Below are 136,770 nucleotides of genomic sequence, written 5' to 3' on the forward strand. Positions count from 1 at the left end.
GGGTCAAAGGTGAACAGTTGTGCAGCACCTAGCCCGGCCAGCTGTTAGTCTAGCCCTACGTGGATGCACCTTGTTGTGTGAGATGTGTTTGTGCGAAGCCTTTTCATTTCCTTTTCAACGGGTAAAGTCACTGGGGACCTATATGTTGTGTTTGTCTGTTGTACTGACAGGGTTGAGGTGTTGTCTCCAGGATTGGTGAGTGGGTAAAGTCACTGGGGATCTACATGTTGTGTTTGTCTGTTGTACTGACAGGGTTGAGGTGTTGTCTCCAGTAATGGTGAGTAGGTAAAGTCACTGGGGACCTACATGTTGTGTTTGTCTGTTGTACTGACAGGGTTGAGGTGTTGTCTCCAGTAATGGTGAGTGGGTAAAGTCACTGGGGACCTACATGTTGTGTTTGTCTGTTGAACTGACAGGGTTGAGGTGTTGTCTCCTGTAACGGTGAGTGGGTGAAGTCACTGGGGACCTACATGTTGTGATAATTGGTGTTTGCTCTGTAACCTGTTATATGTCTTGTGACCATGATATATAAGAAGACACAGTGGCAGAATAAATTCAACAACACATTTGTTTCATCACAAAACCGGAGAGCAGCCTCTGTCCGGTGAAGTACACAAAATCATATTGCATGTAGCAGACCGTTACTTGACCTACAGCATCGTCAAGCAAGTAATGACTTGCCTAGTTAAATCAAATTAAAATGTTTCCAACATTTTCAGACCACAAGACAACTATTGATTTAGAACCATGGAGAGTTACTGCAAGTCACGAAGAAGACAGGAACTGCCTCCACTATTCCAGCATCATTTCAACTTCAACATCAACAAATCACCTCTGCTTCGTCTAATACAGTGACAACTAAAAGATACCAAAAACTATTTAGTCCAATCAACGTAAGTTAAATATTATGTGGCTGTCCATGGTTCTGAGTTGTGTGTGTGTGCGTTCTGATTTCTGTGTGTGTGTGTTCATGCAAGTAGAAAAAACATGTTGACTCACCCTACTTGTAGGGAAACGCCAATGCCCTCCTCTCGTTCATGTTTATGAAACGTCTATGACTGTCATACAGTACACACTTGTATTTTTGTTGACCTACTGTAGGCTGCTAAAATGCTTGCTCGCTAGCCTAACTTCCTTTTCATGGGCAAAGTTAGCAAGTTAACATTTTCCTCCTATATCTCACTACATATTGAAATTCCATCCTCTCAGTCCAGGGACACAACAATGTATGAATTAATGGTTGGATCAGAATTGCCGTTATAATCATTGGCCGGTACGGAGAATTAAGTAAAACCACAAGTTCAAATCTCCATCTATTGCTCATTTAGGAAAGAGGCCATTTTAGCTGGCTAGCTGGCCAGCGGAGGACAACAACACAACAAGATGCAACAATTCAAGTTGTTTCTGTCATGGACGTATGCTCTCAATGCGATTTGATAGGAGAGACCCCAAATCCAAACTGGCTTCCCTTTACATTTATTTTGTTGTTGCGCAAGGACAATTCACAGTTTAGCTCGCTCAGTTTAGCTCAAAACTGATTGGCTATTATATTGTACTTTTTTTAATCAAGAGAGACAAATGCTCGCTGGCTTCCCTTTCATATTACAATGCTAAGGGCGGCAAATATGTCATACTCATTTGGAACAGACAGCATCAGATAGATGGTCTACACAAACAGAGACGGGGGGGGGGGGGGGTTTGCTTGCTCAGATGCTTTCTCTGGTGAGACACATTCAGCCTCTTGAAGGAAAATGATAAAACACAGAGAGACAAAATATAAATTATATTATATGTTTCTTTCTTTTTCATTGGTACATTTTTTGGGGAAACCTTGCTTCCCTTGGCATCCATGAATACAGGTCACTGGTTGTCTCCTGTCTGGATGGCTGGGCTGACTGCCGGAGGGTATGTCTGCCTGTTGAACTTGTCAATCGCCTTGACGATTCACTGAGACAGGCTGTTCCTAGGTTTCTTTGAAGTTAACTGAGTGACAGACTATAACTTTTTTTCTCTACCTCTCAATTCTCTCTCTCTCTCTCCCTCTCTCTCTCTCTCTCTCTCTCCCTCTCTCTCTCTCTCTGTCGCTCCCTCTATCTCTCCCTCTGCCACTCCCTCTGTCTCCCCTCCCCTGTCTTTCTCTCCCTCTCCCTCTGAAACCCCTCTCCCCTCCCTCTCTTTCTCCCTCTCCATGTCTCTCCTTCTCTCTCTCCCTCGCTCTCAGTATTTCCCTTTCCCTCTTTCTCTCCCTCCCTCTCTCTCCCTCTCCATCTGCCTGTGCCTTAAACCTTACCCTTTCTCACTTTCTCTTTCTCTCCCTCCATCTCTATCCCTCTCCATCTGCCTGTGCCTTAAACCTTACCCTTTCTCACTTTCTCTTTCTCTCCCTCCCTCTCTATCCCTATCCATCTGCCTGTGCCTTAAACCTTACCCTTTCTCACTTTCTTTCCATCCCTCCCTCTCTCTCTCTCTGTTCAACTGTGCCTTAAACCTTACCCTTTCTCACTTTCTCTTTCCATCCCTCCCCCTCTCTCTCTCTGTTGAACTGTGCCTTAAACCTTACCCTTTCTCACTTTCTCTTTCCATCCCTCCCCCTCTCTCTCTCTGTTCAACTGTGCCTTAAACCTTACCCTTTCTCACTTTCTCTTTCCATCCCTCCCCCTCTCTCTCTCTGTTCAACTGTGCCTTAAACCTTACCCTTTCTCACTTTCTCTTTCCATCCCTCCCCCTCTCTCTCTCTGTTCAACTGTGCCTTAAACCTTACCCTTTCTCACTTTCTCTTTCCATCCCTCCCCCTCTCTCTCTCTGTTCAACTGTGCCTTAAACCTTATCCTTTCTCACTTTCTCTTTCCATCCCTCCCCCTCTCTCTCTCTGTTCAACTGTGCCTTAAACCTTACCCTTTCTCACTTTCTCTTTCCATCCCTCCCCCTCTCTCTCTCTGTTCAACTGTGCCTTAAACCTTACCCTTTCTCACTTTCTCTTTCCATCCCTCCCCCTCTCTCTCTCTGTTCAACTGTGCCTTAAACCTTATCCTTTCTCACTTTCTCTTTCCATCCCTCCCCCTCTCTCTCTCTGTTCAACTGTGCCTTAAACCTTATCCTTTCTCACTTTCTCTTTCCATCCCTCCCCCTCTCTCTCTCTGTTCAACTGTGCCTTAAACCTTACCCTTTCTCACTTTCTCTTTCCATCCCTCCCCCTCTCTCTCTCTGTGCCTCGCCCTCTTTTGTACATGTTTTATTTCACCTTTATTTAACCAGTGTAACGGATTTCCTCCTCTTCGTCTGAGGAGGTGTGGCAAGGATCGGACCAATACGCAGCGTGGTAAGTGTCCATGTTTTAATAGAAAAGACTGAACATGACACAACTACAAAATAACAAAGTGAAATGAAACAGTCCCATGTGGCACAAACACTGACACAGGAAACAATCACCCACAAAATACCCAAAGAACATGGCTGCCTAAATATGGTTCCCAATCAGAGACAATAATAAACACCTGCGTCTCACCTGCTAGTCGGGCGGGTGGGGGCAGCGATTGGTTGAAAAGCATGCATTTAGTTTTACGTGCATTTAAGAGCAATTGAGGGCCACAGAAGGAGTGTTGTATGGCATTGAAGCTCGTCTGGAGGTTAGTTAACACAGTGTCCAAAGAAGGGCCAGATGTATACAGAATGGTGTTGTCTGCGTAGAGGTGGATCAGAGACTCACCAGCAGCAAGAGTGACATCATTGAACTATCCCTCCCTTCTTTCTCTGTCCCCCTCCCTCTCAATTTCAATTTAATTTCAATTTAAGGGCTTTATTGGAATGGGAAATATATGTTAACATTGCCAAAGCAAGTGAGCTAAAGTGAAATTAAAAGTGAAATTAACAATAAACAAAGTAACTGTCACGACTCCGACCGACGGTGGCTCCCCTTCCCGTTCGGGTGGCGCTCGGCGGTTGTCGTCGCCGGCCTACTAGCTGCCACTGATTCTTTCCTCCCCCTCCTTATGTGTTTATTGAGTACACCTGTTTTGAGTTGGGTATAATTAGTGAGGCTTTATTAGTCAGCCGGCCCGCCTGGTTCTTTGTTAGTCAGCCGGCCCGCCTGGTTCTTTATTAGTCAGCCGGCCCGCCTGGTTCTTTATTAGTCAGCCGGCCCGCCTGGTTCTTTATTAGTCAGCCGGCCCGCCTGGTTCTTTGTGCTGGATTGATTATTGTGACCTTCTGTTTTGTATGTAGAGGAGCGTGTTTGTTCCTGGTCGTATATTTTGGTTGTGAGCACCCTGTGTTGCGTTTTTTGGACATTAAATAGCACAGCCTCGCACTCTCTGTTTCCTGCGTCTGACTCCACACCCACGACACCCGGAGCGTTACAGTAACAGTTAACATTACACTCACAAAAGTTCCAAAAGAATGAAGACATGACAAATATTATATTATGTTCAAGTACAAAGTGGAAAATAAATAAACATACATTTAGGTTGAATTTACAATGTTTGTTATTCACTGGTTGACCTTTTCTTTTGAGGTCATAAGTGATGGCACACTGTGGTATTTCACCCAATAGATATGAGTTTATCAAAATTGGATTTGTTTTCCAATTATTTTTGGGTCTGTGTAATCTGAGGGAAATATGTGTCACTAGTTTGGTCATACATTTGGCAGGAGGTTCGGAAGTGCAGCTCAGTTTCCAACTCATTTTGTGGGCAGTATGCACATAGCCTGAACCAGCTTGTTTAGGGGACTCTTCTCCAGGTTCATCTCTCTGTAGGTGATGGCTTTGTTATGGAAGGTATGGGATTAGCTTCCTTTTAGGGGGTTGTATAATTTAACGGCTTTTCTCTGGATATTGATAATTAGCGGCTATTGGCCCAATTCTGCTCTGCATGCATTATTTGGTGTTCTACATTGTACACGGAAGATATTTTTGCAGAATTCTGCATGCAGAGTCTCAATTTTGTGTTTGTCCCATTTTGTGAATTCTTGGTTGGTGAGCGGACCCCAGACCTCACAACCATAAAGGGCAATGGGTTCTATAACGGATTTAAGTATTTTTAGCCAGATCCTAATTGGTCTGTCGAATATGATGTTCCTTTTGATTACATATATAGCCCTTCTTACCTTGTCTCTCAGCTCATTCACAGCTGTGTGGAACTTACCTGTGGTGCTGATGTTTAGGCCGAGGTATGTATAGGTTTTTGTGTGCTCTAGGGCAACGGTGTCTAGATGGAATTTGTATTTGTGGTCCTGGCGACTAGACCTTTTTTGGAACACCATTATTTTGGTCTTACTGAGATTTACTGTCAGGGCCCAGGTCTGAAGAACCAAGAATCTGTGCAGAAGGTCTAGGTGCTGCTGGAGGCCCTCCTTGGTTGGTGACAGAAGCACAAGATCATCAGCAAACAGTAGACACTTGGCTTCAGATTCTAGTAAGGTGAGGCCGGGTGTTGTAGTCCCTCTCTCTCTTTTGTCCCTCTCTCTTCCTCTCACAGGGGAGATGTTACTGAGAGCTTGTGATAAGGGGGTGTGGTGTGTGTGTGTGTGTGAGAGTGTGAGTGCGTGAGTGCGTGCGTGCGTGCGTGCACTCTCTGTCTCAGACTGCCTGACCAGTAGATGCTGGACAGAGAGAGATAAGCCTCTCCCTCTATAATGTTAGAATAGAAATCCATTTGGCCTGGCAGAACCATAGTTCTATGAGCAGAACCGCTTTGGAATATAGCTTCAACAGTTTTAGCTGATTTTCTCTTTTTTCCCCTCTCCGGTTCTCCACTGCTTTCTGCTAATTGATGAGTTTGTATGTGTTCAGTTGGAGGCAAATGGAGTTATGTTTTATTCTCTGTATGTATGTATGTATGTATGTCTCTTTGTCTGAGAATACAGTAATATGTGGGTCAGTCATTGTTTTTCTGGGTTAGAATACTTCACAATACCGTTTAACAGCTCTCCAACAGCACACACTGCTCTCAAAACCTAAAAACAACCATCTTGGGAGAAAGAGACTTTTTAAAGTTTGTGTTTGTTGTGAGAGAGGTACCAGAGAAGATAAGACAGGTTTGTATTATTCATTGGTGAACAATCTTTTCCATCTGAAAGTCAGCACAGTTCTCCCTTCCCCAGCTACCTAAAGAAAATGTTATTGTTGAATGAAAATCTAAAAAGGGGAAAGTGAATGACATGTTATTCAATTTGGGATTGCATCTCTCCTCCCTCACTCCAGAAAGAACTGTTTCACTGCACTCTGCTTCTATAAGATCAGATTTAAGCCGCAGGTGTTGAGGACAGTAGTTACCAATCTTGTCCTTTTTTCCCTCTGTAATCTACACCTTTCAGAGCTTGCTGGGCCTTGTCCACTTCTTTTATTTCACTTTTCCATCTTTCTCTTCCACCTTTTTATGTGTCCTTTCATTTTGGGGAAGAAAGGAGTGGAGAAGAGAAAAGGTAGAGGCTGTGTCTGAGTACCCGTACCTGCGTTCTATATAGTAGTCATTTTCGGTATACAAAAAAATAAAGCAACGTTTTTTTATAGTATGTGAAATTTAAAAATAAAACTGTATGCTTTAAATGCCTGTCACGATCATCGTCAAGGAAATGACCGGACCAAGGTGCAGCCTGGTAAGCGAACATTCTTTTATTTTAAATGTCGCCAACAAAACAATAAACAACTAAACAAACGTGAAGCTCTGTAAGGATATACAGATACCATGAACGGTGAGCAAAATTCCAAGAACCACACCTAGTGAATGACCTGCAGAGAGCTGGGACCAAAGTAACAAAGCCTACCATCAGCAAGGGCATTGAAGATGAAACGTGGCTGGGTCTTTCAGCATGACAATGATCCCAAACACACCGCCCGGGCAACGAAGGAGTGGCTTCGTAAGAAGCATTTCAAGGTCCTGGAGTGGCCTAGCCAGTCTCCAGATCTCAACCCCATAGAACATCTTTGGAGGGAGTTGAAAGTCCGTGTTGCCCAGCAACAGCCCCAAAACATCATTGCTCTAGAGGAGATCTGCATGGAGGAATGGGCCAAAATACCAGCAACAGTGTGTGAACACCTTGTGAAGACTTTCAGAAAACGTTTGACCTCTGTCATTGCCAACAAAGGGTATATAACAAAGTATTGAGAAACTTTTGTTATTGACCAAATACTTATTTTCCACCATAATTTGCACCATTTGGAAATAAATTCATTAAAACTCCTACAATGTGATTTTCTGCATTTTTTTTTTTTCATTTTGTCTGTCATAGTTGAAGTGTACCTATGATGAAAATTACAGGAGAACTTGCACAATTGGTGGCTGACTAAATGCTTTTTTGCCCCACTGTACGTGGCACTAACAAAGACAACAACCCACAAATGAGAAAAGGGAAAGGGCTGCCTAAGTATGATTCCCAATCAGAGACAACAATAGACAGCTGTCCCTGATTGAAAATCATACCCGGCCAAAAACAAAGAACCAGAAAGCATAGACTTTCCCACCCGAGTCACACCCTGACCAAACAAACATAGAGAATAAAAGGATCTCTACAGTCAGGGTGTGACAATGCCAGGATGTCAAACTCATTCCAGCTCATTCCAGTTGAAATTGCTGCACTCTATTGAGGAAGAGAATCGTCTTACGAGACCCATGTGTGTTTGACAACGGCGCGCTGTACCAAAATGGCGGGAATCAATGCCATTGCGCATTAGATATTTGTTGCTAATTTCATTCATGTTTTTTTTTACGAAACATCACATTCTAAAGAGTATGCAGTAAGAGTAGTACACAGTATGCAGTTTGAGTAGGTAGTAGGCAAGACAGATTTGGGACACGGCCTCAGACTTGGGGGTGCTGGGAGAACAATAGTGATAGACAGAGAGAGGAAAGGAAGTGCAGACGATGGAGAATTTTTTACATTTTATAAAAGTACAGACTCAGAGCTCTGCAATGGTATATCATACACTAGTTGGAGAACACTATGGGCAAGCTATGCTGCTAGGAAAGTTAATAATCTTGTACACCCAGTTTTGAGAAAAAGCCTTTCAAACTTTTCACACTTGCCAGAGAGCTGTTCTTTGTTTACGTCCATTCAGGAACATTCACACCCTTGTCATGACTTTCCTGATCAGGTCAGGTTACAGGAGACCACAACCCTACAGATTATCTCTCAACCCCAACAGAGGAGGAGAGATCTAGCGGTTTGAAGATGTGTTTTTTTTTGTTGACCCCACACCCCTGGTAAATCTCAGGCCACAGACAAATTCCTTTGTCCTGTTACTATGGCGAACCAGCCTGAGAACATTAAACATGAAATAAAGGGACTTTGGAACAATGGTCATGACGATAGATGGAATATGAAAATGTATGTCATTTTTGTTTTGTTATTAAAGGTTAATAGATGGCGTTATTACGAAAACATTATAACTGTTAGAGTTTTCCTAGGATATGCTTGGTGTTTATACATTGTACGTTGTGTGGAAAATGTCCAAATCAAAGAGAATGTTTTGGTAAAGATGAAATCTAAAATTGGATTTGAGTAAAATCTAGACCTTGCCTCTTAACTTGGTACGCCCAGAGAAGTGCCCTAAAGGCGGATACGCCTACTTCTGACCTGAGGGTATAAGACATGTGAGTGAAGAATTAACATATCAGACTAAGCGACCCAAGCTGCAGCCGAGGTCTAAAAAGTCAACGAACCCAAAACTCAACACAAATTTGAAGACAAAGAAATATTTTTCTACCCATGCTACTGATGAGTAGCTGTGTCTACGTGGGTGAATTCATGCTGGACCACCTAACCTCCACTCTTCATCGAATCGTGGTATTTACACTGTTTCATTCCTACGCTGTGAGCTCTGAGCTACAGAGCTGTCTGTCCTCAGAAGACCCCTCCCAGAGCAAGGGCGAGGAATCAGACCAGAAGGACTCTGACATCGTGAGGACGACCAGAGAGTTGCGCCGGAGAAGTGCGTCATTGAGAAGCCTAAACGACCCACGCGGAGCTTCCCATCTGAGACCTCCCACACGTAATTACCTCATTATATCCGGACATATAAGAGCGGCAGTTTGGGACAAGGCTAGGGTTAAAATAAGCATAGCTGACAAATGCATATTTCTCTCGTGCACTTTCTCTTTTTCTCTCTCTTTTAAATCCCCATTTTGGGTGACACACACCATAGTGGGTTGGCCCGTTATACTAAGCGTTATACTAAGTTCTAATCAATAGCCTAGACTGTGTGTTGTGTATCTTTTATCATAATTTACTAAATACTCAACTAAGATTGGTGTGGTACGAACTCATTGGTGAGACCCGGGTTTGTGCAGATTCCCGGATTATGCAACGTTCAGAATGAGATTGTAGAGGAAACTGATTAATTAGCGGCTGTTGTAAAATCGATATTCTGATATTCTCTGAGTTCATTTGGGAAATAGAAACACAATAAAAATAATTTTCCCATGGTGCCCCAGGTTAATGAGTTAATAATTGCTTGACTCATTTAATCACGCAATTAGAAACCTTTAATCATTCGATGAGCAACAGCCGTCACATTAACTAATACAACGTCACGACACCCTCTTAAGCCTTAGCCCCACCCATTTCTTTAAGGATTCACATGGGGACACATGTCTGTCTATGGCCTTGTGCTAAACTGAGTGAAAGTGAAAGTTGTGGAAGTAGCAGCCTAGATTAAGGAATAACTCCAGGTAAAAATACACTATACATATACAGTACCAGTCAGTTTGGACACATCTACTCATTCAAGGGTTTTTCTTTATTTTTACTATTTTCTGTTGAATAATAGTGAAGACATCAAAACTACGAAATAACACATATGGAATTATGTAGTAACCAAAAAAGTGTCAAACAAATCTAAATATATTTTAGGTTTTAGATTAGCCGCCCTTTACCTTGATGACAGCTTTACACACTCTTGTCATTCTCTCAACCAGCTTCATGAGGTAGTAACCTTGAATGCATTTCAATTAACAGGTGTGCCTTGTTAAAAGTACATTTGTGGAATTTCTTTCCTTCTTAATGCATTTGAAGCAATAAGTCTGTTGTGATATAAACATGTAAACTCAACAAAAAAAGAAACGTCTTCTAACTGTCAACTGTGATTATTTTCAGCAAACTTAACATGTGTAAATATTTGTATGAACAAAACAGGATTCAACAACTGAGACATAAACTGAACAAGTTCCACAGACATGTGACTAACAGAAACTGAATAATGTGTCCCTGAACAAAGGGGGGGTCAAAATCAAAAGTAACAGTCAGTATCTGGTGTGGCCACCAGCTGCATTAAGTACTGCATCTCCTCCTCATGGACTGCACCAGATTTGCCAGTTCTTGCTGTGAGATGTTACCCCACTCTTCCGCCAAATTCCCAGACATTACTGGGGGGAATGGCCCTTGCACTCACCCTCCGATCCAACAGGTCCCAGATGTGCTTCAATGGGATTGAGATCCGGGCTCTTCGCTGGACACGGCAGAACACTGACATTCCTGTCTTGCAGGAAATCACGCACAGAACGAGCAGAATGGGTGGTGGCATTGTCATGCTGGAGGGTCATGTCAGGATGAGCCTGCAGGAAGGGTACCACATGAGGGAGGAGGATGTCTTCCCTGTAATGCACAGCGCTGAGAGTGCCGGCAATGACAACAAGCTCAGTCTGGTGTGACACACCGCCCCAGACCATGACGGACCCGCCACCTCCAAATCGATCCCGCTCCAGAGTACAGGCCTCGGTGTAACGCTTATTAATTTGACGATAAACGCGAATCAACCCTGGTGAAACCAAACCGCTACTCATGAGTGAAGAGCACTTTTTGCCAGTCTTGTCTAGTCCAGCGACGGTGGGTTTGTGCCAATAGGCTACGTTGTTGCCGATGATGTCTGGTGAGGAACAGGCCTACAAGCCCTCAGTCCAGCTTCTCTCAGCCTATTGCGGACAGTCTAAGCCCTTATGGAGGGATAGTGCGTTCCTGGTGTAACTCGGGCAGTTGTTGTTGCCTGCAGGTGTGTCCTGCAGGTGTGATGTTCGGATGTACCGATCTTGTGCAGGTGTTGTTACACATAGTTTACCACTGCGAGGACGATCAGCTGTCCATCCTGTCTCCCTGTAGCGCTGTCTTAATCGTCTCATAGTACGGACATTGCAATTTATTGGGATTGATTTGCACTTTTCGTACCAAAGTACATTCATCTCTAGGAGACAGAATGCGTCTCCTTCCTGAGCGTTAAGACGGCTGCGTGGTCCCATGGTGTTTATACAAGCGTACTTGTCACGATCGTCGTAAGGAGCGGCCCAAAATGCAGCGTGGTATGTGTTGATGATGATTTTTTAATTCAAGAAAGCACTGAACACTGAATACAAACTATACAAAACAATAAACTAATAACGACCGTGACTATATTGAGAACTGTGCTGACACAAGGAACTAACATAGACAATCACCCACAAACAAACAGTGAAACCCAGGCTACCTAAGTATGATTCTCAATCAGAGACAACTAATGACACCTGCCTCTGATTGAGAACCACACTAGGCCGAAACATAGAAATCCCCAAATCATAGAAAAACAAACAGACTGCCCACCCCAACTCACGCCCTGATCATACTAAATAACGACAAAACAAAGGAAATAAACGTGACAGGACGTGACAGGCGAACCGGGGACACCATGCGCAAGGCTGGTGCCATGTACGCCGGCCCAAGGAGACGCACTGGAGACCAGATGCGTAGAGCTGGCTTCATGGCACCTGGCTCGATGCCCACTCTAGCCCGGCCGATACGAGGAGCTGGTATGTACCGCACCGGGCTATGCACCCGCACTGGGGACACCGTGCGCTCCACAGCATAACACGGTGCCTGCCCGGTCTCTCTCACCCTCCAGTAAGCACAGGAAGTTGGCGCACGTCTACTACCTGGCTTCGCCATACTTCCCTTGTGCCCCCTCCCCAATACATTTTTGGGGCTGCCTCTCGGGCTTCCTTGCCAGCCGTGTTCCCTCGTATCGCCGGTTCCTCTCTCCGGCTGCCTCTGCTCTCCTAGCTGCCTCCACCTGTTCCCATGGGAGGCGATCCTTTCCCGCCAGGATCTCCTCCCATGTGTAGCAACCCTTGCCGTCTAACACGTCCTCCCATGTCCATATGGAAGAAGGTACTCTGGTCAGATGAGACTAAAATGTAGCTTTTTGACCATCAAGGAAAATGCTATGTCTGGCGCAAACCTTACACCTCACGTCATGCTGTTGGGTTGTTTTTCCATCGGTAGGGACTGGGAAACTGGGAAACTGGTCCGAATTGAAGGAATTATGGATGGCGCGAAATACAGGGAAATTCTTGAGGGAAACCTGTTTCAATCTTCCAGAGATATGAGACTGGGCTGGAGGTAGACCTTCCAGCAGGACAATGACGCTAAGCATACTGCTAAAGCAACACTCGAGTGGTTTAAGGGGAAACGTTTAAATGTCTTGGAATGGCCTGTTTAACAGTCTGATGGCCTTGAGATAGAAGCTATTTTTCAGTCTCTCGGTCACAGCTTTGATGCACCTGTACTGACCTCGCATTCAGGGTGGTAGCGGAGTGAACAGGCAGTGGCTCGGGTGGTAGATTATGTACCAGATATTATTGTTGTGGGGGAGGCCAGGGGGAGGTGCTCATTGTGGAAGTGGGCTTCTCATTTGAAGGCTACATCGAGCAGGCCTTTGCAGAGGAGCAGCTTAAATACCAAAATCAAATCAAATCAAATTGATTTATATAGCCCTTCGTACATCAGCTGATATCTCAAAGTGATGTACAGAAACCCAGCCTAAAACCCCAAACAGCAAGCAATGCAGATGTAGAAGCACGGTGGCTAGGAAAAACTCCCTAGATAGGCCAAACCTAGGAAGAAACCTAGAGAGGAACCAGGCTATGAGGGGTGGCCAGTCCTCCTCTGGCTGTGCCGGGTGGAGATTGTAACAGAACATGGCCAAGATGTTCAAATGTTCATAAATAACCAGCGTGGTCAAATAATAATAATCACAGTGGTTGTGGAGGATGCAGCAAGTCAGCACCTCAGGAGTAAATGTCAGTTGGCTTTTCATAGCCGATCATTAAGAGCATCTCTACCACTCTACCACTGCTGTCTCTAGAGAGTTGAAAACAGCAGGTCTGGGACAGGTAGCACGTCTGGTGAACAGGTTAGGATTCCATAGCCGCAGGCAGAACAGTTGAAACTGGAGCAGCAGCACGGCCAGGTGGACTGGGGACAGCAAGGAGTCATCATGCCAGGTAGTCCTGAGGCATGGTCCGAGGGCTCAGGTCCTCCGAGAGAGAGAAAGAGAGAATTAGAGAGAGCATACTTAAATTCACACGGGACACCGGATAAGACAGGAGAAGTACTCCAGATATAACAAACTGACCCTAGCCCCCCGACACAAACTACTGCAGCACAAATACTGGAGGCTGAGACAGGAGGGGTCAGGAGTCACTGTGACCCCATCCGATGTTACCCCCGGACAAGGCCAAACAGGAAGGATATAACCCCACCCACTTTGCCAAAGCACAGCCCCCACACCAGTAGAGGGATATCTTCAACCACCAACTTACCATCCTGAGACAAGGCCGAGTATAGCCCACAAAGGTCTCCGCCACGGCACAACCCAAGGGGGGGGCGCCAACCCAGACGGGAAGATCACATCAGTGACTCAACCCACTCAAGTGACGCACCCCTCCTAGGGAAAGCATGAAAAAGCACCAGTAAGCTTTCAAGTTTCTGATTTTTGCAATGTTACGTAGATGGAAAAAAGCTGTCCTTGAAACAGTCTTGATATGTTCGTCAAAAGAGTGATCAGGGTCCAGAGTAACGCCGAGGTCCTTCACAGTTTTATTTGAGACGACTGTACAACCATTAAGATTAATTGTCAGATTCAACAGAAGATCTCTTTGTTTCTTGGGACCTAGAACAAGTATCTCTGTTTTGTCTGAATTTAAAAGTAGAAAGTTTGCAGCCATCCACTTCCTTATGGTTGAAACACAGGCTTTTAGCGAGGGCAATTTTGGGGCTTCACCATGTTTCATTGAAATGTACAGCTGTGTGTCATCCGCATAGCAGTGAAATTTAACATTTTGTTTTCGAATGACATCCCCAAGAGGTAGAATATATAGTGAAAACAATAGTGGTCCTAAAACGGAACCTTGAGGAACACCGAATTTAGAGTTGATTTGTCAGAGGACAAACCATTCACAGAGACAAACTGATATCTTTCCGACAGCCCCTCGTGGCACGCTTGGACAGCCTCGGGTGCTAGCTGGTGGTGCTGATATTTGGTAGTCTCGGCCATGTACACAGGCTTGCTGTGAGTGGCCTCCAGATTGAGGGCCTGACAAAAACTAGGGCAAGGCAATTGGGTTGGTACTGCTCTGTTTCAGCTGTCTTGGGCAGCCTAGCTGTTTTGGAAAAAGAGGTGCTTTCTGTACCCTTGAGTGCCATGCATACAGGGACCTTTGAAAATGTTGGTTCCTTTTTTTGTCCATTTGATTGGTGGATTCAAATAAAGTATTTAGAATGTGTATGTGTGTTTGCGTGCATGTGTGTGTCGACGCCTGTTGTAATTTGGTATTTGCTATTTTATTAGGGTCCCCATTAGCGGTTGCTAAAGCAGCAGCTACTCTTCCTGGGGTCCACACAAAACATGAAACATAATACAGAATGACATAATACAATAGACAACAACAGCTCAAGGACAGAACTACATACATTTTTAAAAAGGCACATGTAGCCTCCATATCAATGCATAGACACAAACCATCTAGGTCAAATAGGGGAGAGGTGTTGTGCTGCAAGGTGTTGCCTTATCTGGTTTTTGAGTCCAGGTTTGCCGTTTATTTGAGCAATATGAGATGGAAGGAAGTTCCGTGCAATAAGGGCTCTATATAATACTGAACGCTTTCTTGAATTTGTTCTGCATTTGGGGACTATGAAAAGACCCCTGGTTGCATGTCTGGTGAGATAAGTGTGTGTCAGAGCAGTGTGTAAGTTGACTATGTAAACAATTTGGGATTTTCAACACATTAATGTTTCTTATAAAAAGAAGAAGTGATGCAGTCAGTCTCTCCTCAACTCTTAGCCAGGAAAGACTGGTATTGTCAGCGATTGGGTGCAGAGTTATAGCGGATTCAGGCGCAGGACACAGGTATTGAGTAACTTAACTGAGTTGACTCAAAATATCAAGCAAAATTCCAAATAGGAACATACAAAAACACTAGCACAAAACACAACCACTAACGACATAAACAATCACGGACAGAACAGGTGTCACGAATCCCGTTTCCTGAGTCTGTTTTTTGTCTATGTTCTGTCCTGGAGAGTTTTTCCGGCGTCCTGGAACGCACCCTGTCTGGTTGCCGGGCAATGTAGCCAGTTGGGGTTTCTGATTACCCACACCTGTATCCCATCAGCTATCTGCACACCTGGTCCTGATCATCATCTCTCCTCTTTATAAGCCCGGACCTGACATCCATTCCCTGCCGGATCGTTAGCCATGAACAGTATGTTGTGCCAGAGTATCAGCCTCAAGTTGGATAGAAGTTGTTTTGTTGTTTGTTACGTATTGCTTGCCTTGAACTTACCTCTGTTTGTTCTGTCTTCAGTTACTCACCCGGATAATTTACCCCATTCCCGCCTGGTCGTCAGAAGATTCCGCTTCCCCATTGGATCCACCTATTTACTCCCATCAACTCATCACCGCTACCCGCTACACCACCTGGATATATCTACCCATTCACTTGTAAATAAATACTCACCTTTTTCCTACTCTCCTTGTCCTGGTCTGCTTCTGGGTTCGACTTTGAAGAATCGTGACAACAGGAATGTATGCCAGAGGGTTAAATAAGGAACGTGATATGTAATAGAAACCAGGTGTGTGTGTAATACAGACAAAACAAAACGAAACTGAAACATGGATTGATGGTGACTAGAAAGCCGGTGACGTCGACCGCCGAACACCACCCGAACAAGGAGAAGGGCCGACTTCGGCAGAAGTCGTGACAGGTATGCATAGAATTTATATCAGCCCTCTGAGTGCAATTAAGGGCAAGATGTACTGCTCTGTTCTGGGCCAGCTGCAGGTTAACTAGGTATTTCCTTGCAGCACTGGACAACACGACTGGACAATAATCAAGATTTGACAAAACTAGAGCCTGCAGAACTTGCTTTTTGGAGTGTGGTGTCAAAAAAGCAGAGCATCTCTTTATTACAGCTAGACATCTCCCTATCTTTGCAACCATTGAATCTATATGTTTTGACCCTGACAGTTTACAATCTAAGGTAACGCCAAGTAATTTAGTCTCCTCAACTTGTTCATCAGCCACACCATTCATTACAGATTCTGCTGAGGTCTAGCACTTACGGAATGAATTGCACCAAATACAATGCTCTTAGTTTTAGATATGTTCAGGACCAGTTTATTACTGGCCACCCATTCCAAAACAGACTGCAATTCTTTGTTAAGGGTTTCAGTGACTTCATTAGCTGTGGTTGCTAATGCGTATATGGTTGAATCATCAGCATACATGGACACACATGCTTTGTTTAATGCCAGTGGCAGGTCATTGGTAAAAATAGAAAAGAGTAGAGGGCCTAGAGAGCTGCCTTGTGGTACACCACACTTTACATATTTGACATTAGACGCTACCATTAAAGAAAATCCTTTGAGTTCTATTAGATAGCTCTGAAACCACCACCCCTCCCACACTAACTTAAAAAATTTGAATTGGCACTGCTTTTCTTTCATTATTAGTTTTTTATGCATGAATAGAATTGCTTACTGTTTGTCGTGGGCATTTTCTGCCCAAGTTTGCCCACTTCGCCAATTACATAATTAAAATAATTGGCAACATTAAATGGTTTTGTGATGAATAAGCCATCTGATTTGATGAAAGACTGAGTTGAATTTGTCTTTCTGCCCATCATTTCATTTAAAGTACTCAAGGTTCTTTCCATCATTCTTTCTATCGTTGATCATGGATACATAAAGTTTATTATTTTGTTGAGTTTAGTCACATATTTTCTCAATTTACAGTAAGTAAGCCAGTCAGATATATAGCCAGACTTATTAGCCACTCCTTTTGCCCCATCTCTTTCAACTACATAGTTTTTCAATTCCTCATCAATCCATGGAGCCTTAACAGTAATTATAGACATTTTCTTAGAACTCCTTACAGAATGTAAGTGCTTTATATGTAAATTCAGATGTTGGTTAGAACAGAACGGTGTGAAATGGAAAAGATGGTCACTGGAGGATGAGTCCTGACAAGATAAACACTAATCTAATGTTTCTCCCAAAAGATTGAGAGGGGTGGAGCGCCCAGTCACACATTAATATTATGAACTCTGTATGTGAAAAGTAGAGGGGAGGATGTGGCTTGGGTTGAGGGTGGGGGTGAATTTGGGGAGTGGAAGGGGGAATCACTGTAAATGTGAGGGTTTGTGCGGGGGGGGCATGTTTTGAGTTTGGTGAAGGTGAGTTTTAGGGTTAGTTCAGGTGTGGCAGTGGGGGAGTGGTAGTGTGGGTCAGGATGAGTTGATGAGTGGATATCAGGGGGAAGTTATTCACAAACCCCTGGATAACAGATTCCCCAGAGGGGAAAGAGTAGTTTGAGAAAATGAAGGCCTGAGAGAGGGAGAGAGTAGTGTTATGGAGAGTGAGGGTAAAGGAGACCACAGTGTTATGGGGGAGAGAGGGGGAGGGAGAGAGTAGTGTTATGGAGAGTGAGGGTAAAGGAGACAGCAGTGTTATGGGGGAGAGAGGGGGAGGGAGAGAGTAGTGTTATGGGGAGTGAGGGTAAAGGAGACAGCAGTGTTATGGGGAGAGAGGAGGAGGGAGACAGAGTAGAGTTATATGGAGAGAGGGGGAGGGAGACAGTAGTGTTATGGAGAGTGAGGGGTGAAGGAGACAGCAGTGTTATGGGGGGAGAGGGGGGGGCAGAGTAGTGTTATGGGGGAGAGAGGGGGAGGGAGACAGAGTAGTGTTATGGGGAGAGGGGGGTGGGAGACAGAGTAGAGTTATGGGGAGAGAGGGGGAGGGAGACAGAGTAGAGTTATATGGAGAGAGGGGGAGGGAGACAGAGTAGAGTTATAGGGAGAGAGGGGGAGGGAGACAGTAGTGTTATGGAGAGTGAGGGGTGAAGGAGACAGCAGTGTTATGGGGGGAGAGGGGGGGGCAGAGTAGTGTTATGGGGGAGAGAGGGGGAGGGAGACAGAGTAGTGTTATGGGGAGAGGGGGGTGGGAGACAGAGTAGTGATAGGGGGAGAGAGGGAGACAGAGTAATGTTTTGGGGGGAGAGGGGGAGACAGTGTAGTGTTATGGGGGAGAGAGGGGGAGGGAGACAGAGTAGAGTTATGGGGAGAGAGGGGGAGGGAGACAGAGTAGAGTTATGGGGAGAGAGGGGGAGGGAGACAGAGTAGACCTATGGGGAGGGAGACAGAGTAGTGTTATGGGTGAGAGAGGAGAAGGGAGACAGAGTAGAGTTATGGGGGGTGGGGGAGGGAGACAGTAGTGTTATGGGAGAGAGGGAGGGAGGGAGACAGTAGTGTTATGGGGAGAGGGGGGGGGGACAGAGTTGTGTTATGGGGAGAGAGGGGGAGGGAGACATAGTAGTGTTATGGGGGAGAGAGGGGGAGGGAGACAGAGTTGTGTTATGGGAGAGAGGGAGGGGAGGGAGACAGAGTAGTGTTATGGGGGAGAGGAAGGGGAGGGAGACAGAGTAGTGTTATGGGAGAGAGGGAGGGGAGGGAGACAGAGTAGTGTTATGGGGGAGAGGGAGGGGAGGGAGACAGAGTAGTGTTATGGGGGAGAGGGAGGGGAGGGAGACAGAGTAGTGTTATGGGAGAGAGGGAGGGGAGGGAGACAGAGTAGTGTTATGGGGGAGAGAGGGGGAGGGAGACAGAGTAGTGTTATGGGGGAGAGGGAGGGGAGGGAGACAGAGTAGTGTTATGAGGGAGAGAGGGGAGGGAGACAGAGTAGTGTTATGGGGGAGAGGGAGGGGAGGGAGACAGAGTAGTGTTATGGGAGAGAGGGAGGGGAGGGAGACAGAGTAGTGTTATGGGGGAGAGAGGGGGAGGGAGACAGAGTAGTGTTATGGGGGAGAGGGAGGGGAGGGAGACAGAGTAGTGTTATGGGGAGAGGGAGGGGAGGGAGACAGTGTAGTGTTATGGGGGAGAGAGGGGGAGGGAGACAGAGTAGTGTTATGGGGGAGAGGGAGGGGAGGGAGACAGAGTAGTGTTATGGGGGAGAGAGGGGGCAGGGAGACAGAGTTGTGTTATGGGGGAGAGAGGGGGCAGGGAGACAGAGTTGTGTTATGGGGGAGGGAGACATAGTAGTGTTATGGGGAGAGAGGGGGAGGGAGACAGAGTAGTGTTATGGGGGAGAGCGGGGGGGAGGGAGACAGAGTAGTGTTATGAGGGAGAGGGAGGGGAGGGAGGGAGACAGAGTAGTGTTATGGGGGAGAGAGGGGGCAGGGAGACAGAGTTGTGTTATGGGGGAGGGAGACATAGTAGTGTTATGGGGAGAGAGGGGGAGGGAGACAGAGTAGTGTTATGGGGGAGAGAGGGTGAGGGAGACAGAGTAGTGTTATGGGGGAGAGAGGGGGAGGGAGACAGAGTAGTGTTATGGGGAGAGAGGGGGAGGGAGACAGAGTAGTGTTATGGGGGAGGGAGGAGGAGGGAGACAGAGTAGTGTTATGGGGGAGAGAGGAGGAGGGAGACAGAGTAGTGTTATGGGGAGAGAGGGGGAGGGAGACAGAGTAGTGTTATGGGGGAGAGAGGGTGAGGGAGACAGAGTAGTGTTATGGGGGAGAGAGGGGGAGGGAGACAGAGTAGTGTTATGGGGAGAGAGGGGGAGGGAGACAGAGTAGTGTTATGGGGGAGAGCGGGGGCAGGGAGACAGAGTTGTGTTATGGGGGAGGGAGACATAGTAGTGTTATGGGGAGAGAGGGGGAGGGAGACAGAGTAGTGTTATGGGGAGAGAGGGGGAGGGAGACAGTGTAGTGTTATGAGGGAGAGAGGGAGGGGAGGGAGACAGAGTAGTGTTATGGGGGAGAGGGAGGGGAGGGAGACAGAGTAGTGTTATGGGGGAGAGAGGGGGCAGGGAGACAGAGTTGTGTTATGGGGGAGGGAGACATAGTAGTGTTATGGGGAGAGAGGGGGAGGGAGACAGAGTAGTGTTATGGGGAGAGAGGGGGCAGGGAGACAGAGTTGTGTTATGGGGGAGAGAGGGGGCAGGGAGACAGAGTAGTGTTATGGGGAGAGAGGGGGCAGGGAGACAGAGTTGTGTTATGGGGGAGGGAGACATAGTAGTGTTATGGGGAGAGAGGGGGAGGGAGACAGAGTAGTGTTATGGGGAGAGAGGGGGAGGGAGACAGAGTTGTGTTATGGGGAGAGAGGGGGAGGGGAGACAGAGTTGTGTTATGGGGGAGGGAGACATAGTAGTGTTATGGGGAGAGAGGGGGCAGGGAGACAGAGTTGTGTTATGGGGGAGAGAGGGGGCAGGGAGACAGAGTAGTGTTATGGGGGAGAGGGAGGGGAGGGAGACAGAGTAGTGTTATGGGGGAGAGGGAGGGGAGGGAGACAGAGTAGTGTTATGGGGGAGAGAGGGGGAGGGAGAGAGTAGTGTTATGGGGAGAGAGGGGAAAGAAGACATAGTATTGTTATGGAGAGTGAGAGGTGAAGGAGACAGCAGTGTTATGGGGGAGAGGGGGGGGCAGAGTAGTGTTATGGGGGGAGAGGGGGGGACAGAGTAGAGTTATGGGGAGAGAGGGGGAGGGAGACAGAGTAGTGTTATGGGGGAGAGGGGGGGGAGGGAGACAGAGTAGTGTTATGGGGGAGAGAGGGTGAGGGAGACAGAGTAGTGTTATGGGGGAGAGAGGGTGAGGGAGACAGAGTAGTGTTATGGGGGAGAGAGGAGGAGGGAGACAGAGTAGTGTTATGGGGGAGAGGGAGGGGAGGGAGACAGAGTAGTGTTATGGGGGAGAGAGGGGGAGGGAGACAGAGTAGTGTTATGGGGGAGAGAGAGGGGAGGGAGACAGAGTAGTGTTATGGGGGAGAGAGGGGGAGGGAGACAGAGTAGTGTTATGGGGGAGAGAGGGGGAGGGAGACAGAGTAGTGTTATGGGGGAGAGAGGGTGAGGGAGACAGAGTAGTGTTATGGGGGAGAGAGGGTGAGGGAGACAGAGTAGTGTTATGGGGGAGAGAGGGGGAGGGAGACAGAGTAGTGTTATGGGGGAGAGAGGGGGAGGGAGACAGAGTAGTGTTATGGGGGAGAGGGGGGGAGGGAGACAGAGTAGTGTTATGGGGGAGAGGGAGGGGAGGGAGACAGTGTAGTGTTATGGGGGAGAGAGAGGGGAGGGAGACAGAGTAGTGTTATGGGGGAGAGGGAGGGGAGGGAGACAGAGTAGTGTTATGGGGGAGAGAGGGTGAGGGAGACAGAGTAGTGTTATGGGGGAGAGCGGGGGAGGGAGACAGAGTAGTGTTATGGGGGAGAGAGAGGGGAGGGAGACAGAGTAGTGTTATGAGGGAGAGAGGGGGAGGGAGACAGAGTAGTGTTATGGGGGAGAGGGAGGGGAGGGAGACAGAGTAGTGTTATGAGGGAGAGAGGGGGAGGGAGACAGAGTAGTGTTATGGGGGAGAGAGGGTGAGGGAGACAGAGTAGTGTTATGGGGGAGAGGGAGGGGAGGGAGACAGAGTAGTGTTATGGGGGAGAGGGAGGGGAGGGAGACAGAGTAGTGTTATGGGGGAGAGGGAGGGGAGGGAGACAGTGTAGTGTTATGGGGGAGAGGGAGGGAGACAGAGTAGTGTTATGGGGGAGAGAGGGGCGAGGGAGACAGAGTAGTGTTATGGGAGAGAGAGAGGGGAGGGAGACAGAGTAGTGTTATGGGAGAGAGGGAGGGGAGGGAGACAGAGTAGTGTTATGGGGGAGAGGGAGGGGAGGGAGACAGAGTAGTGTTATGGGGGAGAGGGAGGGGAGGGAGACAGAGTAGTGTTATGGGGGAGAGAGAGGGGAGGGAGACAGAGTAGTGTTATGGGGGAGAGAGGGGGAGGGAGACAGAGTAGTGTTATGGGGGAGAGAGGGGAGGGAGACAGAGTAGTGTTATGGGGGAGAGGGAGGGGAGGGAGACGGAGTAGTGTTATGGGGGAGAGGGAGGGGAGGGAGACAGAGTAGTGTTATGGGGGAGAGAGAGGGGAGGGAGACAGAGTAGTGTTATGGGGGAGAGAGGGGGAGGGAGACAGAGTAGTGTTATGGGGGAGAGAGGGGCGAGGGAGACAGAGTAGTGTTATGGGGGAGAGAGGGGGAGGGAGACAGAGTAGTGTTATGGGGGAGAGAGAGGGGAGGGAGACAGAGTAGTGTTATGGGGGAGAGAGGGGGAGGGAGACAGAGTAGTGTTATGGGGGAGAGGGAGGGGAGGGAGACAGAGTAGTGTTATGGGAGAGAGGGAGGGGAGGGAGACAGAGTAGTGTTATGGGAGAGAGAGAGGGGAGGGAGACAGAGTAGTGTTATGGGAGAGAGGGAGGGGAGGGAGACAGTGTAGTGTTATGGGAGAGAGGGGGAGGGAGACAGAGTAGTGTTATGGGGGAGAGGGAGGGGAGGGAGACAGAGTAGTGTTATGGGGGAGAGGGAGGGGAGGGAGACAGAGTAGTGTTATGAGGGAGAGAGGGGGAGGGAGACAGAGTAGTGTTATGGGGGAGAGGGAGGGGAGGGAGACAGAGTAGTGTTATGGGGGAGAGGGAGGGGAGGGAGACAGAGTAGTGTTATGGGGGAGAGAGGGTGAGGGAGACAGAGTAGTGTTATGGGGGAGAGGGAGGGGAGGGAGACAGAGTAGTGTTATGGGGGAGAGAGGGGGAGGGAGACAGAGTTGTGTTATGAGGGAGAGAGGGGGAGGGAGACAGAGTAGTGTTATGGGGGAGAGGGAGGGGAGGGAGACAGAGTAGTGTTATGGGGGAGAGGGAGGGGAGGGAGACAGAGTAGTGTTATGGGGGAGAGAGGGGGAGGGAGACAGAGTAGTGTTATGGGGGAGAGGGAGGGGAGGGAGACAGAGTAGTGTTATGGGGGAGAGAGGGGGGAGGGAGACAGAGTAGTGTTATGGGGGAGGGAGAGGGGAGGGAGACAGAGTAGTGTTATGGGGGAGAGAGAGGGGAGGGAGACAGAGTAGTGTTATGGGGGAGAGGGAGGGGAGGGAGACAGAGTAGTGTTATGGGGGAGAGAGGGGGAGGGAGACAGAGTAGTGTTATGGGGGAGAGGGAGGGGAGGGAGACAGAGTAGTGTTATGGGGGAGAGAGGGGGGAGGGAGACAGAGTAGTGTTATGGGGGAGGGAGAGGGGAGGGAGACAGAGTAGTGTTATGGGGGAGAGGGAGGGGAGGGAGACAGAGTAGTGTTATGGGGGAGGGAGACATAGTAGTGTTATGGGGAGAGAGGGGGAGGGAGACAGAGTAGTGTTATGGGGAGAGAGGGGGAGGGAGACAGAGTAGTGTTATGGGAGAGAGGGGGCAGGGAGACAGAGTAGTGTTATGGGGAGAGAGGGTGAGGGAGACAGAGTAGTGTTATGGGGGAGGGAGACATAGTAGTGTTATGGGGAGAGAGGGGGAGGGAGACAGAGTAGTGTTATGGGGGAGAGGGAGGGGAGGGAGACAGAGTTGTGTTATGGGGGAGAGAGGGGGAGGGAGACAGAGTAGTGTTATGGGGGAGAGGGAGGGGAGGGAGACAGAGTAGTGTTATGGGGGAGAGAGGGGGAGGGAGACAGAGTAGTGTTATGGGGGAGAGAGGGGGAGGGAGACAGAGTAGTGTTATGGGGGAGAGGGAGGGGAGGGAGACAGTGTAGTGTTATGGGGGAGAGGGAGGGGAGGGAGACAGAGTAGTGTTATGGGGGAGAGAGGGGGAGGGAGACAGAGTAGTGTTATGGGGGAGAGAGGGGGAGGGAGACAGAGTAGTGTTATGGGGGAGAGGGAGGGGAGGGAGACAGAGTAGTGTTATGGGGGAGAGAGGGTGAGGGAGACAGAGTAGTGTTATGGGGGAGAGAGAGGGGAGGGAGACAGAGTAGTGTTATGGGGGAGAGGGAGGGGAGGGAGACAGAGTAGTGTTATGGGGGAGAGAGGGGGAGGGAGACAGAGTAGTGTTATGGGGGAGAGGGAGGGGAGGGAGACAGTGTAGTGTTATGGGGGAGAGGGAGGGGAGGGAGACAGAGTAGTGTTATGGGGGAGAGAGGGGGAGGGAGACAGAGTAGTGTTATGGGGGAGAGGGAGGGGAGGGAGACAGAGTTGTGTTATGGGGGAGAGGGAGGGGAGGGAGACAGAGTAGTGTTATGGGGGAGAGGGAGGGGAGGGAGACAGAGTAGTGTTATGGGGGAGAGAGAGGGGAGGGAGACAGAGTAGTGTTATGGGGGAGAGAGGGTGAGGGAGACAGAGTAGTGTTATGGGGGAGAGAGGGGGAGGGAGACAGAGTAGTGTTATGGGGGAGAGAGTGTGAGGGAGACAGAGTAGTGTTATGGGGGAGAGAGGGAGGGGAGGGAGACAGAGTAGTGTTATGGGGGAGAGAGGGGGAGGGAGACAGTGTAGTGTTATGGGGGAGAGGGAGGGGAGGGAGACAGTGTAGTGTTATGGGGGAGAGGGAGGGGAGGGAGACAGAGTAGTGTTATGGGAGAGAGGGAGGGGAGGGAGACAGTGTAGTGTTATGGGAGAGAGGGAGGGGAGGGAGACAGAGTAGTGTTATGGGGGAGAGAGGGGGAGGGAGACAGTGTAGTGTTATGGGGGAGAGGGAGGGGAGGGAGACAGTGTAGTGTTATGGGGGAGAGGGAGGGGAGGGAGACAGAGTAGTGTTATGGGGGAGAGAGGGGGAGGGAGACAGAGTAGTGTTATGGGGGAGAGGGAGGGGAGGGAGACAGAGTTGTGTTATGGGGGAGAGAGGGGGAGGGAGACAGAGTAGTGTTATGGGGGAGAGGGAGGGGAGGGAGACAGAGTAGTGTTATGGGGGAGAGAGGGTGAGGGAGACAGAGTAGTGTTATGGGGGAGAGAGGGGGAGGGAGACAGAGTAGTGTTATGGGGGAGAGAGGGTGAGGGAGACAGAGTAGTGTTATGGGAGAGAGGGAGGGGAGGGAGACAGTGTAGTGTTATGGGGGAGAGGGAGGGGAGGGAGACAGTGTAGTGTTATGGGGGAGAGGGAGGGGAGGGAGACAGAGTAGTGTTATGGGGGAGAGAGGGGGCAGGGAGACAGAGTTGTGTTATGGGGGAGGGAGACATAGTAGTGTTATGGGGAGAGAGGGGGAGGGAGACAGAGTAGTGTTATGGGGGAGGGAGACATAGTAGTGTTATGGGGAGAGAGGGGGAGGGAGACAGAGTAGTGTTATGGGGGAGAGGGAGGGGAGGGAGACAGAGTAGTGTTATGGGGGAGAGAGGGGGAGGGAGACAGAGTAGTGTTATGGGGGAGAGGGAGGGGAGGGAGACAGAGTAGTGTTATGAGGGAGAGAGGGGGAGGGAGACAGAGTAGTGTTATGGGGGAGAGGAAGGGGAGGGAGACAGAGTAGTGTTATGGGGGAGAGAGGGGGAGGGAGACAGAGTAGTGTTATGGGGGAGAGGGGGGGAGGGAGACAGAGTAGTGTTATGGGGGAGTGAGGGGGAGGGAGACAGAGTAGTGTTATGGGGGAGAGGAAGGGGAGGGAGACAGAGTAGTGTTATGGGGGAGAGAGGGGGAGGGAGACAGAGTAGTGTTATGGGGGAGAGGGGGGGAGGGAGACAGAGTAGTGTTATGGGGGAGTGAGGGGGAGGGAGACAGAGTAGTGTTATGGGGAGAGAGGGGGAGGGAGACAGAGTAGTGTTATGGGAGAGAGGGAGGGGAGGGAGACAGAGTAGTGTTATGGGGGAGAGAGGGGGAGGGAGACAGAGTAGTGTTATGGGGAGAGAGGGGGAGGGAGACAGAGTAGTGTTATGGGGAGAGAGGGGGCAGGGAGACAGAGTTGTGTTATGGGGGAGAGAGGGGGAGGGAGACAGAGTAGTGTTATGGGGGAGAGAGGGGGAGGGAGACAGAGTAGTGTTATGGGGAGAGAGGGGGAGGGAGACAGAGTAGTGTTATGGGGAGAGAGGGGGCAGGGAGACAGAGTTGTGTTATGGGGGAGAGAGGGGGAGGGAGACAGAGTAGTGTTATGGGGGAGAGGGAGGGGAGGGAGACAGAGTAGTGTTATGGGGGAGAGGGAGGGGAGGGAGACAGAGTAGTGTTATGGGAGAGAGGGGGCAGGGAGACAGAGTTGTGTTATGGGGGAGAGAGGGGGCAGGGAGACAGAGTAGTGTTATGGGGGAGGGAGACATAGTAGTGTTATGGGGGAGAGAGGGGGAGGGAGACAGAGTAGTGTTATGGGGAGAGAGGGGAAAGAAGACATAGTATTGTTATGGAGAGTGAGAGGTGAAGGAGACAGCAGTGTTATGGGGGAGAGGGGGGGGCAGAGTAGAGTTATGGGGAGAGAGGGGGAGGGAGACAGAGTAGAGTTATGGGGGAGAGAGGAGGAGGGAGACAGAGTAGAGTTATGGGGGAGAGAGGGGGAGGGAGACAGAGTAGAGTTATGGGGGAGAGAGGAGGAGGGAGACAGAGTAGTGTTATGAGGGAGAGAGGGGGAGGGAGACAGAGTAGTGTTATGGGGGAGAGAGGGGAGGGAGACAGAGTAGTGTTATGGGGGAGAGGGGGGGACGGAGTAGTGTTATGGGGGAGAGAGGGGGAGGGACACAGAGTAGTGTTATGGGGGAGAGAGGAGGAGGGAGACAGAGTAGTGTTATGAGGGAGAGAGGGGGAGGGAGACAGAGTAGTGTTATGGGGGAGAGAGAGGGGAGGGAGACAGAGTAGTGTTATGGGGGAGAGGGAGGGGAGGGAGACAGAGTAGTGTTATGGGGGAGAGAGGGGGAGGGAGACAGAGTAGTGTTATGGGGGAGAGGGAGGGGAGGGAGACAGAGTAGTGTTATGGGGGAGAGGGAGGGGAGGGAGACAGAGTAGTGTTATGGGGGAGAGAGGAGGAGGGAGACAGAGTAGTGTTATGGGGGAGAGGGAGGGGAGGGAGACAGAGTAGTGTTATGGGGGAGAGAGGGGGAGGGAGACAGAGTAGTGTTATGGGAGAGAGAGAGGGGAGGGAGACAGAGTAGTGTTATGGGGGAGAGAGGGGGAGGGAGACAGAGTAGTGTTATGGGGGAGAGGGAGGGGAGGGAGACAGAGTAGTGTTATGGGGGAGAGAGGGGGAGGGAGACAGAGTAGTGTTATGGGGGAGAGGGAGGGGAGGGAGACAGAGTAGTGTTATGGGGGAGAGAGAGGGGAGGGAGACAGAGTAGTGTTATGGGGGAGAGGGAGGGGAGGGAGACAGAGTAGTGTTATGGGGGAGAGGGAGGGGAGGGAGACAGAGTAGTGTGGTATGGGGGAGAGAGGGTGAGGGAGACAGAGTAGTGTTATGGGGGAGAGAGAGGGGAGGGAGACAGAGTAGTGTTATGGGGAGAGGGAGGGGAGAGAGACAGAGTAGTGTTATGGGGGAGAGAGGGAGGGGAGGGAGACAGAGTAGTGTTATGGGGGAGAGGGAGGGGAGGGAGACAGAGTAGTGTTATGGGGGAGAGGGAGGGGAGGGAGACAGTGTAGTGTTATGGGGGAGAGGGAGGGGAGGGAGACAGAGTAGTGTTATGGGGGAGAGAGGGTGAGGGAGACAGAGTAGTGTTATGGGGGAGAGGGAGGGGAGGGAGACAGAGTAGTGTTATGGGGGAGAGAGGGGGAGGGAGACAGAGTTGTGTTATGAGGGAGAGAGGGGGAGGGAGACAGAGTAGTGTTATGGGGGAGAGAGAGGGGAGGGAGACAGAGTAGTGTTATGGGGGAGAGAGGGAGGGGAGGGAGACAGAGTAGTGTTATGGGGAGAGAGGGGGAGGGAGACAGAGTAGTGTTATGGGGGAGAGGGAGGGGAGGGAGACAGAGTAGTGTTATGGGGGAGAGAGGTTGAGGGAGACAGAGTAGTGTTATGGGGGAGAGAGAGGGGAGGGAGACAGAGTAGTGTTATGGGGGAGAGGGAGGGGAGGGAGACAGAGTAGTGTTATGGGGGAGAGAGGGGGAGGGAGACAGAGTAGTGTTATGGGGGAGAGAGGGGGAGGGAGACAGAGTAGTGTTATGGGGGAGAGGGAGGGGAGGGAGACAGAGTAGTGTTATGGGGGAGAGGGAGGGGAGGGAGACAGAGTAGTGTTATGGGGGAGAGGGAGGGGAGGGAGACAGAGTAGTGTTATGGGGGAGAGGGAGGGGAGGGAGACAGAGTAGTGTTATGGGGGAGAGAGGGGGAGGGAGACAGAGTAGTGTTATGGGGGAGAGGGAGGGGAGGGAGACAGAGTAGTGTTATGGGGAGAGGGAGGGGAGAGAGACAGTGTAGTGTTATGGGGGAGAGAGGGAGGGGAGGGAGACAGAGTAGTGTTATGGGGGAGAGGGAGGGGAGGGAGACAGAGTAGTGTTATGGGGGAGAGGGAGGGGAGGGAGACAGTGTAGTGTTATGGGGGAGAGGGAGGGGAGGGAGACAGAGTAGTGTTATGGGGGAGAGAGGGTGAGGGAGACAGAGTAGTGTTATGGGGGAGAGGGAGGGGAGGGAGACAGAGTAGTGTTATGGGGGAGAGAGGGGGAGGGAGACAGAGTTGTGTTATGAGGAGAGAGGGGGAGGGAGACAGAGTAGTGTTATGGGGGAGAGAGAGGGGAGGGAGACAGAGTAGTGTTATGGGGGAGAGAGGGAGGGGAGGGAGACAGAGTAGTGTTATGGGGAGAGAGGGGGAGGGAGACAGAGTAGTGTTATGGGGGAGAGGGAGGGGAGGGAGACAGAGTAGTGTTATGGGGGAGAGAGGTTGAGGGAGACAGAGTAGTGTTATGGGGGAGAGAGAGGGGAGGGAGACAGAGTAGTGTTATGGGGGAGAGGGAGGGGAGGGAGACAGAGTAGTGTTATGGGGGAGAGAGGGGGAGGGAGACAGAGTAGTGTTATGGGGGAGAGAGGGGGAGGGAGACAGAGTAGTGTTATGGGGGAGAGGGAGGGGAGGGAGACAGAGTAGTGTTATGGGGGAGAGGGAGGGGAGGGAGACAGAGTAGTGTTATGGGGGAGAGGGAGGGGAGGGGAGACAGAGTAGTGTTATGGGGGAGAGGGAGGGGAGGGAGACAGAGTAGTGTTATGGGGGAGAGAGGGGGAGGGAGACAGAGTAGTGTTATGGGGGAGAGGGAGGGGAGGGAGACAGAGTAGTGTTATGGGGGAGAGAGGGGGAGGGAGACAGAGTAGTGTTATGGGGGAGAGGGAGGGGAGGGAGACAGAGTAGTGTTATGGGGGAGAGAGGGTGAGGGAGACAGAGTAGTGTTATGGGGGAGAGAGGGGGAGGGAGACAGAGTAGTGTTATGGGGGAGAGAGGGGGAGGGAGACAGAGTAGTGTTATGAGGGAGAGAGGGGCGAGGGAGACAGAGTAGTGTTATGGGAGAGAGGGAGGGGAGGGAGACAGTGTAGTGTTATGGGGGAGAGGGAGGGGAGGGAGACAGAGTAGTGTTATGGGGGAGAGGGAGGGGAGGGAGACAGAGTAGTGTTATGGGGGAGAGGGAGGGGAGGGAGACAGAGTAGTGTTTATGGGGGAGAGAGGGGGCAGGGAGACAGAGTTGTGTTATGGGGGAGAGAGGGGGGAGACAGAGTAGTGTTATGGGAGAGAGGGGGAGGGAGACAGAGTAGTGTTATGGGGGAGAGGGAGGGGAGGGAGACAGAGTAGTGTTATGGGTGGAGGGAGACATAGTAGTGTTATGGGGGAGAGGGAGGGGAGGGAGACAGTGTAGTGTTATGGGGGAGAGGGAGGGGAGGGAGACAGAGTAGTGTTATGAGGGAGAGAGGGGCGAGGGAGACAGAGTAGTGTTATGGGGGAGAGAGGAGGAGGGAGACAGAGTAGTGTTATGGGAGAGAGGGAGGGGAGGGAGACAGAGTAGTGTTATGGGGGAGAGGGAGGGGAGGGAGACAGAGTAGTGTTATGGGGGAGAGGGAGGGGAGGGAGACAGTGTAGTGTTATGGGGGAGAGGGAGGGGAGGGAGACAGAGTAGTGTTATGAGGGAGAGAGGGGCGAGGAGACAGAGTAGTGTTATGGGGAGAGAGGGGGAGGGAGACAGAGTAGTGTTATGGGGGAGAGGGAGGGGAGGGAGACAGAGTAGTGTTATGGGGGAGAGGGAGGGGAGGGAGACAGAGTAGTGTTATGGGGGAGAGGGAGGGGAGGGAGACAGAGTAGTGTTATGGGGGAGAGGGAGGGGAGGGAGACAGAGTAGTGTTATGGGGGAGAGAGGGGGAGGGAGACAGAGTAGTGTTATGGGGGAGAGGGAGGGGAGGGAGACAGAGTAGTGTTATGGGGGAGAGAGGGGGAGGGAGACAGAGTAGTGTTATGAGGGAGAGAGGGGGAGGGAGACAGAGTAGTGTTATGGGGGAGAGAGAGGGGAGGGAGACAGAGTAGTGTTATGGGGGAGAGAGAGGGAGAGAGACAGAGTAGTGTTATGGGAGAGAGAGAGGGGAGGGAGACAGAGTAGTGTTATGGGGGAGAGGGAGGGGAGGGAGACAGTGTAGTGTTATGGGGAGAGGGAGGGGAGGGAGACAGAGTAGTGTTATGGGGGAGAGAGAGGGAGAGAGACAGAGTAGTGTTATGGGAGAGAGAGAGGGGAGGGAGACAGAGTAGTGTTATGGGAGAGAGGGAGGGGAGGGAGACAGAGTAGTGTTATGGGGGAGAGAGAGGGAGAGAGACAGAGTAGTGTTATGGGGGAGAGGGAGGGGAGGGAGACAGAGTAGTGTTATGGGGGAGAGGGAGGGGAGGGAGACAGAGTAGTGTTATGGGAGAGAGAGAGGGGAGGGAGACAGAGTAGTGTTATGGGGGAGAGAGAGGGGAGGGAGACAGAGTAGTGTTATGGGAGAGAGGGAGGGGAGGGAGACAGAGTAGTGTTATGGGGGAGAGGGAGGGGAGGGAGACAGAGTAGTGTTATGGGGGAGAGAGAGGGGAGGGAGACAGAGTAGTGTTATGGGAGAGAGAGAGGGGAGGGAGACAGAGTAGTGTTATGGGGGAGAGAGAGGGGAGGGAGACAGAGTAGTGTTATGGGAGAGAGGGAGGGGAGGGAGACAGAGTAGTGTTATGGGGGAGAGGGAGGGGAGGGAGACAGAGTAGTGTTATGGGGGAGAGAGAGGGGAGGGAAGACAGAGTAGTGTTATGGGGGAGAGGGAGGGGAGGGAGACAGAGTAGTGTTATGGGGGAGAGAGAGGGGAGGGAGACAGAGTAGTGTTATGGGGAGAGAGAGGGGAGGGAGACAGAGTAGTGTTATGGGGAGAGAGGGGAGGGAGACAGAGTAGTGTTATGGGGGAAAGAGGGGGAGGGAGACAGAGTAGTGTTATGGGGGAGGGGGGGAGGGAGACAGAGTAGTGTTATGGGAGAGAGGGTGAGGGAGACAGAGTAGTGTTATGAGGGTGAGAGAGGGGAGGGAGACAGAGTTGTGTTATGGGGGAGGGAGACAGAGTAGTGTTATGGGGAGAGGGGGGAGGGAGACAGAGTAGTGTTATGGGGAGAGAGGGGGAGGGAGACAGAGTAGTGTTATGAGGTGAGAGAGGGGCGAGGGAGACAGAGTAGTGTTATGAGGGAAAGAGAGGGAGGGAGACAGAGTAGTGTTATGGGAGAGAGGGAGGGGAGGGAGACAGAGTAGTGTTATGGGGGAGAGAGAGGGGAGGGAGACAGAGTAGTGTTATGGGAGAGAGGGAGGGGAGGGAGACAGAGTAGTGTTATGGGGGAGAGAGAGGGGAGGGAGACAGAGTAGTGTTATGGGGGAGAGAGGGTGAGGGAGACAGAGTAGTGTTATGAGGGAGAGAGGGGGAGGGAGACAGAGTAGTGTTATGGGGGAGAGAGGGGGAGGGAGACAGAGTAGTGTTATGGGGGAGAGAGGGGGAGGGAGACAGAGTAGTGTTATGGGGGAGAGAGGGGCGAGGGAGACAGAGTAGTGTTATGGGGAGAGAGGGGGAGGGAGACAGAGTAGTGTTATGGGGGAGAGGGTGAGGGAGACAGAGTAGTGTTATGGGGAGAGAGGGGGAGGGAGACAGAGTAGTGTTATGGGGGAGAGAGGGGCGAGGGAGACAGAGTAGTGTTATGGGGGAGAGAGGGGGAGGGAGACAGAGTAGTGTTATGGGGGGAGAGGGAGGAGGGAGACAGAGTAGTGTTATGGGAGAGAGGGGGAGGGAGACAGAGTAGTGTTATGGGGGAGAGAGGGGGAGGGAGACAGAGTAGTGTTATGGGAGAGAGGGTGAGGGAGACAGAGTAGTGTTATGGGGGAGAGGGAGGGGAGGGAGACAGAGTAGTGTTATGGGAGAGAGGGGGAGGGAGACAGAGTAGTGTTATGGGGAGAGAGGAGGAGGGAGACAGAGTAGTGTTATGGGGGAGAGAGGAGGAGGGAGACAGAGTAGTGTTATGGGGGAGAGAGGAGGAGGGAGACAGAGTAGTGTTATGGGGAGAGAGGGGGAGGGAGACAGAGTAGTGTTATGGGGGAGAGAGGAGGAGGGAGACAGAGTAGTGTTATGGGGGAGAGAGGGGGAGGGAGACAGAGTAGTGTTATGGGGGAGAGGAGGAGGAGGGAGACAGAGTAGTGTTATGGGAGAGAGGGGGAGGGAGACAGAGTAGTGTTATGGGGGAGAGAGGGGGAGGGAGACAGAGTAGTGTTATGGGAGAGAGGGTGAGGGAGACAGAGTAGTGTTATGGGGGAGAGGGAGGGGAGGGAGACAGAGTAGTGTTATGGGAGAGAGGGGGAGGGAGACAGAGTAGTGTTATGGGGGAGAGAGGGGGAGGGAGACAGAGTAGTGTTATGGGAGAGAGGGTGAGGGAGACAGAGTAGTGTTATGGGGGAGAGGGAGGGGAGGGAGACAGAGTAGTGTTATGGGAGAGAGGGGGAGGGAGACAGAGTAGTGTTATGGGGAGAGAGGGGGAGGGAGACAGAGTAGTGTTATGGGGGAGAGGGGGAGGGAGACAGAGTAGTGTTATGGGGGAGAGAGAGGGGAGGGAGACAGAGTAGTGTTATGGGAGAGAGGGAGGGGAGGGGGACAGTGTAGTGTTATGGGGGAGAGGGAGGGGAGGGAGACAGAGTAGTGTTATGGGAGAGAGGGAGGGGAGGGAGACAGAGTAGTGTTATGGGAGAGAGGGAGGGGAGGGAGACAGAGTAGTGTTATGGGGGAGAGAGGGGGAGGGAGACAGAGTAGTGTTATGGGGAGAGGGAGGGGAGGGAGACAGAGTAGTGTTATGGGGGAGAGAGGGGCGAGGGAGACAGAGTAGTGTTATGGGAGAGAGGGAGGGGAGGGAGACAGAGTAGTGTTATGGGGAGAGGGGAGGGGAGGGAGACAGAGTTGTGTTATGGGGGAGAGAGGGGGAGGGAGACAGAGTAGTGTTATGGGGGAGAGGGAGAGGGGAGGGAGACAGAGTAGTGTTATGGGGGAGAGAGGGTGAGGGAGACAGAGTAGTGTTATGGGGGAGAGGGGGAGGGAGACAGAGTAGTGTTATGGGGGAGAGAGGGTGAGGGAGACAGAGTAGTGTTATGGGAGAGAGGGAGGGGAGGGAGACAGTGTAGTGTTATGGGGGAGAGGGAGGGGAGGGAGACAGTGTAGTGTTATGGGGGAGAGGGAGGGGAGGGAGACAGAGTAGTGTTATGGGGGAGAGAGGGGCGAGGGAGACAGAGTAGTGTTATGGGGGAGAGAGGGTGAGGGAGACAGAGTAGTGTTATGGGAGAGAGGGAGGGGAGGGAGACAGTGTAGTGTTATGGGGGAGAGAGAGGGGAGGGAGACAGAGTAGTGTTATGGGGGAGAGAGGGGCGAGGGAGACAGAGTAGTGTTATGGGGGAGAGAGAGGGGAGGGAGACAGAGTAGTGTTATGGGGGAGAGAGGGTGAGGGAGACAGAGTAGTGTTATGGGAGAGAGGGAGGGGAGGGAGACAGTGTAGTGTTATGCTTGAGAGGGAGGGGAGGGAGACAGTGTAGTGTTATGGGGGAGAGGGAGGGGAGGGAGACAGAGTAGTGTTATGGGGGAGAGAGGGGCGAGGGAGACAGAGTAGTGTTATGGGGGAGAGAGAGGGGAGGGAGACAGAGTAGTGTTATGGGGGAGAGAGGGTGAGGGAGACAGAGTAGTGTTGTGGGGGAGAGAGGGGGAGGGAGACAGAGTAGTGTTATGGGAGAGAGGGAGGGGAGGGAGACAGTGTAGTGTTATGGGGGAGAGAGGGTGAGGGAGACAGAGTAGTGTTATGGGGGAGAGGGAGGGAGGGAGACAGAGTAGTGTTATGGGGGAGAGAGGGGCGAGGGAGACAGAGTAGTGTTATGGGGGAGAGAGAGGGGAGGGAGACAGAGTAGTGTTATGGGGGAGAGAGGGTGAGGGAGACAGAGTAGTGTTATGGGGGAGAGAGGGGCGAGGGAGACAGAGTAGTGTTATGGGAGAGAGGGAGGGGAGGGAGACAGTGTAGTGTTATGGGGGAGAGAGGGGGAGGGAGACAGAGTAGTGTTATGGGGGAGAGAGGGTGAGGGAGACAGAGTAGTGTTATGGGGAGAGGGAGGGGAGGGAGACAGAGTAGTGTTATGGGGGAGAGGGAGGGGAGGGAGACAGAGTAGTGTTATGGGGGAGAGAGGGGGAGGGAGACAGAGTAGTGTTATGGGGGAGAGAGGGGCGAGGGAGACAGAGTAGTGTTATGGGGGAGAGGGAGGGGAGGGAGACAGAGTAGTGTTATGGGGGAGAGGGAGGGGAGGGAGACAGAGTAGTGTTATGGGGGAGAGAGGGGCGAGGGAGACAGAGTAGTGTTATGGGGGAGAGGGAGGGGAGGGAGACAGAGTAGTGTTATGGGGGAGAGAGGGGGGAGGGAGACAGAGTAGTGTTATGGGGGAGAGGGAGGGGAGGGAGACAGAGTAGTGTTATGGGGGAGAGAGGGGAGGGAGACAGTGTAGTGTTATGGGGGAGAGGGAGGGGAGGGAGACAGAGTAGTGTTATGGGGGAGAGGGAGGGGAGGGAGACAGAGTAGTGTTATGGGGGAGAGGGGGCAGGGAGACAGAGTTGTGTTATGGGGGAGAGAGGGGAGGGAGACAGTGTAGTGTTATGGGGGAGAGGGAGGGGAGGGAGACAGAGTAGTGTTATGGGGGAGAGGGAGGGGAGGGAGACAGAGTAGTGTTATGGGGGAGAGAGGGGGAGGGAGACAGAGTAGTGTTATGGGGGAGAGGGAGGGGAGGGAGACAGAGTAGTGTTATGAGGTGAGAGAGGGTGAGGGAGACAGAGTAGTGTTATGGGAGAGAGGGAGGGGAGGGAGACAGAGTAGTGTTATGGGGAGAGAGGGGGAGGGAGACAGAGTAGTGTTATGGGGAGAGAGGGGTGAGGGAGACAGAGTAGTGTTATGGGGGAGAGAGGGTGAGGGAGACAGAGTAGTGTTATGGGGGAGAGAGAGGGGAGGGAGACAGAGTAGTGTTATGGGGGAGAGAGAGGGGCGAGGGAGACAGAGTAGTGTTATGGGGAGAGAGAGGTGAGGGAGACAGAGTAGTGTTATGGGGGAGAGAGAGGGGGAGGGAGACAGAGTAGTGTTATGGGGGAGAGAGAGGGGAGGGAGACAGAGTAGTGTTATGGGGGAGAGAGAGGGGGAGGGAGACAGAGTAGTGTTATGGGGGAGAGGAGGGGAGGGGAGACAGAGTAGTGTTATGGGGGAGAGGGAGGGGAGGGAGACAGAGTAGTGTTATTGGGGAGAGAGGGGTGAGGGAGACAGAGTAGTGTTATGGGGGAGAGGAGGTGAGGGAGACAGAGTAGTGTTATGGGGGAGAGAGGGGGAGGGAGACAGAGTAGTGTTATGGGGGAGAGAGAGGGGAGGGAGACAGAGTAGTGTTATGAGGGAGAGAGGGGAGGGAGACAGAGTAGTGTTATGGGGGAGAGGGAGGGGAGGGAGACAGAGTAGTGTATGGGGAGGAGAGGGGAGGGGAGACAGAGTAGTGTTATGGGGGAGGAGGAGGGGAGGGAGACAGAGTAGTGTTATGGGGGAGAGAGGGGCGAGGGAGACAGAGTAGTGTTATGGGGAGAGAGGGAGGGGAGGGAGACAGAGTAGTGTTATGGGGGGAGAGGGAGGGGAGGGAGACAGAGTAGTGTTATGGGGGAGAGGGAGGGGAGGGAGACAGAGTAGTGTTATGGGGGGAGAGAGGGGGAGGGAGACAGAGTAGTGTTATGGGGGAGGAGGGAGGGGAGGGAGACAGAGTAGTGTTATGGGGGAGAGAGGGGCGAGGGAGACAGAGTAGTGTTATGGGGGGAGAGAGAGGGGAGGGAGACAGAGTAGTGTTATGGGGGAGAGGGAGGGGAGGGGAGACCGAGTAGTGTTATGGGGGAGAGAGGGGGAGGGAGACGGTGTTATGGGGGAGAGAGGGGGAGGGAGACAGAGTAGTGTTATGGGGGGAGAGAGGGGAGGGAGACAGAGTAGTGTTATGGGGAGAGGGAGGGGAGGGAGACAGAGTAGTGTTATGGGGGAGAGGGGGGAGGGAGACAGTGTGTTTATGGGGGAGAGAGGGGGAGGGAGACAGAGTAGTGTTATGGGGGAGAGGGAGGGGAGGGAGACTGAGTGTGTATGGGGGAGAGGAGGGGGAGGGTGTTATGGGGGAGGAGGGTAGAGAGAGAAGGTGTTATGGGGGAGAGAGGGGGAGGGAGACGAGTGTTATGGGGGAGAGAGGGGGAGGGAGACAGAGTAGTGTTATGGGGGAGAGGGAGGGGAGGGAGACAGAGTAGTGTTATGGGGGAGAGGGAGGGGAGGGAGACAGAGTAGTGTTATGGGGGAGAGAGGGGGAGGGAGACAGTGTTATGGGGGAGAGAGGGGGAGGGAGACAGAGTAGTGTTATGGGGGAGAGAGGGGGAGGGAGACAGTGTTATGGGGGAGAGAGAGGGGAGGAGACAGAGTAGTGTTATGGGGGAGAGAGGGGGAGGGAGTCAGTGTTATGGGGGAGAGAGAGTGGGAGGGAGACAGAGTAGTGTTATGGGGGAGAGGGAGGGGAGGAGACAGGTGTAGTGTTATGGGAGAGAGAGAGGGGAGGGAGACAGAGTAGTGTTATGGGGGAGAGGGGGGAGGGAGACAGTGTATGGGGGAGAGGAGGGGGAGGGAGACAGAGTAGTGTTATGGGGGAGAGGGAGGGGAGGGTGACAGAGTAGTGTTATGGGGGAAAGAGAGGGGAGGGAGACAGAGTAGTGTTATGGGGGAGAGAGGGGGAGGGGAGACAGTGTTATGGGGAGAGAGAGGGAGGGAGACAGAGTAGTGTTATGGGGGAGAGGAGGGAGGGGGAGACATGGGGGAGAGGGAGGGGAGGGAGACAGAGTAGTGTTATGGGAGAGAGAGAGGGAGGGAGACAGAGTAGTGTTATGGGGAGAGAGGGGAGGGAGACAGTGTTATGGGGGAGAGAGAGGGGAGGGAGACAGAGTAGTGTTATGAGGGAGAGGGAGGGGAGGGAGACAGAGAGTGTTATGGGGGAGAGGGAGGGGAGGGAGACAGAGTAGTGTTATGAGGGAGAGGGGAGGGAGGGAGACAGAGTAGTGTTATGGGGGAGAGGGAGGGGAGGGAGACAGAGTAGTGTTATGGGAGAGAGAGAGGGAGGGAGACAGAGTAGTGTTATGGGGGAGAGAGGGGGAGGGAGACAGTGTTATGGGGGAGAGAGAGGGGAGGGAGACAGTGTAGTGTTATGGGGAGAGGGAGGGGAGGGAGACAGAGTAGTGTTATGGGAGAGAGAGAAGGGTGAGGGAGACAGAGTAGTGTTATGGGGAGAGGGAAGGGGAGGGAGACAGAGTAGTGTTATGGGGGAGAGAGAGGGGTGAGGGAGACAGAGTAGTGTTATGGGAGAGAGAGAGAGGGGTGAGGGAGACAGAGTAGTGTTATGGGGAGAGGGAGGGAGGGAGACAGTGTTATGGGGGAGAGAGAGGGGAGGGAGAGAACAGAGTAGTGTTATGGGGGAGAGAGGGAGGGGAGACAGTGTTATGGGGGAGGGAGGGAGGGAGACAGTGTAGTGTTATGGGGGAGAGGGAGGGAGGGAGACAGAGTAGTGTTATGGGGGAGAGAGGGTGAGGGAGACAGAGTAGTGTTATGGGGAGAGGGGAGGGGAGGGAGACAGAGTAGTGTTATGGGGGAGAGGGAGGGTAGGGAGACAGAGTAGTGTTATGGGGGAGAGAGGGGGAGGGAGACAGAGTAGTGTTATGGGGGAGAGAGGGGGAGGGAGACAGAGTAGTGTTATGGGGAGAGGGAGGGAGGGAGACAGAGTAGTGTTATGGGGGAGAGGGAGGGAGGGAGAGACAGAGTAGTGTTATGGGAGAGAGAGGGGTGAGGGAGACAGAGTAGTGTTATGGGGGAGAGAGGGGAGGGAGACAGAGTAGTGTTATGGGGAGAGTGGGAGGGAGACAGAGTAGTGTTATGGGGAGAGGGAGGGGAGGGAGACAGAGTAGTGTTATGGGGGAGAGAGGGGGAGGGAGACAGAGTAGTGTTATGGGGGAGAGGGAGGGGAGGGAGACAGTGTAGTGTTATGGGGGAGAGGGAGGGAGGGAGACAGAGAAGTGTTATGGGGGAGAGAGAGGGGAGGGAGACAGAGTAGTGTTATGGGGGAGAGGGGAGGGGAGGGGAGACAGAGTAGTGTTATGGGGGAGAGGGAGGGAGGGAGAGGACAGAGTAGTGTTATGGGGGAGAGAGGGGGAGGGAGACAGTGTTATGGGGGAGAGAGAGGGAGGGGGAGACAGAGTAGTGTTATGGGGGAGAGAGGGTGAGGGAGACAGAGTAGTGTTATGGGGGAGAGAGGGGAGGGAGACAGAGTAGTGTTATGGGGGAGAGAGAGGGGAGGGAGACAGAGTAGTGTTATGGGGGAGAGAGGGGGAGGGAGACAGAGTAGTGTTATGGGGGAGAGGGAGGGGAGGGAGACAGAGTAGTGTTATGGGGGAGAGGGAGGGGAGGGAGACAGAGTAGTGTTATGGGGGAGAGAGGGGAGGGAGACAGAGTAGTGTTATGGGGAGAGGGAGGGGAGGGAGACAGAGAGTGTTATGGGGGAGAGGGAGGGGAGGGAGACAGAGTAGTGTTATGGGGGAGAGAGGGGGAGGGAGACAGTGTTATGGGGGAGAGAGAGGGGAGGGAGACAGAGTAGTGTTATGGGGGAGAGGGAGGGGAGGGAGACAGAGTAGTGTTATGGGGGAGAGGGAGGGGAGGGAGACAGAGTGTTATGGGGGAGAGAGGGGAGGGAGGGAGACAGAGTAGTGTTATGGGGGAGAGAGGGGGAGGGAGACAGTGTTATGGGGGAGAGAGGGGAGGGAGACAGAACACTGATGTCCACTTGAGAAACCTGAGAAGAGAGGAATACTCCCAAGGAGAATGACACTGTAGAGAGATAAGGGGGCTGAGGTGTGTGAGCAGTCCCTGTCCGTGTGTGTGTGTGTGTGTGTGTGTGTGTGTGTGTGTGTGGCAGACCCTGTGGGATTTAAATGCCATTACAGAAACTATTTGAGCATGTATTCATGGTTGACAGGCAGGTGGGAAGACACCCGTTGGGGACCTATTCATAATGGGACTGTGAGTGGCATGGCATTTCAGGCACGACGTGCACAATCTTTTGGGGGTTTTTCAAGCTAGTGAATGTGGTGGGTAAATGGAGCCAGGAGATGATGTTTCATAAACACCTGGCTTGTTCATCACCATCACTAGTTATCACTATCTAACAGGGAAACAATTGTCGGCCTAGGTGAACTTTAATCTTCTTTCTATCTACTACTATAGTTAAAAAGCATCGCATTGGTGGAAACATGACAGAGTTTCCTTCACCGTATGTTTTGCACTAGTCTCTCTTGCCTTCCCTTTAAATTCCAAGTCACATTGAGATTGACTCTATCATTTAAACATAACCTATGACCCATTTAAACATAACCTATGACCTGACCTGTGTGTGTGTGTGTATGTGTATGTGTTTGTGTGCGTGTGTGTGTGTGTGAGAGAGCCATCACAGACTGAGAGAAGCAACAGAGAGAGGACCAGGAATACAAACCTAAACTTCTCCCACCAACCTGTCTTCACAGCTTTCTCATTCATCCATTTCTGCACACTTTCTCTCTTTTTCCTTTGTTTTCCCTCTCTCTCTCTCTCTTTCTCTTTGTTTTCCCTCTCTCTTTCTTTCCTTCCTTCCTTCTCTCTCTCTCTCTCTCTCTCCCTCGCTCTCTCTCATTCTCTTTGTTTGACCTGTGTGTGTGTGTGTATGTGTATGTGTTTGTGTGCGTGTGTGTGTGTGTGAGAGAGCCATCACAGACTGTCTCTCATTCTCTCTCTCTCTCTCCCTCTCTCTCCCTCGCTCTCTCTAATTCTCTCTCTCTCTCTCCCTCTCTCTCTCTCCCTCACTCACCCACTCTCTCTCTCTCTCCCTCTCTCTCCCTCTCTCTCCTTCGCTCTCTCTCATTCTCACTCTCTCCCTCTCTCTCCCTCTCTCCCTCTCTCTCTCATTCTCTCTCTCTCCCTCTCTCTCATTCTCTCTCTCCCTCACTCACCCACTCTCTCTCTCTCTCTCTCCCTCCTCTCTCGCACACTCTCCCTCACTCTCTCTCTCGCCAACTTTCCCTCTGATTGCAATTCGATTGGGCTGATGTCTATAATGATGGAAGATAATTATATTTCACATTGGAATCAGACATGAAATATGAGCAGATGGAGACAGTAGATAAATCGAAGCAGAGACATATTGGAGAGAAATATACACTGATTGTACAAAATGTTAAGAACATCTTCCTAATATTGAGTTGCACCCCCTTTTGCCCTCAGAACAGCCTCAATTCATCAGGGCATGGACTCTACAAGGTGTCGAAAGTGTTCCACAGGGATGCTGGCCCATGTTCCCTCAAATGTTTTTGGGCACAGCAAATTTCAGGTCTGCTGAGCGCAAACTAGAACTTTGTGAAAATTCTATGCAACTACCAGCACGTGTTTACTGTGAACCCTGAGATTGTACCTGTTATTTGCATTGCCCCCCCCCCCCCCCCCCCCCCCTCTATTTTACACTGATGCTACTCTGTTTATTATCTATGCATAGTCACTTTAATAACTCTACCTACATGTACATATTACCTCAATTACCTCGACTAAGGGCTTATAAGTAAGCATTTCACTGTAAGGTGACACCTGTTGTATTCGGCACATGTGACAAATAAAATTTGATTTGAATAGCCAAGTAGGCTACTGTGGCTATTTGATCATTATGTAAGTCTACCAGAGTGGCCTACATAGTATTTGTGGCAGACATAGTATTTGCATATAGTGTTTCTAATTCATGTAGGTAGTCTTTGGGATCCTATTGCCTATTCAACCAATCAGAAGTGCTGATCTTTAACCCCTGCCACCTGAGATGGGTGGTTGATTGATGTGGTCAGATAACCACTGGTCATCACCGAGCTCTGGTCACTGAAGCTCAGCGAGGCAGAAGCTGATGTGCAGCTGTAAGATCCTGTTGGGTTTTAGATGGGGAATTTGACTCTCTTCACACTCACTCATGCAATCACATGCGCACAGACACACACACACACACATGTGCGCTTTCTTACGGTCTAAAGGAGTTCTACTCAGCACTCAGCATTCTGATTTATTTTCCTAGCAGGACAACTCTCTCTCTCTCTCTCTCTCTCTCTCTCTCTCTCTCTCTCTCTCTCTCTCTCTCGCTCTCGCTCTCGCTCTCGCTCGCTCTCTCTCGCTCTCTCTCTCTCTATTTCTCTCAATTAAATTAAAATTGCTTTATTGGCATGACGTAACAATGTACATATTACCAAACCGTACCTTGGAGATTAAGTGATTTAATTTACAATTATAAAAGCTGAAGAACATGCGCACATCCAAGTACTTTCCTCAGGTGCGGAAGTTGAAAGCAAACTCATGGAAAACAGAAAGGAAAACACTGTACACTGCTGCTCATGCTCCCAGGTGGGGCTGGAAGGTCATATATACTGGATATAGGTGGGGGTGGAAGGTCGTATATCCTGGATATAGGTGGGGGTGGAAGATCGTATATCCTGGATATAGGTGGGGGTGGAAGGTCGTATATCCTGGATATAGGTGGGGGTGGAAGGTCGTATATCCTGGATATAGGTGGGGGTGGAAGGTCGTATATCCTGGATATAGGTGGGGGTGGAAGGTCGTATATCCCCCACCTGGGATATGGATGCCTGATGAAGGCCTACGGGTCGAAACGTTGTAAATAAATATCAACTATGAGCATGAGCAGCAGTGTGCAGTGTTTTCCTTTCATTTACAATTATAACATAATTTAATAAATAATCATCAATATTTTCAACGGGACAACAGTAACAACAATAACCAACGGTCAAAATAACCAACCAACAATAACAATAACAATGGCATAGAGGACATGTGCAGGTTGGTTGGTCTGTCAGACACTGTCACTCATCTTATGGCAGGCAGTAATGTAGTGCGCTGCCAACCTACAACTCTCTGCGTCCTCCCCCAACAGGACTGGTAGCCTATCCTCATCAGAGAGGTCTTTGAAACCTTGAATAAGGGTTTGAAATTTGGGGAAATTACACTCTCTAATAGTTTTATATTTTTTTCATTTTGTCAGGAAATGCAGCTCTGTCTCTGGTTCTACAGTGGTGCAATGGTTGCACAGTCTTCCCTCTACAGGGATCCAGGTTTCCCTGTGTCTACCCTTCTCATGCAGGAACCCCTAGACCCACTCCAATTCACATACCGCCCCAACAGATCCACAGATGCCGCAATCTCAATTGCACTCCACACTGCCCTTTCCCACCTGGACAAAAGGAACACCTAAGTGAGAATTCTGTTCATTGACTACAGCTCAGTGTTCAACACCACAGTGCCAACAAAGCTCATCACTAAGCTAAGGACCCTGGGACTAAACACATCCCCCTGCAACTTAGGCAACAACACATCCGCCACGCTATCCTCAACATGGGGGCCCCTCAGGGGTGCGTGCTTAGTCCCCTCCTGTACTCTCTGTTCACCCACGACTGCGTGGCCAAGCATGACTCCAACACCATCATTAAGTTTGCTGACGACACAACAGTGGTAGGCCTGATCACAACGATGAGACAGCCTATAGGGAGGAGGTCAGATACCTGGCAGTGTGGTTCCATTACAATAACCTCTATCTCAATGTGAGCAAGGCAAAGGAGCTGATCGTGGACTAAAGGAAAAGGAGGGCAGAACAGGCCCCCATTAACATCGACGGGGCTGAAGTGGAGCAGGTCGAGAGATTCAAGCTCCTCGGTGTCCACATCACCAATGAACTATCATGGTCCAAACACAACAAGACAGTGTTGAAGAAGGCATGACAACACCTTTTCCCCCTCAGGAGACTGAAAAGATTTGTCATGGGCCCCAGATCCTCAAAAAGTTCTACAACTGTACCATCGAGAGCATCCTGATCGGTTACATCACCGCCTGGTATGCAACTGCTCGACATCTGACCATAAGGCACTACAGAGAGTAGCGCATACGGCCCAGTACTTCATTGGGGCCAAGCTTCCTGACATCCAGGACCTATAAGTCAGAGTTCTCTCTTCTACCGCACGGCAAGCGGTACCGGAGCGCCACGTCTAGGACCAAAAGGGTCCTTAACAGCTTCTACCCCCAAGCCTCCTCCTTTATTTTTACGCTGTTGCTAGTCGCTGTTTATTATCTATGCGTAGTCACTTTACAAATGACCTCTACTAACCTGTATCCCCGCACATTGACTTGGTACCAGTACCCCCTGTATATATCCTCATTATTGTTATTTTCTTGTGTCACGCTTAGATTTTTGGGGTATTTTTTTAACTCTATTTATTGAACTGCATTGTTGGTGAAAGCTTGTAAGTAAGCATTTCAGCGCATGTGACAAATTATATTTGATTTGATTTAAATGGCAAGGCTGTGCTCACTGAGCCTGTACTTTGTCAAGGTTTTTCTAAGGTTTTAATCCGTAACCATGGTCAAGTAGTTAGCCACGGTGTACTGTTGATTTAGGGCCAGATTGCAATGCATTTTGCTTTGTGCTTGTGTTTCCCAATAGGTAATGTAGTTTTGTTTTGACTGTTGTAATTTTGTTTATTCTGATTGATTGGATGTTCTGGTCCTGAGGCTTCAGTGTGTTAGTAGAACAGGTTTGTGAACTCAGCCGCAGGACCAGCTGGATGAGGGGACTGTTTTCTTTGCTCAGCTCTTTTTCTGCCCTGCATGTGTTGTTTGTAGTTTTCCTCTTGACGTGTAGGAGAATCTTACAGACCTCTTACAGACCTCAATGGTTTCAGGCTTTAATGGGGTGTTTGTCCCATTGGGTGAAATCTTTGTTTGAATGTGGAGCCCACACCTCTCTGCCATGAAGTGCAATTAATTCAACGACACATTTAATGACACAAGTTTTAGCCAAATTTTAATAGGTATTTCAATTTGAATTTGTTTTGTAATGGTGTAAAATGCCCTGCATGCTGTCTTTCTCAGGCCATTCAGATCAAATCAAATCTAATTTCAGTTGTCACATGAGCTGAATAGAACAGGTTCACCTTACAGTGAAATGCTGACTTACAAGCCCCTAACCAACACTGCAGTTTAAATAAAAACGGAAATATATACGGATAAGAATAAGAAATAAAAGTAACAAGTAGTTCAAGAGCAACAGTAAAATAACAATAGCGAGACTATATACAGAGGGGTACCGGTACAGAGTCAATGTGCGGAGACACCGGGTGTCGAGGTATTTGAGGTAATATATATATGTAGGTAGAGTTATTAAAGTGACTATGTATAGATGATACACAGAGAGTAGCAGCGGTGTAAAAGAGGGGAGTGGGGGGTGATGTAAATAGTCTGGGTGGCCATTTGATAAGGTGTTCAGGAGTCTTATGGCTTGGTGGTAGAAACTGTTTAGAAGCCTCTTGGACCCAGACTTGGCACTCCAGTACCGCTTGCCGTGCGGTAGCAGAGAGAAAAGTCTATGACTAAAGTGGCTGGAGTCTTTGACAATTTTTAGGGCTTTCCTCTGATACCAGCTGTACGCACTACCCTCTGTAGTGCCTTGCGGTCGGAGTTGCCATACCAGGCAGTGATGCAACCAGTCAGGATTCTCTCGATGGTGCAGCTATAGAACCTTTTGAGGATCTGAGGACCCATACCAAATCTGTTCAGTCTCCTGAGGGGGAATAGGTTTTGTCGTGCTCTCTTCACGACTGTCTTGGTGTGCTTGGACCATGTTAGTTTGTTGGTGATGTGGACACCAAGGAACTTGAAGCTCTCAACCAGCCCCGTCGATGGGAATGGGGGCGTGCTTGTTCCTCCTTTTCCTGCAGTCCACAATCATCTCCTTTGTCTTGATCACGTTGAGGGAGAGGTTGTTGTCCTGGCACCACACGGCCAGGTCTCTGACCTCTTCCCTAAAGGCTGTCTCGTCGTTGTTGGTGATCAGGCCTACCACCGTTGTGTCATCGACAAACTTAATGATGGTGTTGGAGTCGTGCCTGGCCGTGCAGTCATGAGTGAACAGGGAGTACAGGAGGGGACTGAGCACGCACCCATGAGGGTGTTGAGGATCAGCGTGGCGGATGTGTTGTTATCTACCCTTACCAACTGGGGGCGGCCTGTCAGGAAGTCCAGGATCTCTGCCTCACTGCCTTCACTGCCTCAGTTTGGTTTCCAGTTGAGGTTATTTTTAAACCTTAGTAATGGGTCTAGTTCCCTGAAATATGGATATTCGCTGGAAAATCATTATTTTTGTCTCAGGGCGCTGATCTGGCCCAGGATCTAGCAGGTCCAGGCTCTGCTGTCGGCCATGTGCTGTGGGTGACAGCAGTCCCTCTCTCTTTCTCTCTCTCTCTCTCTCTCTCTCTCTCTCTCTGTCTTTCTCTCTCTCTCTTTCTCTCTATCTCTCTCTCTCTCTCTCTCTCTCTCTCTCTCTCTCTCTCTCTCTCTCTCCCTTTAAACTTTAATAATAATACAATTGTGAAAAATATGATTAACCTTCGACCCATTGGGCTTTTGGTCATTGACAGCAGGAAAGGGATACCCCTTGCTTAACCATTTCTATGTCTCTCTCGCCCTCCCTCCCTCCCTCCTCCCCCTTCTCTAGAGTGGAAGCCATGCATCGGAGACACACCACAGTGCGGGAGAAGGGGCGTCGCCAAGCCGTGCGAGGACCCGCCTACATGTTTAACGAGCGTGGCTCGGCCCTGACGCCTGAGGAAGAGGGTTTCCTTGATGCCGCCGAGTACGGCAACATCCCAGTGGTCCGCAAGATGCTGGAGGAGTCCAAGACCCTTAACTTCAACTGTGTGGACTACATGGGCCAGAATGCATTGCAGCTGGCGGTGGGAAACGAACACTTGGAAGTGACTGAGCTGTTGTTAAAGAAGGAGGGGCAAGCCAGAGTGGGTGACGGGCTCCTATTGGCTATATCTAAAGGGTATGTGCGTATTGTGGAAGCCATATTGGGGAACCCGGCATTTAGCCAGGGGCTGCGGCTCACTTTGAGTCCCCTTGAACAGGAGCTACGGGATGACGATTTTTACGCTTACGACGAAGACGGGACTCGGTTTTCTCACGACGTCACCCCTATCATCCTAGCAGCACACTGTCAGGAATATGAGATTGTACATATCCTGCTCACCAAGGGGGCCCGCATTGAGAGGCCTCATGACTACTTCTGTATGTGCAATGAGTGTGCAGAGAAGCAGAGAAGGGACTCGTTCAGCCACTCGCGCTCCAGGATGAACGCTTATAAAGGGCTGGCCAGTGCTGCCTACCTGTCCCTGTCTAGTGAGGACCCTGTATTCACCTCGCTGGAGCTCAGCAACGAACTGGCCAGACTGGCTAACATAGAGACTGAGTTTAAGGTGAGTTTAACAGGCCAGACTGGCTAACATAGAGACTGAGTTTAAGGTGAGTTTAACAGGCCAGACTGGCTAACATGGAGACTGAGTTTAAGGTGAGTTTAACAGGCCAGACTGGCTAACATAGAGACTGAGTTTAAGGTGAGTTTAACAGGCCAGACTGGCTAACATAGAGACTGAGTTTAAAGTGAGTTTAACAGGCCAGACTGGCAAACATAGAGACTGAGTTTAAGGTGAGAGATGATGGAACACAAAACAAAGACAACACACACACGCAAACACACACACAGACACACTAAACAGAAAACACACACACTAGAGACCGAGTTTCAGGAGAGAGATCAGAACACATCAAATCAAATCAAAGTTGATTTGTCACGTGCGCCGAATACAACAGGTAGACCTTACAGTGAAATGATTACTTACAGGCTCTAACCAATAGTGCAAAAAAATGTATTAGTTGAACAAAAGGTAAGTAAAGAAATAAAACAAAGACAGGCTATATACAGTAGCGAGACGATAAAAGTAGCGAGGCTACATACAGACACCGGTTAGTTTGGCTGATTGAGGTAGTATGTACATGTAGATATGGTTAAAGTGACTATGCCTATATGATGAACAGAGAGTATCAGTAGCGTAAAAGAGGGGTTGGCGGGTGGTGGGTGGCGGGACACAATGCAGATAGCCCGGTTAGCCATTTGATTACCTGATCAGGAGTCTTATGGCTTGGGGGTAAAAACTGTTGAGAAGCCTTTTTGTCCTAGACTTGGCACTCCTGTACCGCTTGCCATGCGGTAGTAGAGAGAACAGTCTATGACTGGGGTGGCTGTGGTCTTTGACAATCTTCAGGGCCTTCCTCTGACACCGCCTGGTGTAGAGGTCCTGGATGGCAGACAGCTTAGCACCAGTGATGTACTGGGCTGTGTGCACAACCCTCTGTAGTGCCTTGCGGTCGGAGGCCGAGCAATTGCCATACCAGGCAGTGATGCAACCAGTCAGGATGCTCTCGATGTTGCAGCTGTAGAACCTTTTGAGGATCTCAGAACCCATGCTAAATCTTTTTAGTTTCCTGTGGGGGAATAGGCTTTGTTTGCCCTCTTTACGAATGTCTTGGTGTGTTTGGACCATGTGGACCCGATACACACAACAATGGGACTCTCCAGAACTGATTTGATCAGCGGTATGCTTTGATACTTTCTAAGGTGTGTAGGAACAGAGAGCAGTATCTCTGAGTGAGTGAGTGAGTGAGTGAGTGAGTGAGTGAGTGTGAGTGTGAGTGTGAGTGAGTGTGTGAGTGTGAGTGTGAGTGAGTGAGTGAGTGAGTGAGTGAGTGAGTGAGTGAGTGAGTGAGTGAGTGAGTGAGTGAGTGAGTGAGTGAGGGAGGGAGGGAGGGAGGGAGGGAGGGAGGGAGGGAGGGAGGGAGGGAGGGAGGGAGGGAGGGAGGGAGGGAGGATCAATATATTGCCAGTAGGATTTTCTGCTCCATCATCTGCTGTAATGATTGATCTTCTCTGCTAGGAGTCTTTGGCTCAGGACTGAGGCTGGTTTGCTTTTCTGACTCACTACCTCTACACACACACACACACACATGCATGCATGCAGAAACATACACCAGGTGCATTCAGAAAGTATTCAGACCCCTTTTCCCACATTTTGTTACATTACATCCTTATTCTAAAATGGGTTAAATAAAAAAAGAATGCTCATCAATCTACACACAATACCCCATAATGACAAAGAGAAAACAGGTTTTTAGAAATGTTTGCAAAATTATAAAAAATACAAAATAAAATATCCTCTTTACTAAAGAATTCAGACCCTTTGTTGTGAAACTCAAAATTTAGCTCAGATGCATCCTGTTTCCATTGATCATCCTTGAGATGTTTCTACAACTTGATTGGAGTCCACCCGTGGTCAATTAAATTGATTGGACATGATTTGGAAAGGCACACACCTGTCTATATAAGGTCCCACAGGTGACAGTGCATGTCAGAGCAAAAACCAAGCCATGAGGTTGAAGTAATTGTCCGTAGAGCTCCGAGACAGGATTGTGTCATGGCACAGATCTGAGGAAGGGTACCCAAACATTTCTGCAGCATTGAAGGTTCCCAAGAACACAGTGACCTCCATCATTCTTAAATGGAAGAAGTTTGGAACCACCAAGACTCTTCCTAGAGCTGGCCGCCCAACCAAACTTAGCAACTCCTCAGTAAAAGGCATATGACAGCTTGCTTAGAGTTTGCTAAAAGGCACCTAAAGGACTCTCAGACCATGAGAAACAAGATTCTCTGGTCTGATGAAACCAAGATGGAACTCTTTGGCCTGAATACCAAGCGTCACGTCTGGAGGAAACCTGGCACTATCCCTACTGTGAAGCATGGTGGTGGCAGCATCATGCTGTGGGGATGTTTTTCAGCGGCAGGGACTGGGAGACTAGTCAGGATCAAGAGAAAGATGAATGGAGCAAAGTATAGAGAGATCCTTGATGTAAACCTGCTCCAGAGCGCTCTTGGCCTTAGACTGGGGTGAAGGTTCACCTTCCAACAGGACAATGACCCTAAGCACACAGCCAAGACAACGCATGAGTGGCTTCGGGACTCTGAATGTTCTTGAATGGCCCAGCCAGACCCTGTACTTGGAACACGATCTAACATCTCAGTAGAGACCTGAAAATAGCTGTGCAGCGACACTCCCCATCGGAGGATCTGTTTGATCCTTTGAGAGGATTTGAGAGGATCTGCATAGAAGAATGGGAGAAACTACCCAAATACAGGTGTGCTAAGCTTGTAGCGTCATACCCAAGAAGACTCGAGGCTGTAATCGCTGCCAAAGGGTCTGAATACTTATGTAAATGTGATATTTCATCATAAATATTTTTCTGAAAACCTGTTTTTACTTTGTCATTATGGGGTATTGTGTGTAGATTGATGAATAAAAATGTAGAATCATTTTAGAATAAGGCTGTCACATAACAAAATGTGGATAAAGTCAAGGGGTCTGAATACTTTCCAAAGGCACTGTATACACTCATACTGTACACACGTTAACGTGTTAACAGCACACAATTGGGTCTTGAGTTTCATGCTGCAGTGTGGGATATACAGCCACAAGGACAGGAACATGATTTAAGCCCAGAAGCTATGGGAGGGAGGGGAGGGGAGGCAGAGGGGAACATTTTGGCATTGGGGGGGTCAGGTAAAGTGAGGAGAAGGGTGCAGTCCAGACGGGTGCTTGGGTCGGCATTTGTCGTGACTAGAGCTGTCTGTCTGTCTGCTTCCCTGTAAATGAGAAATAGTCTCCTGGGGGATGTAGTTCTATTACCCTCCATCTCTCTCATTACACATTCATTATAACCCATCTCACTCTCTCTCCTCCCTCTCCCTCTCCAATCTTCTCTCTCCCTCTCACTCTAACCTCCCTCTCATCCTCCATCTCTCATCCTCCATCTCTCTCATTACACATTCATTATAACCCATCTCGCTCTCTCTCCTCCCTCTCATCCTCCATCTCTCTCCCTCCCTCTCACTCTAACCTCCCTCTCATCCTCCAATCTTCTCTCTCCCTCTCACTCTAACCTCCCTCTCATCCATCTTTCCCTCTCTCTAACCTCTATTTCAATGAAAGGAAGGACATGACGAATCTAACAGGTGCAGTTGCCACCAGTGATGTCATTGCCCTCTGCAGTGTTTGTGTGGTTATGTGCAGTATCAGCCCTGTTTTTATTTTTTTAATTTAACTAGGCAAGTCAGTTAAGAACAAATTCTTATTTTCAATGACAGCCTAGGAACAATGGGTTAACTGCCTTGTTCAGGGGCAGAAAGACATATTTGTACCTTATCAGCTCGGGGCTCGAACTTGCAACCTTTCGGTTACTAGTCCAACACTCTAACCACAAGGCTACGCTTTGTGTTGTCCCGGGTGATGTTGACAAGGTGTCATATATTGTCCAAGTGGGTTAAGGTGATAGGGACAACACACAATGTGGTCCTAATGTTAGGGATAGGGATTGTAGCAGACAATGTGTCTATGGTAGAGATAAGACTAGGGTCATAATGTTAGATGTGTGTTCATTTTGATGCTGTGAATTTGATGCAGATAATTTGTAACAAGTCCCACATTCATCTTACATTAGTTTGGCTTTGTCTGTCCCCCGACCGGCTAGACAGGTCCATCGCTCTCCTGTAGTGCCCCTGGACAGGACAGACAGACACACACGCACACATGCATACACACACTCAGTATCAATGAATCAGAATCACCTTAATTCACACATACATGATCAATGTTTCAATTGTTTCAAGGCTTAAAAATCCTCTTTAACCTGGCTCCTCCCCTTCATCAGAATCCGAGTCACCTTTATTCACCAATTATATTTCCACATACTGAGAGTTTTACTTGGTGATATGGTGCTGCTAGTGATAGACACCATACTGAGAGTTTTACTTGGTGATATGGTGCTGCTAGTGATAGACAACATACTGAGAGTTTTACTTGGTGATATTGTGCTGATATAGCAGTGAACTTTAGACACAGATTAAACCACAAAGACCAGGGAGGTTTTCCAATGGCTCACAAAGAAGAGCACCTATTGGTAGATGGGTCAAAATAAAAAAAAACAGATGTTGAATATCCTTTTGAGCATGGTGAAGTTATTAATTACATCAATACAATACACCCAGTCACTACAAAGATACAGGCATCCTTCCTAACTCAGTTGCCAGAGAGGAAGGAAACTTCTCAGGGATTTTACCATGAAGCCAATGGTCACTTTAAAACAGTTACAGACTTTAACGGCTGTGATAGGGGGACACCGAGATGGATCACCAACATAGTAGTTACTCCACAATACGAACCTAAATGATAGAGTGAAAAAAAGAAAGCCTATACTAAATAAAAAATATTAAAAATATGCATTTCAGTCTCTGTCGACATTTAGCTCGACAAACCATTTTGACTGGTCCTGGAGGCATTGGTTGGCAGATTTGGTATGTTTTCGTGCAAATGAAATATACTGATGTATTCTTTGTTGTGTGCACGCATGTTCATGTCCACACGCATGGGGGTGAGTGCATGTGTCAAGCTTGAATTTGTGGGTGTGTGGTTGTTTGTTTATGAGTGTTTATGTGTGTGTTAGCATATCTGAGGGACCTCAAGCACTGGCCTGCAGAGCTCTGTGGGGTTCAAGGGAGCACATAAGGATGCGGGAGTATGGAAGGATGGAAGAAGGAGCAATGGGTGAATGGATGAACGAGGCAGAGAAATATAAGAATGAGATAGGAAGAGATATTTGGGGTTTAGAGAGGGAGAGGGAGTGTTTGGAAAATGAATCAAAATGTTTGTGAAAGAGAGATGGCACAATATGAAGGGATGGGAGAGAAGGAGAGGGGGAGTGTGATGTCAGAGCTGAAAGCTGTGAAATTGTCTCCAGAGCTGCACCTGGTTTTCCAACGGCTAGTCAAGTCATTATACAAACACTAGCTGCACAGGAACTTTCTACCACTCATCTCTCTACAGGAACATTCTACCATTCATCTCTCTCTTTTCTCCCTCTACAGGAACTTTCTACCACTCTCATCTCTCTCTTCTCTCCCTCTACAGGAACATTCTACCACTCTCATCTCTCTCTTCTCTCCCTCTACAGGAACATTCTACCACTCTCATCTCTCTCTTCTCTCCCTCTACAGGAACATTCTACCACTCTCATCTCTCTCTTCTCTCCCTCTACAGAAATATTCTACCACTCTCGTCTCTCTCTTCTCTCCCTACACAGGAACATTCTACCACTCTCATCTCTCTCTTCTCTCCCTCTACAGGAACATTCTACCACTCATCTCTCTCTTCTCTCCCCACACAGGAACATTCTACCACTCATCTCTCGCGTCTCCTTATCTCCTGCTCCCTTAAGGGGGGGCTGAAATTCCTGATTTAGCCTGGGTTTCAATTTTCCTCATTAGGAAATGCGACTGAGAGAAATATTTGAGTCTTGGAGGTGTGCTTTGACGTGCGTGTCTCTTGTGTGTGTGTTGTAACAAGGGAAGTGTTTGTACTTTCACTATGCCAAAATGGAAACCCAAATAGTCACTCCCCCATCTAGAAACAGTCTAACCAGGTCTTGTTTCTGGAAGTAGCCTCTAGGCTAGCTAGGAAGCTAGTCAACTTTTTCCCCCAATTAGTTTCAGTCAGCCATGGGTGACCGTGGCAAAGTTGGTAATACTTTGGATAGCATAGCTATGGGGCTAGTTAGGGATCATCAATAAATTGCACAGTGTAAATGGAACAATATTTTCATGCTGCACATCTTTTAGTTATCTTATTAAATGCTTTCAATATTTGTTGATTCATTTTTACAATTTAGAGTTGGTTAGAGGTTTTTAAGTCATTGAAATGTTCTTGACATTTTAAGCTATTGACATTTAAAAATATTGTTGCATGTACATTGTGTCATTTACTGATGGTCCCTTACTATCCCCACATATGGATATCAGATGTCAAACCAAATTGACCATGGGTAATATGATTGGGTCGTGTGCAGCTGCACTCCAAATTAATGATTACTTGAGTGCTGCCAGCTGTGGGAAGGATTGAAATGAACCCAACCCAAGGAAAGCTCAGTACCTTTCATTATGTGACATACAATCTTTTCCAAATGGTCTTGCAGATCTCGCTTTTGTAGAAGTCTGACTTTATGACCAAAATTATCCTATTAACTCTAAGGTCGATGTCCGCACCCCGCGGAAATCTTATAAGCATAATACAAATTACCCATAAAAATCTGTCAGTTTAAACTAGAGATATTTGTTGTTTTGCATTGTATCGACAACATCCGCCTATGTAACACCATCTGCGGTGAAAGGTGACCAAGCCAGAGTGGACTACTCTACCGGAGCGTCCGAATGGTTTGGCCTACAAACTATTATGACCTCTCACTAACACGATGGTGTGTGTTCTCTATGACCCCCCCACAAGCATCTTGGGACTTGTCTGAAGTTGGTACAGCTGATCTGCCAACTTCTGTCTGTAGCGTCTGAGCAGTTTGGGCTACACACTACTATGACCCATCTGTGTAAAGGTGAGGTTTTACTCTAGGACGCCCACAGGCCTCAGAAGACTGATCAGAAGGTCCCCTGGTAGCAGTTGAACAAATAACTGGAGTATATATGGACACTGGTTAGTTCCAAAAATAAGGGGTTAACACATGTCCAAAAAAAATAACACATTTTTCCTGCTCTTTGTTATGTTTCTCAGATAAAGGACAGACACTCAAAACAAACTTCCTTTGTATTTTTGGGGGACTATCTGTTGTTGCATGTAGTGAATCTGTTAGTCAATGCGTTTGTATGGGCAAATAGGAAGGCCAAAAATAATGTTTAATCAAATGTTTTTTTGCTATTTTTTTTAACACTTCAAATCAAATAGCTAAATGATTGTTAGTTTGACCTTCTTAAAACAATTCCATATAACTTAGTAGAACACCCCCCCCCCCCCCCCCCCCAATATTGATTCCACATAGACTGTTTTCTATCAGAGAAGTTGTTCATATCTTTCAGTTGTTCTTTAATAGCCTCCAGTATTTATGCTGCAGTAGTTTATGTGTCGGGGGGCTAGGGTCGGTCTGTTATATCTGGAGTATTTCTCCTGTCTTATCTGGTGTCCTGTGTAAATGTAAGTATGTTCTCTCTAATTCTCTCTTTCTTTCTTTCTCTCGGGGGACCTGAGCCCTAGGTCCATGCCCCAGGACTACCTGGCATGATGACTCCTTGCTGGCCCTAGTCCACCTGGCCATGCTGCTGCTCCCGTTTCAACTGTTCTGCCTGCGGCTATGGAACCCTGACCTGTTCACCAGACGTGCTACCTGTCTGTCCCAGACCTGCTATTTTCAACTCTCTAGAGACAGCAGGAGTGGTAGAGATACTCTTAATGATCGGCTATGAAAAGCCAACTGACATTTACTCCTGAGGTGCTGACTTGCTGCACCCTCCACAACTACTGTGATTATTATTATTTGACCCTGCTGGTCATTTATGAACATTTGAACATCTTGGCCATGTTCTGTTATAATCTCCACCCGGCACAGCCAGAAGAGGACTGGCAACCCCTCATAGCCTGGTTCCTCTCTAGGTTTCTTCCTAGGTTTTGACCTTTCTAGGGAGTTTTTCCTAGCCACCGTGCTTCTGCACCTGCATTGCTTGCTGTTTGGGGTTTTAGGCTGGGTTTCTGTACAGCACTTTGATATATCAGCTGATGTAAGAAGGGCTATATAAATACGTTTGATTAATATCTCTTTCCTTCTCTCTCCCCTTTTCTCTCCTCTCTTTCCATCCTTGCTATTTTCATGTATCCCTTTCTCTGCCTCAATCTCTATCCTCCCACCATTCAACCTCCCCCTCACTTCCTTTCTCTCTCTCCATAGAATGACTACAGAAAGTTGTCCATGCAGTGTAAGGACTTTGTCGTGGGGGTGTTGGACCAGTGCAGAGACACAGAGGAGGTGGAGGCCATCTTGAACGGTGACGTGGACAATTCCCCGCCCAGCGAAAACAACCGGCCCTGCCTCGAACGCGTCAAACTGGCCATTAAATATGAGGTCAAAAAGGTGAGAAACCCTAACCAGGACTGCAACCTGACTGCATTGCTTGACACTGTTGTAAATGACTAACGTTACATTTTGTTTTAGTTTACATGCCAGTATTTATCTGAAAGTATCAGTGGTGTAAAAAGTACCCCATTTTCATACTTGAGTAAAAGTAAAGATACATAAAAAAAATATACTTAAGTATCAAAAGTCAAAGTACAAGTATAAATAATTTCAAATTCCTTATATTAAGCAAAACAGATGGCCATATTTTCTATTTTTTTAATTAACAGATTGCCACAGCCAAGCTCCAACACTCAGATATAATTTACAAGCGAAGCATGTGTTTAGTGAGTCCATCTGTCACAATCGTCGTAGTGAGCGGACCAAGGGCGCAGCGTGATGGAAGTTCCACATCTTTATTACGGTGAAACTTTAAACAAAAACAGTAAACCAATAACGAAATGAGAAAGTAGTGGTGCACAAACACAAAACAATATCCCACAAACACAGGAGGGAAAAATGGCTACCTAAATATGATCCCCAATTGGAGGCAACTATTACCAGCTGCCTCTAATTGGGAACCATACAAAACACCAACATAGAAAATGTAAACTAGAACACCCCCTAGTCACGCCCTGACCTACTACACCATAGAGAACCAAGGGCTCTCTATGGTCAGGGCGTGACACCATCAAATCAGAGATAGTAGGGATGACCAGGGATGTTCTTTGTGCTTGAATTGGACCATTTTCCTGTCCTGCCAAGCATTCAAAAAGTAATGAGTAGTTTTGTATCACGTTTCAGGAGAAGAACCAGATGCAAACAGTGTCAAAGTAACAAAAGTGTAATACTAGAACAGGGGCAGGCAAAACGACAGGTCAATGGCAGGCAGAGGTCAGTAATCCAGATCAGAGTCCATAAAGAACAGAACTGCAGGCAGTCTCGGGGTCAGGGCAGGCAGAGGTCAATAATCTAGGGTGGTGTGACAAGGTACAGAATGGCAGGTAGGCTCAGGGTCAGGGCAGGCAGAAATGCTCAAAACCAGGAAAACTAGTAAACAGCAACTATAACAAGATAGGTGCAAGGGGAAAACCAATGGTAGGCTTGACGAACAAAACAAACTGGCAACAGACAAACAGAGAACACAGGTGTAAATACACTGGGGATAACAGGGAAGATGGGCAACACCTGGAGAGGGGTGGAGACAAGCATAAAGACAGGTGAAACAGATCAGGGTGTGACACTTTTGGGTGTCAGGGGAAATGTACATAATTTTCATTAGGAATGTAGTGAAGTAAAAGTAAAAGTTGTCAAAAATATAAATAGTGAAGTAAAGTACAAAATAACCCCAAAAACTACTTAAGTAGTATTTTAAAATAGTTTTGCTTAAGTACTTTACACCACTGGATAGCATTGATTGTACATAAAGCATTTGACTGCATTTGTCTGTTGGACCTTATTGTTAACTGCTGTAATTGTATGCGGAAATTTGGATTTAGGTTCAATCTAGACAATTCAGGGAGAGCATTGGATCAGTGATGTAGTATTGCAGTAGTGATGCAGCACACACATCTCGTGTGTGTGTGTGTGTGTGTGTGTGTGTGTGTGTGTGTGTGTGTGTGCGTGCGTGTGTGTGTCCCAAGGCCTGGTAGCGTTTGTAAATATCAGACTATCGAGCCTGTCTCAGAGTGCTTATCCCTCTCATACCAAAAGTGTTTCAGCTAAATGTCAAACCACATCAACTCTCCCTTCATTACCCGGGACTCACAGAGACTGACACACACAAACACATACACACACTCATACACACACAGTTCAACAATAAACGTATGCATGTTTATCTGACCCTATGGTTGATCATCCTGTATTGAAACATCATGAGACATTAGTACCATCAGGGCTCATATCATCTAAGCCATAATAATGTATACTCCAGCCTGTCTGGAAGCATCCGGGGACACAGTAGAGTGTAGTGTATGGGCTGTTTTCCCAAAGCAGGGGAGCGTGGCCACAGCAGTGTGTTAATCAACCTGCCAGACTGGCCCCCGATACTAGTGTGTAAACTGAGGGAAACAGACATACACACACACACACACACACTTAGAGGGTGTCTCAGGGAGAGTTGGGATATGCAAAAAAACACATTTCCAAATCACAGATATTATTGTATTATGCACAATTGTGCATGTGTTAAACAGGACAAATATAAGCACCCACGAAATGATGAACTATTATTAGTCATTACAGACAGAGAATAGCTGACAGGAACAACAGATACATTTAAAGTGCAGACCTTTCCTATGGTGCACTGCTTGAAGAGTTAAAATTATTTTAAAAGTTGGAATTTGCCAGCAAATGTTTGTGATTTGTATCCAACTTGACTGCAGGGAACTGACTGAACCTTTTATTCTTGGCTTGTTTATTGCTCAAATCAAATCGAATTGTATTAGTCACATGCACCGAATATAACAGTGAAATGCTTGTCGCTAACCAACAATGGGGTTTAAAAAAAATATGAATAAGAATAAGAAAAAAAAGTAACAAGTAATTAAAGAGCAGCAGTAAAATAACAATAGCAAGACTATATACAGGGGGGAACTGGTCCAGAGTCAATGTGCGGAGGCACCAGTTAGTTGAGGTAATATGTACATATAGGTAGAGTTATTAAAGTGACTATGTATAGATGATAACAACAGAGAGTAGCAGCGGTCTAAAAGAGGGGGGTGGGGGGTGATGTAAATAGTCTGGGTGGCCATTTGATTAGGTGTTCAGGAGTCTTATGGCTTGGTGGTAGAAGCCGTTTAGAAGCCTCTTGGACCTAGACTTGGCGCTCCGGTACCGCTTGCTATGCGGTAGCGGAGAGAACAGTCTATGACTAGAGTGGCTGGAGTCTTTGACAATTTCTAGGGCCTTCCTCTGACACCGCCTGGTATAGAGGTCCTGGATGGCACGAAGCTTGGCCCTAGTGATGTACTGGGCTGTACGCACTACCCTCTGTAGTGCCTTGCGTTTGGAGGCCGAGCAGTTGCCATACCAGGCAGTGATGCAACCAGTGTGTGTGTGCAGCTATAGAACCTTTTGAGGAGCTGAGGACCCATGCCAAACCTTTTCAGTCTCCTGATGGGGAATAGGTTTTGTCGTGCCATCTTCACAACTGGCTTGGTGTGCTTGGACCATGTTAGTTTGTTGGTGATGTTGACACCAAGGAACTTGAAGCTCTCAACCAGCTCCACTACAGCCCAGTCGATGAGAATGTGGGCGTGCTTGGTCCTCTTTTTCCTGCAGTCCACAATCATCTCCTTTGTCTTGATCACGTTGCGGGAGAGGTTGTTGTCCTGGCACCACACAGCCAGGTCTCTGACCTCCTCCCTAAAGGCTGTCTCGTCGTTGTCGGTGATCAGGCCTACCACTGTTGTGTCATAGACAAACTTAATGATGGTGTGCCTGGCCGTGTAGTCATGAGTGAACAGGGAGTACAGGAGGGGACTGAGCACGCACCCCTGAGGAGCCCCTGTGTTGAGGATCAGCGTGGCGGATGTGTTGTTACCTACCCTTATCACCTGGGGGCTGCCCAATAGGAAGACCAAGATCCAGTTGCAGAAGGAGGTGTTTAGTCACAGGATCCTTAGCTTATTGATGAGCTTTGAGGGCACTGTGGTATTGAACGCTGAAATGTAGTCAATGAATAGCGTTCTCACAATAGCGTTCCTTTTGTCCGGGTGGGAAAGGGCAGTGTGGAGTGCAATAGAGATTCATCATCTGTCGATGTGTTTTGGCAGTATGCAAATTGGAGTAGGTCTAGGGATTCCCGGATAATGGTGTTGATGTGAGCCATGACCAGACTTTTCAAAGCACTTCATGGCTACAGACGTGAGTGGTACGGGTTGGTAGTCACTTAGGCAGGTTACCTTAGTGTTCTTGGGCACAGGGACTATGGTGGTCTGCTTAAAACATGTTGGTATGACAGACTCGGACAAGGAGAGGTTGAATTGTCAGTGAAGTTTGAAAATGCCAATTGGTCAGCGCATAATCGCAGTACACGTCCTGGTTATCCGTCTGGCCCTGCGGCCTTGTGAATGTTGACTTGTTTAAAGGTCTTCTCACATTGGCTGTGGAGGGCGTGATCACACAGTTTTCCGGAACAGCTGGTGCTCTCATGCATGTTTCAGTGTTATTTGCCTCGAGGCAAGAATATAAGTAGTTTAGCTCATCTGGTAGGCTCGTGTCACTGGGCAGCTCTCAGCTGTGCTTCCCTTTGTAGTCTGTAATGGTTTTCAAGCCCTGTCACATCCAACGAGCTTCAGAGCCGGTCTACTACGATTCAATCTTAGTCCTGTAATAACACTTTTCCTGTTTGATGGGCACAGCGGGATTTCTTATGAGCTTCTGGGTTAGGGTCCCGCTCCTTGAAAGCGGCAGCTCTAGCCTTTAGCTCAGTGCAGGTGTTGCATGTAATCTATGGATTCTGCTGTAGCTATATGACTGTAGTTTTAATTATTTTATACAGTTCATGGCCCACACTTCCTGTCAGCAGGAGTAAGAACTCACCCACACTTCCTGTCAGCAGGAGCAAGAACTTTGTGCTTTGCTAATATACAGTAGCCGTCTTTATGTAAGTGTGGGACAGTGTGTTTTCATCTCTCTCTCTCTCTCTCTCTCTCTCTCTCTCTCTCTCTTTCTCTCTCTCTCTCTGTTTTTTAATTATATTTAGTGTGTTTCCATCTCTCCCTCTCTCTGTCTGTAGTTTGTGGCCCATCCTAACTGCCAGCAGCAGCTGCTGACTATCTGGTATGAGAACCTGTCAGATCTGAGGCAGCAGTCCATCGGAGTCAAGTGTTGGACCGTTCTGGCGGTCAGCTTGGGACTGCCCTTCTTGGCTCTCGCCTACTGGATCATGCCCTGCAGCAAGGTAATGAATGTATGCAGACGCACCTACAGTATACACACACACACCTGCGTGCTTAAGTGCACACACAGACAATGTGTGTGTGTGTGTGTGTGTGTGTGTGTGTGTGTGTGTGTGTGTGTGTGTGTGTGTGTGTGTGTGTGTGTGTGTGTGTGTGTGTGTGTGTGTGTGTGTGTGTTTGACACCTGGCGTGTGGGAGCAGTAATACCCTTGTGGGGGTTCTAGGGGCTGTTGTCAGTAAGATGATTTCTAACCAATGGACGACAGACAGTTAGAGAGGCAACTCCTCCTATAGCAGGAGGAAGACACTGTAAATATCACACTAACCTTAACCTCCACTGGCAGGTCCCTCCCAGCATCCTCTGACACTGGCACAGCCTCTGGAGAGACAGGAAGAGAAAGGAAAGGACATAAAAAGAGCAAGCCAAGGGGAATTAAGTGGGTAGGGAGCGGAACGGTGACAGGAGAGTGGAGAAGGATGCATAAGAGTGAGTGAGCGAGAGAGAGAGAGAGAGAGAGAGGAGAGGAAATGGACAGAGACTGACTGAGGGAGGGAGGGAGAGAGGGAGAGAGGGAGAGAGGGAGAGAGGGAGAGAGGGAGAGAGGGAGGGAGGGAGGGAGGGAGGGAGGGAGGGAGGGAGGGAGGGAGGGAGGGAGGGAAATGGACAGAGACTAAGGGGAAAGATGGGAGACTGAGGGAGTCTGAGAGAGAGAGATGGAGGGAGTATGGATTGAGGGGTGATCAGAGATGGTCTCTGCTGATGATGTCTGTAATAGGACCATATCAGGGTCCAGTCACCCCTTTTACTGCTGCTAACACCTACTGAGAGAGACACAGGCAGCCAAGACCCCTCCACACTGAGAAGTACAGCAGGATCTCTCCCTACCGCAATCTGCTGAGAATCCAAATGGAACCTTATATTTTCTCCCTACATAGTGCACTACGTTTAGTAAAAAGTAGTCCATTACATTATAGGAATATGGTGCAGTTTGGGACGTAGCTAGTTCCTGTTCAGAGTAAACAGATGTAAACAGATGGGAAAGACACACACCTGATTGATTTGGTTAAGATGGCAATGTGGCGGCAGGTAGTCTAGCACTTAGAGCGTTGGATCAGTTACAGAAAGGCAGCTGGTTCGAATCCCACAAATCTGCCGATGTGCCCTTGAGCAAGACACTTACACCTAATTGCGTCTGTAAGTCGCTCTGGATAAGAGTGTCTGCTATATGACTGATGTAAATGTGGTGATCAACACCCTTGATGTACTGTTGGTTGCTGTGGGACACGCACACAGCACAATGGCTGTGTGTTAAATGAACAAGCTTGCATGTTAATATTTACAAATACATGTGCCTGTGATTTTGAGTGCATAGTTTTGAATGTTAAGTGTGTCGATCTGCATCCCTCTGAAGCATAACTGTGTTTATGTTGGTGTGCCACTCTGTACCTGTCTGATTCTCTATTTCTGAATAGTAGAACACACAACCAGATTCATATTTCACACACACTGTCTTATTTAGTGTTTTCTCTTCAGACTTTGATTTCTGGACATGGGCCACTAGAGGGTCAATAAAATAGAAGTTCTGTTAGCTACCCTCCAATGGAGAATTGTTCTATTCAGTTGACAGGAGTATTGAGTCTGACTCCAATTCTGACTTAGCTGATCCCTAAGTCTGACTTAACTGAATGTTTTGTTTTTCAGCCTCAGGTTAGAGACTATAGTCCACACTAGTTCCACTAAGTCAGTTTATTATGACACCTCCTGACAGTGATACTGTTTCTTTGCAATATCATGTACACATTTAACATGGATTTATTACATTTAAGCAATAAGGCACCTCTATGGTTTGTGGTATATGGCTAATATATCACGACTAAGGGATGTTCTTAGCACGACGGAATGCAGAGTGCCTGGATGCAGACCTTAGCCGTGGTATATTGGCCATAGCCCACAATCCCCTGAGGTGCCTTGTTGCTGTTATAAACTTGTTACAAACATAATGACAGCAGTAACAATACATGTTTTGTCATACCTGTGGTATATGTTCTGACATACCACAGCTGTCAGCCAATCAGCATTCAGGGCTTATAATCACATTTGAACCATTTAGTAAACACTTTTATCCAGAGGGACTTAGTGCATTCATCTTAAGATAGCGAGGCAAGACATCCACATCACAGTCACAGTGAGTCGACATTCTCCTCGATGAAGCAGCTATGTGTAAAGAAAGACTAATACAGTTGTTGTATGTTTTGACCCTGTTTGTTTTAGTTGGGTCAGATCCTGAGAAGTCCTTTCATGAAGTTTGTGGCCCACGCCGTGTCCTTCACCATCTTCCTGGGCCTGCTGGTCATCAACGCCTCAGACCGCTTTGAGGGGGTCAAGAACCTGCCCAACGAGACCATCACTGACCACCCTCGTCAGGTGTTCCGGGTCAAGACCACTCAGTTCTCCTGGACGGAGATGCTGATCATGAAGTGGGTGCTGGGTGAGTAGGGGAGAGGGAGAGAAGGGGATAGAGGTAAGAGGGGAGGAAATGAGGGAGGTAAGAGGAAGAATGTGAGGGAATGGATTTAAGAGAGAAAGAAGGAAAGGATGGTGGATGGAGAGAAAGAAATGGGAAAAGAGAAAGAAAGAGAGTGGTGCCCACAAACATAAGATCAATCATTACAAAAGAATCCACTGGTTTCTCCGTCTCTTCTTCCCCCCCCCCCCCTCCCCCCCCCCCCCCCCCTCTCACTCTCACTCTCTCTCAATTAAATGTACATTTATTCCATTTCAATTTAAGGGCTTTTATTGCCATGGAAAACAACAGCAAGTGAAATAGATAATACACAAATGTGAAATGAAAAAAGAAGTGAAACAGTGAATGTTACACTCACAAAGTTCCAAAAGAATAAAGACATTTCAAATGTCATATTATGTCTATATACAGTGTTGTACCGATGTGCAAATAGTTCAAATAAAAAAGGGAAATAAATAAAAATAAATCTAGGTTGTATTTAAAATGGTGTTTGTTCTTCACTAGTTGCCCTTTTCTTGTGGCAACAGGTCACACATCTTGCTGCTGTGATGGCACACTGTGGTATTTCACCCAATAGATATGGGAGTTAATCAAAATGGGATCTGCTTTCAAATTCTTTGTGGGTCTGTGTAATCTGAGGGAAATATGTGTCACTAATATGGTCATACATTTGGCAGGAGGTTAGGAAGTGCAGCTCAGTTTCCACCTCATTTTGTGGGCAGTGAGCACATAGCCTGTCTTCTTGTCACACCCTGTTCTGTTTACCTGTCCTTGTGCTGTCCTTGTTATTGTCTCCACTCCCTCCAGGTGTCACCCATCTTCCCCAGGTATTTAAACCTGGGTTTTCTGTCTGTCTGTGCCAGTTTGTCTTGTATGTTCCAAGTCAATCAGTGTGGGTTTTCCCATGCTGCCTTTTCTATTCTCTTATGCTAGTCCTCCCGGTTTTGACCATTGCCTGTTCTGGATTCTGTACCCGCCTGCCTGACCATTCTGCCTGCCCTGACCTCGAGCCTGCCTGACCATTCTGCCTGCCCTGACCTCGAGCCTGCCTGCCACACTGTACCTCCTGGACTCTGAACTGGTTTTTGCCATTTTCCTGTCCACGACCATTCTGTTGCCTACCCTTTTGGAATATAATAAATATCAAAGACTCAAACCATTTGCCTCCTGTGTCTGCATCTGGGTTTCGCCTTGTGCTCTTATACTTGAGAGCCATGTTGAGAGCCATGTCTGCCTACGGCGGCCTTTCTCAATAGTAAGGCTATGTTCACTGAGTCTGTACATAGTCAAAGATTTCCTTAAGTTTGGGTCAGTCACAGTTTTCAGGTATTCTGCCACTGTGTACTCTCTGTGTAGGGCCAAATAGCATTCTAGTTTGCTCCGTTTTTTTGTTGTAAATTCATTCCAATGTGTCAAGTAATTCTTTTTTTTTCTCATGATTTGGTTGGGTCTTATTGTGTTGCTGTCCTGGGGCTCTGTAGGTTCTGTTTGTGTTTGTAAACAGAGGCCCAGGACCAGCTTGCTTGGGGAGCTCTTCTCCAGGTTAATTTCTCTGTAGGTGATGGCTTTGTTACGGAAGGTTTGGGAATTGCTTCCTTTCAGGTGGTTGAAGAATTGAACCTTCTCTTTTCTGGATTTTGATAATTAGCGGGTATCGCCCTAATTCTGCTCTGCATGCATTATTTGGTGTTCTACGTTGTACACTGAGGACATTTTTGCAGAATTCTACATGCCGAGTCTCAATTTGGTGTTTGTCCCATTTAGTGAATTCTTGGTTGGTGAGCGGACCCCAGCCCTCACAACCATAAAGGGCAATGGGTTCTATAACTGATTCAAGTATTTTTTGCCAGATCCTAATTGGTATGTCAAATTTGATGTTCTTCTTGCCTTGCCTTGTCTCTCAGCTCATTCACAGCTGTGTGGAAGTTACCTGTGGTGCTGATGTTTAGGCCGAGTTATTTCTAGTTTTTTGTGTGCTCTAGGGCAACGGTGTCTAAATGGAATTTGTATTTGTGGTCCTGGCAACTAGACCTTTTTTGGAACACCATTATTTTTGTCTTACTGAGATTTACTGTCATGGCCCAGGTCTGACAGAATCTGTGCAGAAGATCTAGGTGCTGCTGTAGGCCCTCCTTGGTTGGTGACAGAAGCACCAGATCATCAGCAGTAGACGTTTGACTTCAGATTCTAGTAGGGTGAGGCTGGGTGCTGCAGGCTGTTCTGGTGCCCGCGCCAACTCGTTGATATATATGTTGAAGAGGGTGGGGCTTAAGATGCATCCCTGTCTCACCCCCTGGCCCTGTGGAAAGAAATGTGTTGATTCTAAGTTTTGTATGTGATCATGTATATGTTTTTGCTGTTTGTTTGTTGTAATAGAGACAAAAAGATTGGAGAAGTGGTTTATCCCCACATCTCTGTTTTGTATAGATAACTTTTCTTGTTGTTTTATTCGAGTTTCAAATTTTACCAGAAGTGGTTAGATTCTATGGATTCTTCAATTACATGAGTTGATTTCTGACGTGCTGTCCCTTCTTTTTCCATAGTGTATTTCTGTATTGTTTTAGTGATTCACCATATTGAAGGTGTAAGCTCAGGTTTTCTGGGTCTCTATGTTTTGGTTGGATAGGTTTTTCAATTTCTTTCTCAGGTTTTTGCATTCTTCATCAAACCATTTGTCATTGTTGTTCATTTTCTTAGGCTGTCTCCTTGACATTTGTAGATTTGATAGGGAAACTGAGAGGTCAAATATACTGTTTAGGTTTTCTACTGCCAAGTTTACACCTTCACTTGAATTTGATGGTGCCTAATTGTTTTTGGTTGATTTCCACACTACTTTCCTCCCATCTATAGCATTTCTTAATATTATTCAGTTATTTTTGTGACTCAAGATTGAGCACAGCTCTGTTCAAGTAGAGTGTGATTTTGCTGTGATCTGGTAGGGATGTCAGTGGGCTGACTGTGAACGCTCTGAGAGACTCTGGGTTGAGGTCAGTGATAAAGTAGTCTACAGTACTACTGCCAAGAGATGAGCTATAGGTGTACCTACCGTAGAAGTCTCATAAAAGCCTACCACATACCCAGCGTCTGACAGAGCTGCAGGAGTTGTGACCTGTTTTTGTTGGTTATGTTGTCGTAGTTGTGCCTAGAGGGGCAAATATGGGAGGGAATGCTGTCACCTCCAGGTAGGTGTTTGTCCCCCTGTGTGCTGAGGTGTCAGGTTCTTGTCCAGTTCTGGCATTTAGGTCACCAGAGACTAGTACATGTCCCTGGGCCTGGAAATGGTTGATCTCCCCGTCTAGGATGGAGAAGCTGTCACCGTTAACTTGTTATGGCTACAATCCCGCTAAAGGGATCGATATGACAACTACCAGTGAAAATAGAGGGTGCCAAATTCAAACCACAGAAATCTCATAATTCCTAAAACATACACGTGTCTTATATCATTTTAAAGGTAATCTTGTTGTTAATCCCACCAAAGAGTCTGATTTCAAATATGCTTTTCAGCAAAAGCACTACAAACGATTATGTTAGGTCTCCACCAAACCACAATAAGCACAGCCATTTTCCAGCGAAATATAGCATTCACAAAAAGCAGAAATAGAGATAAAATTAATCACTAACCTTGAATTATCTTCATCAGATGACACTCATTGGACTTCATGTTACACAATACATGCATGTTTTGTTTGATTAAGATCATATTTATATAAAGAGATCTGAGTTCACATTGGCGTATTAGATTCACTAGTTCCAAAAACATCAAGTGATTTTGCATAGCCACACCGTTTCAACAGAAATACTCATCATAAATGTAGATGATAATACAAGTTATACACATGGAATTATATATAGACCTCTGCTTAATGCAACCGCTGTGTCAGATTTCAAAAAACATTTACGGAAAAAGCAACCCATGCAATAATCTGAGACGGCGCTCAGAACAGAAGCCAAATTAGCCGCCATGTTGGAGTCAACAGAAACCAGAAAATACATGATAAATGTTTCCTTACCTTTGATGAACTTCATCAGAATGCAGTCCTAGGAATCCCAGGTCCACAATAAATGCTTGATTTGCTTCGAAAATGTCCGTTATTTATGTCCAATTAGCTACTTTGGTTATCGCGTTTGGTAAACAATTCCAAAGTCACAAAGCGCGTCCACTATAACGTGACGAAATGTCCAAAAGTTCCGTAACAGTCAGTAGAAACATGTCAAACGATGTACTGAATCAATCTTTAGATTGTTGTTTACATATATCTTGAATAACGTTCCAACCGGAGAATTAGAATGACTTCAGATGACCGGTGGAACGCAGGTGCTTCCCCTGTGAACGCGCATGGATAAAGCATGGTCAACTCGTGGCAGTGGTGACTATTTCCTGTCTCATTCGACCCCCCTTCACATTATAGTCATCAGACAAAGTTCTATTCATTGTTGACATCTAGTGGTAGGCGTAGGAAGTGAAAACTCATCCATAGATCGCTGTAATTTCAATGAGAGCTTGGTTGAAAATCTGCCACCCCTAGAAAAAATCCAAACAGGAAGTGGAATTTCTCAGGTTTTTGCCTGCAATATGAGTTCTGTTATACTCACAGACATAATTCAAACAGTTGGCCGTTTACAATGGGCACCTTTTCATTCAAGCTACTCAATACTGCCCCTGCAGCCATAAAAAGTTAAAGGATGGGAATTCTATTGGGGGATATATGTTGCAGACATGAGGACATTTTCCTCTGTTGAGAACATGTCCTTATTCATTTCTAGACACATGTAAAATGTTCCTGTTTTGACTAATTTAATAAAGTGGGTTAGGTCTGCTCTATAACAAATTAGCATAACACCTGAGTCTCTTCCCTGTTTCACACCTGGTATTTTGGTGGGTGGGACTACCAGCTCTCTGTAACCTAGAGGGCAACCAGTGGGTCCATCTCCTTTATACTTTATACCATGTTTCTTATTGGTTGACAATGTCTGTATTTCCAATCTCTTTGATGAATTCCGGGTTCCTGCTCTTTAGGGAAAAGGCGTCATCTGCCCTTGGCCTAAAGAGCAGGATCCCAGACTTCATCAAAGAAATTGGAAATACAGACATTCTCAACCAACAAGAAACATCAGACCAGAATGAGACAGTAAAAGCTTTGTGTTCCATAGTGTATAGAGTTGTTTTTGTGTGGTTTAGGCCCAGACCACCATCTCTCTCTCTCTCTCTCTCTCTCTCTCAGGTATGATCTGGTCAGAGGTCAAGGAGATCTGGGTGGACGGCCCTAGAGAGTACGTGAATCACCTATGGAACGTGTTAGACTTCGGCATGTTGTCTATCTTCGTAGCATCGTTCACCGCTCGGCTCATGGCCTTCCTCAAGGCCTCCAAGGCCCAGCTGTACGTAGACCAGTTTGTGACCAACGAAGACATCCGCAACGCGTCCCTACCTACTGAGGTTGCCTACTACACCTATGGTGCGTGGAAATATACAGTTGGCATTCTCATTTTCTACCCTTCTACGAGTGTCTACATTAGCCACTGTGCTCTAGTACCCTTCACAGTACACTGCTCAAGCCCCCTAATCACTGCCGTCATCTTGTGGTGTGGGGTTGTTATGACAACGACTGTTTAAAGTAAGCTGCTACGCAGTCTGCATACACACGCATATGCCGGCTTCCCCACTGTTTACACACAAACACTTTGAAACAGCCAACAGACAATGACGCACTCAGTCACACACCCTGATCTCTGGTAGTTGTCTGTGTGCGTATGTGTTTATCTCTCCTGGTGGTTTTGTAATGAGGAAGTATTTTTCAAAGGATGAAAACAAAGTGCTTATGAGTAAACAAATTATTCGTTTTGAACCACTCCGGCGCTGTAAGTTGTCCAGTATTCCCTTAAGACCTCACTCTCTTAAGACCTTTCTCTCTCTCTCCCTCCCCTCTCTCTAATGTATATCTCTCTCCCTCCCCTCTCTCTAATGTATATCTCTCTCACCCTCCCCTCTCTCTCTAATGTATATCTCGCTCTCCCTCCCCTCTCTCTCCCTCCCCTCTCTCTAATGTATATCTCTCTCCCTCCCCTCTCTCTCTAATGTATATCTCTCTCACCCTCCCCCTCTCTCTAATGTATATCTCTCTCACCCTCCCCTCTCTCTAATGTATATCTCTCTCACCCTCCCCCTCTCTCTAATGTATATCTCGCTCTCCCTCCCCTCTCTCTCTAATGTATATCTCTCTCCCTCCCCTCTCTCTCTAATGTATATCTCTCTCACCCTCCCCCTCTCTCTAATGTATATCTCTCTCACCCTCCCCTCTCTCTAATGTATATCTCGCTCTCCCTCCCCTCTCTCTCTAATGTATATCTCTCTCCCTCCCCTCTCTCTCTAATGTATATCTCTCTCACCCTCCCCTCTCTCTCTAATGTATATCTCGCTCTCCCTCCCCTCTCTCTCTAATGTATATCTCTCTCCCTCCCCTCTCTCTCTAATGTATATCTCTCTCCCTCCCCTCTCTCTCTAATGTATATCTCTCTCTCCCTCCCCCTCTCTCGAATGTATATCTCGCTCTCCCTCCCCTCTCTCTCTAATGTATATCTCTCTCACCCTCCCCATTCTCTCTAATGTATATCTCGCTCTCCCTCCCCTCTCTCTCTAATGTATATCTCTCTCACCCTCCCCTCTCTCTCTAATGTATATCTCGCTCTCCCTCCCTTCTCTCTCTAATGTATATCTCTCTCCCTCCCCTCTCTCTCTAATGTATATCTCTCTCCCTCCCCTCTCTCTCTAATGTATATCTCTCTCTCCCTCCCCCTCTCTCGAATGTATATCTCACTCTCCCTCCCCTCTCTCTCTAATGTATATCTCTCTCACCCTCCCCTCTCTCTCTAATGTATATCTCGCTCTCCCTCCCCTCTCTCTCTAATGTATATCTCTCTCACCCTCCCCTCTCTCTCTAATGTATATCTCGCTCTCCCTCCCCTCTCTCTCTAATGTATATCTCTCTCACCCTCCCCTCTCTCTCTAATGTATATCTCGCTCTCCCTCCCCTCTCTCTCTAATGTATATCTCTCTCCCTCCCCTCTCTCTCTAATGTATATCTCTCTCCCTCCCCTCTCTCTCTAATGTATATCTCTCTCTCCCTCCCCCTCTCTCGAATGTATATCTCTCTCCCTCCCCTCTCTCGCTAATGTATATCTCTCTCTCCAATGTATATCTCGCTCTCCCTCCCCCTCTCTCGAATGTATATCTCTCTCCCTCCCCTTTCTCTCGCTAATGTATATCTCTCTCTCCCTCCCCTCTCTCTCTAATGTATATCTCGCTCTCCCTCCCCTCTCTCCCTCTAATGTATATCTCTCCCTCCCCTTTCTCTCTCTAATGTATATCTCTCTCTCCCTCCCCTTTCTCTCTCTAATGTATATCTCTCTCCCTCCCCTTTCTCTCTCTAATGTATATCTCTCTCACCTCCCCTCTCTCTAATGTATATCTCGCTCTCCCTCCCCTCTCTCTCTAATGTATATCTCTCTCCCTCCCCTTTCTCTCTCTAATGTATATCTCTCTCTCCCTCCCCCTCTCTCTAATGTATATCTCGCTCCCTCCCCTTTCTCTCTCTAATGTATATATCTCTCTCCCTCCCCTTTCTCTCTCTAATGTATATCTCTCTCTCGCTCCCCTTCCTCTCTCTCTAATGTATATCTCTCTCCCTCCCCTTTCTCTCTGTCTAATGTATATCTCTCTCCCTCCCCTTTCTGTCGCTCTAATGTATATATCTCTCTCCCACCCCTTTCTCTCTCTTTAATGTATATCTCTCTCTCCCTCCCCTTTCTCTCTCTCTACTGTATATCTCTCTCTCCCTCCCCTTTCTCTCTCTCTAATGTATATCTCTCTCCCTCCCCTTTCTCTCTCTCTAATGTATATCTCTCTCCCTCCCCTTTCTCTCTCTCTAATGTATATCTCTCTCCCTCCCCTTCCTCTCTCTCTAATGTATATCTCTCTTCCCCTCCCCGTTCTCTCTCTCTAATGTATATCTCTCTCCCTCCCCTCTCTCTCTAATGTATATCTCTCTCCCTCCCCTCTCTCTCTAATGTATATCTCTCTCTCCCTCCCCCTCTCTCGAATGTATATCTCGCTCTCCCTCCCCTCTCTCTCTAATGTATATCTCTCTCACCCTCCCCTCTCTCTCTAATGTATATCTCGCTCTCCCTCCCCTCTCTCTCTAATGTATATCTCTCTCACCCTCCCCTCTCTCTCTAATGTATATCTCGCTCTCCCTCCCCTCTCTCTCTAATGTATATCTCTCTCCCTCCCCTTTCTCTCTCTAATGTATATCTCTCTCCCTCCCCTCTCTCTCTAATGTATATCTCTCTCTCCCTCCCCCTCTCTCGAATGTATATCTCTCTCCCTCCCTCTCTCTCTAATGTATATCTCTCTCTCCAATGTATATCTCGCTCTCCCTCCCCCTCTCTCGAATGTATATCTCTCTCCCTCCCCTTTCTCTCGCTAATGTATATCTCTCTCTCCCTCCCCTCTCTCTCTAATGTATATCTCTCTCTCCCTCCCCTCTCTCTCTAATGTATATCTCGCTCTCCCTCCCCTCTCTCCCTCTAATGTATATCTCTCCCTCCCCTTTCTCTCTTTAATGTATATCTCTCTCTCCCTCCCCTTTCTCTCTCTAATGTATATCTCTCTCCCTCCACTTTCTCTCTCTAATGTATATCTCTCTCCCTCCCCTCTCTCTCTAATGTATATCTCTCTCCCTGCCCTCTCTCTCTAATGTATATCTCTCTCCCTCCACTCTCTCTCTAATGTATATCTCTCTCCCTGCCCTCTCTCTCTAATGTATATCTCTCTCCCGCCCCTTTCTATCTCTAATGTATATCTCTCTCTCCCTCTCCTCTCTCTCTAATGTATATCTCGCTCTCCCTCCCCTCTCTCTCTAATGTATATCTCTCTCCCTCCCCTTTCTCTCTCTAATGTATATCTCTCTCTCCCTCCCCTCTCTCTCTAATGTATATCTCGGTCTCCCTCCCCTCTCTCTCTAATGTATATCTCTCTCCCTCCCCTTTCTCTCTCTAATGTATATCTCTCTCACCCTCCCCTCTCTCTCTAATGTATATCTCGCTCTCCCTCCCCTCTCTCTCTAATGTATATCTCTCTCCCTCCCCTTTCTCTCTCTAATGTATATCTCTCTCTCTTTCCCCTCTCTCTCTAATGTATATCTCGCTCCCTCCCCTTTCTCTCTCTAATGTATATATCTCTCCCCCTCCCCTTTCTCTCTCTAATGTATATCTCTCTCTCCCTCCCCTTCTTCTCTCTCTAATGTATATCTCTCTCTCCCTCCCCTTTCTCTCTGTCTAATGTATATCTCTCTCCCTCCCCTTTCTCTGTCTCTAATGTATATCTCTCTCCCTCCCCTTTCTCTCCCTCTAATGTATATCTCTCTCTCCCTGCCCTTCTTCTCTCTCTAATGTATATCTCTCTCTCCCTCCCCTTTCTCTCCCTCTAATGTATATCTCTCTCCCTCCCCTCTCTCTCTATTCTCTCTCTAATGTATATCTCTCTCTCCCTCCCCTTTCTCTCGCTCTAATGTATATCTCTCTCCCTCCCCTTTCTCTCCCTCTAATGTATATCTCTCTCCCTCCCCTTTCTCTCTCTCTCTAATGTATGTCTCTCTCCCTCCCCTCTCTCGCTAATGTATATCTCTCTCCCTCCCCTTCCTCTCTCTCTAATGTATATCTCTCTCCCTCCCCTTTCTCTCTCTCTAATGTATGTCTCTCTCCCTCCCCTCTCTCTCTAATGTATATCTCTCTCTCCCTCCCCTTCCTCTCTCTCTAATGTATATCTCTCTCCCCCTCCCCGTTCTCGCTCTCTAATGTATATCTCTCTCCCTCCCCTCTCTCTCTAATGTATATCTCTCTCTCCCTCCCCTCTCTCTCTAATGTATGTCTCTCTCCCTCCCCTCTCTCTCTAATGTATATCTCTCTCCCTCCCCTTTCTCTCTCTAATGTATATCTCTCTCTCCCTCCCCTTCCTCTCTCTCTAATGTATATCTCTCTCTCCCTCCCCTTTCTCTCTCTCTACTGTATATCTCTCTCTCCCTCCCCTTTCTCTCTCTCTAATGTATATCTCTCTCCCTCCCCTTTCTCTCTCTCTAATGTATATCTCTCTCCCTCCCCTTTCTCTCTCTCTAATGTATATCTCTCTCCCTCCCCTTTCTCTCTCTCTAATGTATATCTCTCTCCCTCCCCTTTCTCTCTCTCTAATGTATATCTCTCTCCCTCCACCTTTCTCTCTCTCTAATGTATATCTCTCTCCCTCCACTTTCTCTCTCTAATGTATATCTCTCTCCCTCCCCTCTCTCTCTAATGTATATCTCTCTTCCTGCCCTCTCTCTCTAATGTATATCTCTCTCCCTCCACTCTCTCTCTAATGTATATCTATCTCCCTGCCCTCTCTCTCTAATGTATATCTCTCTCCCTCCCCTTTCTTACTCTAATGTATATCTCTCTCTCCCTCTCCTCTCTCTCTAATGTATATCTCGCTCTCCCTCCCCTCTCTCTCTAATGTATATCTCTCTCCCTCCCCTTTCTCTCTCTAATGTATATCTCTCTCTCCCTCCCCTCTCTCTCTAATGTATATCTCGCTCTCCCTCCCCCTCTCTCGAATGTATATCTCTCTCCCTCCCCTTTCTCTCGCTAATGTATATCTCTCTCTCCCTCCCCTCTCTCTCTAATGTATATCTCGGTCTCCCTCCCCTCTCTCTCTAATGTATATCTCTCTCCCTCCCCTTTCTCTCTCTAATGTATATCTCTCTCACCCTCCCCTCTCTCTCTAATGTATATCTCGCTCTCCCTCCCCTCTCTCTCTAATGTATATCTCGCTCCCTCCCCTTTCTCTCTCTTATGTATATATTTCTCTCCCTCCCCTTTCTCTCTCTAATGTATATCTCTCTCTCCCTCCCCTTTCTCTCTCTAATGTATCTCTCTCTCCCTCCCCTCTCTCTCTAATGTATATCTCTCCCTCCCCTTTCTCTCTAATGTTTATCTCTCCCTCCCCTCTTTCTCTAATATGTATCTCTCTCCCTCCCCTCTCTCTCTAATGTATCTCTCTCCCTCCCCTCTCTCTAATGTATATCTCTCCCTCCCATCTCTCTCTAATGTTTGTCTCTCTCTCCCTGTCTCTCTAATCCCTGCATCTCCCTCCATGTTTCTCTCTCCATTACCCCTTCTCCTTTCACCTACCTTGAAATGACATTCACTTTCTACTCTCACTCTCCCAACAACATCTCATAGTTTCGCTTAGAAGTGATGTAGTATGAATAAACGCGTATGTTTGACGGATGAATTCCACGCGTTTTACTGGTTTGATTCTGCATGGTAATGGGGTTGAAACAGGAACAGCTCAAAGTTGAACAGTTTAAGCATTACTTCCGAGGGGTTACGGTTAGGGCTGTGGTTTGGGGATGGCTTAAAACAAAGTAATACAAATGACACACTATCACCATCAGGTATCATCCGTATTCTTACTATTCTCGCCATTTGCCAGGGGTCTGTGAACTGCTGTAGCTCAGTGGTCTGAGCAGCACTCTTCGGCTCCGAGGATCACGACTTCGCATGTCCGAAATCAAAGTCTGTTTCTAGTGATCAGGCTCCTCTCTCCCTTCCCCTCCCCTCCCTCTTTCAGCCAGGAATAAGTGGCGTCCGTCGGACCCCCAGATCATCTCGGAGGGTCTGTATGCCATCGCTGTGGTGCTGAGTTTCTCCCGCATCGCCTACATCCTGCCGGCCAACGAGAGCTTCGGCCCCCTCCAGATCTCCCTGGGCCGGACGGTGAAGGACATCTTTAAGTTCATGGTGATCTTCATCATGGTGTTTGTGGCCTTCATGATCGGCATGTTCAACCTCTACTCCCACTACCTGGGAGCCAAGTACAACCCTGCCTTCACCACGTGAGTGGGACCACACACCCACACGCGCATCTTCAACCTCTACTCCTACTACCCGGGGGCCAAGTACAACCCTAGCTTCTCCACTTCAAAATCACATACTGTTCACATACACTTTGCATCGTATTAGTGTGTAGAGAGATAGAAACTCAGCCTTACTTTATTTCTATCAAATCTCTCTTCTGAAACGACAGGTGTAAGCAGTGTCTGGCTACATCTCTGGCCAGTTTATTAGTAGACATCCGCCATGATGTTTTCTGGAATCTTGCCAGTCCTTTCACATCTTTGATGACTAGCAAAATTGGGACTCATTCAATGTCCGTCTGTTGTTTTTAGCAACGTTGCTTTGTGATATCAATCATCTTTACTCTGAGGCAGGCTCATTTAGGAACCTTTTGTCACGATTTATCTTAGAGAGAGAAGGCACACACATTCAGACACTGTCAGTCCTCTTCCCTCCTCTCCTCTCCTCCTCTCCTATCTCCTCTCCTCCTCTCCTATCTCCTCTCCTGTGTCATATGACTCAGACTGAAAGTTTCCACGCAATCATCTTTTAGTCACTTTGCTAATGGGTTTTGAGTCCAGCCTGCCTGTCAGTCAGTCAGTCTGTCGGTCAGTCAGTCAGTCTGTCCATCTGTCAGTCAGTCAGTGTGTTTTAAGTTGTGAGTTAGAGAACCGTGGCGTGTAGGATGGGTTCTGCTTGGCTGATCACATAGAACTGCCAGTCTGCTGAGGTGGTACTAGTATACATCACTTCTCACCTCACACAGGATACGCAGTGTCAGGGCTATATTTTGGACTCTAAGGCCCAATTAGTATTGTCTAAGTGTTGTTGATGTGTTTCTACCCAAACACGAGTTAGATCAGTCTGTAATAAGAAAGGCTTTGCCTTGAAACATAATTGGGATTTGTTTCTGATGTCAGTTTTGGGGATATTTTTCCACAAATATTTTTACCTCTTGAATTGCTAGTGTGAGCTGTTATGAGTCAACTCTTCTATTGAAAAGTTGTTACTCATGCCACAAGGGGTCAGTACGACTCCAGTTCTGACTCGGCTTGCATCAGAAAAAAAACAATAACAGTTGAGTTCGTCTATATTTGAAGGTGTCAACATACATTCCGTCACTCCTTTCTATGTTGCTGTGTGTGTGTGTGTGTGTGTGTGTGTGTGTGTGTGTGTGTGTGTGTGTGTGTGTGTGTGTGTGTGTGTGTGCGCGCGCGCGCGCGTGTCTGTATATTGCTCTGTGTGATTAAGTATAGTTGACAGGGCAGGTTTTGATGGAGGATGGTAGCGAGGGCTGGGTTGATGGCTCTGGTGGTGATGGAGGCAGGTGTCAGTGATAATGATACCCCAGGTGGAGGCACGTTGAGTGGGTGCCAGGGAAAGGGTGAACGAGGGTCTCTGGAGGATGGCTTGAGGGTTCAGACTGCTGAGGTGATGAGATTGTCTCTATGTTCTAGTCAGCCATGCATGACAAATGCTCCACAGACCGATGAAGGCTAGAGGAGGAAAGTAGGAATGAGTATGGAGTGGAGAGATGGGATAAGAAAGCTAGAGGGAGAAGGAGAGCAGCAGAGGTGGATTTTTGGCTGGCTCGTGAGGGAAACTGGCCAGAGCCACCGACACTGGAGGAGAGGTGAGAGAGAGGAAATTAAAGAGGGAGAGGAAGAAAGAGAGAGACCTACAGATGCTGTTTCCTAATTTGGCTGAGTTTCTCGAAGCAGGAAAATAATCCTGCAGCAATAAGAAATGTGAATAATTTGTTGATTAGAATTCAAATACATTTTTTAAGTGAAAATTACAAACTTTAGAAGCTTTTAAACCTTGAATACACTACAAGTTTGCTTGTCATGAAACAACAGGATGATCAAATTAAGATATGCATCTGTGCACAGACACAGAGAAAAATATGAATGAGGGAGAGGGCAAAACAGAGAACAGAGAGATATTATCATGTTTTGGGATGGAGTGAGAGAGGCAGAGTGGAGAGAAAGAGATGAGAATGATACAGAGAGAGGGGTTTAGAGGGAGCCGTAATCAAATCAAATCAAATCAGATCACATTTTATTGGTCACATACACATATTTAGCCGTTCTTATTGTGGGTGTAGCGAAATGCTTGTGTTCCTAGCTCCAACAGTGCAGTAATTTATAACAATTCACAACAATAAAGACAAATCTAAAAAATAAAATAAATACGTAGAGCTAAGGATATATAGACATAAAATGAGTGATAGAAGGAAAAAAGGAGAGAGGGACTGAGATGTTGAGAGATGGCAGGGAGAGTTTGAGAGTGATATAGCGGTTGAGAGATGGCAGGGAGAGTTTGAGAGTGATATAGAGGTTGAGAGATGGCAGGGAGAGTTTGAGAGTGATATAGAGGTTGAGAGATGGCAGGGAGAGTTTGAGGTGATATAGAGGTTGAGAGATGGCAGGGTGAGTTTGAGAGTGATATAGAGGTTGAGAGATGGCAGGGTGAGTTTGAGAGTGATATAGAGGTTGAGATAGAGGGATCAGAGTGAAGGAGAGTGGTCATTAACTCCTATGGATATGTGATTGGGGATGTGTCATGATCTGTCATGCCAGTCAAACACATCATCATTTCAATATGATGTTGAGAAACACAGGGGCAGCAGTCAAAGCAGGGGGGGGTGGAGCGAGAGAGAGTGGGGGGTTGGAAGAGAGAGGGTGGGGGGTTGGGAGAGAGAGGGTGGGGGGAAAGAAAGAGAGAGAGAGAGTGGGGGGTTGAGAGAGAGTGGGGGGGTTGGGAGAGAGAGAGGGTGGGGGGGAAGAGAGAGAGAGAGTGGGGGGTTGGGAGAGAGATTGGGGGGTTGGGAGAGAGGGGAGTGAAAGAGAGAGAGAGAGAGAGTGGGGGGTTGGGAGAGAGGGCGGGTGTGGGTGGGGAGAGGGAAAGAGAGAGAGTGGGGGGTTGGGAGAGAGAGGGGGGGTTGGGAGAGAGGGAAAGAAAGAGAGAGTGGGGGGTTGGGAGAGAGGGGGGGTTGGGAGAGAGGGAAAGAGAGAGAGTGGGGGGTTCGGGAGAGAGGGGTGGGTTGGGAGAGAGGGAAAGAGAGGGGGTTGGGAGAGAGGGAAAGAGAGAGGGTTGGGAGAGAGGGAAAGAGAGGGGAGTGGGAGAGAGGGAAAGAGAGAGGGGTTGGGAGAGAGGGGGGGTGGGTGGGGAGAGGGAAAGAGAGAGAGTGGGGGGTTGGGAGAGAGAGGGGGGGTTGGGAGAGAGGGAAAGAGAGAGAGTGGGGGGTTCGGAGAGAGGGGGGGTTGGGAGAGAGGGAAAGAAGAGAGTGGGGGGTTGGGAGAGAGGGGTGGGTTGGGGAGAGAGGGAAAGAGAGGAAGTTGGGAGAGAGGGAAAGAGAGAGGGTTGGGAGAGAGGGGGGGTGGGTGGGGAGAGGGAAAAGAGAGAGAGTGGGGGGGTTGGGAGAGAGAGGGGTGGTTGGGAGAGAGGGAAAGAGAGAGTGAGTCAGAGAGGGGGGGTGTTGGGAAGAGGGAAGGAAGAGGGGGTTGGGACAGAGGGAAAGAGGGGGTTGGGAGAGAGGGAAAGAGAGAGGGTGGGGGGGAAGAGAGAGAGAGAGAGTGGGGGTTGAGAGAGAGAGAGGGTGGGGGGGAAGAGAGAGAGAGTGGGGGGTTGGGAGAGAGATGGAGAGAGGGAAAGAGAGAGAGTGGAGGGGGTTGGGAGGGGGGGTTGGGAGAGAGGGAAAGAGAGAGAGTGGGGGGTTTGGAGAGAGGGGGGGTTGGGAGAGAGGGAAAGAGAGAGAGAGTGGGGGGTTGGGAGAGAGGGGTGGGTTGGGAGAGAGGGAAAGAGAGAGTGGGAGAAGGGAAAGAGAGAGGGTTGGGAGGGGGGGGTGGGTGGGGGAGAGGGGAAGAGAGAGAGTGGGGGGTTGGGAGAGAGAGGGGTGGTTGGGAGAGAGGGAAAGAGAGAGAGAGTGGGGTTGGGAGAGAGAGGGGGGTGTTGGGAGAGAGGGAAAGAGAGGGGTTGGGAGAGAGGGAAAGAGAGAGGGTGGGGGGGAAGAGAGAGAGAGAGAGTGGGGGTTGAGAGAGAGAGAGGGTGGGGGGGAGAGAGAGAGAGAGAGTGGGGGGTTGGGAGAGAGAGAGAGGGAGAGAGGGAAAGAGAGGGGGTTGGGGGGGGTTGGGAGAGAGGGGTGGGTTGGGAGAGAGGGAAAGAGAGGGGTCAGGGAGAGAGGGAAAGAGAGGGGGTTGGGAGAGAGGGAAAGAGAGAGGGGTTGGGAGAGAGAGGGGTGGTTGGGAGAGAGGGAAAGAGAGAGAGTGGGGGTTGGGAGAGAGGGGGGGTGTTGGGACAGAGGGAAAGAGGGGGTTGGGAGAGAGGGAAAGAGAGAGGGTGGGGGGAAGAGAGAGAGAGAGTGGGGGTTGAGAGAGAGAGAGGGTGGGGGGAGGAGGGAGAAGAGAGAGAGAGAGAGAGTGGGGGGTTGGGAGAGAGAGAGGGAGAGAGGGAAAGAGAGAGAGTGGGGGGGGGTTGGGAGAGAGGGGTGGGTTGGGAGAGAGGGAAAGAGAGAGAGATAGAGAGAGGGAAAGAGAGGGGGTTGGGAGAGAGGGAAAGAGAGAGGGGTTGGGAGAGAGGGGGGGTGGGTGGGGAGAGGGAAAGAGAGAGAGTGGGATGTTGGGAGTGAGGGGGGGTGGGCGGGGAGAGGGGAAGAGAGAGAGTGGGGGTTGGGAGAGAGGGGGGTGGGTGGGGAGAGGGAAAGAGAGAGAGTGGGGTGTTCGGAGAGAGACGTGGGGTTGGGAGAGGGAAAGAGAGAGAGAGTGGGTGGTTGGGAGGAGGGGGGGTTGGGAGAAAGGGAAAGAGAGAGAGAGAGAGTGGGGGGTTGGGAGAGAGAGGGTGGGTGGGAAAGAGAGAGTGGGGGGTTGGGAGGGTGGGGGGGTGGATGAGGGGAGAGGGGAAGAGAGAGAGAGTGGGGGTTGGGAGAGAGAGGGGTTGGGTGGGGGAGAGGGAAAGAGAGAGTGGGGAGTTGGGGGAGAGAGAGGGGTGGTTGGGAGAGAGGGAAAGAGAGGGGTTGGGGAGAGTAAAGAAAGGGGGTTGGGAAAGAGAGAGGTGTTGGGAGAGAGGGGGGTGGGTGGGGAGAGGGAAAGAGAGAGTGGGGGTTGGGAGAGAGGGGGGGTGGGTGGGGAGAGGGAAAGAGAGAGAGTGGGGGGTTGGGAGAGAGAGGGGGGGTTGGGAGAGTGGGAAAGAGAGAGAGAGTGGGGGGTTGGGAGAGAGAGGGTGGCGGAGAGGGGGGGGTGGGTGGGGAGAGGGAAAGAGAGAGAGTGGGGGGTTGGGAGAGAGAGGGGGTGGGTGGGGAGAGGGAAAGAGAGAGAGTGGGGGGGTTGGGAGAGAGAGGGGGCTTGGGAGAGAGGGAAAGAGATGGGGTTGGGAGAGAGGGAAAGAGAGAGGGGTTGGGAGAGAGGGGGAAAGAGAGGGAAAGAGAGAGGGGTTGGGAGAGAGGGGGAAAGAGAGGGAAAGAGAGAGGGGTTGGGAGAGGGAGGGAAAGAGAGAGACAGCGTGGCACTGAAAAAAGGTAGCCAGGAAGAGAAAGGTAAAGATGGAAAAGAAGGGTAGAAAAAGAGAAACAGAGACCTACTGTGTGCTCAGGTGAGTCTCCTGATGGAGCAGAGGAGCAGGGTTTGGACTGCACACACGGTAGAGGTGAGTCACCACACCAGTGTGTTCTTTTGTGTGTGTATGTGTGTGACAGCTGCAGCCTGACAGCCTATCCTAGGGTGGTTGGAGAACAGGGGGAGAGAAGACACTACAAGCCACTTATTGGTGTCTTGTATTCCCCCCCCCCCCCCCCCCCCCCCCCCCCTATCTCCTCCCTTCTGTCAGTGAGGTGTTCTCCTGAGGGTTAAGGACTGCTGTGTCTCTGAAGGCACCTGCTGTGACCAGTCGTTAGGGAACTAGACAGAAGTCTTTAATGATGGATCCCCACCCGGTGCCCACATCTACTGAACTGCTATCTGTGTGAATAGGAAGCGTAGCAGGAGGCAGAGACTGACCGAATTGTTCACAGTGGGTGAGGAGAGGTTAGACAGAGAAATCATCAAGAGAGAGGATTACTGTATATATCTGCAGACCAGTTGGGATGTCAGTGTATGTGTCATAAACTTCTATTGTCAATCAATTTCTATCCCTTTCCCTGCCTAATAATATGTCAATCCATATCTATCCCTTTCCCTGCCTAATAATATGTCAATCCATATCTATCCCTTTCCCTGCCTAATAATATGTCAATCCATTTCCCTGCCTAATAATATGTCAATCCATTTCCCTGCCTAATAATATGTCAATCCATTTCCCTGCCTAATAATGTCAATCCCTTTCCATGCCTAATAATATGTCAATCCCTTTCCATGCCTAATAATATGTCAATCCCTTTCCCTGCCTAATAATATGTCAATCCCTTTCCATGCCTAATAATATGTCAATCCCTTTCCCTGCCTAATAATATGTCAATCCCTTTCCCTGCCTAATAATATGTCAATCCCTTTCCATGCCTAATAATATGTCAATCCCTTTCCCTGCCTAATAATATGTCAATCCCTTTCCATGCCTAATAATATGTCAATCCCTTTCCCTGCCTAATAATATGTCAATCGCTTTCCATGCCTAATAATATGTCAATCCCTTTCCCTGCCTAATAATATATCAATCCATGTCTATCCCTTTCCCTGCCTAATAATATGTCAATCCATTTCTATCCATTTCCCTGCCTAATAATATGTCAATCCATTTCCCTGCCTAATAATATGTCAATCCATTTCCCTGCCTAATAATATGTCAATCCATATCTATCCCTTTCCCTGCCTAATATGTCAATCCATATCTATCCATTTCCCTGCCAAGTAATATGTCAATCCATAGCTATCCCTTTCCCTGCCTAATAATATGCCAGTCCATTTCCCTGCCTAATAATATGTCAATCCATTTCTATCCCTTTCCCTGCCAAGTAATATGTCAATCCATTTCTATCCATTTCCCTGCCAAGTAATATGTCAATCCATATCTATCCCTTTCCCTGCCTAATAATATGCCAGTCCATTTCTATCCATTTCCCTGCCAAGTAATATGTCAATCCATATCTATCCCTTTCCCTGCCTAATATTATGTCAATCCATTTCCCTGCCTAATAATATGTCAATCCATATCTATCCCTTTCCCTACCTATCTGTGTGAATAGGAAGCGTAGCAGGAGGCAGAGACTGACCGAATTGTTCACAGTGGGTGAGGAGAGGTTAGACAGAGAAATCATCAAGAGAGAGGATTACTGTATATATCTGCAGACCAGTTGGGATGTCAGTGTATGTGTCATAAACTTCTATTGTCAATCCATTTCTATCCCTTTCCCTGCCTAATAATATGTCAATCCATATCTATCCCTTTCCCTGCCTAATAATATGTCAATCCATATCTATCCCTTTCCCTGCCTAATAATATGTCAATCCATTTCCCTGCCTAATAATATGTCAATCCATTTCCCTGCCTAATAATATGTCAATCCATTTCCCTGCCTAATAATGTCAATCCCTTTCCATGCCTAATAATATGTCAATCCCTTTCCATGCCTAATAATATGACAATCCCTTTCCCTGCCTAATAATATGTCAATCCCTTTCCATGCCTAATAATATGTCAATCCCTTTCCCTGCCTAATAATATGTCAATCCCTTTCCATGCCTAATAATATGTCAATCCCTTTCCCTGCCTAATAATATGTCAATCGCTTTCCATGCCTAATAATATGTCAATCCCTTTCCCTGCCTAATAATATATCAATCCATGTCTATCCCTTTCCCTGCCTAATAATATGTCAATCCATTTCTATCCATTTCCCTGCCTAATAATATGTCAATCCATTTCCCTGCCTAATAATATGTCAATCCATTTCCCTGCCTAATAATATGTCAATCCATATCTATCCCTTTCCCTGCCTAATATGTCAATCCATATCTATCCATTTCCCTGCCAAGTAATATGTCAATCCATAGCTATCCCTTTCCCTGCCTAATAATATGCCAGTCCATTTCCCTGCCTAATAATATGTCAATCCATTTCTATCCCTTTCCCTGCCAAGTAATATGTCAATCCATTTCTATCCATTTCCCTGCCAAGTAATATGTCAATCCATATCTATCCCTTTCCCTGCCTAATAATATGCCAGTCCATTTCTATCCATTTCCCTGCCAAGTAATATGTCAATCCATATCTATCCCTTTCCCTGCCTAATATTATGTCAATCCATTTCCCTGCCTAATAATATGTCAATCCATATCTATCCCTTTCCCTACCTAATAATATGTCAATCCATTTCCCTGCCTAATATTATGTCAATCCATTTCCCTGCCTAATATTATGTCAATCCATTTCCCTGCCTAATAATATGTCAATCCATTTCCCTGCCTAATAATATGTCAATCCATATCTATCCCTTTCCCTGCCTAATATTATGTCAATCCATATCTATCCATTTCCCTACCTAATAATATGTCAATCCCTTTCCCTGCCTAATAATATGTCAATCCATATCTATCCCTTTACCTGCCTAATAATATGTCAATCCATATCTATCCCTTTCCCTGCCTAATATTATGTCAATCCATATCTATCCATTTCCCTGCCTAATAATATGTCAATCCATATCTATCCCTTTCCCTGCCTAATATTATGTCAATCCATATCTATCCATTTCCCTGCCTAATAATATGTCAATCCATTTCCCTGCCTAATAATATGTCAATCCATATCTATCCCTTTCCCTGCCTAATATTATGTCAATCCATATCTATCCATTTCCCTACCTAATAATATGTCAATCCCTTTCCCTGCCTAATAATATGTCAATCCATATCTATCCCTTTCCCTGCCTAATAATATGTCAATCCATATCTATCCCTTTCCCTGCCTAATAATATGTCAATCCATATCTATCCATTTCCCTGCCTAATAATATGTCAATCCATTTCCCTGCCTAATTTTATGTCAATCCATATCTATCCCTTTCCCTGCCTAATATTATGTCAATCCATATCTATCTATTTCCCTACCTAATAATATGTCAATCCCTTTCCCTGCCTAATAATATGTCAATCCATATCTATCCCTTTCCCTGCCTAATAATATGTCAATCCATATCTATCCCTTTCCTTGCCTAATATTATGTCAATCCATATCTATCCATTTCCCTGCCTAATAATATGTCAATCCATATCTATCCCTTTCCCTGCCTAATATTATGTCAATCCATATCTATCCATTTCCCTGCCTAATAATATGTCAATCCATTTCCCTGCCTAATACTATGTCAATCCATATCTATCCCTTTCCCTGCCTAATAATATGTCAATCCATATCTATCCATTTCCCTTCCTAATAATATGTCAATCCATTTCCCTGCCTAATAATATGTCAATCCATATCTATCCCTTTCCCTGCCTAATATTATGTCAATCCATATCTATCCATTTCCCTACCTAATAATATGTCAATCCATATCTATCCCTTTCCCTGCCTAATAATATGTCAATCCATATCTATCCCTTTCCCTGCCTAATGATATGTCAATCCATATCTATCCATTTCCCTGCCTAATAATATGTCAATCCATATCTATCCCTTTCCCTGCCTAATAATATGTCAATCCATATCTATCCATTTCCCTGCCTAATAATATGCCAGTCCATTTCTATCCCTTTCCCTGCCTAATATTATGTCAATCCATTTCCCTGCCTAATAATATGTCAATCCATATCTATCCATTTCCCTGCCTAATAATATGCCAGTCCATTTCTATCCCTTTCCCTGCCTAATATTATGTCAATCCATTTCCCTGCCTAATAATATGTCAATCCATTTCCCTGCCTAATAATATGTCAATCCATTTCCCTGCCTAATAATATGTCAATCCATTTCCCTACCTAATAATATGTCAATCCATGTCTATCCCTTTCCCTGCCTAATAATATGTCAATCCATTTCTATCCATTTCCCTACCTAATAATATGTCAATCCATGTCTATCCCTTTCCCTGCCTAATAATATGTCAATCCATTTCTATCCATTTCCCTGCCTAATATTATGTCAATCCATATCTATCCCTTTCCCTGCCTAATATTATGTCAATCCATATCTATCTATTTCCCTACCTAATAATATGTCAATCCCTTTCCCTGCCTAATAATATGTCAATCCATATCTATCCCTTTCCCTGCCTAATAATATGTCAATCCATATCTATCCATTTCCTTGCCTAATATTATGTCAATCCATATCTATCCATTTCCCTGCCTAATAATATGTCAATCCATATCTATCCCTTTCCCTGCCTAATATTATGTCAATCCATATCTATCCATTTCCCTGCCTAATAATATGTCATTCCATTTCCCTGCCTAATAATATGTCAATCCATATCTATCCCTTTCCCTTCCTAATATTATGTCAATCCATATCTATCAATTTCCCTACCTAATAATATGTCAATCCCTTTCCCTGCCTAATAATATGTCAATCCATATCTATCCCTTTCCCTGCCTAATAATATGTCAATCCATATCTATCCCTTTCCCTGCCTAATAATATGTCAATCCATATCTATCCATTTCCCTGCCTAATAATATGTCAATCCATTTCCCTGCCTAATAATATGTCAATCCATATCTATCCCTTTCCCTGCCTAATATTATGTCAATCCATATCTATCCATTTCCCTGCCTAATAATATGTCAATCCATATCTATCCCTTTCCCTGCCTAATAATATGTCAATCCATATCTATCCATTTCCCTGCGTAATAATATGCCAGTCCATTTCTATCCCTTTCCCTGCCTAATATTATGTCAATCCATTTCCCTGCCTAATAATATGTCAATCCATATCTATCCATTTCCCTGCCTAATAATATGCCAGTCCATTTCTATCCCTTTCCCTGCCTAATATTATGTCAATCCATTTCCCTGCCTAATAATATGTCAATCCATTTCCCTGCCTAATAATATGTCAATCCATTTCCCTGCCTAATAATATGTCAATCCATTTCCCTACCTAATAATATGTCAATCCATGTCTATCCCTTTCCCTGCCTAATAATATGTCAATCCATTTCTATCCATTTCCCTACCTAATAATATGTCAATCCATGTCTATCCCTTTCCCTGCCTAATAATATGTCAATCCATTTCTATCCATTTCCCTGCCTAATATTATGTCAATCCATATCTATCCCTTTCCCTGCCTAATATTATGTCAATCCATATATATCCCTTTCCCTGCCTAATAATATGTCAATCCATTTCTATCCCTTTCCCTGCCCAATAATATGCCAGTCCATTTCTATCCCTTTCCCTGCCTAATAATATGTCAATCCATTTCCCTGCCTAATAATATGTCAATCCATTTCCCTGCCTAATAATATGTCAATCCATTTCTATCCCTTTCCCTGCCTAATAATATGTCAGTCCATTTCTACATAGTGTTGTGTGTATTGACAAGGACATTAGTGATGGGTCGAGTATCACGCCTTCGTAAGGACGTTTGTCATGTGACCCCTGGGTCAGAGGACAGGGATCAATGCATGGCCTGTCACACGGTGATATGAATTATTTTCTACATGAAAACACTCTCCTTCTAGAGAGATAATGTCCTGTACGTACTGGGTCCTGCAGTATACTGAGATGATACTGGACATATTGCTATGTGATGAGAGATGTTTGGCTTGACGTTTAGTTTTATAACTACAGAGTTATTGCATATCATGGGACTAGAGAACACACAAACAGCAAGAGAGAGAGAGGTCTTTGAAGTTAAGAAGTGTTTTCCGGTCTTCTCGGAAAGATGAGAAGTTCACTCTGAGGAGATACCAGTAAACTTCACTGCCGAGGGTGTGTGGATTTGTGTGTGCTCTCAGCTCTGAAAGTGGAAAGGACACACACAGGCTTTCTGTCATCATTTCTCCTCCCTTTTCTCCCTTCCTCCAACTCTGCCACTGATTGAATATGTATTTACAGAACTGAGGCCAAATGTCTGTGTTCTTTAGGCTCAGTGTTTGTTTTGCTTATTCAAAAGCCCCTCAACCAGAAAGTTAGCTAGAGCACTGTGGCTAAAAGCAGGACTGGATTGAACTGGACTGGGCTGGAATGGACTCAGCTTCAATTCTGAGCTTATAAATTGCAGCAAAATCCTCTTAGTGATCTGTTCTAAAATGTGACAGTAGAATTGGCCTTCATTGAGCTGTCCTGGTGGGGGGATAATGTCCTGGTGGGGGGGATAATGTCCTGGTGCGGGGGATAATGTCTTGGTGGGGGGATAATGTCTTGGTGGGGGGATAATGTCCTGGTGGGGGGGGTTAATGCCCTAGTGGGGGATAATGTCTTGGTGGGGGGATAATGTCCTGGTGGGGGGATAATGTCCTGGTGGGGGGGATAATGTCCTGGTGGGGGGATAATGTGTTTGAACTATTTCATCAGTGCCAGCTCATAAACTCTATAAATTACACCATACTGTGGTTTAAAGACTCACCTGGAGAGAGTGTGTGTCTGTGTGTGTGTGTGTGTGTGTGTGTGTGTGTGTGTCTGTCTGTCTGTCTGTCTGGCTGTCTCCCTTCCTTCCTTCCTTCCTTCCTTCCTTCCTTCCTTCCTTCATTCATTCCTTCCCCAGGGTGGAGGAGAGCTTTAAGACCCTGTTCTGGTCCATCTTTGGTCTGTCGGAGGTGATCTCCGTGGTCCTGAAGTATGACCATAAGTTCATAGAGAACATTGGTTATGTGCTCTACGGGGTCTATAACGTCACCATGGTGGTGGTTCTACTCAACATGCTCATCGCTATGATCAACAGCTCCTACCAGGAGATAGAGGTCAGTCCTATTAATACCTCATTCATATAAAGGTCAGTCCTATTAATAACTAATTCATTTAAAGGTCAGTCCTATTAATAACGCATTCATATAAAGGTCAGTCTTATTAATAACTCATTCATATAGAGGTCGGTCTTATTAGTAACTCATTCATATCTCAGAAGTCAGTCTTATCTCTAAAGGTCATTCTTATTAACAACTCATTCATATAGACATTGTTCTTATTAATAACTAATTCATATAGACGTCGGTCTTATTAATAAATCATTCATATAAAGGTCAGTCCTATTAATAACCCATTCATATAGAGGTCAGTATTTTTAATAACTGATTCATATAAAGGTCAGTCCTATTAATAACTCATCCACATAGAGGTCAGCCCTATTAATGACCCATTCATATCTCAGAAGTCAGTCCTATTAATAACACATTCATATAGAGGTCAGTCATATTAATAACCCATTCATATAGAGGTCAGACCTATTAATAACCCATTCATTTAGATGGTCAGTCCTAATAATAACTCATTCATATAGAGGTCAGTCCTAAAAATAACTCATTCATATAGAGGTCAGTCCTATTAATAACTCATTCATATCTCAGACGTCAGTCCTATTAATATCCCATTAATTTAGATGGTAAGTCCTATTAATAACTCATTCATGTAGAGGTCAGTCCTATTAATAGTCAGTCCTATTAGTAACTCATTCATATATAGGTCAGTCATATTAATAACCCATTCATATAGAGGTCAGACCTATTAATAACCCATTCATTTAGATGGTCAGTCCTAATAATAACTCATTCATATAGAGGTCAGTCCTAAAAATAACTCATTCATATAGAGGTCAGTCCTATTAATAACTCGTTCATATCTCAGACGTCAGTCCTATTAATATCCCATTCATTTAGATGGTAAGTCCTATTAATAACTCATTCATGTAGAGGTCAGTGCTACTAATAGTCAGTCCTATTAGTAACTCATTCATATAGAGGTCAGTCCTAATATTAACTCATCCATATAGAGGTCCGTCCTAATAATAGCCTGTTCATATAGAGGTCAGTCCTATTAATAACTCATTCATATAGAGGTCCGTCCTATTAATAACCCATTCATATAGAGGTCAGTCCTATTAATAACTCATTCCTATTGATATAAAGGTCAGCCCTATTAATAACCCAGTCCTATTAATATAGAAGTCAGTCATAATAATAACCCATTCATATAGAGGTCAGTCCTATTAATAACCCATTCATATAGAGGTCAGTCCTATTAATAACTAATTCATCAGAAATTATTCAATTTTGTATGTTAATGTATAATCCTAGTAGTGTCCTTTTAATTGAAGACATGTTTAGCCAAAGCAATGTACAGTATATTTAATGTGAAATATTGTTAATCACATGTGCCTGTGCAATGATGCAACCAATATCCGTGTGTTTACGTTTGTTTGTGTCCGTTTCTACACGCGTGTTTGTCCCCTCTAGACAGATGCAGATGTAGAGTGGAAGTTTGCCCGTGCCAAGCTGTGGATGTCCTACTTTGACGAGGGTCGTACTCTGCCCGCTCCCTTCAACATGGTGCCGTCTCCCAAGTCCTGGTATTACCTGGTCCTCCGCACCAAGGCCGGCCTTGTTCACCTCTGCAAGGCCAAGGACCTTCGCCACGACAACGAGCTGGAGATGGGCATGCTCAACTCACGATTCAAGGCCAGAGGGGAGAGGACAAAGGTCAAAAGTCAAACCCTAATTGTGTCAATAGATATTGTAGATGCTAGTTGGAGTTTGACCTGATACGAAGCTATTTTCATAATAAGATGATAAGACATTTAAAAAATGGGTTTTGTTTGTTAACCTTATTGGAATACCAGGTGAGAATTTGATCCTGGGTAAATCTGTCTTCCCAAGACACAGCTGAACGTCCAGGGTGGGAGGCTGAAAGACGGGCCTCAAAGAGCATAGGGGGTTTAAAGGGTGTGTGTTTGTGCGTGTGTGTTTGTGCATGTGTTTTTATGTGTGTGTGTGTCTGTCACCAGGTCTCAACCCAATTGAACACTTATGGGAGATTCTGGAGCAACATCTGAAACAGCGTTTTCCACCACCATCAACAAAACAACAAATTATGGAATTTCTCGTGCAAAAATGGTGTCGCTTCCCTCCAATAGAGTTCCAGACACTTGTAGAATCTATGCCAAGGCGCATTGAAGCTGTTCTGGTGGCTCATGGTGGCATAACACCCTATTAAGACACTTTATGTTGGTGTTTCCTTTATTTTGACAGTTACTGTCACGACTTCTGCCGAAGTCGAAGCCTTTCCTTGTTTGGGCGGTGTTCGGCAGTCGACGTCGCTGGTCTTCTAGCCATCGCCGATCCATTTTTCATTTTCCATTTGTTTTGTCTCGTTTTCCCACACACCTGGTTCTCATTTCCCTCATTATTTGTTGTGTGTTTAACCCTCTGTTTCCCCCATGTCTTTGTGTGGTATTGTTTATTATGTTTTCATGTATGCGCACATTAGGCTGGTTGTACTGAGTTATGTTCAACCTGTATTTGTATTTCGTGTTCATTTGTGCCATGTGCTTTTGGTTCGCCAAATAAAAGGCTCCGTTTTGCTACCAAATATCTGCTCTCCTGCACCTGACTTCCTACAGCCCTTCAAGCATATCTTGACAGTTACCTGTTTTTCAAATGCTTCAGGATGTATCATAGAACTGCATCTATGGGTATGCAGAGACCTAATGGCTTGACTATGGAACAGAACTGAGCAGGAGGTGAGCAATCGATACATAGACTCACACTACACCTCTGGAAAATCAGCAAAATGTCAAGTGAGATTGTGTGTGTGTGTGTGTGTGTCTGTACGTGCGTGCGTGCAGTCGTGTGTGTCTGCGGGAGTTTGTGAGTGCATGAGTTAGTGTGTGGGTGTCTGTCTGGGGTTTCAGGAGCCATTGCAGTTTGGTGTCATGCCATGCCATTGACAATACCAAGCTTGGCAGCCTTACGAGCCCCAGGGGGGGGGGGGGTGTGTGTGTGTGTGTCTGAGGGTATCTCCTGCCAAAATGAAAATAAGGACACTAAATAAAGCTAAAAGAGGACAATAAAACCAGGTCAGTGTTAGTTAGCATAGCAGAGAGTACTTGTTATTTTGTTTAAAAAAAATGTGGACCTTTATTTAACCAGGCAAGTCAGTTAAAAGCAAATTCTTATTTACAATGACAGCCTACTTGTAAAGACCCCCGGCCAAACCCTCCCCTAACCCGATACACATTATTCCATGGTCACAGGAATCATGTTTGCACCACACAATTAAATATAACATATAATTACATTTAACATGTCAAATGTTTTTCGGAGAATTTCCATCTAATATGACAGAAATTGAAAGGAGGGTGAGACAAAAATGGAGGGAAATGCACAATAGCAGTCTGGTCGACATTCATGCCCTCACTGAGGGTAACACAGACCGTGGGGGTACAAGCTAGACCAGCCTTGATTGTTATTTTCTATGGTTTACATATCTGACTCATCTGGCTTTCATGCTCTCTAACCTCCTCTCTAAATTCTCATGTTGTGTTGTTGTGGCTAACTCCTCATCTATAGCTCGTGTAGCTGTGGCTGACTTCTACTCATGGACCCAGCAAAAAAAGAAACATCCTCTCACTTTCAACTGCGTTTATTTTCAGCAAACTTAACATGTGTAAATATTTGTATGAACATAACAAGATTCAACAACTGAGACATAAACTGAACAAGTTCCACAGACATGTGTCTAACAGAAATGGAATAATCTGTCCCTGAACAAAGGGGTGGTAAAAATCAAACTAACAGTCAGTATCTGGTGTGGCCACCAGCTGCATTAAGTACTGCAGTGCATCTCCTTCTCATGGACTGCGCCAGATCTTGTTGTGAGATATTACCTCACTCTTCTACCAAGGGTCCTGCAAGTTCCCGGACATTTCTGGGGGAAATGACCCTAGCTGTCACGCTAGTCGAAATCGTGGAAATGACCGGACCAAGGTGCAGTGTGGTGAGCGTACATTTTTCTTTATTATAAATGTCGCCAACAAAACAAGAAACAACAAAAACGAGCGTGAAGCTTACTAGGGCTATACAGGCCACTAATAAAGACAACTACCCACCAATACAAAAAAGGGAAAAAAGGCTGTCTAAGTATGATTCCCAATCAGAGACAAGGATAGACAGCTGTCCCTGATTGAGAACCATACCCGGCCAAAACATAGAAACACAGAACATAGAGTTTCCCACCCGAGTCACACCCTGATCAAACAAACATAGAGAATAAAAGGATCTCTACGGGCAGGGCGTGACACTAGCCCTCACCCTCCGATCCAACAGGTCCCAGACGTGCTTAATGGGATTGCGATCCGGACTCGTTGCTGGCCATGGCAGAACACTGACGTTCCTGTCTTGCAGGAAATCGTGCACAGAAAGAGTAGTATGGCTTGTCATGCTGGAGGGTCATGCTGTAGGGTCATGTCAGGATGAGCCTGCAGGAAGGATACCACATGAGGGAGGAGGATGTCTTCCATGTAACGCACAGCGTTGAGATTGCCTGCAATGACAACAAGTTCAGTCCGATGATGCTGTGACACACCGCCCCAGACCATGACGTACCCTCCACCTCCAAATCGATCCCGCTCCAGAGTACAGGCCTCTGTGTAACGCTCATTCCTTTGACAATAAACGCGAATCCGACCACCCCCCCCCCCCCCCCTGGTGAGACAAAACTGTGACTCGTCATTGAAGAGCACTTTTTGCCAGTCCTGTCTGGTCCAGCTATGGTGGGTTTGTGCCCATAGGCAATGTGTTGCCGGTGATGTCTGGTGAGGACCTGCCTTACAACAGGCCTACAAGCCCTCAGTCCAGCCTCTCTCAGCTTATTGCGGACAGTCTGAGCACTGATGGAGGGATTGTGCGTTCCTGGTGTAACTCGGGCAGTTGTTGTTGCCTTCCTGTACCTGTCCTGCAGGCTAACTTCTCATATTTATATCATGTTATGTTGTTGTGGCTAACTCCGCCTCATATGTAGCTCATGTTGTTGTTTCTAACCGGTCATCAAGTATAGCTCATGTTGTTGTGGATGACTTCTCCTCATTTATAGGTCAGGTTGTGGCTAAATTCTCCTCATATATAGTTAATGTTGTGTTGTGGCTAACTTCTCCTCAATTACAGCTTATGTTGTGTTGTTGTGGATAAATCTTTCTTGTGTATAGCTCATGTTGTTGTGGATGACTTCTCCTCATTTATAGGTCAGGTTGTGGCTAAATTCTCCTCATATATAGTTAATGTTGTGTTGTGGCTAACTTCTCCTCAATTACAGCTTATGTTGTGTTGTTGTGGATAAATCTTTCTTGTGTATAGCTCATGTTGTTGTGAATAACTTCTCCTCATATATAGCTCATGTTGTGTTGTTGTGTCTAACTCCTCATGTATAGCTCATGTTGCTGTGGCTAAATTGTTCTTCAATATAGCTCATGATGTTGTGGCTGACTTCTCAAATATACCTCATGTTGTGTTGAGGCTGACTTCTCATATATAGTTCATGTTGTGTTGTGTCTAACCTCATTTATAGCTCATGTTGTTGATGCAGACTTCTCCTTATATAAAGCTCATGTTGTGTTGTGGCTAACTCCTCCTCATATATAGCTCATGCTGTGTTGCTGTGGCTAACTCCTCAGATATAGCTCATGTTGTGTTGTTGTGGCTGACCTCTCCTCATATATAGCTCATGTTGTTGTGGCTGACATCACCTCATTTATAGGTCATGATGTGGCTAACTTCTCCTCATATATAGCTCATGTTGTTTTGTTGTGGCTAACTTCTCATATATACCTCATGTTGTGTTGTTGTGGCTGACTCCTACTCCTGTATAGCTCATGTTGTTGTGGCTGACTTCTCCTCATTTACAGCTTGTGTTGTTGTGGATATCTTCTCCTCATTTACAGCTTATGTTGTCTTGTTGTGGCTAACTCCTCCTCATGTATAGCTCATGTTGTTGTGGCTATCTTGTCAACAAATATGGCTCATGTTGTGTTGTTATGGCTGACTTCTCATGTACAGTATACCTAATATTGTGTTGTTGTGGCTAACTTCTCTTCATATACATGAACAATATAAATAAATACTAACTAAAGTCAAGGTTGATCACCTGTCTTCTGTAGTTGTTCCTGCATACTGTATACTGAATACTTGTCATTCCTGCCTACTGAATTTTGAATACTAGTTGTTCCTGCCTACTGAATATTGAATACTAGTTGTTCCTGCCTACTGAATATTGAATACTAGTTGTTCCTGCATACTGAATATTGAATACTAGATGTTCCTGCATACTGAATACTAGTTGTCCCTGCAATCTGATTACTGAATACTAGTTGTTCCTGCCTACTGAATGTTGTGTTGTTGTGGATAAATATTTCTTGTGTATAGCTCATGTTGTTGTGAATAACTTCTCCTCATATATAGCTCATGTTGTGTTGTTGTGTCTAACTCCTCATGTATAGCTCATGTTGCTGTGGCTAAATTGTTCTTCAATATAGCTCATGATGTTGTGGCTGACTTCTCAAATATACCTCATGTTGTGTTGAGGCTGACTTCTCATATATAGCTCATGTTGTGTTGTGTCTAACCTCATTTATAGCTCATGTTGTTGATGCAGACTTCTCCTTATATAAAGCTCATGTTGTGTTGTGGCTAACTCCTCCTCATATATAGCTCATGTTGTGTTGCTGTGGCTAACTCCTCAGATATAGCTCATGTTGTGTTGTTGTGGCTGACCTCTCCTCATATATAGCTCATGTTGTTGTGGCTGACATCACCTCATTTATAGGTCATGATGTGGCTAACTTCTCCTCATATATAGCTCATGTTGTTTTGTTGTGGCTAACTTCTCATATATACCTCATGTTGTGTTGTTGTGGCTGACTCCTACTCCTGTATAGCTCATGTTGTTGTGGCTGACTTCTCCTCATTTACAGCTTGTGTTGTTGTGGATATCTTCTCCTCATTTACAGCTTATGTTGTCTTGTTGTGGCTAACTCCTCCTCATGTATAGCTCATGTTGTTGTGGCTATCTTGTCAACAAATATGGCTCATGTTGTGTTGTTGTGGCTAACTTCTCCTCATATGTAGTTCATGATGTGTTTTTGTGGCTAACTCCTTCTCATGTATAGCTCATGTTGTTGTGGCTAACTACTCCTCATATATAGATCATTGTTTGTTGTTGTGGCTAACTTCTCCTCACATATAGATCATGATGTGTTTTTGTGGCTAACTCCTCATGTATAGCTCTTGTTGTTGTGGCTAACTTGTCAACAAATATAGCTCATGTTGTTGTGGCTGACCTCTCCTCAAATATAGCTCATGTTGTGGCTAACTTTTCCTCATTTATAGCTCATGTTGTGGCTAACTTCTCCTCATTTATAGCTCATGTTGTGGCTAACTTCTCCTCATGTATAGCTCATGTTGTTGTTGAGAACTTCTCCTCATATATAGTTCATGTTGTGTTGTTGTGGCTGACTTCTCCATATACAGTATATCTCATGTTCTGTTGTTCTGACTGACTTCTCCTCCTCATATATAGCTCATGTTGTGTTGTTGTGGCTAACGTCTCCTCATATTTAGCTCATGTTGTATTGTTGTGGCTAACTCCTCCTCATGTCTAGCTCATGTTGCTGTGGCTATATTGTTCTCAAATATAGCTCATGATGTTGTGGCTGAATTCTCCTCATATTTAGCTCATGTTGTGTTGTTGTGGCTAACTTCTCGTATATATATCATGTAATGCTGTTGTGGCTAACTCCTCCTCATATATAGCTCATGTTGTTGTTTCTAACTTGTCCTTAAGTATAGCTCATGATGTTGTGGCTGAATTCTCCTCATATTTAGCTCATGTTGTGTTGTTTTGGCTAACTCCTCCTCATATATAGCTCATGTTGTGTTGTTGTGGCTAACTTCTCCTCATATATAGCTTATGTTGTGTTGTTTTGGCTAACTCCTCCTCATGTATAGCTCATGTTGTGTTGTTACGGCTGACTTCTCATGTACAGTATACCTAATATTGTGTTGTTGTGGCTAACTTCTCTTCATATACATGAACAATATAAATAAATACTAACTAAAGTCAAGGTTGATCACCTGTCTTCTGTAGTTGTTCCTGCATACTGTATACTGAATACTTGTCATTCCTGCCTACTGAATTTTGAATACTAGTTGTTCCTGCCTACTGAATATTGAATACTAGTTGTTCCTGCCTACTGAATATTGAATACTAGTTGTTCCTGCATACTGAATATTGAATACTAGATGTTCCTGCATACTGAATACTAGTTGTTCCTGCATACTGAATATTGAATACTAGTTGTCCCTGCAATCTGATTACTGAATACTAGTTGTTCCTGCCTACTGAATATTGAATACTAGTTGTTCCTGCATACTGAATATTGAATACTAGATGTTCCTGCATACTGAATTCTTGTCATTCCTGCCTACTGAATATTGAATACTAGTTGTTCCTGCCTACTGAATATTGAATACTAGTTGTTCCTGCATACTGAATATTGAATACTAGTTGTTCCTGCATACTGAATCCTGAATTCTTGTCATTCCTGCCTACTGAATATTGATTACTAGTTGTTCCTGTATATTGAATACTTGTCATTCCTGCCTACTGAATATTGATTACTAGTTGTTCCTGTATATTGAATACTTGTCATTCCTGCCTACTGAATATTGATTACTAGTCGTTCCTGCATATTGAATACTAGTTGTTCCTGCATACTGAATATTGAATACTAGTTGTTTCTGCATACGGAATATTGAATACTTGTTGTTCCTGCATACTGAATATTGAATTCTAGTTGTTGCTGAATACTAGTTGTTCCTGCATACTGAATTTTGACTATTAGTTGTTCCTGCAACCTGAATACTGAATACTAGTTGTTCCTGCATAATGAATTTCGGAATACTAGTTGTTCCAGCATACTGAATTTCGAATACTAGTTGTTCCTGCATACTGAATATTGAATACTAGTTGTTCCTGAATGCTGAATACTAGTTGTTCCTACATACTGAATATTAAATACTAGTTGTTCCTGCATACTGAATTTCAGAATACTAGTTGTTTCTGCATACTGAAATTATTATTCTTATTATTATCATCCCCAATTTCATGGTATCCAATTGTTAGTAGTTACTATCTTGTCTCATCGCTACAACTCCCAACTCCCGTACCTGGCGACCTGGTCAGCTCGCACTGCGCCCGGCCCGCCACAGGAGTCGCTAGTGCGCAATGAGACAAGGATATCCTTACAAGCCAAACCCTCCCTAACCAGGATGACGCTAGGCCAATTGTGCGTCGCCCCATGGACCTCCCGGTCGCGGCCGGCAGCGACAGAGCCTGGGCTCGAACCCAGAGTCTCTGGTGGCACAGCTAGCACTGCAATGCAGTGCCTTAGACCACTGCGATGCAGTGCCTTAGACCACTGCGCCACCCGGGAGGCTGCATACTGAAATTTGAATAGTATTTGTTCCTGCATACTGAATTTCGGGAATACTAGTTGTTCCTGCCAATACCAGCACCTGGATTTAGAGCAGGGCTCTCCAACCCTGTTCCTGGTGAGAAACCCTCCTGTAGGTTTTCACTCCAACCCTGTTCCTGGAGAGCTACCCTCCTGTAGGTTTTCACTCCAACCCTGTTCCTGGAGAGTTACCCTCCTGTAGGTTTTCACTCCAACCCTGTTCCTGGAGAGCTACCCTCCTGTAGGTTTTCACTCCAACCCTGTTCCTGGAGAGCTACCCTCCTGTAGGTCTTCACTCCAACCCCAGTTGTAAGTAACCTGATTCAGCTGATAAACAAGCTAATTATTAGGATCATGTTTTCTGTATTATGGTTTGAGTGAACCTACAGGACGGTAGCTGTGTAGGAACAGGGTTGGAGAGCCCTGATCTAGATGCTGTGCTGTGCACAGGGTTTCTTCTGTTTATATATGTATATGTTTTTGCAGGGTGAACGCTACATGGCCCATGGTCGACTACGAGAGGAGTCCACTCTCAGACAACCTATCAAACACCCTACCAGATACCAGGTAAGTAAGTAAGAAAGAAAGAAAGAAAGAAAGAAAGAAAGAAAGAAAGAAAGAAAGAAAGAAAGAAAGAAAGAAAGAAAGAGAGAAAGAGGGAAAGAAAGAAAGAGAAAGAAAGAAAGAAGAGGGGTGTGGGAGGGTAATGGAAGAGAACAAGTCAGAGGGAAATGGGGGGCACAGAAGGAAAGAGAATGATAGAGCCAGGGAGAAATAGACAATTATCGAGACAGATACAGTGCCTTGCGAAAGTATTCGGCCCCCTTGAACTTTGTGACCTTTTGCCACATTTCAGGCTTCAAACATAAAGATATAAAAGTGTATTTTTTTGTGAAGAATCAACAACAAGTGGGACACAATCATGAAGTGGAACGACATTTATTGGATATTTCAAACTTTTTTAACAAATCAAAAACTGAAAAATTGGGCGTGCAAAATTATTCAGCCCCCTTAAGTTAATACTTTGTAGCGCCACCTTTTGCTGCGATTACAGCTGTAAGTCGCTTGGGGTATGTCTCTATCAGTTTTGCACATCGAGAGACTGAATTTTTTCCCCATTCCTCCTTGCAAAACAGCTCGAGCTCAGTGAGGTTGGATGGAGAGCATTTGTGAACAGCAGTTTTCAGTTCTTTCCACAGATTCTCGATTGGATTCAGGTCTGGACTTTGACTTGGCCATTCTAACACCTGGATATGTTTATTTTTGAACCATTCCATTGTAGATTTTGCTTTATGTTTTGGATCATTGGATCACTTGGTTCACAAGTTGGTTCATAATCCACTTGTTTCTCTCCTTCAAAATGCATACAAAGGAATCCCAAAAGTTAACAATAAACTTTGTTCAAAAAAGTCAAACAACGTTTCTAATCAATCCTCAGGTACCATAATATGTAAATAAACAATCACATTTAGGACGGAGAATAGTATGTTCATTACCGGAGATAAATAACGAAGTGTGGGCCCTCATCAATGCACGCCACAATACTACAGTCAAAATGGGAGCCACCTAGAAATACTACAAATTCTAGCTCATTTTTCAAAAAACAAAACTGAAACTGTTGACATCTAGGGGAATCCCTAGGAACTCCAATCTGTGAGGTATTCCTTTGATTTTCCCATAAGCAAGGATTTGGATGGGCAGACACCTAAAAAAAAAAATCTGGATGGATTCTCCTCGGGTTTTCGCCAGACATTACATTATTTTATTTTATATTTATTATTTTATTTTCAGAGTGTTTTCTATCCAATACTACCAATTATATGCATATCCTAGCTCGGTATCCGAAATACCGAATACTGCCACCGGCCCTCAAGAAGTTTTAAGCCATCTTGCCACAACTTTGGAAGTATGCTTGGGGTCATTGTCCATTTGGAACACCCATTTGCGACCAAACTTTAACTTCCTGACTGATGTCTTGAGTTGTTGCTTCAATATATCCACATAATTTTTCATCCTCATGATGACATCTATTTTGTGAAATGCACCAGTCCCTCCTGCAGCAAAGCACCCCCACAACATGATTGCTGCCACCCCCGTGCTTCACGGTTGGGATGGTGTTCTTCGGCTTGCAAGCCACCCCCTTTTTCCTCCAAACATAATGATGGTCATTATGGCCAAACAGTTCTATTTCTGTTCCATCAGACCAGAGGAAATTTTTCCAAGAAGTACGAACTTTGTCGCCATGTGCAGTTGAAAATCGTAGTCTGGCTTTTTTTGGTGGTTTTGGAGCTGTGTCTTCTTCATTGCTGAGCGAACTTTCAGGTCATGTCGATATAGGACTCGATTTACTGTGGATATAGATACTTTTGTACCTGTCTCCTCCAGCATCTTCACAGGGTCCTTTGCTGTTGTTCTGGGATTGATTTGCACTTTTCACACCAAAGTACGTTCCACTCTAGGAGACAGAACGCATCTCCTTCCTGAGCAGTATGACGGCTGCGTGGTCCCATGGGGTTTATACTTGCGTACTATTGTTTGTACAGATGAACGTGGTACCTTCAGGCATTTGGAAATTGCTCCCAAGGATGAACCAGACTTGTGGAGGTCTAAAAGAAACTTTGAGGTCTTGGTTGACTTCTTTTGATTTTCCAATGATGTCAAGCAAAGAGGCAACTGAGTTTGAAGATAGGCCTTGAATATATATCCACAGGTACACCTCCAATTGACTCAAATGATGTCAATTAGCCTATCAGAAGCTTCTAAAGACATGACATCATTTTCTGGAATTTTCCAAGCCGTTTAAAGGCACATTCATCTGACCCTTTGGAATTGTGATACAGTGAAGTGAAATAATCTGTTTTAAACAATTGTTAGGAAAATGACTTGTGTCTTAACCAACTTGCCAAAACTATAGTTTGCTAACAGGAAATTTGTGTAAGTAAAAATACTTAAAGTAAGTAGTTTTCTCCCCAATTTCGTAGTATCCAATTGTTGTACTATCTTGTCTCATCGCTACAACTCCCGTACGGGCTCGGGAGAGACGAAGGTTGAAAGTCATGCGTCCTCCGATACACAACCAACCAAGCCGCTGCTTCTTTAACACAGCGCACATCCAACCCGGAAGCCAGCCGCACCAATGCGCCGGAGGAAACACTGTGCACCTGGCCACCTTGGCTAGCGTACACTGCGCCCAGCCCGCCACAGGAGTCGCTGGTGCGCGATGAGACAAGAACACCCCTACCGACCAAGCCCTCCCTAACCCGGGCGACGCCCCACGGACCTCCCGGTCGCGGCCGGTTACGACAGAGCCTGGGCGCGAACCCAGGACTCTGATGGCACAGCTGGCGCTGCAGTAACCACTGCGCCACCCAGGAGGCCCCCTATTTATATTTTTCGACAACTTTTACTTTTGACTTTGCTACATTCCTAAAGAAAAGGATGTGCTTTTTACGCCATACATTTTACACCCAAAAGTGTCAAACATTTCCCATGCTTAGCAGGACAGGAAAATTGTCAAATTCCCACACTTATCAAGAGAACATCCCTAGTTATCCCTACAGCCTCTGATTTGGCGGACTCACTAAACACAAATACTTGGAGTGTGCCCCTCGCTATCCGTAAACTAAATAAATAATAAATAAAATTGTGCTGTCTTGTTTGGTTAATATAAGGAATGTGAAATTATTTCTACTTTTGCTTTTACTTTTGATACTTCAGTATATTTGAAACCAAATACTTTTATACTTTTACTCAAGTAGAATTTTACTGGATGACTTTCACTTTTCCTTTTTAATTTTTACATTTTTATTTAACATTTATTTAACAATACAGTTATTTTCTATAAATGTATCTTTACCTTTACTCAAGTATGACAATTGGGTACTTTTTCAAACACTGCTTCAATGTTATTATAGTTTTTTGTTTTTATATTAGTTGTATTTAGTTATAGTTGTATACAAATGCTTCCATTTAGTTTTTTATTTCATTTCAGTTTTAGTGTTAGGGACAGAAAGTGTGAGAGGCTAGGAGCCAATTGGTATATGGTATAGTTTTGTGCGTTAATTTTACGTCACTTCTACCAACTGGGGGCAGTAAGACATACGGTGATGGGTCAGGTCATAGGTTAGGTTAGGTTAGGTCTTCTCATGACACCAATGCTACGTTGGAGTCATTCCACGTCCCTTTTGATTGGCTGGTCATTTGGTCAAGAAAACACTTGATTTGTCTAGAAACAATTGATCCATTATTGCAATACGCTTTTGGAAACCTTGAACACTCAACTTAATTATCATCACAAAATAACTTTACAAAAGACAACCTCTGTGGAAATCTGTGGTGAAACATGTTATATTTAACACAGCTTCGAGCTGATGTTGTTGTTTTCTCTTCCCACCCGAGTTTCCATTAGCTCAGGAAGTTCCATGTAAAACCTCAGCGGGAATCTTTGAGATAAACACGCATAATAAGTATATTGTTTTGTATTCATCAAATTATTTTTGGTTGATAATTAAACTGAGTGTTCAAGGTACATATGAAAGTAGAATATCTGAGGTTTCCAAAAGCGTAGTAGTTATCAACGTGTGGATAAAGTCTTGGTACAGTTGCCCCACTGGGGTCAATTGTTGAAATGAGAACCCTATGGCTGTATGGGTTCTCAGGAGCTAAGGTTAGGTTGTGTTTAAATTATAAAATCAATCTCGATGTGACTTGGATTTAAAGGAATACCGCAGAGACTGGTGCAAACAAAATATGTTGGAAGGTAAGTCTCTCTCCCAATCTAATACGTTTTAGCATTTGTTAGCCACCTAGCAGTTTTTCCCCTGTTAGCTAATGATAGCTATTGCTAGTTCAGGGCAGCAGGTAGCCTAGTGGTAAGAGCGTTGGGCCAGTAACCGAAATGTTGCTGGATCGAATCCCCGAGTTGACAACATAATAATCTGTCATTCTGCTCCTGAACAAGGAAGTTAACCCACTGTTCCCGGGAAAGCTGTCATTGTGTCATGAGAATTTTTATCACAATGGTTGAACTCAACTATCACTATAGCTTTGACCAATTCCCAGAAGTTTGTAAGACCCTGGTTAATGAAGAATTAGACAAAGCCCCCAGTCTGCAATAGGCTAGTTTTTTATTGAGAGAGCTCTGAAGTCAAAAATGCACACACACACACACACACACACACACACACACACACACACACACACACACACACAGTTTTGTCACTTTTCTACCAGCCTTGGCAGTTTCTCGCCGTTCCTCTCCTCCCTAAATTAGAGGCCTTGGAATGGCCCTCTTTCCTGTTGTCAGCTTTTTCAGAGTTATAACCAGGTCATGTGTAGTCTAGTTGTCCTTTGTTGTCTCAACTGTCACATTGCTACATAGTAACACAATGGTCTAGTCACACACACATTATGGAATTTTGACTCTAACACATTTCATACAATTCTATGATTTCAGGGTTGAATTCTTTAGTCATTACTTTAAACATATAAATTCCTTTATCACATTGTAAATAAGAATTTGTTCTTAACTGACTTGCCGAGTTAAATAAAGGTTAAATAGTTATTATTTTATTTCAGTTTGCTAAATAGTTTTCTCATGATTAATTTTAGTTTTGTATAATAACCTAGTATAATATTTTCAGCTTTCATAACTCCAACTCTCTCCTCTCCACCTCTTCTCTCCCTTTCATATTTTCTCACCTCTCTGCACTCTCCTCCCATCCTCCTCTCCCCTCATCCATCTCTCCTCCTACAGAAGATCATGAAGCGTCTCATTAAGCGGTATGTTCTGAAGGCTCAGGTTGACAGAGAGAATGATGACGTCAATGAAGGTGAAGATCTAATCTCCTTTAACGTCGACTTTATGTAACTCACCAGATTCTGCCTGACTGGGTTGCTGTTGTGAGTGTGACTGGGTTGGTGTTGTCAATGTGATTGTAACTGGGTTGGTGTGGTCAGTGGGATTGTGACTGTGTTGGTGTGGTCAGTGTGAGTGTGACTGGGTTGATGTTGTGAGTGTGACTTGGTTGATGTTGTGAGTGTGACTGGGTTGATGTTGTGAGTGTGACTGGGTTGATGTTGTGAGTGTGACTGGGTTGATGTTGTGAGTGTGACTGGGTTGGTGTTGTGAGTGTGACTGGGTTGATGTTGTGACTGGATTGATGTTGTGAGTGTGACTGGGTTGATGTTGTGGTGTGACTGGGTTGATGTTGTGAGTGTGACTGGGTTGATGTGGTCAGTGTGACTGGGTTGCTGTTGTGTTTGTAAGTAACTGGGTTTCTGTTGTCAGTGTGAGTGACTTTATTGCTGTTGTCAGTGTGAGTGTAACTGGGTTGCTGTCGTGAGTGTGACTGGGTTGCTGTCGTGAGTGTGACTGGGTTGCTGTCGTGAGTGTGACTGGGTTGCTGTTGTGAGTGTGACTGGGTTGCTGTCGTGAGTGTGACTGGGTTGCTGTCGTGAGTGTGACTGGGTTGCTGTCGTGAATGTGACTGGGTTGCTGTCGTGAGTGTGACTGGGTTGCTGTCGTGAGTGTGACTGGGTTGCTGTCGTGAGTGTGACTGGGTTGCTGTCGTGAGTGTGACTGGATTTCTGTCATCTGTGTGACTGGGTTGCTGTCGTGTGTGTGACTGGGTTGATGTCGTGTCTGTGACTGGGTTGCTGTTGTGAGTGTGACTGGGTTGCTGTTGTGACTGTGACTGACTGGGTTTCTGTTGTCAGTGTGAGTGACTGGATTGCTGTTGTGAGTGTAACTGGGTTGCTGTTGTGAGTGTGACTGGGTAGCTGTCGTGAGTGTGAATGGGTTGCTGTCGTGAGTGTGACTGGGTTGCTGTCGTGAGTGTGACTGGGTTGCTGTTGTGCTTGTGAGTGATTGTGTTTCTGTTGTCAGTGTGAGTGACTTTATTGCTGTTGTCAGTGTGAGTGTAACTGGGTTGCTGTTGTGAGTGTGACTGGGTTGCTGTCCTGAGTGTGACTGGGTTGCTGTCGTGAGTGTGACTGGGTTGCTGTCGTGTGTGTGACTGGGTTGCTGTCGTGAGTGTGACTGGGTTGCTGTCGTGAGTGTGACTGGGTTGCTGTCGTGAGTGTGACTGGGTTGCTGTTGTGAGTGTGAGTGACTGTGTTTCTGTTGTCAGTGTGAGTGACTTTATTGCTGTTGTCAGTGTGAGTGTAACTGGGTTGCTGTCGTGAGTGTAACTGGGTTGCTGTCGTGAGTGTGACTGGGTTGCTGTCGTGAGTGTGACTGGGTTGCTGTCGTGAGTGTGACTAGGTTGCTGTCGTGAGTGTGACTGGGTTGCTGTTGTGCTTGTCTGTGACTGTGTTTCTGTTGTCAGTGTGAGTGACTTTATTGCTGTTGTCAGTGTGAGTGTAACTGGGTTGCTGTCGTGAGTGTGACTGGGTTGCTGTCCTGAGTGTGACTGGGTTGCTGTCGTGAGTGTGACTGGGTTGCTGTCGTGTGTGTGACTGGGTTGCTGTCGTGTGTGTGACTGGGTTGCTGTCGTGTGTGTGACTGGGTTGTTGTCGTGTGTGTGACTGGGTTGCTGTTGTGAGTGTGACTGGGTTGCTGTTGTGACTGTGACTGGGTTTCTGTTGTGCTTGTGAGTGACTGGGTTTCTGTTGTCAGTGTGAGTGACTGGATTGCTGTTGTCAGTGTGAGTGTAACTGGGTTGCTCTTGTGAGTGTGACTGGGTTGCTGTCGTGAGTGTGACTGGGTTGCTGTCGTGAGTGTGAGTGTGACTGGGTTGCTGTTCTGAGTGTGAGTGTGTATTGTATCCTACAGATCACTTTGGACTTAAAGAAGACTATTATGAGCAAAATTTCAAAATGTGTTTTTTTAATTGAAGATTTGTAATGAGGTAATAGTGGACATCTCCAGGCTGATGTGTGTGTTTCTTTGCGTTTGTTTTTGTCACGTTCGTCGTATAGAGGAGACCAAGGCGCAGTGTGATGAGAATACATTCCTCTTATTTATTTAACGAAGAACACTTGAAAACTTAAACTATACAAAAACAGCAAAACGAACGTAAGCTATATATGATAAGTGCAGACACAGGCAACTAACACATAGACATAGACAATAACCTACAAAATACCCAAAGCAGATGGCTGCCTAAATATGGTTCCCAATCAGAGACAACGATAAACACCTGCCTCTAATTGAGAAACAATCTAGGCAACCATAGACATATATAAACACCTAGATGATAAACAACCCCATAAACCTACAAAACCCATAGACAGTACAAAAACACAAACATCACCCATGTCACACCCTGACCTAACCAAAACAATAAAGAAAACAAAGAATACTCAGGTCAGGGCGTTGTTATGTTATGTTTCATTCATATGTTTTGGTGTGTGTGTGACTGTCTGGCTGTGTGTGTTTGTGTCTTATAGGTGAGCTGAAGGAGATCAAGCAGGACATCTCCAGCCTGCGCTATGAGCTCCTGGAGGAGAAGTCTCAGGCCACCGGAGAACTAGCTGACCTCATCACACAACTCAGTGACAAGTTTGTCAAGAACACCACCAAAAGACCCTGAGAGAGAAGGGGAAGGGGGAGGAAGGTGGAGACCTGAAAATAGACAGAGGGAGAGAAGTGGGAAGAAGGGGATAGAGATGAGAGAAGGGGGGGGGGGAGAGAGCTGGTGGACAGAGAAAGAGAGAAAGTGGGACAGAGGGAGGTGAGAAGAAGAGATGAAGGGGGGAGAGGCAGGAGAGAGGACTGAAAGAGAGGAAGGAGGCTCTGAGCAGTATGAGGGGTACATAGGGGATTGTTAAGAGTACAATTCTGATGCAGCGAAGAGAGAGGTCACCCCTCCAAAACACATTGCCAAGATACATCAGCTCACCCTACCATGGGAACAGAGAGTGTGAGTGGGAGAGAACAGAAGTTGAAAAAACACTGTGATGGTATTTTTACCTGAGGTATTGTTAGGGTGTCTGTACCTGAGGTATTGTTGGGGTGTCTGTACCTGAGGTATTGTTGGGGTGTCTGTACCTGAGGTATTGTGCCGTATAGCAGTCCACTGTTTCGGGAAGATAAATATAATGGACATTTTTATAGAGTTGGCAATCTAATTAACACATTGTCCAATGCCCATAGGTTCAAACACACACACACACATTCAAACACACACACTTGGTAAGCTAATTACTGTATAACTCCTAATAAAGTGCTGATTAAAAAGTGGTCTGTTTATCACATGACAACCTGAACACACTCAGACCACCATCTGCTTACCTGCAGGACTTTGATTGGTTCTCTCATGGGCACCTAGAATATATTGGTTCTAAACTCCAGCTGTTGAGGGCATGTTGGCTTCAGTACACAGTCTGTACTCTGTCTATCTACCCTACCATGCTCTGAATAAATTCACACACCTGGTCGGACAGTGTAGACTGCACACTGTAAATGGTTATTGAAACAACATTTGGAACTTTAAACTCTATCTTTGTTTTGTGTGTGTGCGTGTGCGTTACTTGCGTGCATAAGCGAGAGAGAGAGAGAGAGAAACTATATGTGAGTCACTTTGAAGAGTTCAACGAAAATTGTAATTGTTTGTTAAAAACACTTAACATTTTCACTCATAGAAACCAAACGGAATAGAGACTCAATATACTGTATTTTTCAATTGTAGCGGAAAAAAGGGGAAAAATCTTGTATATTTTGATCTTGAATTAAAAGGAATAAACTGGATATTGTTTTGTCTGATTAATTCTGTTTATTAATCAGTCTGTACAACCTGTGATTTTATTGAGCTGAGAAATGTGATTGTTCTGTTGTCAGCTCAATTACACGCAGTCAAGCAAGACCGAACCTCTGGCGACCACGTCATTATGTCTGTACACACTGGAAAGGGCACCGCCACACACATACAAATGCGCGCACACACACAACCAAACACCAATACGACACACACTGCGCAAACAGTCTGTTCGTGCATTGTGAAAACAGACACACACACCCAACCTGGGCAAATGTGGTCCGATAGATATTGTGTAGGCCTACACACACACACACACACACTGTATACAGTAATCTACTGATGACACAGTACACAAATGCACACACACACAGCACACTCATTTATAATCTATTAATAATTGGTCCATTCCACACAATTCAACATGTCACCTAGCAACTCTACATATGCAACTCAAACATCCCACAACAACTATCTGTGCATTCAGACCTTTTCGTTCAGTGTGTGTGTGTAATTGTTTATTTGCGTGAGAACACACAAAGACTCCCCACATGACCTTGTGGGAACAGTGTGTCACAATGTTATGGATCCACGTGCTTACCGAGGATGTCCCATCTTCACTCTGTATTCTTTCAATCTGTAATGACGTCTGAATAGTCTGGAGTTTAACAGGCTGGGGTCATGTACTCCTGTAAAAGTCAGCCTTTAAAGTTAATCCATAAAACGTTAACATATACCTGGCCTTGTATGGTATTTTACTAGACAGGAAGACACAGTTACACAAACACACGTGCGCACATACACACACACACATACACACACACACACAAACACATATCTCTAGCCCAAAGCTGACCAGTCCATTCTCCATAATAACTAAGGTGGTCTTCCCAGCACAAATAAATTACATTTATTTTATATCTTTAGTTCTCTTATTCAACTTCCCTCTGATATCTGTCTGAGCCCCTGGGGTCTTACCCAATTATACTTTGTGTTAAACCTGCCACCCTCTCTTTGGTGTAGTTTGGAAAGTCCCGGAGGCCCAAGGGAAGGATGTGATTCCTCTCTAACTCTCCTCCTTCCCCCTCTATCTCTTTTCACAGAGCAACAACACCCCCTGGCACAGAAGACGGGACTCATTGGATTTGGAGGAGAGATTATACCCCTGTAACACTGCTTCTGCCTGCAAACCATCTAGGGATTTAGACAACTCGACAGACACACACACACACACACACACACACACACACCCTTGACTGCTATCAAGAACATTCACCTCACGTACATCTCACACAAATGATGTGTGGATGAGAAAACACACCACTTGGGATTGAAGAACTACGAAATACATTTCTGTATACATTTCCTATTTTCACATTTAATAAAAGCAATATTCTAAGGTTATTCCCCTCTATCGTGACAGACTTATAAATAACCTCCAATACCTGGCAGCCAATATCCAATTTCTAGAGAAGTCTTTGTTGCTAGAGTGTCGTCCAGTAGGAATGGGGGGGGGGGGCAATAAGAGTGCCCACACATACACTGACTATACATTAAGGACACATTCCTAATATTGAGTTGCACCCTTTTGCCCTCAGAACAGACTCAATTTGTCGGGGGATGGACTCTACAAGGTGTCAAAAGCGTTCCACAGGCCCATGTTGACTCCAATGCTTCCCACAGAGGTGTCAAGTTAGCTGGATGTCCTTTGGGTGGTGGACCATTCTTGATACACAGGAAACTGTTGAGCGTGAAACACCCAGCAGCGTTGATGTTCTTGACACACTCAGAACTGCACCCACTACCCTACCCCGTTCAAAGGCACTTAAATATTTTGTCTTGCTGACTGGCACATATACACAATCCATGTTTCAATTGTCTCAAGGCTTTAAAATCCTTCTTTAACCTGTCTCCTACCATTCATCTACACTGATTGAAGTGGGTTTAACAAGTGACATCAATAAGGGATCATAGCTTTCACCTGGATTCACCTGGTCAGTCTGTCATGGAAAAGGCCTAATGTTTTGTACACTCAGTCTATACTGACTAAACACATGTATACCCATGCCCTGACACAAATCAAAGATCGTTATGTGACCTCACACTGACGAAGCATAAACTCCCTGTCTCTGTCTCTTTTACAGAACATAATGATGGTTTCCAACCTCGTTAGTGTTCTCTATTCCTCTCTCTCTCAACCCCTCCCCCCTCCTCTCTCTCTCTCCCCCCTCCCTTCCTCCTCTCTCTCCTCTCTCCCTCCCTCTCTCTCTCCCTCTCTCCCCTCCAACTCTTTCTCCTGTCTCCCTCTCTGCCTCCCTTCTCTCTCTCCTCTCTCCCTCCTCCTCTCTCCCTCTCTCTCGCCATCTTTCTCCTCCCTCCCCCCTCCTCTCTCTCTCCCCCCTCCCTTCCTCCTCTCTCTCCTCTCTCCCTCCCTCTCTCCCCTCCAACTCTTTCTCCTGTCTCCCTCCCTCCCTCTCTGCCTCCCTTATCTCTCTCCTCTCTCCCTCCTCCTCTCTCCCTCTCTCTCGCCATCTTTCTCTCTCTCTCTCTCTCTCTCTCTCTCTCTCTCCCTCCCTCCCTCCCTCCCTCCCTCCATCCTCTCTCTCGCCTCTCTCCCTCCCTCACTCTCGCTCCCTCCTCCTCTCTTTCCTCTCTCCCTCCTCCTCTCTCTTTCCTCTCTCTGTCTCCTCTTTCTCTCCCTCTTCTCTCTTTCCCTCTTTACATCTCTCTCTCCTTCCCTCCCTCCCTCCTCTCTCTCGCCTCTCTCCCTCCCTCACTCTCGCTCCCTCCTCCTCTCTTTCCTCTCTCCCTCCTCCTCTCTCTTTCCTCTCTCCACCTCTCTATATCTTCTCTCTCCCACCCTTTCCCTTCCCCTCCATCTCTCTCTCCTCTCTCCCTCCATCCTCCTCTCTCTCTCCTCCCTCCTCCTCCTCTCTCCTTCTCTCTTTCCCTCTCTCTCTCCTTCCACCTCTCACTCCTCTCTCCCTCCCTCCTCATCTCTCCCTCCCTCCTCTCTCCCTCCATCTTCATCTCTCTCTTCTATCTCCCTCCTTCCTCCTCTCTCTCACCCTCCCTCCTCCTCTCTCTCTCCCTCGATCCTTTCTCTCTCCTCTCTCCCTCCCTCCTCTCTCTCTCTCCTCTCTCCCCCCTCCTCCACTCTCTCCTCTCTCCCTCTTTTCCCTCTCTCCCTCCATCCATCCATCCATCCACCTCCCTACTTCTCTTTCCCTCCTCTTCTCTCAGGTCTTTGTTTCGTTGTCTCTGTCTGGTGTGTGTGTTCGTGTCTATTTGTGTGTGCGTGCATAAATGTGTTTGTGTGGCGACCCTGGAAGCAGTTCAGCAGCATGTAATTAGCTGTGTGTTTATCTCTTCTCTTCTTAACCAACCAGTGATCCAGCCTAAACCAGCCTGTAATCAACAACAGGGACAGAGTAGACACTCAGCTCTGTTTTTTGTCTGCTACTGGTTTGTCTGTGTTCATTAATGACCGGCCTTGCGGTGTGGTGAGGTGCATGCTAACGAGGTAGCTCTGGTCCGGGGCGCCTCTCACGGCTCACTGGAGCGATCACCTAAACCTCCCCCCGTCCCCCATCTCCGTCCCTGACACCGGCTTCTGATATTACGCAGCAGTTTTAGGAAGCCAAAATGGCAGCTGAGCAAAATATCTTACAAGCAAGTGGATCCTCGTTGTGTTGATTTCACGTTGTAAACAAACGTGTTCCTGGCTAGTGTCGATGTTAGCAGGTTCATTGAAAAGGTTAGGGCAAGGAGAGCTGATCCGAGATCAGCTCTTATGAGAGATGGCTGCCATCTCTTACGGCTTGATGGAAGCAAAAATAAAAAGATATCTGGGTGAATGCAGTGTACAATCCACTCTGCTTATGACATGCTGTACACTGTATATATGAACCAATGTGGTTAAATGCTGTGGAACAGAAACACTCCTATGAGTTCAAGAATAAATCCACTTTTAGAACCAAATAGTGTGGAATGGATGGGATTACCATATGAGCACCAGAGTCTGTCCATTTAGAGATGTGTTAGTAGAAACAGAAACGTCTAGTTGTTTCTAGTGAAGTCCCAGAGTCTGTCCATTTACAGATGTGTTAGTAGAAACAGAAACGTCTAGTTGTTTCTAGTGAAGTCCCAGAGTGTGTCCATTTAGAGATGTGTTAGTAGAAACAGAAACGTCTAGTTGTTTCTAGTGAAGTCCCAGAGTGTGTCCATTTAGAGATGTGTTAGTAGAAACAGAAACGTCTAGTTGTTTCTAGTGAAGTCCCAGAGTGTGTCCATTTAGAGATGTGTTAGTAGAAACAGAAACGTCTAGTTGTTTCTAGTGAAGTCCCAGAGTCTGTCCATTTAGAGATGTGTTAGTAGAAACAGAAACGTCTAGTTGTTTCTAGTGAAGTCCCAGAGTGTGTCCATTTAGAGATGTGTTAGTAGAAACAGAAACGTCTAGTTGTTTCTAGTGAAGTCCCAGAGTCTGTCCATTTAGAGATGTGTTAGTAGAAACAGAAACGTCTAGTTGTTTCTAGTGAAGTCCCAGAGTGTGTCCATTTAGAGATGTGTTAGTAGAAACAGAAACGTCTAGTTGTTTCTAGTGAAGTCCCAGAGTGTGTCCATTTAGAGATGTGTTAGTAGAAACAGAAACGTCTAGTTGTTTCTAGTGAAGTCCCAGAGTCTGTCCATTTAGAGATGTGTTAGTAGAAACAGAAACGTCTAGTTGTTTCTAGTGAAGTCCCAGAGTCTGTCCATTTAGAGATGTGTTAGTAGAAACAGAAACGTCTAGTTGTTTCTAGTGAAGTCCCAGAGTGTGTCCATTTAGAGATGTGTTAGTAGAAACAGAAACGTCTAGTTGTTTCTAGTGAAGTCCCAGAGTGTGTCCATTTAGAGATGTGTTAGTAGAAACAGAAACGTCTAGTTGTTTCTAGTGAAGTCCCAGAGTCTGTCCATTTAGAGATGTGTTAGTAGATTGCTGTGGACGTGAATGGCTCTGGCTCTGCAACAGACGAACATCCCACAGTATCTCATGTTTCTGGGAGGATAATCAAGTGACTAATTGAACAGAGACCCAGCCAGCCAGGGCTGATGATGTACATTGAGGGAATATCCTAATTTGCAGAGTAAGTTCCAGCCAGGTTAAAGAGGAGGTGGAAGGAAGAAAGGAGGTTAATGGTGAACATGGAGAGCAGGAGTCATTTGCATACTGAAACCGTTGTTTATATGGAACTTGGCTGCAGTCAAACGAGAATCATCAGAGAAGAAAATGAGGCATTGTAACGTGGTTGAAGGCTACTGGTCGATGTTGTCCCTGCTATCAGACTAGTCAATCGAAATCAGTTTCCGGACATTCCGGGCAGAGCAAGACAACAAGAGCATCCATCTTTCAATGGACTTAAGCAATCAATTAAACAATGTTCAGTGTGCTAATCAATTCAAATGAAATGACAAAGGCTTTCTTGTGTTACCTTGATAACTGAACTGAATAGGTTCATCTGTGAGTCCACATTTTAACAGGGCTAACTGTGTGTCCCTGTTATCAGAGCAGCTGTTCTGTCTGTGTTTGTATCCGTCTGTTGTTCGTTTTGGGTCTGGTCTGTGTGCTCTAGACTGGTAACAGGGACACTCAGTGCTGATGGCTGTTATCTGCATTAGGGTTGGAGGGACTCAGGGCTTTGTGTACACAACAGAGACAGACGCCTGAACGTGCACACATTGATGGCTGCGAACTTTCTACTTTTAAACTCGGACAAAACAGAGATGCTTGTTCTAGGTCCCAAGAAACAAAGAGATCTTCTGTTGAATCTGACAATTAATCTTAATGGTTGTACAGTCGTCTCAAATAAAACTGTGAAGGACCTCGGCGTTACTCTGGACCCTGATCTCTCTTTTGAAGAACATATCAAGACCATTTCAAGGACAGCTTTTTTCCATCTACGTAACATTGCAAAAATCAGGAACTTTCTGTCCAAAAATGATGCAGAAAAATTAATCCATGCTTTTGTCACTTCCAGGTTAGACTACTGCAATGCTCTACTTTCCGGCTACCCGGATAAAGCACTAAATAAACTTCAGTTAGTGCTAAATACGGCTGCTAGAATCCTGACTAGAACCAAAAAATTTGATCATATTACTCCAGTGCTAGCCTCTCTACACTGGCTTCCTGTCAAAGCAAGGGCTGATTTCAAGGTTTTACTGCTAACCTACAAAGCATTACATGGGCTTGCTCCTATCTATCTCTCTGATTTGGTCCTGCCGTACATACCTACACGTACGCTACGGTCACAAGACGCAGGCCTCCTAATTGTCCCTAGAATTTTTAAGCAAACAGCTGGAGGCAGGGCTTTCTCCTATAGAGCTCCATTTTTATGGAACGGTCTGCCTACCCATGTCAGAGACGCAAACTCGGTCTCAACCTTTAAGTCAATACTGAAGACTCATCTCTTCAGTGGGTCATATGATTGAGTGTAGTCTGGCCCAGGAGTGGGAGGGTGAACGGAAAGGCTCTGGAGCAACGAACCACACTTGCTGTCTCTGCCTGGCCGGTTCCCCTCTTTCCACTGGGATTCTCTGCCTCTAACCCTATTACAGGGGCTGAGTCACTGGCTTTACTGGGGCTCTCTCATGCCGTCCCTGGAGGGGGTGCGTCACCTGAGTGGGTTGAGTCACTGATGTGGTCATCCTGTCTGGGTTGGCACCCCCCCCCCCCCTTAAGTTGTGCCGTGGCGGAGGTCTTTGTGGGCTATACTCAGCCTTGTCTCAGGATGGTATGTTGGTGGTTGAAGATATCCCTCTAGTGGTGTGGGGGCTGTGCTTTGGCAAAGTGGGTGGGGTTATATCCTTCCTGTTTGGCCCTGTCCGGGGGTGTCCTCGGAGTGGGCCACAGTGTCTCCTGACCCCTCCTGTCTCAGCCTCCAGTATTTATGCTGCAGTAGTTTATGTGTCGGGGGGCTAGGGTCAGTTTGTTATATCTGGAGTACTTCTCCTGTCCTATTCGGTGTCCTGTGTGAATCTAAGTGTGCGTTCTCTAATTCTCTCCTTCTTTCTTTCTCTCTCTCGGAGGACCTGAGCCCTAGGACCATGCCCCAGGACTACCTGACATGATGACTCCTTGCTGTCCCCAGTCCACCTGGCTGTGCTGCTGCTCCAGTTTCAACTGTTCTGCCTTATTATTATTCAACCATGCTGATCATTTATGAACATTTGAACATCTTGGCCATGTTCTGTTATAATCTCCACCCGGCACAGCCAGAAGAGGACTGGCCATCCCACATATGCTCTCTCTAATTCTCTCTTTCTTTCTCTCTCTCGGAGGACCTGAGCCCTGGGACCATGCCCCGGGAGTGCCTGACATGATGGCTCCTTGCTGTCCCCAGTCCACCTGACTGTGCTGCTGCTCCAGTTTCAACTATTCTGCCTTATTATTATTCGACCATGCTGGTCATTTATGAACATTTGAACATCTTGACCATGTTTTGTTATAATCTCCACCCGGCACAGCCAGAAGAGGACTGGCCACCCCACATAGCCTGGTTCCTCTCTAGGTTTCTTCCTAGGTTTTGGCCTTTCTAGGGAGTTTTTCCTAGCCACCGTGCTTCTTCACCTGCATTGCTTGCTGTTTGGGGTTTTAGGCTGGGTTTCTGTACAGCACTTTGAGATATCAGCTGATGTACGAAGGGCTATATAAAATAAATTTGATTTGATTGAGTCCCCCAGACAGGCAGCTCTGTCCCTAGCCTGTCTGCTCTGTCCCTGGCCTCTCTGCCCTGTCCCTGGCCTCTCTGCCCTGTCCCTGGCCTCTCTGCTCTGTCCCTGGCCTCTCTTCCCTGTCCCTGGCCTCTCTGCCCTGTCCCTGGCCTCTCTGCCCTGTCCTGGGCCTTTCTGCCCTGTCCCAGGCCTCTCTGCTCTGTCCCAAGCCTGTCTGCCCTGTCCCTGGCCTCTCTGCTCTGTCCCTGGCCTCTCTGCCCTGTCCCAGGCCTCTCTGCCCTGTCCTTGGCCTCTCTTCCCTGTCCCTAGCCTGTCTGCTCTGTCCCTAGCCTGTCTGCTCTGTCACTAGCCTGTCTGCTCTGTCCCTGGCCTGTCTGCTCTGTCCCTAGCCTGTCTGCTCTGTCCCTAGCCTGTCTTCTCTTTCCCAGCCTGTCTGCTCTGTCCCTAGCCTGTCTGCTCTGTCCCTAGCCTGTCTGCTCTGTCCCTAGCCTGTCTGCCCTGTCCCTAGTCTGTCTGCTCTGTCCCTAGCCTGTCTGCTCTTTCCCAGCCTGTCTGCTCTGTCCCTGGCCTCTCTGCCCTGTCCCTGGCCACTACCCTGTCCCTGGCCTCTCTTCCCTGTCCCTGGCCTCTCTTCCCTGTCCCTGGCCTCTCTGCCCTGACCCTAGCATGTCTGCTCTGTCCCTGGCCTCTCTGCCCTGTCCCTGGCCTCTCTGCCCTGACCCTAGCCTGTCTTTTCTGTCCCTAGCCTGTCTGCTCTCTCCCTGGCCTCTCTGCCCTGTCCCTGGCCTCTCTGCCCTGACCCTAGCCTGTCTGCTCTGCCCCTGGCCTCTCTGCCCTGACCCTAGCCTGTCTGCTCTGCCCCTGGCCTCTCTGCCCTGTCCCTAGCCTGTCTGCTCTGTCCCTGGCCTCTCTGCCCTGTCCCTGGCCATTCTGCCCTGTCCCTGGCCACTCTGCCCTGTCCCTAGCCTGTCTTTTCTGTCCCTAGCCTGTCTGCTCTGTCCCTGACCTCTCTGCCCTGTCCCTAGCTTGTCTGCTCTGTCCCTAGCCTGTCTGCTCTGTCCCTTGCCTGTCTGCTCTGTCCCTGGCCTCTCTGCCCTGTCCCTAGCCTGTCTGTTCTGTCCCTGGCCTCTCTGCCCTGTCCCTAGCTTGTCTGCTCTGTCCCTAGCCTGTCTGCTCTGTCCCTGGCCTCTCTGCCCTGTCTCTGGCCTCTCTGCCCTGTCCCTGGCCTCTCTGCTCTGTCCCTAGCCTGTCTGCTCTGTCCCTGGCCTCTCTGCCCTGTCCCTAGCCTGTCTGCTCTGTCCCTGGCCTCTCTGCCCTGTCCCTGGCCATTCTGCCCTGTCCCTGGCCACTCTGCCCTGTCCCTAGCCTGTCTTTTCTGTCCCTAGCCTGTCTGCTCTGTCCCTTGCCTCTCTGCCATGTCCATAGCTTGTCTGCGCTATCCCTAGCCTGTCTACTCTGTCCATTGCCTGTCTGCTCTGTCCCTGGCCTCTCTGCCCTGTCCCTGGCCTCTCTGCCCTGTCCCTAGCCTGTCTGTTCTGTCCCTGGCCTCTCTGCCATGTCCCTAGCTTGTCTGCTCTGTCCCTAGCCTGTCTGCTCTGTCCCTGGCCTCTCTGCCCTGTCCCTGGCCTCTGCCCTGTCCCTGGCCTCTCTGCTCTGTCCCTAGCCTGTCTGCTCTGTCCCTGGCCTCTCTGCCCTGTCCCTAGCCTGTCTGCTCTGTCCCTGGCCTATTTCTTCTGACCCTGGCCAGTGGGGCTATGAGAACACCTTCCTCTCGCCTATATTACATAGCTGAAGTGAATCTGGGAGAAATCCTGCATTGCGCCCTCCCATGATGTAATACCCATCCTATTATAGAGCCATACAGAAACAGACTCAAACACAAATCTTTCAGACATGTCCTCTGGCTCCAGTGACCTTACTTATTTTAGATTTATTTTGAATAAAAAACATTTTTGATATTTAGGTTGAGATCACACAGTTTACATTTAGGAGAAGTGTAGCTAACTCTAAAACTCTAAAACACTCAATCCTGTTTGTGTGGGAGTTACAGTATTTGAGGCAAGTTAAACTTGTGAAAACATTGGATATATAAGGGAAGATATCACAAAGAGCCACAAAGTCTCCCTCCCTCAAAAACACTGGATGGCACGGGCCCAGTGAGCGGCGCTCGGTGGGGGAGGGGTGGGTGTTTGTGTATGCTGTGTACGTAATCACTATCGCCTTTCTCTCAGGCAACCCGCTGGGCCGGTTATGTCTCATTTCTCTCTCTCTCTCTCTCTCTCTCTCTCTCTCTCTCTCTCTCTCTCTCTCTCTCGCTCCCTATATCCCCCTCAGTCTCTCTGTCTCTCTCTCTCCCTCTATCCCCCTCAGTCTCTCTGTCTCTCTCTCTCCCTCTGTCCCCCTCAGTCTCTCTGTCTCTCCCTCTATCCCCCTCAGTCTCTCTCTCTCCCTCTGCCCCCCTCAGTCTCTCTCTCTCTCTCTCTCTCTCCCTCTATCCCCCTCAGTCTCTCTCTCTCTCTCTCTCCCTCTATCCCCCTCAGTCTCTCTCTCTCTCTCTCTCCCTCTATCCCCCTCAGTCGTTCTCTATCCTCTTTCTCTCTTTCTCTCTCTCCCTCTCTTTTTTTCTTTAATCTCTCTCTCTTTCTGTGTTCTCTCTTTCTCCCTCCCTCCCTTTCTCCCTGTCTCCCTCCCTCACTCCCTCCCTCCCTCCCTCCCTCCCTCCCTCCCTCTCTCTCTCTTAGGACTGTCTAAGGAACTTCTCTGTTCCCTTGTAAATTATTTTACAAGACAAAGACCCAAGACATGATCCCGTGCTGCTCTATAAATTGTTGTTAGTCTTTCTCGCTTTCTGTCATTCTTGAATGTATGTGTTAATAAGAAAGAGACAGAGAAAGAGACAGAGAGAATGTGAGGGCCGAAGAACGAGATAAATAAAAATGTGTGTGTGTCGGAGACAGAGAGGAAGAGAGAGAGAGAGAGAGAGAGATTGTCAGCATCCCTAATAAAGCCTACTACAGGAAGACAAGTGTTCATCATCCAAATTTGATTGTCATGGTGATGAGCAGAGCTGGGTACCAAACACAATTAGCTATGGAGAAAGGCATCTTTGAACACCTGTGTATGTACTATATATATTTCTCTCCTGGTTGACCCTCTCTGTCAGAATAGGTTGCTCCGCTCTGTAGGCAAGCTGCTTGTTAACCTCGTGCCAGGAGACTGGACTGGAATTTGGCAAATACGGGTGAGATTGTCACCAAGCGGAATGTAAAGAGATCGAGTAGGACAGCGGAGCACTGGAAAAGTGGGTCATTCTTATTGGGGGGGGGGGGGGGGGATTAGGCCTAGGGCATAAGAGTGTCACTTGGAAAAAGCTATTACTATCCCCTTACCCGTCACAATTACTGAGATGTTTTCTCTTCCATATGTAAACACGGCTTGAGGCTCTACTTGTGTTCATCTGTCACAAGGAGATGTAGCCAAGCACTGGGGTCGAAATCCTCTTTTAGCATTTTATATAACTTAGTGTAGGGTTGCATAACAAGGTGATGACGTTTCACATAGTCGTCTAGAGGTCATTTAAGATGCAATGGCTTGGTCTTTATATAAAGGAATGTTACATTATGACATCATGCTCTATGTCCTCTTTGTCTTCCCACTGATCAGTAGGAGGTGGATCTAGGACACCATTCCACGTCTACCTTCCATGTAGTTGAAGATGACAGGAGAGAAGGACAGGAAGCTATTGAAGTCCCTCTGGAGAGTAAATTATTGTGATCTTGTATAGATTCAGATGTATTATGTTGCTATGACATTAAAATGATAAAATAATAAGATACACTCTATATTGCACATGAAATCAAACTCCTGTTCTTCAATGGTGAATGTTTTTTAATCTTTCCTCGCTTGGCAGATACAGTATGTATGAGGTGTGTGTGTGTGTGTGTGTGTGTGTGTGTGTGTGTGTGTGTGTGTGTGTGTGTGTGTGTGTGTGTGTGTGTGTGTGTGTGTGTGTGTGTGTGTGTGTGTGTGTGTGTGTGTGTGTGTGTGTGTGTGTGTGTGTGTGTGTGTGTGTGTGTGTGTGTGTGTGTGTGTGTGTGTGTGTGTGTGTGTGTGTGTGTGTGTCAGTGGACCATGGCAGTCTGTCGTTCTGTTGCGACCACGACAGGTTCTCATGAATATGAACCATCCAGCCAACCTTTTAAGGTAGTGCTGTTTTAATCATATCCAAACCAAATACCCACTGTAATAATGCTGGATTCCAATGGTCACCTTCACATCTCGGACAAATGTCATCATTATGGTTTCTATACAGGGGCTGTGCTGTATTCATGCCTATTCTGTGATATTCAAGGCTATTATGATAATGTAGCAAATGTTTATACATACTGCATTCCATTTGCACTTTGGGAATTCATATACCATGTATAAACCCACTCACTTTTGGCAAGAAGCTTTAAGATCTATAGGTTAATATATGTACATGCCTCCATCTATTATGATCCATAAAGCCTCACCATCTCCAAATGTCCATTCCATCCCAGGAGTAGAATAACCCTCACATCTCCACAGCCCCACGGTCTACTCTTTATATGGCTACCAAGGACATGGCCTTGCTTCGTCATCAGTCTCACTGTCATAGTACTCATCCACTCGCTCTGAGAAAAACAAACTGTTTTTGTGTATTTTTCAGGAGAAGGGTTGGGTGTGCAAGCGTTTACACATGAGGGTTAAGATGAATGCATTCAGATTGCAGCCTAGTTGCATGTCTGGTTGGGGGCTGTTCCTTTAATTGCCTCCCTCCCCACCTCCCCACCTCCCCAAGCTCAGCTCAGCTCTCTCTCTCTCTCTCTGTCTCTCTCTCTGTCTCTCTCTCTCTCTCTCTCTCTCTGTCTCTCTCTCTCTCTCTGTCTGTTTTCATTACCCTGAGAGATTCCGCACTGCCCTAACAATTGTTTCACTCACTTTTTTTCAAATGAAGAAGGACCTGTTGGGAGAAAAACGAGAGAGGGTGAGGGAGACAAGGCGTCACATGACACGCTTGACTTTAACACATCCCTGTCCAATGACATCTCCTCACCAACCCTGCGCGCACAGGGAGCCCATCCGGCGCGCTCCCTCTCCCTCTCTCCCCTCTCGGTAATCAATCTATCCTCTCCCCACAACACACAAACCGAAGCAGGGAGGAAGCTGTATACGAAATGGAGAGAGAGAGAAAGAGCTCCATCGGGAGCTGGTGAATAATATTTATGTATTCTATACATTTTCTGTCTCTCTCACACCATTATCTTCGGGTCTAGGTCGATATTCCCGTCAGGGGATCGTTTTGAGTTGAAGGCACTCAAAACCGAGATGTATCGACCTTTCCTGGATATAAGAACGTGAGTGGAGCGCGAGAAGAAACCGGGAGTGAACCGGTTTGCCCCTTGCCTACTCTTTCTCTTCCCGCGTTCCAACCAAGACATTACAGCGCGCTAAGGAGCCACTTGGACCAACCTTATAAACTTGACCAATTATACCAAGTAGCCATTCAATTTGCATAGTGGGCGACATTGTCACTTTATACAGTCCAGATAGGCTACTCTGGTGTTTACGGTAATAACTCTCAATAAAGAAATCAGAGGATTCAAATTGTTAAATATATCAGAGGAATTCCGTCCTCATAATCTCATCGCTACGACCGGAGAAGCTCCTGCATGGTTTAGGCCTACATCACCGGTAACGAGACTAGACAACCTATGGTGATTTTGAGTGACTTAGACATACATGGATATGCGAAATTAAGTTCTGCGGCTAAAGGACAGGCGGCATATGGTCTGTTAGCGCGGCGGATTTAGTGCCAAAACAACACCGCCTCTCCAGAGCGCGTCCTCCCTGGGAGAGATTGGACAGAGCAAACAAAGCCTGGGGAATGCGGTCTCTGTTTCCCTGGGTCTCCATCTCACCTGCGGGGACTCTACGCGGAACACACAAAGTAAGTATTTGATTTGAGTAAGTAACGGATTCGTATGAGGTAGGCTATTATGGATAGAGACACTCAGTTCCTTTGCGGTGTTGACACACTCCATGTCTTTCCATGTCCGTCATTATTTTCCACAGGGGTATGTAGCCCAATTGTGTTCTTATTGTCGTTTGTGAACTGTTTAAAAACATTTGCATGATTGATCGTTATATAGCCTATCAATACATTGATCTGGGATTAGAAACTGCTATTTTACTCCCTTCCCAGTTGAACGTTGACCGGGTGGACCGCCGGTGACGCGAGAGGTCATGTTGAGACAAATCCTGCTGAATTCCACCAACGCACTAGACTTCGACCTAGGGATGGCCCTCCAGACGCACGAGACCGTGTCCGTTAACGCATCTCACGGATCGGTGAACATGGCGGCGCTGCCCACGGGCAGCAGGGGCGGGATGCGGGAGGACGGGGAGCTGAACAAACCGGACCTGGCCACCTACATGATAATATGTCTGTTGCTGTTTCTGCTCGTGCTGCTCATCGTTTTCTTCATCAACTGTCAGCTGAGGAACTCTTTCTTCGCCTCCATGCCCTACGATCGGTCTCTCAGAGAGGCCCGGACCTCCTACAAGTAGAACCCGATACCAACTCAGCTGGTAACGTCTGTAGGCTTAGGTAACGTGTGTTATGAATGTGTTCATGGAGGGGTGTGTTATATTGACTATGCATAGTCCAGACGCTGTGAGTATCCGATACGTGTTCATTTGGCACAATGACATAGAGACCTATTACGCTCCCTGTTCCAAACTGGACTAAATGTCATTACGTGTAGGTCTATATTCATTTTTATTTTATTTCAGCTTTATTTAACCAGGTAGGCTAGTTGAGAACAAGTTCTATATAATGGTGTATGTTTTTTGTTTGTTTTTGAATATAAAACATTTTATATTACAGCACTGTAATACGCTCTTATGTATATCTATTGTGTAATTCTGAGCTTAACGTTTTATTATTTGTATTGTGTAAAACTATGATTAAATATATTATATTTGTCCATCTAGTTCAATATGGCTATATGAAAATCATAGGGTGATGATGATGATGATGATGATGATAATGGGATGACACGGGTTGATAGATGAATATCCAAGACAAGAGGTTTCATGAATGGAATCCCTGTTTATTACGCACTTTCGTTTATTTTTTAATTAAGCCGACACTCACAATTGTCTAGTGTAATTTCTCGCAGAACAAATGGTTTACGCTGATATTAATCGCCCGAGCCAAATTTACTATTTATCCTTTTAGCCTCGCTGTCTACGCCGACCCCACTCAAATATGTTGTTCCAAAATACCACTAGATGCCAAGACAGTTTTGTCACCACAGAGGAGTAGTGTGTGTGTGTGTGTGTGTGTGTGTGTGTGTGTGTGTGTGTGTGTGTGTGTGTGTGTGTGTGTGTGTGTGTGTGTGTGTGTGTGTGTGTGTGTGTGTGTGTGTGTGTGTGTGTGTGTGTGTGTGTGTGTGTGTGTGTGTGTGTGTGTGGGGGGGGGGGAGGGGGGCAGGTTTACCTTGAACGAATTCCTCAGCCAGCCTAGATAAAGACATGTTCATGGATTTGAGCACATGGGTGGGATTATTATTTTATGGAAATTGCTGTGAGTTTTGAAGTGAAAATAATAGTCGACTACGCATCAATTGGAGGCCTGCCCTTCCTGGATTTGGGTCGATGGAGTTGGCACATTCTGAAGGAAAGATAAAGACATATTGTGGAAAGATAGACCACAGCTAATGCTGCCTATATTCTAACGTAGCACCATACTCAGTGGTGTAAAGTACTTAAGTAAAAAATACTTTAAAGTACTACTTAAGTGGTGTTTTGTGGTATCTGTACTTTATTTTACTATTCATATTTTTGACAACTCTTACTTCACTACATTCCTAAAGTATGAATGCTTAGCAGGACAAAAAAATGGTAAAATTCAAGCACTTATCAAGAGAACATCCCTGGTCATCTCTACTACCTCTGATCTGGCAGACTCACTAAACACAAATGCTTTGTTTCTGAATGATGTCTGAGGGTTGGAGTGTGCCCATGGCTATCCGCAAATTAAAAAAAAACACGAATAATTGTGCCAACTGGTTTGCTTAATATAAGGAATTTGAAATTATTTATACTTTTGATGCTAAAGTACATTTTTGCAATGACATTTACTTTTGATACTTGAGTATTTTTAAAAGTAAATACTTTAAAACTTTAACTCAAGTAGTATTTTACTTGGTGACTCACTTTTACTTGAGTCATTTTCTATCTTTACTTTTATCTTTACTTTTACTCAAGTATGACAATTGGGTACTTTTTCCACCACTTCCCATACTTCTAGTCGAGTTTACTGCTGAGTCATTGAGACTTGCTGTGCTCAGAATCATGATCATTTCATTTTGTTTTAGACAGGGGTGAAACTTTCTTGACACTTGAATGACCCGAAGATAACACAGGCCAACCGTTGACAGAAAACGAGCCTGCTGTTCGTGTTTTAACCACTAGGTGGTAGGCTAAAACGGTCATTAGCCTTACCTTGAACTCCAAGGAAATTTGAAATAATTATGAAATCGTTAATCAAATTTAAGCTAATGAAGAAACATAGTATTTCCATATCACAGTGAACTGCAGAGGTGGTTTCGTTCTATTGTTGTGTCTGTTTGTGTTCTTAAGACATAGGCTGAGTAAAATACCGTTCTCAATTCCATCTGTTGGGATAGTTAAAAATATTGACTATGCACCACAACCCAAACACATTCCAACGGGATGTTGTCATAGTGAATCATGCTGGAGCTGAGCTGGAACGACTAAAATATGACACCAAAAAAAATTGTTGGGGGATTCAGAAATTATAGGCTACTTTACTCAAAGCTACATTTCAATCAATTTAAATGAAGCCTTCAACTTTTCTATTTATATTCATTAAGCATGATTTGATTCATTTGTTTTGCATCTTTCTACTTCACATGTGATTTTTGTTGACATTCATCAAATTTACAAGAATGACTTGAGGGCCCTTCTACCTTTCCATCTTCTGCAGTGGTTCCCAAACTTTTTATAGTCCCGTACCCCTTCAAACATTCAACCTCCAGCTGCGTACCCCCTCTAGCACCAGGGTCAGTGTACTCTTAAATGTTGTTTTTTGCCATAATTGTAATCCTGCCACACACACACTATACAATACATTTATTAAACATAAGAATGAGTGTGTTTTTGTCACAACCCGGCTCATTGGAAGTGACAAAGAGCTCTTAAAGGACCAGGGCACAAATCATAATATAATAAATAATCAATATTTAACTCTTTATTTATCAATCTTACATATAAAACCTTTTTTGCTCATCAAAAATTGTGAATAACTCACCACAGGTTAATGAGAAGGGTGTGCTTGAAAGGATGCACATAACTCTGTAATGTTGGGTTGTATTGGAGAGTCTTAATAAATAATTTTCCACACATAGGTTGTGCCTGTATATAGTTTTCATGCTACTGAGGGCCGAGAATCCACTCTCACATAGGTACGTGGTTGCAAAGGGCATCAGTGTCTTAACAGCGTGATTTGCCAAGGCATGAAACTCTGAGCACAGCCCTGTCCAGAAATCTGGCAGTGGCTTCTGATTAAATTCAATTTTCACAGAACCGCTTGTTGCAATTTCAATGAAGCTCTCTAGTTCAGATATCGGTAAGTAGACTGGAGGCAGGGCATGAAAGGGATAACAAATCCAGCTGTTTGTTTTGTCCGTTTCGAGAAAGTACCTATGTAATTGCACACCCAGCTCACTCAGGTGCTTCGCTATATCACATTTGACATTGTCCGTAGCTTGAGTTAATTTGCACACAAAAAAAATCATACAATGATGGAAAGACCTGTGTGTTGACCTTGTTAATGCAGACAGAAAGAGTTCCAACTTCTTAATCATAGCCTTAATTCTGTCCCGCACATTGAATATAGTTGCGGAGAGTCCCTGTAATCCTAAATTCAGATCATTCAGGCTAGGAAAAACATCACCCAGATAGGCGAGTCGTGTGAGAAACTCGGCATCATGCAAGCGGACAGACAAGTAAAAATGATGGTCTCTCAATTTAAAAAAAAACATGGCAGTACTTTGCCCCTTGATAACCAGTATGTGGTAAAAGCGTTACATGCTTGCTGCCCATATCATTGCATAATGCAGAAAATACACGGGAGTTCAGGGGCCTTGCTTTAACAAAGTTAACCATTTTCACTGTAGTGTCCAAAACGTCTTTCAAGTTGTCAGGCATTCCCATGGCAGCAAGAGCCTCTCGGTAGATGCTGCAGTGCACCCAAGTGGCGTTGGGAGCAACTGCTTGCACTCTGTCATGGCTTTTGCGACATCAGTGCAGATACCAACACATCTTGACCACCAAAGTCCATTTGATGTCACAAAGCTGTCCAGTACTTTAGAAATATTCTCTCATGTTGTCCTGATTTCCAGTGGTTTGCAGAAGAGGATGTCTTCCTTAATTGACCCACCATAAACGTAATGGACATATACCAGCTGTGCCAGGCCCACCATATCTGTTGACTCATCCAGCTAGCCATAGGCGGAAATCCCAGGGGGGACGGGGGACACACGACCCCCCCCCCCCCCCCCCCCCCCCCCCATCCTGGGAAAAATATGATTTGGCCCCCCCAATATATGACAGTAAACATAACTATGTAATTTCAATAATAGTAATAATACGCAATGAAAGCACTTGAGCTGATTATAGACACTTAATAGCGCGTTTTTAGGTTTCAAAAGATTGCGGCCCCCCGCCCTTTGCCTCACAATGGTTTGATCCACTGCCAGTTCTTTATCTGGCAGGTAAGAGGGTTCGTATCTACTTTTTGAAAGGCACTCAATGCACATAACTGACGTGAAGTTATTCCAGTCAATCGCGCCATAGCAATGTTTATTTTTTTTATGTTGGCAGGGTTCACACACACACTAGCTGAATTTGCAGAGCTAGCGGGCAAACATTAGCTATTAAGCTAGCTAGTACCTATTCTATTTACGTGGCGTCATCAAAGATGGAATCATTGCTATCGTCAGTTTATTCCAAGATCAACATGCAGCTGTAGTGCTTCAAAGTCCCTGTGATCAGGTTAGCGATAAACTGAACTCCCAACAGAACAGAACTACACTCTCTTCTACCATTGTCTTAAATATCTTTAATGGTCTCGTTGCAAAAACTAAATTGTCGCTATGGGACTTTGAAGCACGTGTGCTGATCTTGGAGTAAACTGACAATAGCAAAGATTATAGCAAACACCACAGAAACGGAATTGGTGCTCGCTAGATTTGAAAATTCAGCTATTGTTGGAAGCCAGCCAATATGAAACAAACTATATTACAATGACAAAAGGTTGCAGCATATGTTGTGTAAATGGTGAACTCACACAGCTGTCAACTCTTGTCACTGCAATCCATTTCACATTTGCTAGCTGCCTTTTAGATCGAAGCCCATATAGAATGATAGAAGATTAGATGATAGAAGCCCATCTCCTACTGTAAATAACCTACTCACTGTGTGTGTGTGTGTGTGTGTGTGTGCGTGTGCGTGTGCGTGTGCGTGTGTGTGTGTGTGTTTGTGCAGCTAGCCAGCCTGCCAGGTAGTAAAAAGACAGACATCAGAATATTTTTCAGTACACCAAAACGCAAAGTTTGAACCCCAGTAGTCTAATATCTCAAAGACTAGTTGATAAAATGTTCATTAGAAAGAAGTGAAATGATAATGGAAACGTTTCACAATGATGTCATGAGGCAGATCAGGCAACAGATGGGCAGAGACAGACTGACAGAGACTGATAGGCAGGGACAGGCTGACAAAGACTGATAGGCAGGGACAGACTGGCAGAGACTGATAGGCAGGGACAGACTGACAGAGACTGATAGGCAGGGACAGACTGACAGAGACTGATAGGCAGGGACAGACTGACAGAGATTGATAGGCAGGGACAGACTGACAGAGACTGATAGGCAGGGACAGACTGACAGAGACTGATAGGCAGGGACAGACTGACAGAGACTGATAGGCAGGGACAGACTGACAGAGACTGATAGACAGGGACAGACTGACAGAGACTGATAGGCAGGGACAGACTGACAGAGACTGATAGACAGGGACAGACTGGCAGAGACTGATAGGCAGGGACAGACTAGCAAAGACAGGGAGTCTCAGGTAAGTTTGTTAAGTCTTTGGCAACATTATGAAAGGTTCTCTCTTTTTTAGACTGTAAAATAGGGACATAATTGGAAAATGCCATGGATACCCCCACTCTCAACTTTAACTGGTGACTGAACTAAGATTTGTTGAAGGAAATGGTATTGCTGTTGTGATTAATTGTGTAGTTTTGGGTACTGGTAGTTAGGAGTACAGCAAACACCTTATTTATTTTCTAGAGACAGACTGTGAGTCAGTGAGAGTGGTGAAAGGGAAAGAGCCAAGGAGAGACTTCAGAGGACAGTGTCACAGCCACGGCAGGACCAGTATAGAGGACAGTGTCACAGCCACGGCAGGACCAGGTGTCAACCTTGTTGCCAGCAGCACCAGTATAGGGGACAGTGGCACAGCCACGGCAGGACCAGGTGTCAACCTTGTTGCCAGCGGCACCAGTATAGGGGACAGTGTCACAGCCACGGCAGGACCAGGTGTCAACCTTGTTGCCAGCGGCACCAGTATAGGGGACAGTGTCACAGCCACGGCAGGACCAGTATAGGTGACAGTGTCACAGCCACGGCAGGACCAGTATAGGTGACAGTGTCACAGCCACGGCAGGACCAGGTGTCAACCTTGTTGCCAGCATCACCAGTATAGGGGACAGTGGCACAGCCACGGCAGGACCAGGTGTCAACCTTGTTGCCAGCATCACCAGTATAGGGGACAGTGGCACAGCCACGGCAGGACCAGGTGTCAACCTTGTTGCCAGCAGCACCAGTATAGGGGACAGTGGCACAGCATTGTCCAGTTACCTCAGTGATGGCACAAAACCATATCAGCCACACCCACAATTTATAGAACTGTAATCTCTTGCCAACAGAGTGCTGATGTTTCAAGAGAGATGGTTTGGTGATTTCCCCTGGCTACATCATAATCCATCAATAAAAGGAGTGTTGTTTTCACTGTAGCCAAGGGTTTTCAAGACAGCCATCTTTTGGCCAAAGAGCAGATGCTGCCTTCATTAGTGCAGGATTTAGGAACTGGAGAAAAGCCATTGTAAAATTCACAGCACATCAAAACTGCCAAACCCACCGCCACTGTGTAACTGTGACAGCACACCAGCTAAATCCAATCAGTCCCCAGTTATCCAGTGCTTGGGGTAAACAGCAGTGACGAAATGACGAAAGCTACCTTGCACTGTATGAGAAAGCAACAACATTGATTGACTCCATTGAAAGACACTCAAGACGATTTGCTGGCAAAGCAGTAGGGGCACTATAGGGCAGAATTTTTTAAAGTGTTGGATGGTGTGGAGGTTGTTTGGCAACTGTTTTGACCAGGACAGTCTAAACATTCTGTAAGAGTTGGAAAGAGCGCTTCTCACGGGGGAGTTGGATGAGTCTCTAGATCAGTACCCTGAGCGGAACATAGATTCTCTTTCAGTGCAGTTGCATCTCTTTCGCATCAAATACCCCTGTAGCAGCAGTTGAGAGGCAGCAGAGGTCCTCAGGAGGCTTCCAGTGGAGGTGTGGGTGTTTGTTGACCAAGTTGAGGTGCTGATCAGAATTTTGTTTGTGGTGTCTTCATGTGAGGCTGAGAGGAGTTTCAGTGCACTCCGCAGGTTAAAGACTTGGTTACGGGCTTGCATGGGCCAAGAGAGACTGAACGGCATAGTTGTCTGTAATGTACATAAAGACAGGCTGGACAGTCTTGAGGGAAAATATCTACCAGCAATGTGTTGGATCCATTGAAACCCTCAAACATATGTTCAGTTGTTTTGTTCAGTAGTGTGTATAGCAGTGGTTCTCAACCTTTTTTCGGTACTGGAACCCCTGCATATTTTGAGGCAAAGTTTTGAGTGGTCCTCAGGGACCTCCACCCCCTCTATATTATATGTAAAGTTACTGGAATCCTTGTGCTGCTGAATACGTCCATTACACTTTTTTATTTCATGGACCCCTTGCCATTACACCAGGGACCCCTAGGGGTCCACCTACCTTGTTTGAGACCCCCTGCTGTATAGTATGATTGATATATGTTATTTTGTTTAGTAGTTTTTAGTACATGACAGTACACTTACTAATTATTTATTTAATTTAAAATGGCATAATTTGTGTGACATACTTGTCCATAGCTGTTGTTTGAAGAGTTGAGACACCGACTGAACAATAAATAAGTATTTCTGAAGGATATTTTGGTGGATTTGTTTGGGTTTTTCATTGAAGTAGTTATTTAGCTTTTAGAACTGTACTTATTCTGAGCGTTTTGTTCTTGTAAAGATGTTGTAATAGACTCAAACCAGTGGCACATATTTAATGACTATATAAATGAATCAGAAAAAGTTAAATAAAAACATATTACAACTCTTTGAGTGTTACAGCACTACTTTTGGTGTCCCCCTCAGGAATTTCATGTAATTGTCCCCTCCAAAGTTGATATCACATTTTCGCCCCTGCAGCTAGCCCCTTCTCATTAATGGTATCTGTTGCTTTTATACACGTCTTACTACTCGAAAATCGACTTTATTCTCGCTTAAAAACTCTTGTGGCTTATTTTCAAATGGTCATGTTTTTAAATGTCTGCGCAAGAGTGAAGGTTTCCTGCCAGAGAGTAACGGTTAATGTGATTGGATGTTAATTATTTGACTAGGCTACATGTATTTGACATTGTGCTGTTATTTTGCTGAACACTAGATGGTTTCATTTTATTTAATGGCAGTGAAATGAGGTTACTCAGACGAGAGAGAAAAAAAACTCACCCAAATATATACCCCCGTTAGAAAATATAAATGTACTGTTTGAATTTTTATTAAAATAAATAAATAAGTGAATTACATTTTTATTTGGCGTACCCCAGTTTGGGAATACCTAACCGACTGTATCTGTCATCTCTCAGGTGTAGTTCTAGTGCGCATGGCTCCTCTCCCAGCCGTTCTAATTTGTCAGCACAGGAAGAAAACTACTGTGGATGTGTTTGAACGTTGTCACTCGAGAATGTTAACTTGTTGCACTAATGGACACGAATATGGGGAAACCACACGACTACCGTGTTGTATAGAAACAACTTGTGGTAGTAGGCAGAACCGTCTTTGTTCACCGAGTTGTAAGATATCTAACGTTAGCCACTCAACATTTGCAAGGATTACGGGCAACCCTCTTTCTTTGGGACGACAACTGTGCAACATTAACGAACTAAAATAAATGGTATAGTTGTCTTTGGTGCAACAACAAAGAGCCGTCAAGAGTGGCTCCTATACGTTTTCCTTCCGCTGTTTGGGGGTACTTTAAATTTCCCTCCTTTTTCCATCACAGGCGGGGGTTCGGGTTATTGGCTAGCTAGCCACTCGCTAATAGTAACTAGTCCAAAAGCAGTAACGTTAGGCGAGTACAGACAGGCAGCAGGGTCTACTCAGACCTTTTTTTCGTCGGAAAGAACAACTTTTCATTACTTGGTAGCGAGGCGTCAAGTTTGTTTTTGTGTAAAAATACGGTTATCACCGGGTGTGTTCGTGAGTTTAGTTTTGTTCTCCCTTTGAGGAAATTGTCTAAATCACAATGGATCCTAATGCGGGGAATTCTGCCTCTGCTGCTGCTCCCAAAAGCAAGAAGGACAAAAAAGAAAAGAGAAATTATGAAGATGGAGACGGGAAAAAGAAATTTGTACGTATTCATATTTCACTGATTGTGAGTTAGCTAGCTTATGCACTCCTTGTTCAATGTTACTTATGAGCTCTGATGGCAACATGCTGAACAAGTGTGGACTCATCAACAGTTACTTATTGGTAGAACAAGTGGCTTGTCAGTATATCACTAGTAACTCTGTCTAGCAGACCTGCTTGTGATTATATTTACCAGTTTAACATTATTCAGCGTGTTTTCCGAAAACTCTGAAATCTGCAAGGCTAATGTCAAACCTTGGTTTGTGAACACATGAGGAAGTAGTTAGTTTACCACCTGCTGAAAGTCTGAAGTGCTGCAATGAGGGACATTGTAACAAACTGCATGACTCGCGGTTTGGAAACTGTAACCCGGTAGTAGCAAGTTCTATTGTTTGATTTGGAGATAATTCGGTTAGGGTTTAACAGGTTACTGTCTCCGGATTGAACCAGGGTTATAGTTAAGTACATTACAGATATGGATTACATGTCATTTTACACGTCGGCAAGCAACTTCATTGTCTCCCTTTCAGTCTACTGTTAGGAAATGTAATTTACACGTCAATGACAACCAATTTTGAATGGGAAGTCGATTTAAATCATCAACATAAAGAATATGCTACTTTGTATCGTAGTTAAACACTGACGTGGTACATCGCGCTGACTGTAGTAACCTGGTGGAGGTGACGTAGTAACATCATAGCCAGTGAGTACCCATGGCAAGAATGGGTGTAATTCAATGTGATGAAGATGTCAGCTAAATGTCCATGATAAGCGGTCTGTGTCATTTTCAGTCGATCATCTCAGCTATAACACAGAGGTCATTAGATCGACCCTACCTGGACACACCTCTAGCAGAAATAACCCTTCCCAGCATGCACCACTGCCCCCACCTGATGCTCATCCCACCAGACGGAGGCCACTGATTGGCTGAGGGTGAACACACCCAGTTAGTTTTAGGACACTGTAACAAAACTCTTGACCTCTACCTGTTGTTCAGATTTGGGGAGGTTGCAGGGGGATGGATATTATTAGTAGACATTCCACAGTGGATTAAAAAGAGCAGTGTTGTTAGAGATGACATGGCTATGAGGCTGAGTCAGATATATGCATACAGCTGCAGAGTATGTAGCCTAAAGCGAGTGCGCTCTGTCTGTCCTAACATACCTGGATAAGTGACTTGTGTAAAAAGTCTGCTATGCCAGAGCAAACAGGCAGAGCAAGGCATTCGCTCACTGCAGGAATCTCTTCCTCTACATACTTGTACCTTTTCCTCTCTTTGAGTGTAGATTTTTTGTTTTCTTTAGTTTCGTCATATTTGCGTGCTTTCTGTTGTCTTTGGTCTAGGGTTTTAGCTCATGTGGTTGAGTTCGATGAGCATCTGGAGGATGGAGCTTTGTTAGGCATGGATCAGGAGATCATTGATCCATTGCTCTATGCTACTGACGTAGCCCACTAGGTGATGATCGCTATGGTAGGCCCATGTGTTGAGTCCTTGGATTGGGTGGGTGTAATGTGCTCTTTGTCCCAGTGTCAGTTAGGCTGGACGCAGCTTGTCAACTCACTGAGGAGAAAGTGACAGAGGTGATAAAACATGCTGGCTGAAGAGCTGTGTCAAGAACCGTGTCAGTGTATATCTCTGTGTGTTGATGTGCTTTCTGCATTATACTTGTGTGTGTGTGTGTGTGTGAGGATGGCGAAGACCAGAGAACACGCCATTCTGTGCTACTAAGCTAACTTTAGTAAATCCTTCTGTCTTCCCTTTTAGGGAGTTAAACAAGTTTGTGTGCATCAACCCCACTGCCTTGGTTTACTGAGTGTTCCACACTAACTGCACTCATGTTGGTTCCGACCGTCTTTGATGGTGAATGCTTACTCTGTTGCAGTCAGTTGGGTTTGGTGAATGAACACCCATTACATAGGCTTTGTTCTGTCCATCTCACCTCTCCATTTTATCACTGATAAACACTTGTCAGTCAGTTGGGTTTGGTGAATGAACACCCATTACATATGCTTTGTTCTGTCCATCTCTCCATTTTATCACTGATAAACACTTGTCAGTCGGTTGGGTTTGGTGAATGAACACCCATTACATAGGCTTTGTTCTGTCCATCTCACCTCTCCATTTTATCACTGATAAACACTTGTCAGTCAGTTGGGTTTGGTGAATGAACACCCATTACATAGGCTTTGTTCTGTCCATCTCACCTCTCCATTTTATCACTGATAAACACTTGTCAGTCAGTTGGGTTTGGTGAATGAACACCCATTACATATGCTTTGTTCTGTCCATCTCACCTCTCCATTTTATCACTGATAAACACTTGTCAGTCAGTTGGGTTTGGTGAATGAACACCCATTACATATGCTTTGTTCTGTCCATCTCACCTCTCCATTTTATCACTGATAAACACTTGTCAGTCAGTTGGGTTTGGTGAATGAACACCCATTACATATGCTTTGTTCTGTCCATCTCACCATTTTATCACTGATAAACACTTGCTTTTGACACGTTCTTTGAACTCATGCCACGTTCCTTCCTCGCCAAGGGCAAAGAGATGTTTAATCTACATGTTGGATTATTGTGTGTGGTCTGCAGGTGTTTGAACGTGGATGTTAAACTGTACCTGGTGTGTGTCGCTGGGCTGTTCAGTGACATGGGCTCACCTTTTAAACTCTTCACTTGTATTGAAAGAATGGGAGTCATTTCTGCTCTTCTTTGTCAAACATCCTTTTTCTTGGACAGAATCCTGGGAGTTTTCTCGTTTACACTTTTCATTTAGGAAAAAAATCAGGCTACAGTACAAATCCAGCTATTACCTCATTTTACTATTTCAATGTCTCTTTACTACGTTTCAAGATTTTAGAAGGCCAGTTTGAGTTAGTAACTGCGTGTACATATCTGCTTGTCATTCGCTAAACAAAGACACAAACCTTCTGACTCTTTGGTCTATATTGTTGCAGGAAGTTGTGCAAAAATGAAAAGCAGGAAATTGGTTTTTTTCTTCCCCAGTAACCTTTCTGTCACTACACTACCCCCCCTTCTCTCCATCTATTGTGGCAGGGCCCAGAGGCACCAGTGTGGGTAGTAAATACGTTTACACAACTCATCTCAACTCACTGTTGATATTTTGGACCATACTCTTAAACTGAGAAGGCACACTGGGCTGCCTCATGTCTGAGAAGGCACACTGGGCTGCCTCATGTCTGAGAAGGCGCACTGGGCTGCCTCATGTCTGAGAAGGCGCACTGGGCTGCCTCATGTCTGAGAAGGCGCACTGGGCTGCCTCATGTCTGAGAAGGCGCACTGGGCTGCCTCATGGCGTAAGCATGCAGGGCCTTACTCCTACACAGAGAGCGATGAACGAGGGGATGGCATAACTCAACTGGAGCCCTGTTAACCTGCCATGTTTAGCCTCCCCAACACACACACACACTTCTAGTATAAGGGGATGGCATTCCTCAGCTAACCCCTGGTCATCCCAGACACCTTGTTAAACTGCCATGATGTTTCTCTGTCTGACCAATGTCTCAGGTGAGAATCTGACCTCTGATCCTCATGGTCGTGGCAGGCCTACTCAGAGCTACTCGCCTGTACTTGTGCCAAAATGCAGGTATTTGTCATCCTATAGCACAATCTACTTTTTAAATAGGGAGTCAACATGTTTTTAGCACTTATTTCCTTGACTGATTAAAACTGTATTTTGTCTCTCTGCAGCAGACATATAGTGAGCCAATATGTGTGGAACATCAAATCACAAAATCGCAGTATCGAATCGCAGCACATAGAATTGAGAGAATCGCAGTGCATATCATATCGGCAACTAAGTATGGTGGTGATGTATGGTGATGTCCCTGGTAATTCCCAGGCTGAAGGCTAGCACAGGGTGTATGAGCTGTGTGCAGCCATCAGAAGTGCATGGTGCTTGGATCTGCCAAGCATGGTCATGTACACGCACGCCCAATCAACCACATCTAGATCCTCTGTGTGACTGATCCCTGACAGCACTTATCCATTCCAGCTGGTAGACTTTATTTCCTTTCGGAGTCGCACATTTCCTTCTGTGGCTTTGCCACCTGTAGGTTCGGCAGCAGGTTACATCACCATAGTAATGCACACTTCCTGATTTTGTTGTTGTTGCTGTCCAATAGGAGAGTGCTGCACAACTTACTAAGGTGTCTCACCTCACCCAGACTTAACATGAGGATATCTTAGGGTCATATTAACTTGAAATTGCCCATTATAATCTTTTAAATCTGGATTCTCTCCCAAGAGTATAAATTGAGTGAGACGTCGAACTGGTATCTTTAAGTCATGGTGAAATTCTTGAATGGTGTTATTGGAAATGGTTGCCACTGTCTTGCCCTAGAGTGGGGAGTGGTTTGTGTGTGTATCTCTGTACTGACGCCCAGGGAGGTTGAACTATGAGGATCAGCAGCGACTTACCTACCTGCGTCTAAGTGCTTACTCAGATACTCTTATGGAAGTGCAGACATAGACACCCACTAAGAGGGGGCTTTGTTCGAGGCCTTCTTGTCAAATCCACCCAAACCACTAATTACTATGATTAACAGTGTTAAATAACATGTATATGTAAAAAACAAACATCTGTTGCCAGCTCAAGTCGACAACCCCCCCCCACCCCCCCCAATGCTCTCTCTCTGGGCTGGACAGCTAGCTACATAGCTACACACAATTATACTAAAGTCAAAATCACCATGTGAAGTAGCTAGCTAGCTGTAAAATTGTCTAAACAAACTGAACAATTCATTTAGGAGTTCTCTCAGAGGGAGTATAGTCGGTTGCTATGGCAACAACGGCCCTTTCCCACAGACACACGGCGCGTTGCAAGATGGTACTTGAAGGAGAAACCGAGTTGAATAATTTGGTACACTATTTAGGTTGGGCACATCTAAGCGAGATATCTACTTTCTCATGACGATATAAACAGATGGTATGGCCATACTTGTCGAACACATCCATCATCTATTGGCTGATTAGGTGATCTGGAATGCAGGTAATTGTTTTAAAAGTGTTATGAAATGTGATAGTGTGTTCTCTCCAGTGACGAGAACCATGTAGCCAATGTTCCCTCTAATTTTTTGGGGTACTGAGAAAAGTTCAGGTCTGCAGAGCGCAAACTTCCAGCGTGCGTTTACTGTGAACACTGAGGCTGTACCTGCTTTAAGTTACTGTTTTAACAGTGGCCAAGTAGACTACTGTGGTTATGTGATTATAATGTAGGCCTACCATCAAACAGAATGCAGAAAATGCAACCCCTAACATTTCAACATGGAAATAGCTGTTCTATCATTCAGCCTACAGCAGCAGCCAATGTGTGGTATTCAATGTAGGTTTACATTCTATGAGATTTAAAAACACCATGCAGGGCTTGACAATAACCTGCTTATCCACTTGTCATTCAGACAAGGTGACGGAAAATGTGGTGTTTGATGCAAGAAACCAATTTACAAAATGAAATACATTATTATTACATTACATACCATTATTACAGAGAATCAGACAAATCATGCTACCCTCTGCCTATTGGCTACTTATTCAAGCCTTACTCAAAATACAACACTGCCCCTTTAAGACAAAGAAGCTTTTTACCTGACTAGCATTTGAACATTTTGTGCTCTTGTTGGAAGCAATCACTCCCCTATTGCTGACTACAAAGGATCTATAACTGGACTAATAACTCACTAACTAGCAACGGATAAAAAAATGTGCACACATCAAAACAAGCGCATCTACTCACAACCACTCATGCTGTAAACATAGTCCAGTTCAAAGTGAACGGCACAGATCTATACTCCTATATAGCAATGCTATATTTGTATATGGTCCTACTGCAGTTCTGATTGGTTTATGCCGCACCGGTCTGTGAAGATTACGGGCTGAGTAGTGTGTCAATGCAATAGCATCCTACTCCCATGCGTTCTGCCTACAACAAAATGTATTTGCATAGTTGGTTTTGTTTCTGTATTTTGCATTGGTTAATGTGGTTAATATTGCATTGATTTGATCACAGTTCCGACAGTAAAGGGAAACATTGATAGTGTTAACTGACAGGGAAAACTCTAGAAAGTTGAATGAAGTTCAACCTAGTGCGTCTCTGTGGGCTGGTGTTTCTTCTGCACGGCAGTCCCGGGGAGCTGCACACCTGCTTGCAGATTAGAGGGAACATTGCATGTAGCTGGGACGCGTTCCTATACGATTTCCTGATTTCACAGACGGACCACTTAGAAGTTAAATCATGGGGACATTTGTTATTTTACCCACTGATAGAACAGAGGCTTTCATCAAATTGACAGGAGTTTCATGCTTTTTATTTCTGGGGGTGGATTATCCCTTTAACGTATTATTTTAGCACTGGCTTGAAGTTGGCATCGTT

The 136,770-nt window shown here is 46.5% G+C and overlaps 3 protein-coding genes across 4 annotated transcripts in view; all 3 read left to right on the forward strand.

Annotated features, from left to right (window-relative positions):
- The first annotated feature begins 46,084 nt into the window (after positions 1–46,084).
- Positions 46,085–106,253, forward strand: trpc7b (transient receptor potential cation channel, subfamily C, member 7b). Its single transcript, XM_090219484.1, has 11 exons — positions 46,085–46,841; positions 55,249–55,431; positions 60,158–60,322; positions 62,593–62,809; positions 68,068–68,301; positions 74,508–74,772; positions 87,419–87,614; positions 89,103–89,324; positions 97,637–97,717; positions 102,906–102,981; positions 105,542–106,253. The coding sequence occupies exons 1-11, from the start codon at positions 46,089–46,091 to the stop codon at positions 105,682–105,684; spliced, it is 2,535 nt and encodes an 844-aa protein (XP_090075610.1). The 5' UTR covers positions 46,085–46,088; the 3' UTR covers positions 105,685–106,253.
- A 13,025-nt stretch (positions 106,254–119,278) lies between these two features.
- On the forward strand, positions 119,279–121,571 carry LOC118946064 (small integral membrane protein 32). The gene is made up of 2 exons (XM_036970342.2): positions 119,279–120,526; positions 120,782–121,571. Exon 2 carries the CDS (start codon positions 120,823–120,825, stop codon positions 121,144–121,146), a length of 324 nt encoding a protein of 107 aa, XP_036826237.1. The 5' UTR covers positions 119,279–120,526; positions 120,782–120,822; the 3' UTR covers positions 121,147–121,571.
- Positions 121,572–129,393: 7,822 nt separating this feature from the next.
- The window catches only part of LOC110504416 (protein diaphanous homolog 1), a 191,138-nt gene continuing 183,761 nt past the window's right edge, over positions 129,394–136,770 (forward strand). For both annotated transcript variants that reach the window (XM_090219486.1, XM_090219487.1), the window contains exon 1: positions 129,394–130,376. In XM_090219486.1, coding sequence (XP_090075612.1) covers positions 130,272–130,376 — 105 coding nt within the window. In that variant the 5' untranslated portion in view covers positions 129,394–130,271. The remainder of the gene's footprint in view (positions 130,377–136,770) is intronic.

The sequence above is a fragment of the Oncorhynchus mykiss genome, chromosome 25 (genome assembly GCF_057628025.1).
Source record: "Oncorhynchus mykiss isolate SJ-2025 chromosome 25, ASM5762802v1, whole genome shotgun sequence".
NCBI lineage: Eukaryota > Metazoa > Chordata > Actinopteri > Salmoniformes > Salmonidae > Oncorhynchus > Oncorhynchus mykiss.

Bases quoted from the DNA above. Each gene is read 5' to 3' on its own strand.
- trpc7b (XM_090219484.1), top strand. From the start codon at position 46,089: ATGCATCGGAGACACACCACAGTGCGGGAGAAGGGGCGTCGCCAAGCC. The intron at 87,615-89,102 runs GTCAGTCCTATT...TGTCCCCTCTAG, and splicing joins GCTCCTACCAGGAGATAGAG to ACAGATGCAGATGTAGAGTG. The intron at 102,982-105,541 runs GTGAAGATCTAA...TGTGTCTTATAG, and splicing joins GAATGATGACGTCAATGAAG to GTGAGCTGAAGGAGATCAAG.
- LOC118946064 (XM_036970342.2), top strand. From the start codon at position 120,823: ATGTTGAGACAAATCCTGCTGAATTCCACCAACGCACTAGACTTCGAC.